The 144179-nt window shown below is 40.0% G+C and overlaps 2 protein-coding genes across 3 annotated transcripts; one reads left to right on the top strand and one right to left on the bottom strand.

Moving 5' to 3' along the window:
• Positions 1-32383: 32383 nt before the first annotated feature.
• On the bottom strand, positions 32384-111257 carry Spink1 (serine peptidase inhibitor Kazal type 1). Of its 2 annotated transcripts, XM_051163942.1 has the most exons (5): positions 71689-71772; positions 38332-38380; positions 36399-36430; positions 35987-36093; positions 32384-32507 (listed from the first exon to the last, which is right to left on the bottom strand). In XM_051163942.1, the coding sequence occupies exons 1-5, from the start codon at positions 71692-71694 to the stop codon at positions 32462-32464; spliced, it is 240 nt and encodes a 79-aa protein (XP_051019899.1). In that variant the 5' UTR covers positions 71695-71772; the 3' UTR covers positions 32384-32461. The 2 variants fall into 2 exon arrangements, with proteins under 2 accessions (XP_051019899.1, XP_051019900.1); XM_051163943.1 differs by lacking the exons at positions 38332-38380; positions 71689-71772 and adding an exon at positions 111153-111257.
• Positions 111258-138773: 27516 nt separating this feature from the next.
• On the top strand, positions 138774-142042 carry Scgb3a2 (secretoglobin family 3A member 2). The gene is made up of 3 exons (XM_051163938.1): positions 138774-138984; positions 141410-141603; positions 141949-142042. The coding sequence occupies exons 1-3, from the start codon at positions 138930-138932 to the stop codon at positions 141970-141972; spliced, it is 273 nt and encodes a 90-aa protein (XP_051019895.1). The 5' UTR covers positions 138774-138929; the 3' UTR covers positions 141973-142042.
• The last annotated feature ends 2137 nt before the right edge of the window (positions 142043-144179 follow it).

Below are 144179 nucleotides of genomic sequence, written 5' to 3' on the forward strand. Positions count from 1 at the left end.
ACAATATCACATGTACCATGTAATTGACTTTTGCCTTTAAATACTTTCTTTTTTAAGCTAATTTTTTGACCATTTCATTTATGAATACTACATTTACATTTCTACCCTTCTATTTCCTCATTCCAAATCCTCTTTTGTTCTCTTACATATATATATATATATATATGTATATATATATATATATATATGTATATATATATATATATGCATATACATGATGAAGGATTTTAGGAACCATGGGAGTCAAGAACACACAAGAGAATCCACAGAATCAACTAGCCTGCACCCATAGAGCCCCACAGAATCTGAACCAACAATCAGGGATCCTGCACAGGACTGAGCTAGAACCTCTGCACATATTTGCTGTTGTGCAGTATGGTCTTCTTGTGGGATTCCTAACAGTGGGACCAGGGGCTGTCCTTGACTCTGTTGTCTGTCATTGAGACACTTTCTTCCTGCTGGGTTGCCTCATCTATCCTTAATAGGAGAAGAGGTACCTAGTCTTACTGCAACTTGATATGCCAGGGCTGGTTAATATTGATGGAAGGCCTGCCCTTTTCTGAAGAGAAATGAAGGAGGAGCATATGGGGTTGGGGAAAAAAGGTAGGTGTGGGAAGAAGGGACTAGGTTGAAAGGAGGAGGGGAAACTATGGTCAAGATGTAAGACAGACAGATGATAGATAGATAGATAGATAGATAGATAGATAGATAGATCATACTTTTTTGATAATAAAAAGAACCTCTAATGAGGAGTGAGAGTCACATATATCAGGGAAGATGAGTGTAGAAGTGCTGGGCCTGGGAGTGTGAGGACAGTGCTGGGTGGTGATGTTCTGAGGAGCTCACTAGGCAAAGCTAGTGAATGAGCTACTCATCAGAGCCAGGCCTAGGAACACAGAGTGGGTACATGTAGGCTTGGTCCTAGAACTCTCCAGAAAAGACTCGAATCTTTCCTTTCTCTTCGTTAAATGCCTTGTGTATGTCTTTATTATAATATGAAACTGAAAAATGCACTTTGCTTTCTCCCTTTCCTCAACATGGCTCTTTCCTTGCGTTACGTCTTCAACTTCTAAGAGCTTCTATAACTTTGGGTGTCTTTGACTAAGGTTAGCATTGCTGCTGACAACCAGCTAGGCAAGGTGGTCCTTGCTTATAATCCTAGCACGTGAGAGGGAGAGACCAGAGGATCACTGAAAATTTAAGGCCAGCCTGGTCTATGAAGTGAGATGGTGCCAAAACAGCACCAATTGGTAAGATGGCACTTGTTAGCATTTCTACAGCTGTGGAGAGACACTATGACCATGGCAACTCTTATAAAGGAAGACATTTCACTTGGGGACTGGCAAACAGTTCAGATGTCTAGTCCATTCTTGCCATGACTGAAAGCATGGCAGCATGCAATCAGACATGGTACCAAAGAAGTAGCTAGGGCAAATGGATGTCTGTGAGTTAGAGGCCAGCCTGGTCTACAAAACGCATCTAGGACAGCCAAGGCTAACACAGAGAGACTCTGTCTAGAAAAACAAAAACAAACAAACAAACAAACAAACAAACAAAAACCCCTCAAAGTCAGCCTGCCTCCAGTGACATACTTCCTCCAAAAAGACTACACCTACTCCAACAAGGCCACACCTCCTAATAGTGCCACTCCCTGTGAGCCTATAGGGGCCATTTTAGTTCAAACCACTACAGCCACCAAGCCCGATGAAGTGAGTTTGATCTCTAGGAGCACTCGGTGAAAGGAGAAAACCGACTCCTACAACTGTGAATTGTCCTCTGGTCTCCTCATGTGCATCATAGCATTGGCATAGCCAGGAACACACACACACACACATACACACAAAACAAAACAAAACAAAAAACCCACAAACACACCACAGAATACACAGAATAAGCTGGATGCTGTGGTGCACACCTGTAATCCCAGCACTAAGGAGGCAGAGGCAGGTGGATAGATGTGAGTTCAAGTCCAGATTGGTCTACCAAGTAAGTCTAGGACAGCCAAGGTTACACAGAGAAACCCTGTTTCTAAAACAAAAAACAAACACTACAAAGCAAGTCCAGGACAGCCAAGGCTACACAGAGAAACTCTGTCTCTAAAACAAAAACAAACACATACACAGATAAACAAACAAGTGTATAAATAACAATGTAGGTCCTTTTTTGTTTGTTTGTTTGGTTTGGTTTTTCGAGACAGGGTTTCTCTGTGTAGCCTTGGCTGTATTAGACTCACTTTGTAGACCAGGCTGGCCTTGAACTCACAGAGATTCACCTCTGCCTCCTGAGTGCTGGGATTAAAGGCATGTGCCACCACACCCAGCTGACAATGTAGTTCTTTAAAAAATAATGGCTCAGTGGGTAATGTTCTTTCTGAACAAGCATGGGAAGTGAGTTCAGAGTCCAGCGCCTATATAAAGCTGATGTGGCAGGACTCACCTGTAAGCCCAGGACTCGGGGCAGAGATAGCCACATCATGGGGATTTCCCAGCTGCTAGCCTAGATGAAATGACAACCTTCGGGTTCAGCAAGACAGCCCTACCTTCACAGAGGGACACACATACGCACAAACTCCGGCATCAGCTTAAGCCATCATCTGTGACATATTTATGATAGTGAGGAGCACGTTTTCTTTCTTGATTATTCTCTCCTGTCTTACTGTTAGCACTGAGATCAAAAAACAATGTGCATTTGTTTACTGATGCATTGGTTTAACTGTTAATGCTAGCTGGTACTGTGTGTTGGTGCTAAGTCCCAGGGATCCACCCACAACTCATAACATGAACACTCTGTGAAGCTTAAAGTAGAATAATAATTATATGAGTAGTTAAAAAATGATATTCAGATCAGGGAGCTCTACTAATGGATAAGAAAAGGGTAGGAATATGTTATTGGAGGGATTGTGGGGTGGGTTAGAAGCAGGCTGCTTCAGCAAAAGGAAAGGACGTGTGTGTGTGTGTGTGTGTGTGTGTGTGTGTGTGTGTGTGTGTATGTAGACCCTGCAAGATAGAACATAGAACACCACTTGCTACTCAATCTCAATTTAAACTTTAATCACCCTGGTTCTCAATACATGCTTGGTACACATGTCTACCAATTGAATTTTGTTGAAAGATATTGTCTCCCACAACTCTCAACGCACACACAACATCTTTTCTCTGTTTCTTCTGTAAGTTTGTTTGGAAGATAAGGACTTATCAATATCTGAGGAGTTGTGAAGTTGTTAGGATAAAACAGAAGAAAAGCAATTTAAAAAAAGATTAGGTTTCCTTTTTACAGTAGAAAAAAGAGACCTGAGGCCCTGACAATGATGGCTGTTCCATTACAGATTTAAAGTGCATCTAACAACACAAACCTTTGCTCTGATGTGGAAAAAAGAAACAAGTTTCCCTTTCAGGTTGTGGGCAATTGCAGAGGAGTCACTTGAGTTTGCAGCACCAGCAAATTAGGGACTCTGTCCTAGCTGGGGTTTCCATTGCTGTGATAAAAGACTATGACCAAAAGCAACTTGGAGAGGAAAGGGTTTGTTTCATCTTATACCTTGCAGCCCATCATCTAGGGAAGTCTGTGTGGGAATTAAGTCAAGGCAGGGACTGACGCAGGAACAATGGAGACTACATGCTCATAGTCCTGTTACCCACGGCCTGGTCAGCCTTTATTCTTATACCATCTAAAACCTTGGTTTTACATAACTGGTGAGGATGGTATCACCTATACCAGTAAGTAATCAAGAATACCCTACAAGCTACCCACAGGCCAGCTCGGTAAGGGCATTTCTTCAACTGAGGTTTTGTCTTCTCAAATTATCTCTAGCTTATGTAAAGTTGATCTAAATCCAGCAAGGAAGTCAAGGTCATAAGAACATTTCTGTCTCAATGGCCTTTTCTAACATTTGCAGCCATAAAATCTACAAACAATCTAGGTCAACTTTGGTATATATGCAAGTTTTACTTGATTTTTTTTTTTTTTTTTTTTTTTTTTTTTTAGTTATCTACAGGAAGTCCAAATCTTTTCATAGTATTTGTATTGCCTAGAGACTTTCATGGTCATTTTGTAATACAAAATATAACATAAGGAATTTTGATGTACCATGAATACACACATCCCACAGGGAGCAAAGCAAGCAAACTTCCTGCCATTGGGGGATTTGGAGGCTAGGGGTGGGAGTAAGGGAAAAAATTACAAATAACGTGGAAGCAAAGTTCTCTATGTGCCATGATGCAGTGAAAGAATGAGAATGTGTAAAGCCTGAGAGCAGGGAAACTGGTAACAACACTGTGGCACTTATGGTTGATCTGAAAAATGAAATTTGGCTTGTGCTTGTTATATAACAGCTGGTAAAAAGAGATCTGGGTTGAAAGATAAACTCTGAAGTAAAAAACATCCAGAAATGAGAAACATATTTGAAAGTTCAGTGTAGGTAGGCTGTAGTGATAAAATACAAACTAGTTATGAGAGGCATATGGGAAGGTGGGAATGGGTAAATACCCAGCACCATGTAGCCTGGCATAAAGTTTAGACTTGGCTAAAAGTCCCATGGAAAATTAATTAGTGCTGAGCTGCATGGCTGTATCTGCATGGCGATGGCTACGTCACTGTAGTGGCTGTGCAGGTAAAGAACATTGGACTGTTTTTCAAATATTTTATGAGAACTATTAGACAGTGTTCATGTATCCATGGCTCTCTAGGTTTAGGGTAAGAGAGACATCAAGGATGGCAGCTGGTCAGTGTCTTTCTTCAGAAGGATGTGCTGTTAAGCTTTAGTTTCCCTGCCTTACACTGTGAGAAAAAGCCTCCGAGCGCTGACTTTGGGAAGTGTGTGGAAGCCAGGGGCTCCCAAGCACTTAACTTAGCAGGTTTCCTGTGCTCACATTCCCAGCTCTCATACGTTTCATAATTCCACATTAGCAAAGCTTATGCTGCCACAGTGAGAACACTGTGGCTCTGAAGACTACTGGAGGCCCTGGAACATCAGACTTTTTCATCTGAAAAGCCCAACGTCCTTAAAAAGTAGGCTGCGAAGAAGAAAGTGTCCTCTTCTCTCTCCTCAGGGTCTCTCAGCATTCCAGATCCCCCCGCCCCCCACTGCTGTAACTATTTTTGCTTCCTTCTCTGCAGTCTCAGCCTGTAGCTCAGCCTGTAACTCAGCCTGGTAGCTGTATTGGCTCTCATTTCTCCTGCAGACACATGTGTCTGAATACTCAGTCCCCACCTGGTACTGCTGTTTGGGAAGATTATGGAACACTTAGAAGGTGGGTCCCTGCTTCCCTCCTGGAAGCAGGCTTTGAGATTTTATACCCCATTTTCCATTCTCCTCCTTACTTCCTGTATGGAGATGAACTGTGACCAGCCAACTTCCTGCTCCTGCCACCATGACAACTCTGACTGTTGCTGTGTCTTCTTTCCTATGATGGATGCTATCCCTCTGAAAGCGAAATCCAAAACAAACCCTTTCTCCCCTGTGCTGCTGTTGTCGGGCATTTTGTCACAGAAAATGGGCATAAATTAATACATCTCTCAGTCCTACTGTGAGTGCCACTAAGCCTGACAACCTGTGGTCAGTCTCTGAAACTGACATAGTAGAAAGAGAGAGCTGACCGCACAAGCTGTCCTCTGACTTCCACTCCCATGCTGCGGCATGCATGCACACATATACACACACAGAAGTAATAAATACATGTAAAAATAAATGAATAAGCAACAACAAGAAGATCTGAGCACATATGCCAGTCACGCGAGACTGTGGACTTCAGCCTCAGTACCATGTAATCACTCCCTCCTCAGTGTCTGACTTCCTTGTGAAACTCTTGGAAAGGTAGCCTGTTCTTGATGTCACCCAAGCTTGTTAAAAAGAATCCTTAATATTGTCTACCTAAGGATTCTAAATTATCCCTGAGGATCCTTGAGAGTTGAACGCTTATGTTCCTTTAAGATACAAGCTGCACATAGGAACAGAGCAAAAGGGGTTCTCGGAACACAAGGCTCACAGATTTCATACTGTGTCTCATATTTATGAGCCAGTTTTCTTTAAACATTTACACCCTGAATTTTTTACTACTATTTGATTTGTATCTTACAGCTGATCTGAAGTGTGAAATTGGGAAGCTGGAGCCTACCTACTATTAACATGTTAGAAAAATGTACAATGGATGGGTTTGAGGTAGGTGTATGTTCCTTTAAAATTTTCCAGCAAGGACAACAAATCCTTGGGAAGAAACCCATCTGTCCTCTGCCCTACTGCTTCCTTCTAGAGTAGCAGTTCCCAACCTGTGGGTTGTAATCATCAGAAAACACAGCTTTCAGGTGGTCTTAGGAAGTGAGACACCACTCCGTAGCAAAATTACAGTTGTATAGTAGCAACAAAAGTCAATGATCTGGTTGGGAGTTCCTAAGAACAGTGGAAATGTGTTTTCCCATGGCCAGTGACCCACAGGTTGAGAACCACTGTCCTAGAATTTATTTAATTATCATGCCCTCAGTCCCAGTTACCTCTTACAAGCTAAAGGCCTTAACTAGAATGATAGAAATGACAGTTCCGGACTGGTGAATTTTGGGCTTAGTTAAAAATTATGAAAGAAACACAATACCAATCCTAGAAATAAGAGTTAAATTTTAGAAAAGCAGCTTCTTGCATTTTAACTCTTTCAAACTTCGTTGTCTCCAAGTTTAAAATTCTTCTTTTTTTCCCCCTCTATCCATTTCTCCTTTCTATAATCTTCTTAATATTCAATAAGTTAGATATTTTGATTATAGATGATAGATAGATGGCAGATCACCTTATTTCTTGTTAAAATATTCTTTTCAAAACTGATAAAAATCAACACTATTAAACAAGTGCAAAATAAATATGTCAAAGATATTAATTAATTACATGTTATAATTGTCCAAAATATCATTAGAGAATCAAGTTATTTTAAAGTGCCCTATGAAGAAAAGGACAAATGTAGCTTTGTTTTTGAAATCCCACTTGATACTGTGTACAAAACTGACTTTTGTGACCTTGATTAAACTAAATCAATGGTTACCTTTTGTTGGTCACAAAAGCCAGATATCATGGTACCTTCATCAACAGATGGAATGAATATAAACTATTTTATTCCTCCTTAGTGATACTGCATACAGGATATTAAGACGTGGTATTAAGCAATCTGATACTAAAGTAACAGAGAAAGAAAATCTAACTCTTATCACAACTCTCCTTGGGTCTTGCCACATTATTTTGCCATCACCTTGTGAATTACAGCACGCCCAATGACAAATATTGGGACAAATGCTTTATCCATCACTTCTTACAGTATCTTCCTACTTTAAAGCTATACATATGGTAGAGAGATAAATAAGTAAAAGTCAAAGCCAAGGAAAGAATAGATGAAAACTTCTCCCCTTTAGGCTGACAAGGATGCTGAACACTGAGACAGTTTTCACCCAGTCACAATGGTAATGTTGAGCATGCTGTGTGCTCTGTGAGAAAACCGAAATTCATGATACTCAACACATCAGAACCAAAGCAAACCCTGCTCAAAAGGGAAGCATCCCCATGTCTTTAAAATAGTTTCACATATAAGGCAAAGTTCTTACATAGCCTAAAGGAACATACGGAAGAGGTCTGATTGGGTTATCCTTACCTTGAGAGAGATGGCAAAGCATTCCTGGCTGAAATAAGAACATCTGGTTTACACTAGTCAACTGCTATGCCATGGAGATTAGCCCTCTTGCAGGGTGACAGGAGACAAGCAGACCTCACTGAGTTCTATCTAGAAATAGCCGGGTCTGCACTTAGTGTCTTGTGTAGAAGCCCACAGCTCCTATACTGATTCTTGGCCTCTTATACTATCTGGTTGGTAACATTAAAGAGAATACTGGACCTGAAGTTGTAGAAGGAAGTGAGAGAATAGGTTGAGGAGCCATGTGGCCTGTCCGTATGAGTAGATCAGAGACCATTCATTGCCTAATCAAGGTCGGGTTTAGTGTATAGTGATCACAGTACAAATACTTATTTTTCTATGATTTTATTGTAGTTTTCACCCATTGATAGCTTTTTACTCCTCCTCTTCCTCTTCTTCTGGTATTAAATAATCATTTGGTGTGTTCTTCCTTGGGGAAGACTGTTTCTCTCACTCTCATCATTCCTTGGTTACCTTGTAGACTTTCTCCCATGCACTTTAGCATAGCCATTGTTCTTGCTCAGTTAGGAGAGCTTTCTCTCCTCAGTAGAGGCTTTTACAATATTAAGGAGATGGCTAAATTGTACTAGGGCTAACTATTTTACACCTGGGGACTGGTATACAGGACTTCAAGTTTTGTCTCAAATCTTCTACTGAGAATCGGTTACTTTATGCAATAGCAGTCCATACCCAAAGGAAATCATAACTCTGCCTGGCGATAGCATCAGCTGCTGTCTGGTGTGTCTGACTGTGCCTAAGCACCCAATTCTGCATTAGCTCTGGCTCGTCCCTGCTTCTACAACCTCCACCACACACGGTGGGACTCTATGTACCTGTGCATCTTATTCTCAGTCAAATCTGGTCCCCTTCTTATGTCTATGGCCTCTTCCATATGTGGTGGCACTCTGCCTTCCTTGGTGCTGTTTGTATTGGTGTTTAAGACAGGGTCCTGCTGTTAAGTTCATGCTGCTCTGGAACTTGCTATGTAGCAAGGCTGGCACTGAGCTCATCTACCATACTCTTGTCTGTGTCTTTCAAGAACTGGGATTATAGGTATAAACTACCATGTCTGGAATTCTCCATTATAATGATAATTTGTTCCTAACGATATCATTTCATGATTATGTCAAGGGAGAAAAATGCCCCAGCTTCATAGGATTTTCTGGAAAGAGGCCTACATCTGACTTTATGTAGTCATACACAAGGGGGGAAGGATGTGTTCCATGGCTCTTCTCTGAATGGACATCTTCACGTTCCAGTGCTGTGCATAGGACATCAGGCTTTAAAGAAAAATCTTATGACTAATCGTGGCCTCTTTAACCTAACTACACTATGCCACAAGTTTGACCTTTTAAAATAAGTTATAAAGGGATGGCCTTGGTTGATGGCTTGAACCAAAAATAGGATGAAATTTAATTTTTATTTTGAATCTCAGTCCCTCAGATTAATTTAAGTAAGGCCCTATATGGAGAATTTTAGAAACAAATAATTTGAGATGGAAAAAATGAATCTCATGCTTAGAAGATTATTACCTTTGTGGCTCCCTCTTCTCCTATAGCTCCTCTTCCTCCCCCCCCCCCCACACTGGAGATTGAATGTAGGATCTTTTATACATGCTTTAAAAAAAGAGCTCCACCATTAGCTGAGTCCCTAGTTGTATACTTAGTTTTTGAGGTTTTGCTAAGTTTTCCAGTCTAGTCAACTTGTGAGTCTCTTGCCTCAGCCCCCCAGGTAACTAAACACATAAGCCTGCATTTTCTCTTATATAAAGATTCTCTTTCTTTACATTGTGTTCATGTTAACTTTTGATATGTAGTTAATGCTTTGTCTTTCCAGTGAGAACATAGGTGGCGCTTTAACTGTCAGAGTGATGGGAAGAGTTTGGCTGAAGTCTGAAGATGCAAAGATGAATATTCTGTGCACTAAGCATCTATACATCCATGCAAATCACTTCATCCTGGCTCAAGTAATCTAACCACCACAAACCTGGGAAGAATAAAGCAAAAATTCATTTTTCTCTTCTTCTGATTCATGAAAAAGGATTCACACAAGCACTAAAGAATTCTAAGAAAGGATGTTGTTATGCAGCCTTTGCTTGCCTGTCCTGCTCACTCAGAAAGATCTTTATGGTCCAGATAAAAAAATGATACATGTGATGTTTGCTCTGGTTTACTCTCGGAGAGCTTCAACAACCTGCCAGTGCCCATGAGTCACAGCCTCAGATAGGCAACCAATCAAGTTAAGAAGAATGGAATGAATGTATATGTTTACAGTTGGTTCTTTCTTAGTTTTAAGTCTCCACATTGATGATGTCATTGCTAGGTAGAACAGAAGGCTCTGTTTTGTTTCAGACACTTCCTCTACTATTTCTGTCTCTGCTTTATGGCACAGATGTGATGTAGACAAAGCTAAGCAAAGAAAGTAAAGTATTATTTTATAAGATGCCCCCGCCTTTGGAATTCCTGAGCACTGCACTGATATTGTCTTTGGGGTTCAAACCCTATATAAGAAATCAAAACTCACTTGAGAACTAGGGTGTGGGGGCCAGTAAAATACTCATGTTTGTTCCAATTTCTGGAATATTTCCTAGTGTTCCTCAAAGAAGAAATCTTATTCTTAGTTATCTTCTCATTATTTGGGGGAGTGCATACTACATGCTAGGCATGAAACAAAGCAAAGTATACACATCTAAAATTCAGTTTGTTGTCTATAAGCAGTTGTATATACTGGATATTCACTAGTCTGCAGCCTTTACAAGCAATCTATTAAAAACTCATTTATATGTGAAAGTAGAGGCTTTAGCACTTCTGAGGTAAAGAAAACACAGCTTGTGTATGTCTACCTGGCGGCAAAGTGAATCTCCAAAACCAATTTTAGACAAATATTTTGGCTATACTGACTTTTGTTCTTCCTCTCTTAGAAAAGGGTCTCTCATGTGTGATAAGTAGGACTGGCCCCATAGACTCATGGGATTGAATGCTTGACCAAGCTACACCCAGGGTGGCTCACCATCTCCTACTGCTGGCAGATCAAGATGTAGAGCTCTCAGCTCCTTCTTCAGCACCATGTCTGCCTGAATGCTGCCATGCTTCCCACCATGATGACCATGGACTAAACCTCTGAAACTGTGAGCTAGCCCCAATGAAATTTTTTCCTTTATAAAAGTTGCCATGGCCATGATGTCTCTTCACAGCAATAAAGCCCTAACTAAAACACATGATATGCATGTTCTGAAACCAGACATTCATAACTAAATTAAATTCACTACAATTTAATGTCCTTCCTACTCCCTTTCTTCATTTCTCTGGTCTCTAGTGTTCTAGCTTTGTCTTTCCTTGGATCTTCTCTTATGCTGTAAACCATATTGCAGTTCTCAGTAAGCTATTCAGATTTGAGTCTGTGGCCCAAGTTAGACTTTTATTTCTCTAAGAATTTTTACTGATCTTTCTGGTTGTGCCAAAGAATACAATCTATATCAAATTATAAGTGGCAAATTAAGAGTGGCATAGAGGCTGGACTGCTTTTAAGTCTGTTGATGGCTTATAAGTATTTGATGTGACTATTTATCTTGTTTAAATGCAAGATGTTTGTCATCATTTATGATGTCTTCTTTCATCCCCTCTCAAGGCCTGTGCAACATGAAGGCCTGGACACCTGTGAGCACCTGTTCAGCATTTCATTCTATCATACTTGACCTCTCAAAAACAATGAATCCAACAACTTCCCGAGTAAATCCATGAATAAAATAAATGAGTTAGCTAGCAGAACAAAATTCAGTGCCACAGTTAGTGAGTGATGGAGTGCTCACCTGCAGTCCAGGTGCCAATAGGAACAGGCATTGCTCTAGCAGATATGAGGTCATGCAGCTCTTCTTTCATGAATGGGATTGGTGGCCTATATAGGAGCTTAAAGGGTGGCAAAGAAGGCTTCTTACTGCCTTCCTATCTTCTACCATGTAAGGACACAGCATCAGGACACCACCTTGGAAGGGAAGAAGGGGTCCTCAGCACACATCAAGCATATTTTTACTGTAACCTTCCAAGTCTCCATAACCAAGAGAAGCAAATGTATGTTATTTATGAGCAAGTTACTTGGCTTGCGGTAATTTGCTGCTGCAGCACAAATGGAAAAAAATACTTAGTTCCAATGAACTGAAAGCAAGAGCTAGAAAAGGTAGAACATGCGACATCTCTCTGCTTGTGCAATTCTCAGGTTGTGGGTCTCACACAAGTGAGCTCAGCTGAAGTTTTGATTGACTATGATATATCTTGGCATTCATGGTCCAGTAATAATTATCATGCCATTGTTGATAAATTTTAAAGTACAATTATTCTTCAAGAAAATGCAGTTTAAATGTTCTGTATGACTTATGCTTATGTAAGAGAATTTTAAAAATAGGTTCCCTCTGCTTTTCTAATTCACTCACAAATCTCACTGCATTTACATTGATGTGATTTTCTGTTAGTCCATATTACAAGGAAAATATTTTAAGTATGAGAACATTGGGAACATGTTTCTTTAAATAGAGAAGGGAGTTCCCTGCAATTAAGAATTTCAGGAGGCAGTTTTCAGTGAGTGTAACACTGAAACTAATCTAAGGAAAGCAGACAAGGTGGGAGTAAGTGAAACCCGAGGTCAGGCTTGCTGCAGGATGCTAAGTATACAATGTTGCACAGGAAACATTGTGAAAGTCCCCCCTGCTATTATTTTTCTTTTTAAAAAATCCATTGTGTCAGACTGCCTGGATACATTTATTCTTATACCCATGGACTAGTGAGAGCCATTCTCCCCTCCATCATAGAAGTATCTTTATGCAGTGGGTGATGCTTAATACAGAGACTTACAACTGGTAAAAGTACCGAGAATAAGTGACTGAGGAGTGTCCAGTTCTAAATGGGACATCTATAACACATTCCATTCCTATCTATGTTCAGGGAGCTTGTGTAATAGGGGGAGAGAGGATTGTAGGAGCCAGTAGTGGAGGAAGATGGCCACAAAATAAGGTTTTCTCTATATGGCAAAGCCACTCCACTCCTGAATTCTTAGCAACTGGGTTTGTTGACATAAGACCTGCACAAGATCAAGCCAATTGACGCTCCATCATAGACAAAGAAGGTACTCACTAGGACCCACTCTTAACTGAGGAGCTATTGGCAGTTGATGGTATGTTTTGGGGACGGAGAGTCAATTTTCTTCAGAGTTGTTACCCATGGCTGACTTCCTGTTATCCAATATATGTTACCCTATCTCTATGTGCCTATAGGCATCACTAATTATACTCAGTGAATTATCTAAGAACAAGGAGTAAGGAGAGAGAGAGAGAGAGAGAGAGAGAGAGAGAGAGAGAGAGAGAGAGAGAGAGAGAGAGAGAGAGAGAGAGAGAAAGACTTAAAATGAGGAAGGGAGTAAAGAGGTGCTGGGATAATTTGGAGGGAGAAGGCAGAGGGTGGTAGTAGATATAATCTATATGCATTGTATTTATATATAAAACTACCAAGGAATAAATAAAAATTAATTTTATAGAATTTTTAAAAAAACTTCATCAGACCCCCCCCCCCCCAATTGGTGTGTGTAGGTCATCTCACAAGCCCAAGAATTAGTCTTACTAGTAAAAAGTGAATCTTCATATGCTTCACTGTACTTAGATATCCATGGTTTAAGTATTAGAAGCTAACAATGTTGCATTTACTTAATAATTGTATAAATGTCACCCCTTTCAAAAGTAGGAGACTGCATTCATTTGTGAGCCAATATTAGCGGAATAAACTACATCATCTAAACAAGTCTCTTTTGTTGTTATCAGCTGTTTTCCACATTTTCTACACACAGAAACAAAATAACACAGAATGCAAAACTCATTGGACTTAGGTTTGATGAAATGAAAACTCTGATTGGCCAATTGCCTTTTCCTAGTGATTGAGAGCTAGCAAACATACAACTCTGCCTTAGAAGTAACTCCAGTCTAGCTTCCCATTTTTCAACTTACAAGTTTTTATTAGTTGAATTTCTCTTTTGGCAATGTCACACATGGACATAAAGAGTAAGCCCACCCTCCCATCTGACCCTCTGCCACCTCCGCTTACTCCTCATCCCTACAGATATCTTTCTCTCATTTATGTCTACTAGTTTTGTTTTGTGATGACCCATTGAGATTATCTAGGGTTGTCCGTTTGGCCTTCAATTTGGAGCTATCCTTTGGATCCTGGTGGGCTCAGCAATACGTGTATGGCTGATGACAATGATCCTCTATATCCAAGAATCTCTCAGTCACCAGTAGTTCAGGGGTAAGATGTAAGGTTCCATAAGGTCCTCACCACCCAAAACTGATCAGAGGATCAGTCTTCTGCAGACTCATTGAAGGTAACTGCAGTTATTGTTAATCCATAATTGTAGAGATTATGTCAAGTAAATAGGAAGGCATTTCTTAGCACTTCATTTTGTTTTATGGCTCTTATATCTGCCCTCTCTTCCGTAAGGTTTTTAATGCCTTAGAGGATGTGCTATAAATGCCCTGTTTGGTGCTAAGCCCTCAACCATCAGTTATTCTCAGCATCTTGAGGAACCATGAGTCTCTGCATTCATTACGATTCACTACAAAATGAAGCTTCTCTGATTAAGACCAAGAATAGCTTTCATCTATGAGAGGAAACATACATATTCATAATGAATTTTGATGTCATATCGCTTAGTTAAAACAACCATAATAAGTTGTTTCATTGGGCCCAGGACCTCCCTAGGTGTGGACTGTTAACTGGGCTTACAATCGCAGGAATGGGCTCCCTCCTGGAGAGTAAGACTCAAATGCAATTGAACAGTCAGTTACCTCCATAACAGTCATGAAATTATTTTACAAATAGACATATATCACATGGAAGGTTGGCCCTGTGGTTCACAGGAGTCATAGCTGAGTAAGGACATCAATGTCTTTTTCTCTCCAGTAGCCTGAATGACACCTTCTGCCACTTTGAAATCTGGCCATTGGGGTAAAACTATCTAGCACGGGTCCAGCATACTTTCTCTATATCTCATCTGCTCACTCCAGAGAAAGGCTTTTCTGAGACTAGATTTCAACTATTCACATAAATATAGATATTTAGAAGGCAATTGAATATCATGCCCATTTAGCTAAATAATAGTAGTGTGGATGTTGTCTTCATCAACTGAGCCTCTAATTCCAGTAGGCAGTGAAAAGAACTGGTTAAAGCTTGTGTTGTTTGGGCGCCTGGGGCCACCCTGACCAATTCCTATGAAAATATACAACAACTGGGCCAATACAGTATTCTTGAAACACTAATAAAATTATCCATGTGCACCCAAGAGGACATATCTTTTAAAATGTAGGTAATCTGGAGAGATAGATGTAAATATTTATAACTGCCTTCCTCCTCTACTTGAGCAAGATCCATCCAGAGAAAGAGATCAATCAGAAGGGCAGAAGGGCAAATAGGTAAAGATGGGATTTAGAAACTGAGTGAGGTGGTGACCTAGGTTAACCTGGGACTTAGCATGTGACTGAGGCATAAGAAACCATAATACTTGATTTGTGTTCGCTCTGTGGCTTTCTTCATATTATTACACTTTGGCCAGTCATGTCCTGGTGTCTTTTTTGGTTTTTCACATATGATGTAATTTCTTCCACTTCAGGGTACATAATTGATCCTAGTGAACTTTGCCTACCTAAAGGTGGTTCTCTTAGAGTATACTTAGCTGGCATATGAGGGATGAATTTAATAAATACATGTCCCTCTATAATACTTCATTTCCCATAAAGAATTCAAACACCTAAAATATTGAAGACTTCCAAAAGGTAAAAATAAAAAGTTGCCTAACCCTTTGTCCTCCATTTATGGGAAGGAAAAACGAGTGATCCATGAACTTGTTTTCATTTGAAAGGACTAGTTAAAGATTGCATGGAAAGTTGAATAGTTGATGTTAAGGTCTTCTGGGGCATCACAAAAAATACCAGTTTCCCTGAGGACTTCTGGTTCCAAGAGAAGTTCCTTTTGGGGAAAATAAAGGGTTTCAGGGTTATGCTATTCATGTGTTTTGCTAAGTCAGTTCACCCCTAGTAGATCAGTTCAAAATTGCCTGTCATGCTTTAGATATGAAATGTTTCTCTCCAAATGCATATGTTGAAGGTTTGATCCCAAATGCAAGATTCAGAAGTTGGGCATTTGGAAATAGATTGGACCATGAGGTCACTAGCACAGTCAATGGAAAACTTTCTGGATGAGTTCATAATTGGCTGAACTATTAGGAGTTGGTAGGTACTGTAGAAGGTGGGGCTTGATTGGAGGAGGCAGGTGGCTGGGTGGATACTTCTTAAGAGTATAGTTTTCTTCCCATCTCTTGCTTTCTCTGTCTGTCTCCTTCCTGATTACTATGAGATTAACAGCCTCCTTTATCACAAATCCTTGCTGCTTAATTTTCTGTCTCACCTCTGCAATAGAGCCAGCTAACCACAAACTCAAATCTCTGACAATGTGAATCCAAATAAAACTTTCCTTGGTTGGGTTGGTTTTCTCAGGAATTTCGTTAAGTGATGAAAAGTGACTAGCTTATTCTCAGAACTGTCCTCATTAATATATTGATCCTGTCATAGTGAAAACTACTTCTTAGCTTTATTTATTACCTAAGATTGATTGAGTCCTAGTCTCTTAGGCAAGGGACAGCTCATTCTCCACGGTTGTGTGGGGAGTGGGGACTGTCTCTGACATGAACTCTGGTGTTCTCAATTCGATCATCTCCCCTTGGTGGGTAGACCATGTGGTGATAGGCACACAGAGGAAGGGGATGCAGGCTATATGGGGAGAGGGAACCCACACTTCAGACGTCTAGGGGAAGGGAATAGGGTAGAAGAGGGAGGGAGGGTGGGGATGGGAAGATGCAAGTGAGGGGATAACAATCAGGATGTAATATGAATAAGTTATAATGAAAATATTCAAAGGTAAATAAATAAATAAGTAAAATCGAGTGGCCCAGTGCTGTGGTGCATGCCTATAATCCTAGCACTCAGGGAGGCAGAAGCAAGTAGATCTCTGTGAGGTGGGGTCCAGCCTGGTCTACAAAATGAGTCCAAGAAAGCCAAGACTACACAGAGAAACCCTGTGTCAAAAAACTGAAAAAAAACCAAACCAAACCAAACCAAACAAAAGCTCTATTAACATTCACATCTTATGTTAAAAGAAGGCACCAGTAGATACCAGCCCCAATCCCTCATACTTTTCTTCTTTGATTACTGTGCCCAAAGCCCTGCCCTTGGTAGTGGTCCTTTCTTCCAACTCTCAGAATTCTACTCTTGTGATAAAGAAGTTGTCTCAAATAGGTGCTTGAGAGCAGTTGCCTGGCTACAGTTTATCAGCAGTTGTCCTAGAGGAGAATGGGGGAGGGGCTGAATATCTGGGTCGGATCAGAAAAACGAAGTTTCCATGTTTGTTTTCATATATACAATCAGTATCATATATACTACATATGCCACAAGACTCCCAAGATACCCCAGTAGCAGGGTGTGGAAATGAGGAATTTCTCCATGGTGAGAGGTATGTATTTTTCTCCTTTCCTAGGCTTTGAATTTCTCTTTTTGTACTTTCCCACAGATCCATCATTTTCTTTTTCATCCCTTTTATGTTTACTTAAAAGGGGCCTGATTCGACAGAGTGAACAATGGCTTTTACCTGTCTTTGGGCCCATCACCACAGGAGCTTCATCTTCATCTGTGACCTTGACTCCCTATCTTTAGCAAGAGCAAGTCATGTTCTTCAGAAGTTCTCAGATCTGTCAAGTAGCCATCCTGGTATATGTCCAGTTAATGAAGTAGCATTTGAATTTCAGTTCTGAAGCGTTTGAAACATATAATGAGTGTGTGTGTGTGTGTGTGTGTGTGTGTGTGTGTGTGTGTGTGTGATGAAATTGATGGGTGTTATTTGGCAGGAGAAAGGATACAATAGAAGATGGAAAACAGACAGCATTGGAGGGTGAATATGAGCAATGGACATGATATGAAGATATCATAATAAAAACTATAATTTCATGGTAATTTTTAAAATAATGGTAAATACTATAGAAATAGAGACAGAGAAAGAAATGACGAAAGGGAAAATTAGGCTAGAGAATAAGGTATAGAAGAGAGAGAAACTTCTAGACATTTATAGTAATCAGATAACTTCATATGTCTTATGGATTTTATACATTTTTAAATCATTCAAAATTTCACAGAAGTAAATAATTTGTGCATTACAGTTTATATAATTGCTTTCATTCTTTCACCAAACTTATGTTTGCATTCCACTTTTAGGAAGACCTGCTCTGAAAAATGATTTAACTTGCATAAGATCACATAATTGTTCTTTTCCATTGCTCCACTCTGCCTGGATGAAGTGAGCAGCCTAATTTCCCAAACAACAATTCAAGTCTCAGATAGGAAATACTTACCAGAAAGAGTTCTCAGCTTCAGAAAATTATTTTCTTATGTATTTTGTAAAACTTCCATTCATATCTATATTGGTTGGTGTCAACCCCGGAACTCATTGAGCATTCTTGATACTTCAAGCAAAAATTATTTAGTGCAGAGAATCAGTTACAGTGAAAACTCAGAAAGTGAGAAGGCTGTATCTCAGAACTAGAAGCTCCTATAAGCTCCTATTGAATCTGGACTGAAGCCTAGCTGCTCTTGGCATCTGTCTGATGAAGATGCTGAGACTGCATCCTTGTATTTGAGTGGGGATACGGGAGCTTATGATGCTGCTGCTGCTGATCTTTTTTTTTCTACAATAGGATATGCAATACTGCAACTGGGAATGGACTAGGCTATACTCCTGCTGGTGCTGCTACCCTGTCTTCGTGTACCACAGACAACGGAATATGAAATAACTTTCTTCTTCCTCCATTCATTCTATGTCATTTTAATATCCACTGCCAAGGGAACCTTGGAAATAGAGTCTGCAGGTTTCTATTCCTGCCAATTTCACAGACAAAAAAATCTAACCACCTTTGCCACCCTCCAAAACCTAAAACCCCACAACAACACTGAAGAAAGAATTTAGGACTGAAAACTATTAGACAGATAACCAACAAAGCTCATCCTTTGGTGATACAGTTGCTCAGTCATATCCTGTCCAACCTTATTTAAACTGCATTCATTAACAATAACAATGATGTCATGTTTTTATGTAATATGATGAATAAATGTACATATAAGCCAAAATGCGCTCATCAAAAATATTCTGTAGTTTAAATACTAAATTTTAAAATTGCTTACTTCCTATATACCATTTACGGTATACTATAGAGTAGAAAAGGAAGGAATAAATAAGAAACCATTGACTAGCACAAATAACTGTAATCGAAAGGGCAAGAAAAATCATGTGCAACAGCCACCATCATCATTCCTATGAAAATTGTTAATAGATCATGAGACTGTGATGATACTCAAATTATTTCTTCTGCTCCCTGTTCTCTTTGACCTTGAAAAGAATCTCATCTGTCATAAGTGAGTGTATACTATTTGAGTCTCTCTGCTTCTGATTAGCTCACTCAATATGATCATTTCTAGTTTACTCCATTTGTCCACAAACTTTGGAAATTCCTTGTTTTTAATAGCTGAGTAGTATTCCATAGTGTATATGTACCACAGTTTCTTTATCCATTCTTCTACTGAGGGACACTTAGGCTGTTTCCATGTTCTGGCTATTATGAATAAGGCTGGTATGAATATGGTAGCGCAAATGTCCCTGTTGTATGCTGGAGCATCTTCTGGGTATATTCCAAGGAGTGGAATAGCTGGGTCTTGAGGAAGCCTTATTCCCAGTTTTCTGAGAAAGCGCCAGACAGATTTCCAAAGTGGCTGCACTAGTCTGCATTTCCATCAGCTATGAAGGAGTGTTTCTCTTTCTCCACATCCTCACCAGCATGTTGTGTCGCTTGAATTTTTGATCTTAGCCATTCTGATGGGTGTAAGATGGAATCTCAGAGTTGTTTTGATTTGCATTTCTCTGATAACTAAAGATGTTGAGCATTTCTTTAAGTGTTTCTCAGCCATTTGATATTCCTCTGTTGAGAATTCTCTGTTTAATTAGGTCCTATGGCACTCGGAGGAAGGATAGCAGACTACCAAGAAGAAACTTGATACCCTAGCATCATAGTCAAGGGGAGGAGGTCACCCTCAGTCACAGTCATAGGGAAGGGGAATGGGGTGAAAGCAGGAGGGAGGGAGGAATGGGAGGATGCATGGGATGGGATAACAATTGAGATTTAATATGAATTATTTTATTTTTCAATAAAAAAAGAATCTCATCTGGTTGACATCATTACCTCTTAGGATAATTCAAAGCTTAGTTTGTAATAAGTCTTTTTAGTCTTTTTTGCTCACTTTCTCTGGTTTTCTACCAACATTTATTATTGAGAATAGAAATAGTCATGGGCTTCTCAGGGACTATTTGAGTTTTAAATATAATCTACCCTGCCCAATTATATACCAGCATCCTATTTTCCCCTAATAACCATAACCAATTACCTTGCCTTGCATTGTTCATTACCTTGGTGACAGGAAGATTACAAAATGGCCAAACAATAGTACTGACTCCAAGATCAATAGAACTTCCATGCCATGTAGTGGAAACATTTTCTATTTGAAATTCAGACCTTTAAAGAAACAGAACTTAAATTCTAAAGGACGGAAAGATGTAATTATTCAGCATGGACTTTGGGTATGCTTCTGTCTCTTGATCGCTATATGTGTGGGTTCTAGCAATGACAGAAACAGCAACACATTTCAATGACCGGTTTGAAGTATATGCCACACCGGTTTGGACAGCATCTTATCTTTGGAGGATGTTCCCAGCTAGAAAGAGGTTCTGCTTTTCGGCAGTTCATTCATAATATTTTATTCATAGGCATGAGAGCTTTTATGTTATGAGAAGACAAGTGAATTTCATAAGTTTGTGTTCACTGACATGCTTTAGTTTCCGTGGAATAAATAATTGATCAATAGTTGCTAGAGCCCAAGCATAATGCCCTAACATGTCTATTCATAATCTCTGAGCAACTAAATACATTGTGAGAAGAAGAGGGTTTCTTGTAGGCCCAAGTAGTTGAAAGTTCCTGGGATGGGGAGGGAGTCTTGGCTGTTCTGGGTATTTCAGTGATGTAATCAAGAGTGTTCTCAAAAAAGGGAGATGAAGGATAGTCAAGCTAAAAAAAAAGAAAAGAGGTAGCCAGGAGATGGTGGCACATGCCTTTAATCCCATCACCCGAGAGGCAGAGGCAGGTAAATCGATGTGAATTTGAGGCCAGCCTGGTCTACAAAGTGAATTCAGGACAGGTAAAGCTACTCAGAGAAACCCTGTCTTGAAAAACAAAAAACAAAAAACAACAACAACAAAAAAAAAAAAAAAAGAAAGAAAGAAAGAAAGAAAAGAAAAGAAAAAAGAAAGAAAGAAAAGAAAAGAGAAAGAAAGAAAGAAAAAGAAAGGAGGTGTTACAAAAACAGAAATGGAGATTAGGATGATGCTGCTGAAGAACACAGCTGGGCCAAAAGAAGATAATAAAAGCAAAGCAATAGATCGTCTTCCCAGACTTCCCAGAGAAGCCAGCCCCAAGGATACTTTGACTACTTCAACTTCAATAAATTGCAACCAATTTAGTCTTCTGGTCTCTAGAACTTTAAGGGAATTCATTTTATGCTGCTATGGGTCTTCTAAGTGTGTAGTGCTTTCACTAGCAACAACCCAACACAGCCACTGCATTAACCTGAACATTATAACACCAAGCTAGGTGCTTCCAATGCACCTCAGGAAACTACTGCTTACTGTTAAGATCATTTCCCAGGAGGATTATCTCCCCCAAATCCCTGCCCTTTCCATTATGTCAGATATCAAGGCAAAGTTAGATCGGCTATGATACTGTCACGAGTCTACTTCACTGTTTGCCATTGGATGTTTGTCATTGTTGATGGGACACACATCAAGCCTGGCAAACTTAATGTTATTTGAGCCAATTCATAACTTTCACCCTTTTTGTTGTGGGTGTTTTTAACTTTATCTCATTGGATATTACCCAGAGTGACTGTGCAAAGGGATTTTTGATATCCAAACAACATATTTTATTTATAGTGTTAACTCAAGACATCTTCCGCAGTGGGTATTCTTGCCTGAGTAATCACCGAGAACACAATATTCTCAAAGTCTATCCCCATCCTGAAAAGTCAACATGCATTTTTTTTCTTGACTTTTTTTCTAACTAAGTCTCCAACAATGTTCTTTCCTTATGAGATAACAAAAGTATTATATTCATTGACCATGTGATAGCCCTTGAATGACTTGAGCCAACTCTCCAGAACAGCAGGTCAAACAAATAAGCTACTGGAACTTAATAGAAGTTACCAGTTCCTCTTTCTTTACTATATATCACTTCCAAATGCTCTAAGTGTGGCTGTAATGCTGAATTAATGCATTTGTAGCTTAATTCCAACACAACATACAAAACTACAAAGAGCTTAGACAGGATTTATTCACTTCTTTTAATTCTATGTAAAGAATTCTACATGAGGCTATGGATGTATCTTTCAGGAAAGTAAATCAGTGTCCTAAGAGTGTTCATTGTTATCTAAGCATCTTACATTACCAGGCATGGGCTCGTTCTGATGAATGAGCATTAAATAGAAGCAGGAAGCAGTTGGCTGTACCTTTTCACCAGTGGGAGCACTTTGCTTGGCATAATAATAGCGTAGGCCACAGGGTCCAACTAAGTAAGACTGTTAGTGATTTTCCTTTCCCCAGCAAATTTCAAAACAACTTCTGACACTATACGGAATCTGGAAAGCAGTGAAAAGATTCTGGTTAGGTCTCAACTCAAGTTTTCTATGTTCTATGTAGTACTGATGGGCACCAAGAGCAGTGACAATGGTTTTTACTTCAGGTGGAGTGTTAAAGGGCTTCATAGCCAATAATTAGTAGAGAAGAAGCCTACTCTTGCCAGTATGATTTTTCTTTAATAATTTTATGACATGGCCTCCAAGAGCATATTTTCCACTAGTGCATGGTATCTTCATTTGAACTCTATTGTTTAAGGTTTTACAGGCACAGGCTATTAGAAGATGTTTTTCATTCACTTTATTGTATACATTCTGTGTTATTCAAAAACTTTCCACTTGTGTCTGACCCTTGGACTGTGTGTGAATGAGTTTCCTATCATCATTCTTTTTTTTTTTTTAATATTTATTACTGGTCTGGAGAGATGGCTCAGCAGTTAAGAGCACTGGCTGTTCATCAAAGGCCCTGGGTTCAATCCCATCAACCATATAGTGACTCACAACCATCTAGGATGAGATCTGGTACCCGGCTTGGGCTTGTATGTGTATGTGCAGGCAGAACACTGTATACATAATAAACGAATAAATCTTGAAAAAAAAAGTATTATAATACAGACACTTGTGTGTACACCTGCAGGCCAGAAGAGGGCATCAGATCCCATGTAGTTGCTGGAAATTGAACTCAGGACCTCTGGAAGAACAGTTAGCACTCTTAACCTTTGAGTCATCCATCTCTCTGGTCTCTCCAGTGTCACTCTTTAGACATGTTTTCACGCTTTTCAGTTGCTTTTATAATTTAGTGAAAGAGTCCAAGGTCAGTATCATACATGGAACTGTTTTTGGAAAAGTGGGCAAGACTTCTGAAGGCTCGTCAGCCACAATTCTAGTGTGGCGCTGGCTGATCTCAGGAGTCAACAGCTAAGGAGATACTAAACAAAAATGTCAGCAACGTCCAACACGGACCAGGAGATTCCATTTCTTGTATTAACTGTTTGCTCAAAGGATCAATGTTAGGGTACAACAGCAAAGCTCAAACGTGCTTTGAAGCCACCTGTGATCCTCCCCGGACTTTATTTTGCTTCATAGATAGCAAGACTTCTATCTTTCTTACCAACAAAGTTCCTTTAAGTAGTTGTGTTTACTCCATCCTTCCCTTCTCATTCATTCTTCAGTTCATCTATAGTAGGCTTCTAGTTTGATCATTGTTTCTCTGAAATTGTTCTTGACTTTGTCCCTGGTGACTTCTCTGTAAAAAAATAAAATGTGTTCCAGCCCTTTATTAAGTTTCTCAGTAGCATTAAGCCTCACAGACTACTCGCTCTTTTTAAAACCTGATGTTCTGTAGCATGTCCTTCATGGTTTCATACTGTTGTTATTTTCTATGCATTGACCAGTTCCCTCGTTCCACATCCTCTCTATGTGATCAAGATTTTTTATTCATCCACAGTTAGTACAGCTATGTTCATCCATGGCTTTAAATACCACCGACATGCTAAATAACTCCAAATGTTTTTCTTTGCGTATTCTGCCCTAGATCTACTCTGATAGCCAATTGCCTTCTCCGCATCTCTAACCCAGGTAATGAAACATCAAAATGAAGTCTTTGTTGTCTCTTTTCTACTCTCAGTTTATTTCTTTGCAATTCATCCATATGATTTTTGGCTCAGACCTAAAGATTTTTCTCGTTCTTTCCTCATCTGTTCAGTGCATTCAAATTATCAATAAGCCCTACGGCTTTTATATACAAAATGCAGTCTTAATCTTTCCTTCATCGCCAAAGTCAGTACCCATGCCAGTCATATTTTCTCTGTAGTTTAGAATAACCCAATTAGGTTTTTAGCTGGTGTTATTTACCTTCTCTGTGATTGGTTCCTTGAGCTAATAATTATTTGTAAAAATATTATGTTATTTATTCCTAAAGTCTCTCATGAACTTTTTGTTTTCTTAAGGATGAAATCCAATGTTAAGACCACAGTATACCAAGTTCTACATGATAGGCCTATCTTACTCTTCTGCCTCATCTCCTGCTCCAATGTTGCCTTTCCCTGTACTCATCTGGTTCCATACATAATGATCTTGCTTCTGTAGCACGCCTTGTTTTTCCTTGTAGTTTTAGGAACTTATTTCCATTTTCCTAGAAGAGTGCTTCATAAACATCTACAAGGCTGGCTTGGTTATTATTTAGATTTATTTTCAAACATAGACTTCTTTCAGATAGCCTCCTTCTTGACAACTCCAGTTAAAGCTGCAACATCTTTGTTTCAATTTCAGTCATCTATAGCCATGCAGCTTTGATTGTTTTCTCATGACTCAATGGAACTGTTTAATCAAGCTTTGGAGGAATGGTCTGTCTGCTGTATCCTGTGGTACCTAAGGTCAGGTGGAAAGTCACTGAGTTTGCTTCTAAATGACCTTACTCACCACTCTGTGAGTTTTCAGAGTGAATCTGTTGGAAGGCCTCAGTTATACACATAAGAACCTTCCATCTATCCAGCCAGCTCAGGTTTAAAGAGGATGAGAACAGAAATCACATGTCCCTTGAGATGGTCTTTGAAACTGACTATCTTTCACCGCAGTTACATTCTTTTGGTAAAAGTCTGTCACAAAGTTAGCCATGATGGAGGGTAAGAAATAAGTTCTAGTTCTTGGTGGAAGTTGCTACAATAACCTTTGTCTATTGTAGAGGAATTTTAATTAAGCAACATGGCTACTCTGGTTGGAGTACACACATTTAATCCCAAATAATAAAGGCAAAGTTAGTTTGTAGAAGGAAGCATCCGTGTTTGAAAGTGACATCTAATTGAGAGGCAGACAAAGAGACAAATCAAAGAAAGATTTGATAGCATGAGTCAGGATATGGAGACACCCAATTCTCATCAGAAGAGATGGGGAAAAGAAGACTTAATGGAGCAGTGGAGAAAGAGAGAGAGAGAGAGAGAGAGAGAGAGAGAGAGAGAGAGAGAGAGAGAGAGAGAGAGAGAGAAAGAGAGAGAGAGAGTAAAACATAGTAAGACAGAATGATCCAGAGAATGAGAAGGAGCCAGAAGATTAGAACAGATTGCTAGAGTTAGTTTGAGGCCAAGCAGAGAAACTGAGAGAAGCCTGATTGAATAAATCAGATTGGAAGGAATTTTGAACCAGAGCAGCTAGAAAGAGTGAGCTTATGTAGCAGTAAGTCTCAGAGGCTGAAAGCACTCTAGGCCTGGATTAGACTGTATAGTGCTAGAGGCTTCCAGGACTAGGCCTAGGTTAGCAGATGGAGGCAGTAAACTTCAGAGATGACAATTACATCAAGAGAACAAAAGTTACTTTGACAGTCAAGTTTAATCTACCATGGCCCATTTTCTGTGCTCTAAGGTCACATTTATTATATCACCACATCTCTTTCCTCTGTAATTCTTAACATTACTTGAAAACTACCTGTGTGTTTACTTTCTTTTGATAATGAGGGCCCCTCTTCCACTTGAATATATGCTCCAAAATGGTTGGCATCTCTCTCTGACTTAATAAATACTGGATCCCCAGTGAATAGCATTTGGCACACAGTAGGTGACTGGCATGTGGTGGCTGAGTGGATTAATGAGTGAGCGAATGAATGAGCTCAGAACACCTGGCACGGCAGCAGCTTGTGCCCAGGCCTCACCATGATTTGGGATCATTTCCCTTGAGTGCTCTGAAGGGAGCTGAACTTGTAGGATAAAGAAAGAAGATGAGAAGTGCAGAAAATGATGACAGAGTTTTAGAGCAAAATTGAGATGTTTTACTTTCTGGCTTAAATTCCAAATAATCAGAGTGCTTGCCAGGTGTTCTCATAGGATGTCACCCAACAAGTGAGAATTAAATCATGGTATTAATCCTATTATATCCAGCTTTCTTCAGAAAAATCCCTGTTCTGCTCCCCGGGGGTGTGGCTATGGGCAGAATGAAAAGATGGGGGACCATTATGAGGGCATGAGAAAAAAAGGAGCCCCTCACTGCAGAGTCTGAGTGAAGCCCCTAGTTAGCTGATACAAAAATTTCCACACATCTAACAGTTGATGTGAATGATGTCAATACAGGGAAAATAGATCTTTTATGTTGAAATAAGTGGTTAACCAGAGTTAAGGCCAGAGCATATGTGACCTCAGGCATGGGATCATTCCTGCGCAGGGTATTTTCTGGGAATATGACAAACTAGACTACTACTTTTCCTTACAGTGAAGGTAACCTAGCTTCTGGGTACACTTCAGGAACTTCCCCGTGATGTCACTTTAGTTCCTAGGCCACTCTTTGAAGATAACTTAAAACATTACTGAAATCCTTGGTGTGATGATTCTACAAACAATAAAATCTTACTCCCTCTTTGAGAAGTACACACTTTGGCTCACTGGTGTGCTTTACTTCTTTCCTAATACTTCTCTTAACCCTTACGATTAAAATCTACATCAAAGATCTCTTTTATTCAACTGCCACATGCTGGATCATCTTGAAATTATATTCTGCAACAAACAGAATCTGGCATTACTTGAGTATGGTTCCGTAAAAGATCAGCAAGTGAGCAAATGAAATGAAGAGACAGTTTATAAATATATCTAATACTGCTGGTCATCATAGAAATGCAAATTCAATGCCTGGCGGTGTTGGGGCACATCTTTAATCCCAGCACTTGCGAGGCAGAGGCAGGCGGATCTTTGTGAGTTCGAGGCCAGCCTGGTTTACAAAGTGATTCCAGAGAATCCCTGTTTCAAAACACGCCCCCAAAATGCAAATTCAAACTAGTTTGAGATACCTCCTAGTCAGGGGGCTTTATCATCAACAAATCTGAGAACAAAAGTTAGAGAAGATGTGGAGAGAATGGAACCCTTATTCAGTGTTAGTTGGGCAACAAATCAATATAGCCATTATGAAAATCATTTTAGAGATTTCCCAAAGATTAAAAATAGAATTACCTGTGCTGGATAGTTTTATTTCAACTTAACATGAGTTAAAGTCATCTTTAACTTGAGGAGGGAACCTCAGTTAAGGAAATTCCTCCATAAGATCTAATGTTAGGCATCCCTGGGGAACATTTTCTTAATTAGTGATCAATGGGAGGGGCTCAGCCTATCATGGGTGGTGCCATGCCTGGGCTGGTGGTTCTTGGTTCTACAAGAAAGCAGGCTAAGCAAGCCATGTGGAGCAAGCCAGTAAGCAGCACCCCTCCATGGCCTCTGCATTAGCTCCTGCCTCCAGCTTCCTGCCCTGCTTGAGTTTCTGCCCCAACTTCCTGTGGTGATGAACAGTGATCTGGAAGTAAAAGCTAAATAAAACCTTTGCTCCCAACTTGTTTTTTTGGCAATGTTGTTTGATCACAACAATAGAAACCATAAGACATTGTTGTATGACCCAGCTATTTCATTCCTAGTCATACACACAGTGAACTCCATACCATAGAAATATTTGCACTCTGTATTTACTGTTAATTTATTCACTATTGCAAAGAATTGAAATCAGCCTAGTTGCCCATCAACAGATGAATAGATAATGAAAATATGATATATAGAAGTAATATATAAACATTATTAAGCTCTAAAATAAAATGAGGTCACAAAATTGGTAGGAAAATGGATAGACTTATATGTACAATATTAAATGAGGTCAAACAACCTTAGAAAGCTAAAAAAAAAATGTACATTCTCCCTCACATATAAAACTTAAAGAGTAATATATGGAGCTGGGCATAGTGGTGCACACCTTTAATGCTAGCATTTGTGAGGCAGAGGCAGAGACAGGTGGATCGCTTTGAGTTTGAGGACAGCAAGTCTAGGGCAGCTAAGGCTGCACAGAGAAACCCCGTCTCCAAAAACAAAACAAAACAGTAATATATGGACATAATATGAAAATGTAAAATCCACTGTGAAGCTCTGTAGCTTTAGAATGCCTGTTCTAACTGTATAGAAGTGCACTTAGATGTATGGTATTTGGGTTTGGTTAATTTTGGTATATAATATTTATTTTTGAAAGTTTTTGATAATAAAGCTTATAAAATTAAAATTATGATTTAGAGAGCATTCCTTTATGGGCTATTAAAAATTCAATTCTCCTGTCTATGTATAGTACTGTGAGACAGTGTCTCAACTCGGACACCCTGGGAAGCTTCAGAGAAACAGTCATTGCTGTCATTTCTTGAATGAGCAATTTGGTTTTCAAGAGATGATCATTCTTGCTTGAAGGCAGCCTCAGTTTCCAATATGACATAATTCCTCCTGCATGGGATGCGGATTTCTGTCAGGGTAGGTTTCAAGGTGATGTGTTGGTAAGGTTTACTGTTCCTGGAATCTAAGATGAAGTGAATCTAAGTGAAGACTTAAGACAGCAACTAAGAAATTTCCAGGGCTCAGTCATAGGGTGTTGTAAAAAGCTGATCCACACACACAGAGAATGATTTGGTGGTTGGATCCACAGTGGGAGAAAATAGTTGGCATTTGGCTTTCTAGCATCGAATGAATATTTACATTTGTGTTTTTACATCTGAGTGCCTGGAGAAGTCAGAAAACTGGAAGGGGAACATTGGAAGAGGGGGTGGAAGAAGACGGTGTTAAGGGAGGAGACATACACAGGTGTTATGAGGAGAGAAATGGGATAATGTCGGAAGGCTGGTAGGTAGAGAAATGAGAAGATAATGAAGAAAGAAGTGGCGTAGGAATAACCAATGCTGAGGATGTTTGAAAAGCCATAGTGACCCCACTATTTCACAAACTTTTTATATTGTTTAAATTTAGTTACCATACATGGGGAATAATGTTTCTTCCAGAAGCTACAAGTCACTAAACTGTTGCCATTACTCTTGGTTGCCCACTGTAACTAGGATTCTATAGAGGAAAATACCAAATACATTAATCACAGGGAAATCAAGTTGAAACTGACCAGAAAGTGCTACGCAAATCCTGGGAAGCAAAGGCAACATCTTGCTCAGTTATGGGAGGCAAAGATTGAGAGAATGGCCAACTAAAGACTGCCTCTACTTGAAGCCCACCCATGGGAGAGAACCAGTCCCTAATGCTATTAATGTTATTCTGCCATGGTTATAGACAGGAGCCTAGCATAACTCCTCTGAGAGGCTTCACCCAGAAGTTGATGGAAATAAATGCAGACTGACAGCCAAGCATTAGATAGAGCTCAGGAAGTCCTACAGAAGAGTTGGAGGGCCAGGTGTGGTGGTGCATGCCTTTAATTCCAGGGCTTGGAGGAGGCAGAAACAGGCTCATCACTGTAAGTTTGAGGCCAGCCTGGTCTACAAAGCACATCCGGCACAGCCAAGGCAAATGTGGAGAAAAGAAGAAGAAGAAGAAGAAGAAGAAGAAGAAGAAGAAGAAGAAGAAGAAGAGGAGTTGGGGGAATGTTTGAGGGAGCCAGAGGGATCAAGAATTTCACAAGAAGAACTACAGAGTCAACTAATCTGGACCCATGGCAGGTTCACAGAGACTGAACCACCAAACAAAGAGCATGTGTGGACTGGTCCTAGGCTCCCTGAACATATGTAGCAGTTGTTCAGATTGATCCTCATATGGATCCCTCAATAACTGGAGCAGGGTCTGTCTCTGAGTATGATGCCTCCCTTTGGATCCAGTACCCCTTACTGAGCTGCCATGTCTGGTCTCAGTAGGAGAGGACAGTAGCCCTGCAATGACTTCATGTACCAAGGCAGAAGGGTACCCATGGGGGACCTCCCCATCCCTGAGGAGGAAAGGGGAAAATGGGGGAGGGATGGATTGCAAGAAGTGGCAGGAGCATTTGGAGGAGAGGAGAGGAGCTGCAATCAGGATGTAAAGTGAATAATAATAATAATAATAATAATAATAATAATAATAATAATAATAATAATAATAATAAACAAAAGAACTAAAATAAAATCAAAGGAAAGGTCATTATAAAACAAAGACTTCATCAGGGTTTGGTGGTGCATGCATTTAATCCCAGCACTCAGGAGGCAGAGGCAGGTAGATTGCTATGAGTTCAAGGCCAGCTTAATGTACAAAGAGAGTCCAGGAGAGTCAAGGCCATACACAGAGACCTTGTCTAGAAAAAACTAAAAAACAAAAAAAAAAAAACCAAAAACAAAACAAGGAGTTCTATTTGTGTTGGCCCTCTGCTCCTGGGCTTGGGGCATATTCTGGGATTGTGATCGACATACTCACTGTCACTGCACTGAGGAAACTCCCTGTCCTTGCCTACAGAAGATCAAGCCAGCCAGCACTCCAGGATGAACATGGGAGGGCCACAGGAGTGCCCACATGTAAATAAGCAGCCCTTAACAGCTGATGGTTCCTAGGGGAGGGAAGGCCAGCTTCCTTTAGGGTGTGGTCTTTGGTAGGTTGGCAGCATCAATGGATGGTGTCACACTCATGAGTATATGAACAGCACTAATTGGTCTCAGTGGGCTATTAGAAAAAAATACATGAAGTTAGGATGGGGAAACTTGGGAAAGGGGCACTCAGGAGTTGGAGGGGAGGAGTTGGAGGGTATAGAGATATTTTATTTAGAGCTGCTTTTGTAATGTCGATATTCTTAACCCTTGAATTGATTGAAAAGACCCTCCCCTTCTGAGGGTTTTTTTCTTTCAGCCAATTTTCCTGCTTTGAATCACTTTTTCATAGGTTTAAGTTTTCTACTTAAGGTTTATCAGTTTATTAGACATTCCTTTTGAAACATAAGTGGCCACACATGGAGAGAGAATCTACATGCCTGCCTCCTGATGGGCCCAGAGAGCAGAGCCGTTAAATATATATTTGAGGTTAACGCTTATATCTGCTTATAATTATGAAAACAAAGCAAACGTGTGTGTGTGTGTGTGTGTGTGTGTGTGTGTGTGTGTGTGTGTGTGTGTGTGTGTACTTGCAGACTGGTCCAACTAGACAGGGTAACTTACAAAGTTCAGTGACTAAATTAATGTTACCATCTTAGATTTCCTTAGTGATTGGTATCCTCCAAGTGTCCTCTAGCATCCCAGATAAGATGCTGGAAGCCATCTTGTATGCATAACTTGAGTTAGCAAGCTATTTGGTGAGCTGGCAGGATGGTTGGGCTGAGTCAGTTGCTAAACTACAGCACCCTCTAGTGGTAAGAGTTCAGTTTCAAGGCAGGAATACTGGACTAGCACCAGAAACTGGTAACTAGGCAACACTTTTCCTAGTGCAGGAAAGCTTTGCCTTGGTTATTTCTGACTCAATGGCTGACCCATTCCCTGCTGTACTACAGATCCTGACACAGCCTACCAGGTGCTAGCTTTCCACTACCGTCCCAACCTAGACTAAATTTGTTACAAACTCATAGTTTCACTCAGCTTTCCCTTTTATTTTTGTTTTATGTAGTTGTAGATACTTCCTGCCTTGAGAACACTGCCTTGCTTCTATTTTATTAGTCTATATTTATTACATAATATAGACATTGAAGATCTGATAGGATGGGGCTATTGCATAGACTCCTATTGAAGAAATTCAAGGCATAAGAGGTGATTGCGGTTAAAGGAAGGAGGGAGCACTCATTGTGGTTTAAGGAAGGTCAGCTGGATAGAAAGAACATCCCTGAGACTTGCTTGCTGTGCTGTTAGCCAAGTGGCAACCACAGGGCAAGGAGCCCTGTGGAGTTTAGGTGGCTCACAGATAATCAATGTAATCTTCACAAATCACTCACACATGGTACCTTGGGTAAAAAGCCCCTGTGCTCTTTGACAGATTTCTTACTGGGCACGACACAGGATGCCTTCTTCATCCTCACCCAAGTCTATTCATGGCACATGTTCATGCACAACTCTGAGTCGTCATTATCTGTAATGTGTGATATTGCAGGCATAAAGAATTAACTGGTGATGATTAGTCTAGTCGGGGTCTTTCCCCTGTTCCCTGTCCTCGATATATCCATCCACGCTTCTGAGCAGAAAGCTTAGAGAAGAACAACATATATTCAGATGCATTTATTCAACAAACAGGTTAGCCACACATCATGGCAGTCTTAACAGAGTTCAAAGTCTGGACTATCAGCAAGGCCCATATCTTTTAATTTTGACAGGAACCTGGCGTTTCCTGTAAAAGAGATGTAAGAAAAATAAATAATGGTCAGCTTGAAGTTTATTGGTACAAGTAAGTGACTATGGGAGAATAGAAATGAAATTTAGAAATAATTCTGCTTTTCTTTAAATGAGAAGCTGATAATTTATTCTCAGTTTTCTCTTTCCAGAACTCATTTATTGATTCATATATTCATTGAATACTTGTTACCTTCTATTATATTCACAAGGGCTACAACAGAGTAGAAAAGTGCCTCTCAGTGCCATTCACAGACCTATTGGGGAACCCTTGAAATTAATCTCAGATCAACCACTGCTCCTTTTACTACTGATGCTCTGAACTTAGGGATCAGTGGGCATCTGAGCTGTTGGCAGGGCTTTCTATCTTTTTACCATTTCATTTCAGAAGATGGGGGCTTGAATGTTTCAGGCCGTCAGATTCCCATGACAGTAACAAATACTAAGGTCTTCTTTAGGTAAAATTTTCTCTGCCCTTCCTGTTTCCTTGACCAAGCCAGTTCCTTCTACAAAAATAAAATGTCCTTCAATTATGGGATTGTTCCTTAGTTAGAAGACTCTTTCTACAGTTCTCTCTTTAGTAATTATTTCCCTGAATTTATTTGCATGCAACAACTTTTCTATTTTTCTATTATTTGAGAAGATATGATACATCTATTTTCGCATGTGCATTTTGGACCCATTCTTTCTTTATTTTTAACATCAACAGTAACTTATGATAGTGCCAATTTAAAGTCACTTATATGATGTTATACACAACTATGCTGGTCCCTTTGGTTCACTTTGCTCTTCAACCACATTTGCTTATTTAAACTTCAAAGTTTAACAGCATTAATACTGCAGTTTCTCGAGCTAGAGAGATGGCTCAGAGGTTAAGAGCACCGACTGCCCATCCAGAGGTCCTGAGTTCAATTCCCAGCAACCACATGGTGGCTCACAACCATCTGTACTGAGATCTAAAGCCCTCTTATGGTCTGCAAGTGTACATGCAGGCAGAGCACTTTATAAATAATAAATAAATAAATCTTTAAGAAAACTGCAGCTTCTCACTGTCCTATCTGCATTTGACAGACAATGACTACTAGTTACACATCAACCCATAGGATAGAGATTCTGCCAGTAGTTGTTTTTCCATAGAAAAGAATTAATTGTTTCTCTAAGAAAAGTCTAGAAAACATATACTGGCCTTATTTAACACAGCTGGCAGGCTCCTGATAGTTATGGGGCCTCATTAGAAAGCCCTGTCTGCATTTTCTGAGCATCTCAAACCCCAACAGTTAGGGTCAGATCCTGGCTCTATCAATAGTTACCACACAAGTCATTTCTCTGCAACTTTTTAATTAAAATGTAATTACATCATTTATCCTTTTCCTTTCTCCACTCTCCGTCCCCTGTACCTACGCCGCTCATTCCCTCGCTCACTTTCAAACAGGTCGTTTCTTTTCCTTTGATTACTGTTGTTATATGTGTGTGATACACAAGCACAAATACATAAGCACAACCTGCTGAGCCCATTTTTGTTATTTGTATGTGCGACTTTTAAAAAATATTACTTTTCACATTGGGACTGACTGCAGTTTCCTCTCCCTCCTCTCCTCCAAGTCCTTCCCCCCACCTCTGTGCCCCTCTCCATCCATTCCGCCTCCTCAGTTTCTATTCATGAAAGGGCAGGCCTCCCAGTGATATCAACATGGTATTATCACCCTGCAGTAAGACTAGGTACCTCCCCTTGTATTAAAGCTGAATGAAGCAGGCCAGTATGAGGGAAAGGGTTCCAAACGCCAGCAAGTGAGTGAAAGACAGCCCTTCCTCTCAGTGTTAGGAGTCCCACAAGAAGAGCAAACTATACTCCTGTAACATATACACAGCAGGCCTAGGTCAGTCCTATGCATGCTCTCTGGATGCTGGTTCAGCCTCTGTGAGCCCCTATGAACCTAGGGTAGTTGATTCTATGGGTTTCCTTGTGGTGTCCTTGACCCCTATGGCTCCTACAATCCTTCTTCCTCTTCTGAAGGACTCCCTGAGCTCCACCTAATATTTGGCTGTGGGTCTCTGCATCTGTTTCCAACAGTTGCTGCATGAAGCCTCCTGATGACAACTGGACTAGGCACCAATCTGTGAGGATAGCAGAATATCAGTAGGAATCATCTCATTGACTATTTTTCCCAGTCATGTTTGGTTCTATCCTAGGTCTCTGGGCTATCTAGCCCTTGGTCCTGGCCCTTCAGGCAGTGTCAGGGGGTAGGCCCTCATGCGACTTTTAATTGCCAATAGAAACAAAGGCACTATAGAAACTGTAGAGCGTCCCTTACATTTGAGACAGACAAATTTATCTCTAGCCAATAAGTGTTATTTCAGAACACAGGGTGAAATGCTGCATGTTCTGACAGCTGAATGTGTCTTTTACACTTACGCGCATATTTGACAGAATACAATGGCCAAATTGCAATCAGTAGGTTTAAAGGTCAAAGGAGAGTGCGTTCAGCATTTCCCTCATAGTTTCCAAATGCCTCACTTTAAATAGAGGCCTTTGGACTTTAGCTCTCACAGTTGGCAGAGTTCTCAAGTCTTGAGGGTGTTGTGGCCTCTGCTCCTCCCCAGGCATGGAAATACTGATGTTTGACCTCAATGTCAACAACACAGGTCATGAGAAAATTAGCAAGTGGTTTCCAATGTATTCTTTCCACAAGGTTCACCTGTTCCTCTGACCTCCTGCGCCAGGGCCTCAAGTGGACAGGCAAATAAAGACTGACTTGCAAATCAGGTTTCCTCTGCCTAAGTCTGCAGTGTGGGGGTAGCAGGCATGCACTATCAGGCCTGGCACCGTTTACACACTGGACGCACACTCGCCATGAAGCTGAATGCTTACTCTTTGGGGTCTAAAATGTCTACAGTCCCGGATAAACTCTGAGACTTTTCTGAACTCGTTTGGAGCCATCCCTGAAGAGAGTTTGCACCATAGAGAAGAGATTCATGCAGATGAGTAATGACAATTTATAGTCACTTGAGCCTGAGACGAAGTCTTTAACATTGAATTGATTCAAGAAGATCTCAGTGTTTTCTGTCACTTGTGGGATCTCTGTGGTTGATTGAATTTCAGAGACTCTTTAAATGATGTTCTTTCCATTAAGCCTTTCTTCGACCTCTCAGGTAGAGCACCATCTTTGTTTTGGTTGTGTAACACCTGGTCTACAGAGTGAGTTCCAGGACAGCAAGGACTTAACAGAGAAACTCTATCTCAAAAAGCCAAAAAAAAAAAAAAAAAAAAAAAAAAAAAAAAAAAAAGAAAGAAAGAAAAAGAAAAGAAAAGAAAAGAAGGAAAATTGGGACTTTTATTGTCCAAATAATTTTAAAATCATACTATCATATCATATGATAAAGATTTATTTATTGACCCAGGCTTTAAGAGGATAACATGTGAAATTCTAATGATAAGTAACTTAAAATTAGTTCTTAAAAATTAAACTTCATCCTTACCTGTTTTCAAGGCACAGGACACATTCACTGGGGTATGTAACTCCATCAATCCCACATACAGGGTCATAAATCCTGGGACATCCCATAATTGCATCATTGCAATTAGCCTAAACAGAGAATTAAATAGTCATTTTCTATCAGTTCTCAATGTATGGTTTTATAACAAAATATTAAGAATGTTTAAATTTTTTCCCAATTAGGATAATGACATTGGGTGTTGTACAAGAAAACAACAGCAACAGAAAGAAAGAAATCTGCCTTGGATTCAGAAAATTTGAGTTAAAGTCAAGTTATGTCCCTTTCCTAGTTATATGACATCATGGGTAACTAGTTTATTCGTTGATCTCGGTCACTTCATCAGACATGTCTGTATATATGTATATATATTAAGAAATTATCAAATTATCTTTACCTTTCCCCCCATCATGTCAGCTGTAGTGCTACCTAGAAAACATAAATCAGATGTCAACATGGATCCCAAACAAAGAAGCCAGATCTTTCCTCAGTTACCAAAGGTTACAGTGTCATACGATCCCTCTGCTCCATCATGTACATCCCACTGCTCTAATTTTCATGACTTTCAGTCACACCATGGGGGCGTTTTCTACTCTCTGCCTGCTGAATTCTTGAATTGAATTAAGGAAAACTTCGACTGTTACTGAGTACATCAATTTTGTATTTCTTTGAATTGGGCCTACTTCCTTGAGAATGGAAATTATGTGCTCAGAGTTTGAAAGGTTTAGGCACCAATTAATCAGATACTCTTGGAATGCCCATCAACGTCGTCTCTGCACCCGGTAGAATATTCATTTCAGTCAGTGAATTATAAATATCAATCCCTTAACGTATGCGTGGCAGTATGGGAAATACCCGTCGGGTCTTCTGATGTAATTAAGTTTCATTTGTAAATAATGTTAAAACTGAGGCTTTTCTGCCAACTCACCACCAGTTCGCACAGAGCTTTTCCCCACAGGTGCATGTACTGGCTGGCCATAGGGCCAACTGGTCTTTTGTGTATTTCCACAGTTCTGCATAGAGCCTCTCCTACTTTAGAGAACAAGTCTATGTATGTGTACCATAAAACATACGATGCTGCACAGTACAACACTTAAAGCTGTAACAACAATTTAAAAAACTGAATTTGAAAGAGAGCAAGAAGGTACCTGGGAGGGTTTGTCAGTAAGAAAGGAAAGGCTGAGATGATGTAAATATATTATAATCTCAGAAATCACTTTTTAAAAGGCAGATGGCAAGTGTGACTGTGGCTACGTTTACCAGGAGGAGGAGCCTAATCTGATCGCCCCCACAGGGGAAATGTTTCAAACTGAATTTTCAGTCAATGAGCTCTGAGCGAATGAGACAGATCTCTGGGACTCATCAGAGGAAATGCAGCTGCTGGGGCCCCTGTGGGTCCAGAATGCAAATGAGTGTGATAGTTGAAGAGCCGGGCTCATTACAGGCGTGCAGCTGTAATTATTACTAGGTGTGAGGTGGGACAAAGGCCCTTTTGCTTCCATAAATATTTATCTAAAACAGTAAACAGTGCTCTTCCACTTCTTAGTGTAGCACACATTTGGCTCTCATCAAAATCTCGGCCGAATCAGTTAGAAAATTAAGCCGATTTCAATCATGAGCAGAATTATCTCCCAACATGTTCTCAGTAACTTTGGAAATTCTTCTGTCTGTTCAAACATGATATTTTCTCTGTAAATGTTCTACAGATAAAACATAAAACTTTTCTTTTTAAAAAAGATTTAGTTATTTATTATTACGTATACAATGATCTGCCTGCATGTACACCTGCAGGCCACAAGAGAGCATGAGATCACATTATAGATGATTGGAAGCCACCATGTGGTTAATAGGAATTGAACTCAGGACATCTGGAAGAGCAGTTAGTGCTCTAAACCTCCAATCCATCCCTCCTCCAGCACCGAAAGTAAAGCTTTTAATCACTCACAATACCACTCATTCTGTACAAACTAAATGGTGATCATTGTTATTTATTTTATGCAACTCACAAGCATTTAAATTTGGTAAGCTAGCCTTGGAGTTACTGAGTGTAGTAGGAATTTCTAGAGTTAGAAGGGGATTCACAGTGAAACCATTTCTTCTCTACCACATTAGTGTCGTTGCAGCCTTTAGACAGAGCAGATCTTACCAGAGCTGCTTTCCTCACGTGTGTTAGAAATAACTTCTTTTTGCAATTCTCAGTAGAAACGCTTTTCTTATTCACTCCCATTGACTTCATTTCACCACTGTGGCAGCAGTTAGCTAGACTATCTAAGTTTCCAGGAGGTATAAAGTGACAGGTCAATTTTTGAAGAACACGCAAGCACTCCTACCTGGGAAAGTGAGCAGCGCCAAGGCAGCGAGAAGAAAGACAACTGCCACCTTCATGGTTGAGGATCTGGGTACAAAGGTCAGGAGGACTCTGCAGGTGCTTCTCTTCAGACATGAGGAGTGGTTATATAGGCAGGTGGTAGTACAGGCTCCACCCACTGTGCTGGATCATAGGTATCTTTGGTTATTGATTGACCCTGTTTAGCCTCCAAGCTGGGAAAAGTGTTACCTGAGTAGAAAACTGGGCTCTGAAAAGGTTGGACCGAAATTCTTGCAGGAAAACCTAGTTATCTTGATCCCTGATATCCTCCCAGGTTTTGGGAAAGTCTACTCCCTTCCTGAGCCTGCTTTTCTTAACTAGCGGAAATCACAGGTCTTGTCTCCTCTGTAGTTGTGAATGGATGAGCAAATGTGCAGAGCTCCAACCCATTTTCCATTATTTCTTTTCCCTCCATTCTTCTCTTTCTGTCTTTTGTTTTTGTGCATTTCTCTCTTCATCTGCCGTGCATTCATCCAGCCCTGATAGGCTGGTGGCAAGCTGGGGTACAAGAGAAGGAGGAGTCAGTTCCCTGTCTGCTGTGTCCTGGGGCTGTGTGTCCTTCAGCGCAGCTGCATGCTTCTAGAATACGGGTTCACTTTCCTATTGCCTGAACTGATACATTTGTGCATTAAAATAACGGCAATAAGTAAGTCAAAGGCTTGACTCTTCATTAAGTGATATGTACCGAGAGAGTGTCTACCATGCCTGGTGGGAATCCTGTTTTCTCTCATGTTTCTGTCTGTCCTGTGAGTAGAGATATTCATCACTTTGTTTCAGTCTGTCTTTTCCAGGGTGTTTGTATAACAGTCTTGACCAATGAAGTAATGCCTTCCTTTGTCACAAAGGATAAGTTGTTTCTTCTTTTGTTTTATTGTTTTTGTTTTTCTTTCTAGAACAATAAAGACAACATATTTTGGAGCAGCACTCAAGAAGGACTACTGTCCTCTTAAAACAATTTGGGACTTAAAAAAAAAACGTTTGATGCCAGGTGTTGTGGCACTCACCTTCAATCCCAACACTTGGAAGGCAGAGGCAGGTGGATCAATGTGAGTTCCATGCCAGCCTGGTCTACAAAGTGAGTCCAGGACAGCCATGGATACACAGAGAAATCCTGTCTCCCCCCCCCAAAAAAAAACCAGTTTAATGTCCTTTTCTCACAGCACAGGATGCTTTGTGTTGATGTCATATGGTTCCCCCTTACATCATCTTTTGGAATTTGGAGTTTGATACAAATATTGACACTTTAGAAATTGTTACAGAATAACTAAATATCTTGCCTGACCTTGGTGCCTGGCTTCTGTCCACAGCCCCAAACTGCTAATGTTTTAGCTAACCATTAGGGTAAATTCTCAGACCTTCTCCAAATCTTCAGAACAGCTCAACACTAGTCATCTCTTGGAAGGTACCAGGGGATAGCATGGAACCGTATGCTTCATAGAGCTTCCATGCAGTTTGGTTGAGGGGACAGACAATAGGTAACACTAGATGTTTATTAAAAAAAAATGACTAGAGTATGACAAATTTATGGAGAGGAGTAGAGAGATGAAAATGGAAAGCAGGGATACTTAACACAAGTGGCAAGAAAAGGCCTCGATGCCTAGCAGGCACCCAAACCGAAGAAAGTGAGGGACTGAACTATGAGCTATGGGTGTTCAGCCCACACAGAGAATAGCCAGAGCCAGGATTTGAAGAAAGAACAGCTGATGTGTTTGACATCTATCTAACATGATGGTCCTTCTGGAGGAAAGTGAGAAAAAAGGGGGCATGATGAAAAGGAAACAGTAAAGGCCTGAGTTGTGAGGTGGCATGTAGGACACTGTGAGGTATTCATCTTTACAAATGGAAAAATTTGGAGGATATGAAGTTTGATATCTTCCTCAGCACGTCCTATAGGCATCTCACATATAGCACACCCTGTGCTATTATTTTAGCCACTTGGTGCCCTTAAGTATATTTTTCTTCATTTTTTTCTCACTGTTTCTTTATTCAAAGTCATTGCTGAAACTCTGATGCTTCCGTTACCAAGTGCCAACATCTGTAGCACTTATTTCTCACCTGTCTCTCTCCCTGCCCCCTTTCTCAGCTCTATATCCGAAACCTATACATGCTTCCAGTCACGTTCACTGTTGCGTCTTAGATGTCAGCACCACTCCATCTTGGCTAGCCACCAGTTCCTTCAGGTGTTTTCCCACCGTCTTGTTTCTTCAGAGCTCTGTCCACGGAATGCAACTGTGATCACATTTCTCTCCAGCTTCCCATTCTTCAACATCCCTGGGGAGGATTTAGGCTTCTTTCTACTCATGTGGCTATATTTCGGCCAGGTCCTTCTTAATCTCTCAGCCATGTTGGTCATTTCTTTACTCTGTATGGGTGAGAAGTAAAAACATAAAAGCCTTCGACCTCTGAGACATGGTAATAAACATTTTCTTCATGAAATAGTCCCCTTTCTTCCTTTCTTTTTTTCCTGAGTCTTTCTTAACTTTACCCTTCATTTTCATTGAAATTTCTGCTTTTATATTTCATGAGATTCTCCATGTCACTTAAAATAAATTTAGTGAGTTCGAGGCCAGCCTGGTCTACAAAGTGAGTCCAGGACAGCCAACGCTACAGAGAGGAACCCTCTCTTAAAAAAACATAATAAATAAATAAATAAATAAATAAATAAATAAATAAATAAATAAATGGAATAAATTTAATTCTATGGACTTGAGAGATGGCACAGACTTTAACAATACTAGCTGCTCTCCCAAACGACCCAGATCTGATTTCCAGACTCCATACTGCTCTTTACAGCCATCTGTATCTTCATTCCTAGAGAAGCTGGTGTCTTCTTCTGGCCTCTGTATGCCTCAAGCATGCATGTGGTGGACAATAAGAATGCACAGAAAACATGCTCGTGTGAATAATAATTTTTAAAAATAATTTAAAACCTAATCTCCTCATATGACTTCTGGACAAGATAGTTTTTTTTATTATTATTATGGACAACATATAGTTGTTTTGTTTAGTACCTAGCAAAGTACCTGGAAAATGTTGGATAAGAAATCACTATTTGCTGAAAATACACATTGAGTACAATGTAAATATTCTGATTTTTCCCAAAGATCAAAGTTTATGCTCTGTTCATTTATGTGTTTTGAGTCTTTTCTATATGGTATTCTATTTTGGTTCATTTAGTAGTTTATTTGTTCAAATCCTGAAATAATAATAATAATAATACCCATTGTTTTCTACTGTCTGCAAACTCTCCTCTGAATGTTTGGGACACAGATATGTTTCCTGTCACCATGACGTATTGGTTGAAGCAGTAAAATTCTTGCTTTTCATCTCATGTCGTCAGCTCTGTATTGTCCATACTTCTGGCAAGAAATTTTCAACAGCAACTGTTAAGGAGAGTTCATAGTTGAGATGGTTATTTCTTTTGTTCTAACAAAGCAAGAGAAAGTCTTGCAGTGTGGGAGACCCTCTGGAATGTTGTCCTAGGAATCCTTTAAGCACTTCCAGCAGCAGTAATAGCATCTGACTTAGGCTTGCTGATTCTAGAGTCTGGGTGGTGATTTTGACATCCTTTGGTTCTAATTCTGAGGGCGGGGGGGATGACATTATAATGAGTAGCTAAGCAGAACTATGAAGAGAGAATACTCCATTTCATGGTGGTGACGACTTTGCCCTTATGATTCTCTTGTGACTTGTACTTCAGCAGTCCTCACCTGTGCCTTGGGAAACACTTCACTGCAGTGTGAATTCCAAGTAATCTTGTGATTCTGAATGGTACAATGTGGGATGTAGTTCTGGTTAGAAATTGGTCATGGCATTGGGATGGGAATGGCCTTCTAGTGCACCATGTGGGAGAAAGTGAAGAAAACCTGTGCAGAAGATAGGCCTGGCTTCAGGACTAAATCAACCATTTTATCTACGAGGTGACCCTATTTACTCAGAGACAAAAGTACATCCCAAGATGTATTGTTTGGTAGGAGAAAAAACTTAGAATGTGTGCATAAATATTTCACAAAGATATTTGTTTTGGAATTACAATTGCTGGCTGGTAAAAATCTCATTCTCCTTCCATGAGTTAGAGCCATCGATAATGTATTTAGGCCGTCTATGCTCAGTGTCTGGATAGAGTAACCACTTCCCCCCTTGGAAGAGGGAACAGGCTATGACTGGAACAATCCTGATATTTCTGTGCTCAGTTCATGGTCATGTTTAGAATATTTGCATTACCTAGCCTTGTGGAACTCTCTTCCCCTTCTTTCCCTCTCTGTGTACATTGGGAACACAAGCAAACACATGAGCTACTCCTCACTGACGCAAGGACAAATTATGTACATGAACAAAGAATGATGACAACCCTTAGGAGAACTGTTTTAGTGCATGTTGGTGAAACATGCTGGAATGAGGATGTTGGGAAGGCACCTGTTGATTTCACATCCTGTATCAAGGTTAGCCTTGTAAGAATAAAGGAAACCTAAGTATATGGTCTAGCATTTGATGACATCTTTGAAAGAGCTGAGTTTGTTTTTTTGTTTTGTTTTTGATGCTTGTCTTTTGAGACAGGGTTTCCTATAACACAACCTGACGCAGACACATCTAAATATTATTCTTAGTTATTTTATTTTTTAATGACATTTTCTTTTCTTTTTTTTAAAAAAAGATTTATTTCTTTATTTTATCTCTATGAGTACACTGTCTTCGTGCACACCACAAGAGGCCACCAGATCTCATTATAGATGGTTGTGAACCACCATGTGGTTGCTGGGAATTGGACTCAGGACCTCTGGAAAAGCATCAGTGCTCTTAATCATCTCTTCAGCCCTCATTCTTAGTTACGATTTAAGGAACTTCATCTCTCTCACACACACAAATATATATTTATATGTATGTGTATGAATGCCCATACATACATATGCAGAGGTCAGAGGACAACCTCAAGTGCCTTCCTTGCTCTGTTACTTTCTGCTCTGTAGCTTCACCCTTCACATTTGGTCTTCTAAGTTACTGGCTATGATTCAGTAGACCAGCCCCTCCCTGATGCCTGTCCACTGCTATGCTCATCTCACTGTCATCCACGTTTATTCTCTATCAAAGAGCAGTTTTGAGTGGCTTGGTGGGAAATAAATCAATATCAGCCTTTCAGGAAGTGAAAAAGAGCCATGAGCCCTTGTAACTAATTGAAAGGTTAGAAATGGGGCAGTGATAGGGGCTTTAAACTGGGCCAATGTTAACCAAACCAAATGGAGCCTTAACATCAAAAGATGGCATTAGTTATTAATCCTGACTTATAGGAGGTGAAGGGAGATATGCTAAATGTATCCTCCTTGGTTAGTGCTAAATGGTACGATACTGTTTTTATCTCTAAGGTCTACATACATCATCAAGGGAGGAGCATAAATTTTCACCACTTCAATAAAAACAAACAAACAAGCAAAAAACCAAAACAAAACAAGAAGCTGGGTGCGTGGCACATGCCTTTAATCCCAGTACTTGAGAGACAGAAGCAGGCAGATTGCTGTGAGTTCAAGGCCAGCCTGGTCTACAAAGTGAGTCTAGGACAGCCAATATAACACAGATAAACCCTGTGACAAGAAACCAAACCAAAACAAACGAACAACAACAACAACAACAACAACAAAAACAAAAAACCCCAAAACTCAAAAAACAAACAAATGAAACATCAAAACAACAACAACAACAAAAAAAAACCACAGCAGCAAAAATAATTCTGGGTACCCAGGTCTCCATTGTTCCCACCTTGTCCATGCAAATGTCTTTTCACTTATATCCTAGTAAGGCTGTAATCTTTTTTTTTCTTTTTTTCTTTATCTTCTTTTGCCTCCTTTCCCCAAATACTGCCCCCCCAAAAAAAAAAAAAAAAAAATCTAAGTCAGCTTGCCTGTCACTCCAGGTATTCTCTGTCTGTCTGATGTCTTGACCTGACAGCTGCTTGAGGATTTCTGTGTTTAGCCTGATTTCTAGACCCACCCCTCTCCTTTCACCATGTCCCCCTCCTCCTGGTGGCTGCTAAGAACTACAGTTCACCCAGTTCTCTATAAAATTCTCATTGTGTTTCCTTTCGAGGCTGTTCTAAGTTTTCTTAGTCTACAAATCTAAGAACTTGCTAACGGATCCCATGTGCCCTGGTGACAGCACCACACAGGACCTTATGCTCCTGGGACTTTCTTCTCATATAATACCTGCTGGCCCTTCTGCGTTCATGTTGTCCTTCACAATTGCCTCACCTTTGTCAATACTGTGCACGTCAGGTGGCAGTGATCCTATACTAGGTATATTTTTGCCGTTGCCAGTATTTTTGTTTTTTGTTTGTTTGTTTGTTTGTTTGTTTGTTTTGATTTGGTTTGGTTTGGTTTTTCAAGACAGGGCTTCTCTGTGTAGTGTTGGCTGTCCTAGACTTGCTTAGTTGACCAGGTTGGCCTCAAACTCATAGTGATCCGCCTGCATCTGCCCCCAGTATGCTTTTGACACTGTGAAGTTTGCTAAAAAGTGTGGAGAGTATACCTCAACCTAACCTTTGGATAGTTTGAACTTATCTAAGGATCTAACTAGAGTCAAAATAGGTTTTATTTCCCGTTGGCCTTGCTTCTTGATAGGGGACCATGTGGATGATAGTGTGATGAGCACATCAGTGGACAGGCATCAAGGAGGGGCTGGTCTACTGAGATATATCCACAGATTACTTCTGAGGCTTAAAATGAGTTGCTTGCTTTCATTAAATGATTATTGCAAAACATATGTATATACATTGCTTTGACTCAAGGAAGTGGAAGAGTATGCTTTAAAACGAAAGCTCTGCACTTAGCTTGGGTTGTAAGGCTGGTTACTTTGGATGTGGGTGCCAAAATCAGGATGCTCTCATTGTTTTCTTAAAGGCAAGTTAAACTTAAACAGGCTGAGTACACAATGGGGCAGGGGATTGAGTTACATAGTTTTAAATAATCTCAGAGCATTAGTTAACTAGGTACAAGGTCTTAGAACATTTAGTCTTTTTGAAAGCAAATGGTATTTTCAGAACAAGCTGTTATAGAAAATTCTACTACCAGTTTTAGGGGATGTAAACACATTATTATTTTAAGGTTAAACACATGTAAGCTGGCCATTTCAGTATGGGTTTTGAGTGTCTGCAGCTCTCTCTAGCATATATACATATGTTCCTCCAATGGCATCGGGCAGGTTAGTAATCATATTTCTGACTCTCTGACTGAGGTTTCAGTGTTGTGGCTTTAGTACTGGTCATCAACCAAAAATATAATATTTCAGATGATGAGGAGCTGACAACTCCATGAGTGACACAGTTCACTAACTCTGTAACTAACTGCAAAGTTAGATGAGCCAGTGTCTGGGTCTTACAGGCTGACAGCATGGATGATGTTCATTTTTTCCTGACCCCAAGTTAACAAACAAAACTGCAAACTGAACATAATAAATGTAGTTAGTTATTATTCCATCTTGGCCATGTCCTGAGTTGGAGGCCGCTCGTGGATTCTTAGTGACCTTCAGGGTAAAACAAATAGTATTAAGGCTAAATATGTGTGCATTTGTTGGCCTGAAAGGGTGAGCTCTGCTTCCACACCAAAGGCCAATGGCACCCTGAGATCAAGGCAAGTTTGCCTCTCTTCAATAAAAGGTACAAGGAACAAAGGTTCTTTATCCTTGAAGGTGTCTGCTTATTTACATTCTGCTTAGGGATATAGTCTTTTCACTTCCTCTTTGTCCTTTTGAAGCTGCCCTTTATCTAATCTCTGACCTCAGAGGAATTCTCCTTGCCTCCTTGATACACCTTCAGATATTTGTTAATAATGCCACAGCCAACCCTGACTTCTCTTTTCCTTGAGAAGACCTAGTCTAGGCAGCACTCCTCATCTGACATTGTCATAAGTGTTTCATCTTCAGTGTGTTCTGTTCCACTTTTGTGATTCTGAAGAGGAACGCTTCTCCAGAGCATGCAGTGTTCACACATCACCCAGTGACCATGATGATTGGTGGGGTCTAAAGCGCATTAATACTTTCCTGAAACTTGATCTTTTTACTTACCTTATGTATACACAGTACCTAGGTATCTTTTTATTTTCATGTCATTTATGAGTGGCTGATAATTGTCCTTTTAGTTCTGTTCTTTTACTGATGCCCCACATAAGGGAACCACAGTAATCTGACTACTTCCTTAGCATGTAGAGACAGTAACCTAAAGTTAATTTTTTGTTTGTTTGTTTTTCAAGACATGGTTTATCTGTGTAGCCTTGGCTGTCTTGGACTTTCTTTATAGACCAGGCTGGTCTGGAACTCACAGTGATCATCCTGCCTCTGCCTCTCAAGTGCTGGGATTACAAGCGTGAGCCACTGCACCCAGCTTTCCTAAACTGAATTTTCATCCAACAAGTTCTATATGTACTTTTATATTTATGCAACAATCTTATATAGGTCAGGTGTTGTTGGAAGGAATATATCAACTTCATTTTCCTGAAACCAGAGAGATGAGATAAGGAATAATTCTCATTTGGAGTAGAGCTATACAGGGAACGGGGGCCTGGGCATTGCTGAAAGGAGACGTGGTTTAAAAGGGTTTGGGATGCGACAAGTGCAGTTCCTGATGACATTCACGAGTCTCAGTTCCTTCTTCTTCCATTCATACTCCATCCTTGTGCACGTCCCCATGATGAAGCATTAAATTGAGAATTCTAATTATTTATTTATCTTCTCTACTAGACTAAACTACTGGATGTGAAGAGTTTAATTTCCATAATCAAGTACATTACCCAGTGCTGTGGAAGGACACTGTGTGTGTGTGTGTGTGTGTGTGTGTGTATGTGTGTGTATGTGTGTGTATGTGTGTGAGTGTGTGTGTGTGTGTGTGTGTGTGTGTGTATGTGTATATGTATGTGGTCAGGATCTATTCACTCTATTCACTTCCTAGCACAGAATGTTTTACACATTTGCTGTAGTACAATCAAGAGGGCAATATTACACACTGGACAACAATATTTAAGCCAATACCAGGAGGTTTTTTTGATGTGCTCCTACCTTGAAATGTTCTTTGGTCATGTCCACACCACAGTAGTGAAACACATGCTCTTGACCACTCTGCCCAGAAACCACACAGCCAGTTGTTTCTTGTGTAGAGAAGAACCCTGCAGTGTCTCAGCCCTGATGATGTAATGGTCAACAGGTGCTTTCCAGTCTGTCTTCCTATAAAGATAGTTCTTTTGTTTGTTTTTCCCACCCATATCAATCATGAAACCAGCTGTTGAGAGGCTTACACCTCCCAGTACATTGTAAAATGACTGCAAGCCCAAGTCTGGGTGGAGGACACCCACAGCTCAAAGCCTGCCTGTGTGACTCCGCTGACCTTCACACTTAAAACTCAGCTTCCACAGACTTTTGTAGCAACATTTTTGAGAATGCTGGAATTTTGGTTTCTTTAAGACACACAGAAATATTATAAATATGTTCTTTCTTTTTAATCCCAGGTATAGGGCTGTGGGCCTGCAAAAGACCGTCTGCAACAGCTGACTATGACTTGACTCGTGCTCTAGCAGAAGCATGGTTTTGACAGCTGCAGATAGTTTCTGCTATTGTGTGACATTTGGAATTCTGGGAACTTTTCAGAGGGTACCCCCACCCCCAATTGAGGCTTGGGGGGAGTGTTGTTGGTCCTTTAGGGAGGCTGGTTTGGTTTGATAGTAGCAATGGGTCAAAAAAGAAACAAATTAGATTCATGATTTTCTAATTCCTCTTTCCCATCTATCCTTCTTTCTCTCCTTTCTAGTGCTAGGGCGTGAAACTTGGAGTGGAGGAGGGGTAAAGGCTGGGAAAAAGAAGAACCCACAAAGTGGCAAAGACCAGCTAAAGGCTTTCCACAAAAATCCTGGGACCAGGAAAGTGTTAGAATTCACACATACACACACACCATATCACACATACAGAAACATACATGTGCAGACGCACGTACACACATATAGTCTATATCATCTATCATCTGTCTGTATGTCTGTCTACCTTCTGTCTGTATGTGCTTTAGTAAGATTACTTCTTGGTGCATTACAGAAAGCTCAAGGTTATCTGCCTGTGGCAGTTAATCAAAACACCAGTTTCTTCTTATTAAACAGGCCAGCGAGACCTCAGCAAAACCAATACAATGCAGAACCTCCTAAACTCACAATTTATTTGCATCTTGATAAATCCACAGGGAATAGAAAATGCTTTCAATATATTTAACCCTTAGAACCTTCTATTTGAGCCTAGCCTACTCTGAACATTCCTACAGTATATAAATATTAGTCTAAGTTGCATGTTATTAACTTGCACTAAGCCTGCTTTATTATTGAGTATTATATATACCTTTATATACAATATTTGTATATTATATACAATATTATTAGGAACATATAAGAATATACTTCCAGAAATACTCATAAAAATATATAATATATACTCTCATATCTATATCTACATCTATATATACTCTTTCTTTTATGTTTAATATAAGAAAATGATAAAACAACACATATCAGCTATTACTATATCTGAGGTTTATTAAATTAGCATGGGGAAAGAATGAAGGGGGTAGGTGTACTGAGAGAGAGAGAGAGAGAGAGAGAGAGAGAGAGAGAGAGAGAGAGAGAGACAGAGAGAGAGAGAAACAGAGAGAGAGAGAGAGAGAGAGAGAGAGAGAGAGAGAGAGAGAAACAGGAAGAGAGGGGAATAATAATATATACAGAGAGAGAATAAAAGAGAGGGGTGAGGTAGGTCTGTCCTTTTATATATTGGACAGGGCCATGTCCCCATGGCAGGTAGGAAATGACATTACAGGTAGGCAGACTGAAGTAGAATTCTAAGACTTTCTCTATATAACTGAGTGATGTCATTAAAAGTTAAGGAAAAAAAAAAAAAGAATGCCTATATGGGAATGCTTTGGTACTATCATAGCATTGTTTATATTTGTTTTTGTTTTTGTTTTTTGAGACAAGGTTTCCTTGTGTAGCCTTGGCTGTTCTAGACTTGCTTTGTAGACTAGGCTAGCCTCAAACTCCCAGTGATCCTCCTGCCTCTGCTTCCCAAGTGCTAGGATTAAAGGTTTGTGCAACCATGCTTGGCTCTATCATAACATTGTTAAATGAGCAAATTAAACCATTTTACATTGGATTGTTGTCTATAAAGAAAATAAGTAGCCTAAATTTATTTCTTTTTTTATTTTTAAGTCTAAGTTTCTTTTCTTTTTCTTTTCCTTTTCGTTTTTTGAAACAGGGTTTCTCTGTGTAACAGCTCTGGATAGCCTGGAACTCCCTCTGTAGTCCAGGTTGGCCTCAAACTCACAGAGATCCTCCTGCCATGTCTCCTAAGTGCTGGGCTTAAAGACGTGTGCCATCATGCCCGGTCCTAAAGCCTAATTTCTTAACTAATTTTACTATTAACTGAATTGCAAAATAAAATGAAAACTTTTGTTTGCTAAGATGTCTGTATGGTTGGGAATATTGAAATAGGACTGTGAACTTGTACCTATTTCCTGAACTCTCATGGGAAATAAATAGGATACTGCATGTAAATTTTATTATGACAAACACCATCTTAAGCTCTATAAATGGCTACTACTGCTGCTACTGGGACAGTCGTGTTAAATTTGGGGTCAGTATCCTGCCTTTATTTATTCTTTTGGGTATAGTCTTTTTCTATTGTAATTTTAATTTACAGGAATCTTCTGAAACCTCTCTTACCCTAATTTTTCCTTAAGGCACAAGATATTGGTGATGGAAATTGACTGTGAGATACAAAACAATCGTGAGTACCTCTCACCCAGTCTTTTCACTGTAGAGCTCCTGTCTCTCCTTCTGGGTGCCCTGTTTCCCAGCCAGTCATGAATCCTCTCCAGCAATGATTAACTAAATTCTAAGGAAAAAGAGAGGAAAGCGGTCCAATTGTGAAATACAAATGCTTATGGAAAGAAAGGAATTTATGTGACATCTAGGCACCAAAGATTTCAATAGCTAAAGATTACAATGTATATCTAGGGGCAGAGATCATCCACCAAGTTGCTACACTTTAAATAAGAAACATAGGAGGGGCATTGAGCAAGTACAGCTTGTTGGGTAAATAGGAGAAGTAACTGCAAACAGTTGTGGGAGACCTAGTGGTCCTGTCACTCCTGACCTCTTCTTGCCCCTCCTGCTCCCCTGCCCTGCCACACCCTGCTCTTTCTCACATCCTTCGTGCACAGTGTGTGTTCCCAGGCTCTTCCTGGCTTTGCTCTACCATGAGCATTTCCAGTGGAGGTCCTGACTTCGCTTCACCTGTACTACATAAAGTTAATCTCTTTAGTCTCATTGTCAATTGCCCTTTTCCTGAAGGTTCCCTCTTTCATTGAAAGCATCATCCTTACCTGCTGGCATCACCTTTGCCCCCCAGGCCTTGCAAGGACATTATGCACGCAGCCATTGCTTTCCAAATGTACATTTTGTCTACACCCTACCTCTTCCTTTTCTATCTCTCTGCCCTGCTCCACGATTATCCCTGCAAGGCAGTTAGGGTATGTGGTATGTGACAGGCTGTGGTTCTAATGGCCCAGGGAGGCAGAGGACCTTAGTGTATGTCTTGCTTCTGCTAATCATTGTCCCATCTCTTTCTCTCCAAGCTCTCCTTAGTGCAATGACCAAGTTACCCACCCAGAATGAACCAATTTCCCAAATTTTGACCAGCTATGTTCTTACTGGAAATTCTTTAGTTCAGGCCATTACCAATTGACCTATATTTTCCCATTAAAAGTGGATGTTTTGCTTCACAATAGCTTTAAGTTTACAGAAAAATTAAAAATGCACACTTGAGAGGAATTGATGGTGGATATAGTGTGCACCTCTGTGAGTTGTCTGATGGACAGCAACCTGGGATTTTCAGCTGAACAAAACCTTTCCTTCCTTAGTTTCTTGTCGTCAGGATATTTTATCACAGCAATAGAAGAAATGAAACTAGGATACCTACCGACACACATATTCTCCACAGTGCCATAAATAAGGCCAAGGTTTCACTAGGCTCCAGCTTCTCTAACTCTACGTACTGTTTAAATTCTCATCTCATATCTCCTTATGAAATTTAAAGATGGCTTGCCTGCCGCTACCTTAGGATGTGCCCTTCTCTTTGATGAAGTGCCTCCCTTCCCCAGTCAACTACCATTTTTTTTTCCACAGAGGATTTCTCCTTGTAGCCTTGTCTATCCCTTTGCAGACCAGGCTGGTTTTGAACTCACAGAGATCTGCCTGCCTCTGCCTCCCAAGGGCTGGGATTAAAGGCGTGGTCTACCATACCTGGCCCTCAACTACTATTATTATCTCCTCTCCTTTTTGCCCATTTGTTTATACCCATCTTCTTTGCTACACTGTTATTTTATGCCAGCTACAATATTACTTACTTTCCATACACTGTATGTCATAAATTAGGCAAACACTGCATGTCTAACACCTTGCGCCTGTATCCAGTTTAACTTACTTTGTCAACAAGTCAGTAAAGTAGAATTAATTACAGACGATAAACCTAATGTTCAGAGAGGTCAATAAGTTACAGAATGTCAGACAGAAATGGATTTTGAGTTTAGTTCTGGCCTTTTAAAATTCACTTTTGTAATTTTTCACTATTTTTTTGAATTTTCACTTTTGTGCTATTTGGTTCTCTCTGCGTATCCCTCTCTGAATGTCATGACAGACATTCATATTCATATCCCCAATTGATTTAAAAGAGCTTTGTCTGCCTCACACTAACATGTCTCAAGATCTCCTGTTGTTGCTGAGATCCTCTGCTCAGAGAGGTTGTTTTCATAGCTCACTGCACTAAGTGCCTGCACATCTGTGCCTTGAACCAGTGCCTTCCAGGACAAACCCTGACTTGTGTGCACATCACTATCATGTTTTCCTGTTATGAGGAAAGGCATCCTGAAGCCTGTATTCTAAAAAGGCTAGGCTTTCCCAGATGACACTCCAAGCGCTCTTAGAGAAAGATGGTCATATTGGCTGCATTTAGGTTCTGGGAGTAAGAGTTAGACCAGAGCAGAGTATTAATGCTTTCTCTGTTTCTATGGAAATCTTAGTAATTTTCATTTCAAAATTTTTGCATTGCCATCTGGCTCTGTTCTGCTCTCCTATTCTTGTGTTTAGCATTTTATTATTTATTTATTTAGTCACTTTACATCCCTATCTTAGCCCCCTCTCAACTCTCCTCCCAGTCCCACCTTCAGTCTTTCTTCTCCTGACCCCTCCCATACTCCTGCTCCCTACCAATCCACCCCATTTTATTAAGTTGCATGAGGACTGAACTTATCCTTGTCCCCTGTGGCCTGACAAGGCAGCCCCACCAGGGGGAAGTGATCAAACAGCAGGCAGCTGAGTCTATGTCAGAGACAGCCTCTCTGCTTCCCTTGCTAGGGGACCCTCATGAAGCCTGAGCAGCCCGTCTACTACATCTGTGTAGGGAGCCTAGGTCCACTCCATGCATTGGTGTTTCAGTCTCATTTTGATTTTTAAATTTTTCAACAATGGTACAGTTTTCAAAGCTATCAATGCTTCCATTGTTTCAGGAAAGCTCAAAGATGCCTGAAATGCCTCCCCTTCTGCACACTGCTTTGGGGGATTTTAGTGCACACATGCTCATGGCTTATATTTGACTCTAGCAGTAGTGTCCTGGGTTTAGGAATCATTGCGTTGGTGTCTGTGTCATCACACTCATTGTCTATTTTACCACACCCTCTAACAAGTAGATCTATCCTTTCTGAGTGTCAACCCTCATTTTCACAGGCATAAACAACACAGGGCTGGGGTAGAGATTTAAAGAGATAATTCTGGGAAGTGTTTAGAAATATATCCAATAAAGCAAAGATTCTGCACACTGGCCATTATAATTTTTATTGGTGTTTTAATTGCTGTTATATACCATAGAATTGGAATATGTTGTTTAAAATAGTTTATTTTATTTTTTTAAAATTGTTTTTAGTCTAATTGTTCTCATAAACAATATGAGTTAATTGAGATGATGTACACAATCAAGACCACCTGAAGGAAGCGCCATGCTGTGCTGTGGCATTTCTTTATCCAAAGTCCTTACTTTGGAACACTCACTGCCAGGTGACAGGTGGTGGCCACATTTGTTCACAGGTAAGTGACTGTGACCTGTGCCTTTCTCTCACTACTGCTACTTTCTAAATTCCCATTCAAGGCTTATATATAGCTCCATTCTTTCAAAATATTCCCCACAAAAATTAATTGCAGTATCTTGCTGTCTTGGAACTGCAATTTAGAGATGAGACAATCCAAAGAGAGACTGAGTACTGTTCCAGCCTGTGTTCGCCAGAATCTTACTTATCATGATCCTGCCATGACAGAATGACCCTATGGACCCCACACTGCTAACTACTTGATACTGTAAAAATCACAAGGGCTAGACACATCTAGCTTTCCAGGTACAACAGTCGATGGCACCCACGCCCCTCACTCCCACATATCACTAAATTCAGTAAGAAAGTATGCAAGCCTTCTAGTTTATGTAAGATAGGGTCTCTTCCTGTGGGCCTATCATCTCAGAAATAGAGCCAAACCTAAAAACCAAAACCAAACACAGCACAAAGAACGCAACCATTTTCCATCTAGAACAGTTTCTATTTGCCTTTAACTTTATAAGCAGTTGTAATAAGTATATAACCAGGAGTACTTCTTAATATGCTTTACATTGTAGACAAAATGTGGTGTAATCTCTAACTTGGCCACGAGAGAGCATATGTGTCTCACCAATTTGATAGTGATTCTTCCTTAGTATCACATTTCAAAATCCTTATGAATTTTCTTGATTTGGATTTCTACTTCTTCCTCTATTCCTACTCTAAAACAAAACAAAACAGTAAAGATAAAGTCTCATGTAGCCCAGGCTAGCCTAAAACTCAGTCTGTAGGTGTGGATAGCCTTGAATCCTTGATACTCTTGCCTCTGTCTCCTGGGTGCTAAGAATACAGACACATACTACCAACCCTTCTTCTGTAGACTGGATACTCCAGAACAGGGAGTATAAGGAATAAACGATCTCTCTCAAAACTTGAGAGGCATTAAGAACCTGGATAAGTATCATGGGAACACCATGCTTGTCAGGAGCCCCTGCTATTCCCCAGTGTGTGTCATGGTCAACGAAACCACACTGAGTGTAAACATTTAGGAAATAGGAAATAATTTCTAGCCAAGACACTGATCCCTGCATTGTACTTTGGCAATGTGCAGTCTGAATTACTAAAGGTCAATGAGTATGGTCACATTCAATTTGACACCTATTGTAAGCAAATGCAGTTCCCATTTATAGAACCAGACAGAGCCAAGGGAAAAGGAATCACTGTTAGCTTTTGCCAGGTTATGATTTAGAATGTACCTGGTCTACAAAGAGAGTTCTAGCAAGGCAGGGATATTATACAGGAGAACCCTGTCTAGAAAAACCTAAAAAAAAAAAAAAAAAAAAAAAAAAAAAAGAAAAAAGAAAAAAGAAAACAAAACAAAACAAACAAACAAACAAAAAAAAAAAAACAAAGAAAAAAGAAATAGAATGCAAAAGATAAGCTAAAGGCTCTGCCTCTAGTGTATGGCATTATAACATACACCAGAAGGAGTTATAGAAGTTGATGACTACTGACTACTTTTGGGAGTGCTCCTTTCCTGAGAGCCAGTTGTAGCCTGGTGCATATAGCTTTGTGACAGGCAGTGCACAAGATACAGTCTTTATGGACACAAGCAGATCTAACTGTCTTTTTCTTTATGAATATTTTCCCCCACTCAAGACCCCAGGCCAGGTCTTCCCAGATCAAATGTCAATCCCATTCAGTGAGTCATAGTTTAGAATATTAGTGTCACACTTCCCAGCTCATATATCAGACATAGGGTTTGTTTGATTTAAAGTGAGTATGTGTTCAATTTCTTCACTAGGCACATGCTCTAAGAGAGAAAAAAGTACAAAGAACCGACAATTAAAAGATGCCCTAACCACTCATGTTTCCTCTCAATTTGCTGTCTAAAATAATCCCTTGAAAAATCCTTGACTGAAAACATCCAGTCAGGTGTGCCATGTGTTACCTCACTTTCTGCTCTTCCCTCAATTTTGCTTTGACTATCTCTCCATTCATGTTATTCTCTCTGCTTTTGCCTTCCATGCCCACCTTCCTTTGGATTCTCGATGGAAAGCACTGACTGGAAACCTGAGGTAGCATGGCGTTATTCTTCTAAATAGGATTAAAGCAACATGGCTGCCTTCATGCTGGCAATGCTGAGCACCTATAGTAGACCATATGGGTGGTGCCTCCCTGTTCTTCTCTGGTGCTGAAGGCCTGGAGGGTTCCTGAGGAGCCACTTGTCTCTATTCCATGTTAGAAGGCCTAAGAAAGCATATTCTTGTGTCTTCCATTTGTCTTCATTGTTATATCATTTTCATCAGAGAAGTCATTACTTCCTTGATTAGCCTTATTCTTAGGTAGTTAAGATTGTTTGGAATCATTGTGAATGTAATTGTTTTTGTGATCTTTACTGACATGTTTGCTATCGGTGCATAGAAAAGATACTGATATTTCTATGTTGAATTTGTATTCTATTATTTCACTGAAAGTGTTTATGGGAGGCAGAGGCAGGTGGATCACTGTGAGTTCGAGGCCAGCCAGAACTACAAATCAAGTCTAGGACAGCCAGGGCCACAGAGAAGCCCTGTCTCGAAAAACCAAAAACCAAACCAACCAACCAAACAAATAAATAAATAAAACAAAACAAAATATTTATAATTAGAATACTTATAGATCTCATAGGTTCAGGATTATATCATTTGCAAATAAGGGTAGCCAGCCTTCTTCCTTTCCCCTTTCTATAGCTTCCAGTTCTCTTGTCTTATTTTTCTAAGACTTCTAAGACCATGTTGAATAAGAGCAGAGCAAGTGGGAACCCTCGTCCCCTTCTTGACTGTAATGGAAATGCAGTGAGTTCTCCCGTCAGTGTAATGTGGCTGTAGATTTATAGGCTGTAGATTTTTACTGTGCTGGGTCAGTTTTCTTCTGTTCTTATTTTTTTTCAAGGCTTTTTTTACCAAGAAGACTGCTGGAATTTGTCCAAAGCTTGTCTGTATATATTGAGATAATATGAGTTCTGTCTTTGATTAAGTGATCTTAACGATTTTCTCAGTACTCCCAGTTTCACATTATTTGTTTAAAAATGCAATGAAGCCAGGCTTGTTAGCGCATACCTTTAATCTCAGCATTCCTGGAGACAGAGGCAGGCAGATCTTTGTGAGTTCAAGGCCAGCCTAGTCTACACAGAGTCCAGGACTGACAAGGCTACATAGAGAAACCCTGTCTTGAAAAAGACTGAGGAGATGGCTCAGTGGTTAAGAGCACTGTCTGCTCTTCCAAGGGACCTGGATACAATTCCCAGCATCCACATAGCAGCTTACAACTATCTGTAACTCCAGTTCCAGGTGATGTGACACCCTCACGCCAATGCCTATAAAATTAAAACAGAGTTTCTATTTTATGATTATTTACCAACAGGTAAGGAAATGACTATGTAAGTAGAATTTGGTATCTGGTACAGGAGCGTGGCATGACTTATGACCTAGGACCTCACAAGAGTGGTGAATGCATATATAGAGAGAGATATGAGAAGGTAAAATGTGGCCAAGATCTCTAATTGCAAGATGCAGGCAATGAATTAATGACTGATTAATTTGTGCTGGGGTTTTTCTTTCTAATATCTTTTATAGATTTGGGTTGGTGCATAGATATTGTTTAAATTTGGTTTTCTCAGAGAATGTCTTGTTTAATCATCTATGTTGATTAAAAGTTTTGTTGGATATTATAGTCTGGGTTGGTATCTGTGGTCTCTTAGTACCAGCAGGACAGCATCCCAGACCTTCAGGCTTTCATGGTGTCTGTTGAGAAGTCAGGTGTGTAATTCTGATGAGTCTGCCTTTATATGTTACTTGGACTTTTTCTTTGCTGCTTTTAATATTCTTTCTTTGTTCTATAGATTTAGTGCTTTGATTATTATGTGGTGGGAGGAATTTATTTTCTGGTTTATTCTATTTGGTGTTCTGTAGGCCTCTTGTATGTTGAAGGGTATCTATTTCTTTAGGTTGGTGACATTTTCCTCTGTCATTTTCTTGAGAATATTTTCTGGATCTTGGACCCTGGCATCTTCTCTTCCATCTATTCCTATAATCCTAGAGTTACACTTTTTCATGGTGTCATTGATTTCTTGGATGTTTTGTGTCATGAATTTTTCTGTTCTAATATTTTCTTTGATAGATCTATTGATTTCGTCTATTGTATCTTCAGCCCCTGAGATTCTCTCCTTCATTTGTTGAATTCTGTTGATGGCACGTGTTCGATTCCTGATCTCTTCTTTAAGTTTTCCATTTCCAGAGTTTTCTCAATTTGTGTTTTCTTAATTGAATCTAATTTCATTTTCATGTCTTGAGCAGCTTTACCCACTTCTTGAGCCTCTTTAATTGTCGTTTCCTGTTTCTCCTGGATGGCCTCTATTCACTTGTTTGTAGTTTCCAGTAATTCTTGGAAGGATCTATTCATTTCCTCTTTATAATTCTCAAATAACTATATCAGCATAGCTTTAAGGTCATTTCCCTGAGAATCAGCTGTGTTTGAGTGTCTTCTGTTGTCTAGCCTTTCTGGTGGAGCCATGCCGTCCTGGGGTGTTTGGTTGTTTTCTTACCCTTCCCTTTAGTCATCTGCTGAGGGGATTCTGGTTTTCTATGCTGGCATTTGAGAGGGCAAATCCCTTAGGAAGGCAGCTGCTTTCTCTACTGGCTTGGCAGACACTGTCCTCCTGGAGCTAGATTCGTATGAGCTCTACTACCTATGATCCAGGATTCAGCAGGGTTCCTCTGACTACTTGGTCTTCTCAGCGGGATCAGCAGCAGAGTAGAAGTGTTTTGGAAGCCAGAGTACGGTATCAGTTTCCCTGTGCCTATCCTCTGTTCCCCAAAGGGCCTGCACTTGCTCCAGTATTCAGAGAAGTGCAGCGTGCTCCGGAATTGTGACTCCCAAATCCAGGGTACGTCCAGCCAAAATGGGGGACCACTTCTGCTCCTCCCCAACTGTTCAGCCTGAGAAGACCACAAGTTGGTGTTTTTAATCATCAGCCAGTTCACTCACCAGTTTTGCTGATCCTCTGTTCCCCCGGGGGCCTGCACTTGCTCCAGTATATGGAAGAGTGCAGGGTGCCCAAGGTTTGTGACTTCTGAACTGGGGGCTGTCCAGTTGCGATGAGCAATATTCTTAACCCTTGTATTTATTGAAAAGACCCTCCCTCTTCTGAGGGTTTTTGCTTTTAGCTAATTTTCCTTGAGTCACTCTTGATAGGTTTAAGTTTTCTACTCTTATCAGTGTTGATAGTCTCTCTTTTAAACATGTTCTGACTTATTAGACTCTTCTTTGAAACAAAAGTGTTAGGATTCTGCTTCAGTCTGCCTACATATCACATCATATCATCACTGCCCACCTGCCACGGGGGTGTGGCCCTGCCCAGGGTTATATAAAAAGACAAGCCTACCTCACTTCTCCCTCTTATTCTTCCTTTCTCTCTACCTCTCTCTTATTCTCTCCCTCTCTGTCTCCCTCTGCCTCTCTGTCTCTCCCTCTGTGGTACACATCCCTTTTCTTCTCTCCCCATACTCATTTAATAAACTCCTCCAAAACGCAATCTTACTGTCTTATATCTTATTGTGATTGTAAAATTGGTGCCTGTGACTCTGAAATGAAACCCAGAGTACCATTGCCTTGTCTAAATTCTGTTCTCTAAGTCCTGCTTTTCCATTTCTCATGCTTTCCTGGAGCCACTTGTGAGGAAGCCTTCATGGCCAGCTTTTCAAGACTGCCACTGAAACAATGAGTCTAAGCTCCTATCTCTCCAGGTACCCAGTGCAGAGCACAGGTTACTTGCTCTGCTGTGGGGCTGGGCACCTCCCCCCCACCCCTCAGCAGCTCTGTTTGCAGCAAGCCTCAGTATGGACTATTTTTGGTAAATAATGTTGAATGCATAGTGTGACTAATTTTAGATTCCTCTGATTAGAGTGATTTCCATTTTTTCTATTTTATATATATATATATATTTTGGCTTTATGGGACAAGGTTTCTCTGTGTATCCTTGGCTGTCCTGGACACACTTTGTAAACCAGGCTGGCCTTGAATTCAGAGATCTGCCTGCCTCTGCCTCCCTAGAGTGACTTTCAATTGGCTGCACTCCACCTGCTGGCATATAGGTTTCCCTTCCCTGCTATCCTCACTTCCCCCACCACTCGGCCACGTCTCCATTTGGGTTATTCCTGCCCCAAGGGCACAAAGCCTTAATGAAAGGGTCAGCAACAAAACAAAATAAAACAAAAACAAACAAACAAACAAAAAACCCAGCCAACCCCACAGCTGCTGCTGCTTCTGCCACCTCTGCTACACTTCCCTGCCTGCACTGTACAGCCTGACTCACTACAGCCTCATCGCATTTTAAATTTGTCCACCACTGCTTCCTCTGAACACATGGCAGTAACCATGTTGGAGTGTTTGCCCTCTGTGCCATCTTCGAGGGCAGCCATGTGACTGGCTGCCATCTTTGTTAGGGGCAACCACATGGCTAATCTCTGTCTTTAAGGACAACTGTGCAACTAGCTGCCATCCCTCTTAGTGGCAGCTATGTGGCTAGCTGCCATCTTCTAGGACAACAAAATGACTGCTGCGGGCTTCTCACTGCTGCCCTGGCTCCTCCCCCTTTCCCACTAGAACTTTGTCAGCTATTCACTAGAGATGTGCATACACAGTCTCTAATCCCTAGGTCCACCCCAGGAATGGCCAGGGGTGGAGTCAACCTCCTGCACGCAGTGACTGGCTCCAGGTCTCCAACTGCAGACTCTCAGCTGTGTTAACTAGGTTAATTGTGGGCTGAGAGAATCAAATACACCTGGCTTTCAGCTTCCTGGCTTCCTTTCTCTAAAACTATCTTTTCTAACTCTTAAAAATAAAAATTGTCTCTGATTTCTTTTTCTGCTCTAAAAAAAAAAAAAAAAAAAAGTAAGGTTGCTAATTGAGTGTTTTTACCTTGATCCAAAATGTTTTTGTTCCTAATTTATGTCTTTACTAATTCCTAGACAGTACTAAGAAGAGTGTGTAGGGTGCTTGAAGTTTCTGACTTCTGAAATGCGGGTTGCCCACCTGTGATTGGCAATATTCTTAACTGTTTATTGAAAAGAACATACCAGTTCTGAGGAGTTTTGCTTTCAGTTATTTCTTTCTTCTTTGAGTCATTTTTCATAGGCTTAAGGTTTCTTCTCTCATCAGTGTTGATAGTCTCTCTTTTAAACATGTTCCCATTTATTAGACATTCCTTTGAAATATATGTGCCATACATACAGAGAAAATATACATGCCTGTCTTTTCATGGGCACAGGGAACAGAGTCATTAAGGATATATTTAAGATTAGGGCTTATATCTGCTTATAAAAACAAAACAAACATATCTCTCTCTCTCTCTCTCTCTCTCTCTCTCTCTCTCTCTCTCTCTCTCTCTCTCTCTCTCTGTGTGTGTGTGTGTGTGTGTGTGTGTGTGTGTGTGTGTGCCTGTATGTGAACTTGCAGACTGGTCCAACTAGACAGGGCAACTTGCAACATTAAGTGACTAAATTAATGTTACCATCTGAGACATCCTTAGTGATTGGTGCCCTCCAAGTGTCCTCTAGCATCCCAGATAAGATGCTGGAAGCCATCTTGCATGCATAACTTGAGTTAGCAAGCTATTTGGTAAGCTGTCAGGATGCTTGGCTTGAGTCAGCTGCTAGACTACAGCACCCTCTAGTGGTAAGAGTTCAGTTTCAAGGCAGGAATACTGGACTAGCACCAGAAACTGGTAACTAGGCAACTCCATTTTCCTACTATACAAAAGCTTTGCCTTGGTTATTTCTTTTTCTTTTTTTTCTTTTTCTTTTCTTTTTTTTTTTTTTGGTGGTGGTACATGCCTTTAATCCCAGGAGTCGGGTTCTCTGTGAGTTTTTGGATAGCCTGGTCTATAGAACACTTCCAGAACAGCCAAGGCTACAGAGACACCTTGTCTCGAAAAACAAAACAAAGAAAGAAATTAAAACAAATAGTAAAACGAAAATGGTAAACCAATAAACAATAAAAATGCAAGAAGTTCATTCAACAAGGCAGCCACTGCCAGCTTCTATGCTGGGAACGCCTTCTGTTTCCTCTCCGGGTCGCAGACGCCGGTACTCAGAGTCGCCTTGGTTATTTCTTGGTCAATGACTGACCGATTCATTCCCCGCTGTACTGCACGTCCTGACACAGCCTACCAGGTGCTAGCTTTCCACTACCGTCCCAACCTAGTCTAAATTTATTAAAAACTCAGAGTCTTACTTGTTTTCCCTTTTATTTTTGTTTTTAGTAGTGGTAGATACTTTCCCCCTTGAGAGCACTGCCTTGCTTCTATGTTATTTGTCTATATCTATTACATAATATAGACATTGAAGATCTGACAGGATGGGGCTATTGCATAGACTTCTATTGAAGAAATTCAAGGCATAAGAGGTGATTGCGGTTAAAGGAAGGAAGGAACACTCATTGTGGTTTAAGGAAGGTCAGCGGGATAGAAAGAACATCCCTGAGACTTGCTTGCTGTGCTGTTAGGACAAGGAGCCCTGTGGAGTTTTGGTGGCGCACAGATAATCAATGTAATCTTCACAAATCACTCACACATGGTACCTTGGGTAAAAAGCCCCTGTGCTCTTTGACAGATTTCTTACTGGGCACAACACAGGATGCCTTCTTCATCTTCACCCAAGTCTATTCATTGCACATGTTCATGCTCAACTCTGAGTTGTCATTACCTGTAATGTGTGATATTGCAGGCATAAAGAATTAACTGGTGATGATTAGTCTAGTCGGGGTCTTTCCCCTGTTCCCTGTCCTCGATATATCCATCCATGATTCTGAGCAGAAAGCTTAGAGAAGAACAACGTATATTCAGATGCATTTATTCAACAAACAGGTTAGCCACACATCATGGCAATCTTAACAGAGTTCAAAGTCTTGACTTTCAGCAAGGCCCATAATGTTTAATTTTGACAGGAACCTTGCGATCCCTGTAAAAGAGATGTAAGAAAAATAAATAATGGTCAGCTTGAAGTTTATTGGTACAAGTAAGTGACTATGGGAGAATGGCAATGAAATTTAGAAATAATTCTGCTTTTCTTTAAATGAGAAGCTGATAATTTATTCTCAGTTCTCTCTTTCTCGGACTCATTTATTAATCCATGTAGTCATTGAACATTTGTTACTTTCTATTATATTCACAAGGGCTACAATAGAGTAGAAAAGTACCTCTCAGTACAGTTTACAGATTTATTGAGGGACCATTGAAATTAATCTTTGATCCATCACTGCTCCTTTTACTCTTGATGCTGTGAACTCACTGACCAGGTGGCCATCTGAGCTGTTGGCAGGGCTTTCTATCTCTTTACAATTTCATCTCAGAAGATGAGGGCTTGACTGTGTCAGGCCATCAGATTCCCATGACAGTAACAGATACTAAGGTCTTCTTTAGGTAAAATTTCCTCTGCCCTTCCTACGTTTCCTTGACCAAGTCAGTTACTTCCACAAAAATATAAATGTCCTTCAATTCTGTGATTGTTCTTAAGTTATAAGATTGTTTTTACAGTTCTTTCTCTAGTAATTATTTCCCTGAACATGGTGGCATGCAGCAAATTTTCTATTTTTTCTATTATTTGAGAAGATATGATACGTCTATTTTCACCTGTGCATTTTTGGACCCATTCTTTCTTTATTTTTAACATTAACTTTAACTTATGATAGTGTCACTGCGCATGGTGGTGCATGCCTTTAATCTCAGCACTTGGGAGGCAGAGTTAGGCAGATCACTGTGACTTCAAGGCCAGGCTGGTCTACAAAACAAGTCCAGGACAGCAAGGATTACATACAGAAAGCCTGTCTTGAAAACAAAACAAACAAAACAAAAAAACCCTTACGATAGTGCTGATGAGCCTGTTATGCACACTTTGGTTCACTCTGCTCATTAACCACATTTGCTTATTTAAAATTGAAAGTTTAACAACATTAAAACTTCACTTTCTCTGCAAATCAAAACAACTCTGAGATTCCATCTTACACCCATCAGAATGGCTAAGATCAAAAATTCAAGCAACACCACATGCTGGCGAGATGTGGAGAAAGAGGAACGAGCCTTCATTGCTGGTGGGAATGCAGACTAGTGCAGCCACTTTGGAAATCTGACTGGTGCTATCTCAGAAAACTGGGAATAAGGCTTCCTCAAGACCCAGCTATTCTGCTCCTTAGAATATACCCAGAAGATGCTCCAGTACACAACAGGGACAAATGCTCAACCATGTTCATAACAACCTTTTCATAATAGCCAGAATATGGAAACAGCCTAAGTGTCCCTCAGTGGAAGAATGGATAAAGAACCTGTGATACATATACATTATGGAATACTACTCAGCTATTAAAAACAAGGAATTCCTGAAATTTGTGGACAAATGGATTGAACTAGAAATGATCATAATGAGTGAGCTAACCCAGAAGCAGAGATACTCAAATGGTATATACTCACTTATAATTGGACACTAGCCCAAGGGGCATGTCCCATGAAAGTCTTCACTTACCAGGAACAATGAGATAGAGGTGAGGACAGCCTATTGGGACTCTAGGTGAGAGAAATATAGGAGATGGGGAAATAGAAGGATCCAGAGGGTTCTAGAAATCTACAACAAGAACACTATGATGGACAGATCTGGGCCCAGGGGTTCCGCTCAAACTATGGCACCAGCCAATGACAATACATGCAGTCAGCATCAAACCCCTACCCAGATCTAGCCAAGGGAAAAGACATTCTCCACAGTTAGTGGAAGTGGGGACTGACTTTCACATGAACTCTGGTGCCCCATGTTTGCCATGTCCCCTTGATAGGGAGGCCCGATGGCACTCAGAGAAAGGATAGCAGGCTACCAAGAAGAGACTTGATACTCTAGCATTATATTCAGGGGGAGGAGGTCCCCCTCAGTCACAGTCATAGGGAAGGGGAATGGGGTGAAAGTGGGAGGGAGGGAGGAATGGGAGGATGCAGGGGATGGGAGAGCAATTGGTATGTAATAGGAATGATTTTATTTTTCAATAAAAAGAAATATCATAAAAAACACTTCAGTTTCTCAGTCAGGCATGGTGGCACATGCCTTTAATCCCAGCAGTTGGGAGGCAGAGGCAGGCTGATTTCTCTGAGTTGGAGGACAGCCTGGTCTACAAAGTGAGTCTAGGACAGCCAATGCTACATAGAGAAACCCTTTCTCGAAAAACCAAAAAAACAAAACAAAACAGAACAAAATAAAACAAAGAAAAACAAAACAGAACAACAACAACAACAATCAAAGACAAACAACAAGAGCAAGGAAAAAAAAAAAAAAACCCCTTCAGTTTCTCAGTGTCCTATCTGCTTTTGAAATCCAGTGACATATGGACAAAAAACATTTCTTAGCACCACAGAAAGTTCTGCCAGTAGTTGCTTTTCTAGAGAAAAAAATTATTAACAGTTTCTCCAAAAAAGCATAGAAAACATATAATGTCCTTATTTCACAAAGCTGCCAGGCTCCTGATAGTTATTGTGCCTATCAGAAGAAAGCCCTGTCTGGGGTTGCTGAATATCTCAAACCCCAACACGTAGAGTCAGATGCTGGCTCTAGCAATAGTTACCACAACAGGTCATTTTTATGCAAATTTTAAAGTAAGATATAATTAAATCACTTCTTTTTTTCCTTTCTTTACTCCCCGTTCCTTGTACCTAAACTCCCATTCCACCTTTCACGTTCAAATTGATAGTTTCTTTTTCTTTGATTATTATTGTTATGTGTGTGTGTGTGTGTGATGTGTGAGCACCGATATAGAAATAGGACATGTTGACTCCCTTTCTGTTGTTTGTGTTACTTTAAAAAATTATTATTATTATTTTTCACATTGGGACTGACTGCAGTTTCCTCTCCCTCCTCTCCTCCAAGTCCTTCCCCCCACCTCTGTGCCCCTCTCCATCCATTCCGCCTCCTCAGTTTCTATTCATGAAAGGGCAGGCCTCCCAGTGATATCAACATGGTATTATCACCCTGCAGTAAGACTAGGCACCTCCCCTTGTATTAAGGCTGAATGAAGCAGGCCAGTATGAGGGAAAGGGTTCCAAAAGCCAGCAAGTGAGTGAAAGACAGCCTTTCCTCTCAGTGTTAGGAGTCCCACAAGAAGAGCAAACTATACTCCTGTAACTTATAGGCAGCAGGCCTAGGTCAGTCCTATGCATGCTCTCTGGATGCTGGTTCAGCCTCTGTGAGCCCCTATGAACCTAGGGTAGTTGATTCTATGGGTTTCCTTGTGGTGTCCTTGACCCCTATGGCTTCAACAATCCTTCCCCCTCTTCTGCAGGATTCCCTGAACTACACCTAATGCTCTGCTGTGGGTCTCTGCATCTGTTTTCTTCAGTTGCTGGATAAAGTCTCTTTGATGACAACTTGACTAAGTACCAATCTATGAACATAGCAGACTATCAGTAGGAATCATCTCATTGGCTGTTTTCCCCAGTTGTGTTTGGTTCTATCCTATGTCTCTGGGTTATCTAGTTCTTGGTCCTGGCCCTTCAGGCAGTGTCAGGGGGTAGGCTCTCTGTAGGTCATTTAGTTACCAATAGAAACAAAGGCACTATAGAAACTGTAGAGCGTCCCTTACATTTGAGACAGACAAATTTATGTCTAGCCAATAAGTGTTATTTCAGAACACAGGGTGAAATGCTGCATGTTCAGACAGCTGAATGTGTCTCTTACATTTACATGCATTTGACAAAATACAAAGAGCAAATTGCAACCAACCAGAAGGTTTAAAGTTCAAAGGAGTGCAAGTTCAGCAATTTGCTCATGTTTTTCTGAAAGCTTCTCTCCTAGTAGAGGCCTTTGCACTTTAGACCTTATGCTTAGAGAGTTCATAAGCCTGGGGTCTTGTGGGCTCTGGTCCTCCCCATAGGTGTAAATACTGACGCTTGACCTCAATGTCAACAACACAGGTCATGAGAAAATTAACAAGTGATTTCCAATGTATCCATTCCACAAGGTTCATCTGTTCCTCTGACCTCCTGAGCCAGGGACGCAATCTGTAGCCCAGGCGGACAGGTGAAAAACAGATTGATTTGAAACTCAGGTTTCCTCTGCCTAAGTCTGCAGTGTGGGGGTAGCAGGCATGCACTATCAGGCCTGGCACCGTTTACACACTGGACGCACACTCACCATGAAGCTGAATGCTTACTCTTTGGGGTCTAAAATGTCTACAGTCCCGGATAAACTCTGAGACTTTTCTGAACTCGTTTGGAGCCATCCCTGAAGAGAGTTTGTACCAGAGAGAAGAGATTCACACAGATGAATAATGACAATTTATAGTCCCTTGAGCCTGAGGCGAAGCCTTATTTTTTGGGGGGGTGGGGGTTGGGGGTTTCGAGACAGAGTTTCTCTGTGTAGCCTTGGCTGTCCTGGCCTCATTTTGTAGACCAGGCTGGCCTCAAACTCACAGCGGTCCACCTGCCTCTGCCTCCGAGTGCAGGGATGAAAGGCATGCACCACCATGCCCAGCCGAGCCAAAGCCTATAACATCAAGTCAATTCTAGAAGATCTAAGGGTTTTCTGTCACCTGTGGGATCTATGTTGTTTGACTGAAGTTCAGAGCCTCTTTAAATGGCATTCTTTCTATTAAGCCTTTCTTCGACCTCCCAGTTAGAGGATAGCACCACCTTTGCTTTGGTCATTCTTGTTTCTGGCAATTGTCACAACTTAGAAGAAGCACTTACATGCACTCATGAGAGTTTGTTTGCTTGCTTTCATTTTGCTTTTTGTTTTTTCTCATAAGCATATGGAAAGACATGGAGGGCCTAGCATAATGACTGGTACATCTGCTTGGTCACAGTGTGTGAGAAAAATCGTGACATCAGTTTGCCTCTGTGTCCTTAGTCGGATTCCTGTTCCCCAACATCAAACTCTTCAGAAAACTTCACTGAAGTTAGCTCTCATACCAGTGAATACGAATGCTACAAAATATATTTCTATTCACTGAAAACTATATAATTTACATTTGCTAATTTAAGAAAGCTCTAGAAAATCAATGTCTGCTATTGTCAGGAATTATTTTTTTAGGTTAATGATATTTTGTATGTACAGCCTTTTAAAAAATCTAGACAATCAACTGAATAGCTAAAATTGGGGCTTATCTGGCTACTGGGGGCACAGGCCTTTAATCAGGTGACAGGGGCAGGAGGCAGAGGAGTTTCAGGACAGTCTAGTCTACAGAGTGAATTCCAGGATATCAAGGGCTACACAGAGAAACTGTGTCTCAAAAATCAAAACAGAAAAAGAAAAGAAAAGAAAGAAGGAAAGTTGGCACTTTTCTTATCCAAGCAATTTTAAATCATACCAAAGTTATGAAAATATTTATTTATTGAGCTAGTCTTTAAGAGGATAACATATATGAAACTCTAATGGTAAGCAACTTAAGTATTTAAAAAATAAACTTTATCCTTACCTGTTTTCACGGCACAGTTCACATTCATTGGGGTACATTTTTCCATTAGTCCCACATAAAGGTTTATAAAGCCTGGGACATATCACGCCTGCATCATTGCAATTAGCCTAAACAGAGAATTAAACAGTCATTTTCTACCAGTTCTCAATGTTTGGTTTTATAATAAAATATTAAGACCATTTAAATTTTTCCCAATTAGGATAATGACACTGGGTGTTATAGAAGAAAACAACAACAGATATAAAGAAAGTAATTTACCATGGCATCAGAAAATCTGAGTTAAAATCAAGTTATGTCCCTTTCTTAGTATAAGACATCAAGGGTCTACTAGTTTTTCTCTTGATCAGTAAATTCATCAGAAAATTGGGGAAATAATTATTTCCTCACTTAAGTCATGATGTTGTGCTGAGGTTTGATGAAAGGAAGAAGACAACACCAGCTGCTAACAGGATAGTCCTCCTTGCACACGGGCACTTTGTCCTTGTACATGGGCATTAGATGGCATCAGTGCTTGGATTCTTGGACTGTGCTTTTAGTAAAAGCTGACTATCATTAAATGCGTCTTATAGGTCTCTGTGCTATTTTTTATTCATTGTTGAATTGGAAAAAAATCAAAGCTGCTAATTATCCATTCATTGCTCTTTTCTATAAATACCTTGTAAAGTTGTCATCCACACTCTTCCTCAAGGGAAGAGTCAGAAAGTGATGAATTCAGCCAAAGTCACATATCTAGTGATTCTTGGTCCCTGAGATCAAGTCCCTCATCAGCTCTTCATTACAGGACATCATCCCACCAGCTCTGTTTTGCTAACATTTATTTATTCTTCATGGACCGATACGTCGGAAAACTTTTTTCATCCCTGTAACTAGGTTTGCTTCTAATGGTGCCAGATTTTTTTCTCTAATACTTATCAAAGATGTAATAATTTATTCACTATAACTTCAGATTCACCAACAGTTTCCTCCTGGGTTATATGTAACGAGATGAAGGGCACTTGCTCCTCTAGTCTACTTAGGAATTAGAAGCAATAAAAACCAACATGGTCAAGTCAGGAGCAAGGACTTCTTGGAATGCGCATGAGAGCATCACTCAAACTACTCGACCTACAGTCAGCCCTAGCATATGTATAAAAATGTCCTTCACAGCATGCAGTAGACAGATGCTGGGTGATTAGTGGGCTTTTCTTTCAACACAGCACCATGCAGGATGGGAAGGTGCTTCAGTGGAGGCTCCTTATCATTTGAGCCCCTAATCCTGACATAAGGCTAAACTAAGAAGGTAACTTGGTAGAGTGTACTTTTTTTTCCTTTTTCTGTCAAGGTCTCACTGAATAGCCCAAGCTGACCTTGAGCCGGGTAACCCAGGTTCTGAGTCCTTTGGATTTTAAATACACACCACCATGCATGTTCATATCCTGGCCGTACTTTCACTGAATCAAACAATTTAGCATTTATATGAAATTCGAGAAATAAAAATTATAAAATAAGGCAGACAGTGATGATGTACACCTTTAATTTCAGCAATCAGGAAGCAAGGCAGGCTGATCTCTGAGAGTTTGAGTCCAGCCAGATGTACAGAGTGAGTTGCAGGACAGCCAGAGGTACACAGAGAATATCTGCCTAAAAAAACCCAATATGTATATGTATGTATGTATGTATGTATGTATGTATGTATGTATGTACGTATGTATATGACATTATCAAATTCTCTTTACCTCTTTCTCCACCGTGTCAGCTGTAGTGCTACCTAAGAAACATAAATCAAATGTCAACCTGGATCCCCAATAAAGAAGCCAGATCTATCCTCAGTTACCAAAGAAAACATTGTCATATGACCCCTCTGCTCCTTCATGTACATCCCACTGCTCTAATTTTCATGACTTTCAGTGACACCATCAGAGGTTTTTTACTCTCTGTCTGCTGAGATCTTGACTTGATTAAGGAAAACTTTGACTGTTACTGAATACATCAATTTGGTATTTCAGGAAATTGGGCCTACTTCCTTGAGAATGGAAATTATGTACTCAGAGTTTGAAAGGTTTAGGCACTAATTAATCATATACCCTTGGAATGCCCACCAATGTTGTCTCTGTACTTGGTAGAATTTTCATTTCAGTCAGTGAATTAAAAATATCAGTACTTTAATGTATGGGTGGCAGTATGGGAAATAGCCATCGGGTCTTCTGATGTAGTTAAGTTTCCTTTGTTAAAACTGAGGCTTTTCTGCCAACTCACCACCAGTTCGCACAGAGCTTTTCCCCACAGGTGCATGTACTGGCTGGCCATAGGGCCAACTTGTCTTTTGTGTATTTCCACAGTTGTGCATAGAGCCTCTCCTACTTTAGAGAACAAGTCTATGTATGTGTACCATAAAACATACGATGCTGCACAGTACAACACTTAAAGCTGTAACAACAATTTAAAAAACTGAATTTGAAAGAGAGCAAGAAGGTACCTGGGAGGGTTTGTCAGTAAGAAAGGAAAGGCTGAGATGATGTAAATATATTATAATCTCAGAAATTACTTTTTAAAAGGCAGATGGCAAGTGTGACTGTGGCTACGTTTACCAGGAGGAGGAGCCTAATCTGATCGCCTCCACAGGGGAAATGTTTCAAATTGCATTTTCAGTCAGTGAGCTCTGAGCGAATGAGACAGATGTCTGGGACTCATCAGAGGAAATGCAGCTGCTGGGGCCCCTGTGGGTCCAGAATGCAAATGAGTGTGATAGTTGAAGAGCCGGGCTCATTACAGGCGTGCAGCTGTAATTATTACTAGGTGTGAGGTGGGACAAAGGCCCTTTTGCTTCCATAAATATTTATCTAAAACAGTAAACAGTGCTCTTCCACTTCTTAGCGTAGAACACATTTGGCTCTCATCAAAATCCCTGCCGAATCAGTTAGAAAACAAAGCCGATTTAAGTCATGAGCAGAATTATCTCCCAACGTGTTCTCAGTAACTTTGGGAATTCTTCTGTCTATTCAAACATGATGTTTTCTCTGTAAATGTTCTATGGATAAAACATAAAACTTTTCTTTTTATAAAAGATTTAGTTATTATTACATATATAATGCTCTGCCTGAATGTACACTTGCAGGCCAGAAGAAAGCATTATATCACATTATAGATGGTTGTGAGCCATCATGTGGTTACTGGAAATCAAACTCACAACTTCTGGAAGAGCAGTCAGTGCCCTTAACTTCTGAGATATCTCTCCAAGTCCAAACATAAAACTTTGATCACTGAAAATACCACTAAACTAAACCAAACTAAAATGGAGGACATTCTTATCTATTTTATGCAAGTTCATAAGCATTTAAATTTGGTAAGCTAGCCTTGGAGTTACAGAATCTAGTAACCATTTCTAGAGTTAGAAGGAGATTCACAGTGAAACCATTTCTTCTCTACCATGTCAGTGTAGTGGCAGCCTTTCGACAGGGCAGATCTTACCAGAGCTGCTTCCTCACGTGTGTTAGAAATAACTTCTTTTTGCAATTCTCAGTAGAAACGCTTTTCTTATTCACTCCCATTGACTTCATTTCACCACTGTGGCAGCAGTTAGCTAGACTATCTTAGTTTCCAGGAGGTATAAAGTGACAGGTCAAAATTCTCTTAGTAACGTTTGAAGAACATGCAAGCACTCCTACCTGGTAAAGTGAGCAGTGCCAAGGCAGCGAGAAGAAAGACAACTGCCACCTTCATGGTTGAGGATCTGGGTGCAAAGGTCAGGAGGACTCTGCAGGTGCTTCTCTTCAGACATGAGGAGTGGTTATATAGGCAGGTGGTAGTACAGGCTCCACCCACTGTGCTGGATCATAGGTGTCTTTGGTTATTGATTGACCCTGTGTGGCCTCCAGGCTGGGAAAAATGATACCTGAATAGAAAACAGGGCTCTGGAAAGGTTAGACCCAAATACTGCCAGGAAAAGCTAGTTATCTTGATCCCTGACATCCTCCCAGGTTTGGCAAAGTCTCCTCCCTTCCTGAGCCCACTTTTCTTATCTGCAGGTGAAATCACAGGTCTTGTCTCCTCTGTAGTTGTGAATGGATGAGCAAATGTGCAGAGCTCCAACACATTTTCCATTATTTCCTTTCCCTCCATTCTTCTCTTTCTGTCTTTTGTTTTTGTGCATTTCTCTCCTCATCTGCTGTGCATTCATCAAGCCCTGATAGGTTGGTGGCAGGCTGGGGTACAAGAGAAGGAGGAGTCAGTTTCCTCTCTGCTGTGTCCTGGGGCTGTGTGTCCTTCAGCACAGCTGCATGCCTCTAGAATGTGGGTTCACTTTCCTATTGCCTGAACTGATACATTTGTGCATTAAAATAATGGCAGTAACTAAGTCAAAGGCTGGACCCTTCATTACCTCATATGTACCTAGTGAGTGTCTACCAGGCCTGGTGGCAATTGTATGTTTCTCTCATGTTTCTGTCTGTCTTGTGTGTAGGGAATTTCATCACTTTGTTTCAGTTTGACTTTTTCACAAAGCGTAAGTTGTTTTTGTGTGTTTGGGGTTTTGGTTTTCTGTTTAGAACAATAAAGACAACATATTTTGGAGCAACACTCAGAAAGGGCTACTGTTCTCTTAAAACAACTTAGGACTTAAAAAAAGTTTGAAGTCTCTTTCTCACAGCACACAGTACTTTCTGTGTTGAAGTCATATGGTTTCCCTTTAGAGCATCTTCGTGAAATTGGAGTTTGATACAAATATTGACACTTTAGCCATTGTTACAAAGTAATTAAATCACTGCCTGACCTTGAGGCCTGGCTTCTGTCAACATCAGGACCTTGGGAAGAAGATCCAGTACTCTTAAACTCTGAGCCATCTCTTCAGCCCAATCTTTTTCTTACTTTTATGGACCAAATATGGTGGTTGTTTCATGTCATTTTTCATCTAGCAAAGTACCTGAAAATGTTGGATATGTAACAAATATTTGCTCAAAATACACATTCAGTAACATCTAAATATTCTAATTTTCCCAAATACAAATGCTTATGTCCTGTTCATTCATGAGTTTTTAGTCTTTTTCATATGGTATTCAATCCTTGTTCAGTCAAGTCTTGCTATAATAAAAAGGAATCATTGCTTCTACTCTCTGCAAACTCCCCTTTGCATGTTTAGAACACAGATATGTTTCTTGCCATCATGAAGTGTTGGTTGGACCAGTAAAATTCTTACTTTTCCTGTGTAGAGGCCATATTTCTGGCAAGAAATTTTCAACGGCAACTGTTAAGTAGAATTCTTACTTGAGACAGTTATTTCTTTTGTTCAAATACAGTAAGGGGATGTCTTGCAGTGTGGGAGAGGGAATTGTCTGGGATGTTGTCCTAGGAATTCTTTAAATACTACTAGAAACAAGTAACAGCATCTGACTTAGGCTTGCTGATGCTAGAGTCTGGGTGGTGATTTTGACATCCTTTGGTTCTGAATCTGAGGGGGAAATGACATTATAATGAGTAGCTAAGCAGAACTATAAAGAAAGAATAATCTATTTCATAATAGTGATGATTTGCCCTTATGATTCTCTTGTGACTTGTACTTCAGCAGTCCTCACCTGTGCTTTGGGAAACACTTCACTGCAGTGTGAATTCCAAGTAATCTTATGACTCTGAATCATACAATGTGGGATGTAGTTCTGGTTAGAAATTGGTCATGGCATTTGGATGAAAATGGCCTTTTAGTGCACTATGTGGGAGACAGTGAAGAAAACCTGTGCAGAAGACAGGCCTGGCTTCAAGACTAAATCTACCATTTTATCTATGAGGTGACACTATTTACTCAGAGACAAAAGTACATGCCAAAATGTATTGTTAGGTAGAAAACTCTTATAATGTGTACATAAATATTGTGTTAAGATATTTTGTAAATTACAATTTCTGACTGGTAATAGTATTTTCCTTCCATGGGTTAGAGCTATGGATAATGTATTCATTATTCTATAAGGTAGGCTTCATATGCTCAGGGCTTAGACAGAGTAACTGTTTATTATCCCTTGGAGGATGGAACATGCTTTGACTGGAACAACCCTGATATTCCTCTGCCCAGTTCTTGGTCATGTTTAGAATGTTTGCCTTGCCTAGCCTTGAGGAAACCTCTTCCCCCTTTTTAGCTCCCTGTGTACTTTGTGAACTCAAGCAAACATATGAACTACTCCCTACTGATGCAAGAACCATTATGTACACGAACAAAGAATGATGACAACCCTTAGGAGAATTGTTTTAATGGATGTTGGTGAAACATGCTGGAATGAGGATGATGGGAAGGCATCTGTTGATTTCACATCCTGAACTAGAGTTAGCCTTGTAAGGATAAAGGAATCCTAAGGTGTTGGGTTGGACATTTGAAGCTTTGACATAGCTGAGTCTTTTTGATGCATGTTTTTTGAGACAGGGTCTCCTTGCCCCCACATTATATAGTTAAGGCTGGTCTCAAACTACTTATCCTCCTGCCTCCACTTCTTGATTTCAGGGCTTATCAATATGTGACCTCATGCCCTGATTAACTCAGATGTACCTTAACATTATTATTAGTTATTATTCAAGTAACTTTATAACTGTTCTCTCTATCTCTCTCATATATATTCATATGTATATGTATGAATGCCCATACATCCCATGCAGAGGTCAGAGGACAACCTCAGGTGCCCTTTAGATCTACGCTGACTGGCCTCAAGTTCCGACAATTGTCATGTATCTGCCTCCATACCAGTGCTGCGACTGAAAAGCCTGTAGAAGCACACCTCTCTTTTATACGGGTAGTGAGGATCTGACCTAACATTTCATATTTGCGAGGTGCACTCTCTTGCTCTTTGGACAATATCCCAGGCCCCATCTGTTTACTTAAATGGGGCTCTGCTTTGTTCCACTGCTTAATCTGAGCTAGCCTCAAAGATTTTTCTTAGACCAGTGTTCTAAAGTGTGGAAGGATATCTGTGGTACTTGATTGAATCAGCAATGGTTTTGTCACTTGCTGGTCTGTCCTGGCAGTTTGTAAAGTTATTGCTTTGTGGTGTTTATGTCAAACACGTTTTTCTCAACATCGTTACAAATGTAACTACTACTGGTGAAACATCAAATACCCTGTGGTACTTCTTTCCATATCTTAATCCCAGTGGCATATTTATTCCCAGGTTATGAGGAAGAAAACAGAGGCAAAAGGATTTCCATTCTCCTGTTTTTGGCCTCAGAGATCAAACTGAATATATATTTGAACTTAATGACTTGGTCAGAACACTGGCTTAGGTATCAAGAATGAAGTTTCCTGATCTTGCATTGTCATTGACAACCTGCCTGATTTAAAAACTATATATTTGCTTGTATTTTTACATGTGTGACTGCTTTGACTGCATCTATGTATGCATATGCCTAAAGGACAAAAGAAGGAGTCAGATCTCCTGGGACTGGAGTTACAGGCAATTTTAAGATGACATATGGGGTGCTGGGAGTTGAACTGGGTCCTCTGCAAGAGCAGAAAGTATTCTTACTCACCAAGGCATCTCTCAGCCACAACCTGTTCAGGGCTTCAGAGGTTCACATTATTCTTCCACTGTCAGTTTCTCATGTACATCTGTTATTAGCACCTTCTAAAGACATGCATACCTTTCACAGGCTCCATGACACTCTCTGAAGAAAATGGGTGGGTTTTTTTTATTTGTTTTTTTTTTGTTGTTGTTGCTTTTTGTTTTTAAAGTTTTTTTCAAGACAGAGTTTCTCTGTGTAGCCTTGGCTGTCCTGGACTTGCTTAGTAGACCAGGCTGGCCTCAAACTCACAGTCATCTGCCTGCCTCTGCTTCTCCAGTGCTGGGATTAAGAAAATGGTTTTCCATGTGGAGCCACATTTAGCAGTATTTTCATTTCTGTTTGTTAAACTGTTTACCCATCACGAAGGGAATCAATTGATTATGGTGGATGATGTCAGTAGAAGTTGCAATTGAGCTTTATAAAACACGGATATGGGGATCATTTTCAATGATCAAAACTACAACTTTTCTCTGAATGCAATATAGTGTTACCTTTGATGTGAAGTATTTGGCCATACATGTGTGGGTGAGCATTCTCTACCTTTTCTGAGATACTGGAAGGGGATGTTAGCCAGGAAGGAAGGAAACTAATGGCCACTGCTGACGTCTACTTCTGGAGCATCCTTTGCACAATATGGCTGTCATTGTGCCAGCTTCCTCTGACTCAAATGTCATGATCAGTGACATCCTGGTACACAGGGAGTGAAAGGTTTTGCAAGGAAGACAGATTTCGAAGGGAAAATTCTCTAAGCTGGTGGTTGCTGGCTATGCTGCAGTAGACCAGCCCCTCCTTGATGTCTGTCCACTGCTATGTTCATCTCACTAATGTCCACTTTTGTTTTCTGTCAAAAAGCAGTTTTGAGTGGCTTGAAGGGAAATAAATCAGCATCAGACTTTTAGGAAGGGAAAAGGAGCCATGAACCCTTGTAACAATTTGTAAGGTTAGAGGTGAGGCAGTGAGGGGCTTTAACCTGGACCAACGTTAACAAAGAGAAATGGAACCTTAACATGAAAAGATTGTGTTAGTTATTCATCCAGACTTATAGGAGGTGAAGGGAGAAATGCTTAATATATCCTCCTTGGTAAGTGCATAAAAATGGGATACTATTTTTATACCTAAGATCCACATCATTTAGGAAGGAATGCAATTTTTCACCATTAAAAAAAAAAAGAAAGAAAGAAAGAATGAAAACAAAACAATAGCAAAAAGAACTCTGGATACACAGGTCTCCCTTCTTCCCACACTTTCCAGGCAAATGGCTTTTCTCTTATATCCTAGTAAAGCTGTAATATTTTTTTCTTTCTCCTTTTTTAGTTCCTTTCCTCCAAATACTGCTAAAAAATCTAAGTCAGCTTGCCCTCCAGGTATTCTCTGTCTCTCTGATGTCTTGACCCCACAGCTGCTTGATGATTTCTATTACTTAGTCTGATTTCTAGACTCACACCTCTCTTTTTACCATTCCCCCCTCCTTCTTTTGGCTTCCAAGAACTATAGTTTACTGAGTTTTCAATAAAATTCTCATTTTGTTTCCTTTCGAGGCTGTTTTAAATTTTCTTAGTCCACAAATCTAAGCATCTTCTAATGGATTCCATGTGTCCTGGTGACACCACCACCTGAGGCCTTATGCTTCTAGGACACTCTTTTCATATAATACCTGCTGGCCCTTCTGTGCTCGTGTTGTCCTTCACAATTGCCTCACCTTTGTCAATATTGTGCACATCAGGTGGCAGTGATCCTCCTACTATATATTTCTTTGCTATTGCCAGAATGTTTTTGACACTGTGAAGTATGCTAAAGGGTAAGGGAAGTATACCCCAACCTATCCTTTAGATAATGTGAACTGATCTAAGCATCTAACTGCAGTCAGAATAGTTTTTATTGTCTTCCTTGGTCTTGCTTCTTAAAGATAGTGTGGGTAACAGTGAGATGAGCATAACATGGACAGGCATCAAGGAGGGGCTAGTGTACTGAGATATACTCACAGATTGCTTCAGATGCTTATCAGACATTTGTTTTATGGATGTTTTGAACCTGTTGCTTGCTTTCATTAAATGATTACTGCAAAACACACAAACATAAATTCTGTTGGCCCAGGAGAATGGAAGAGTATGCAGTTAAAATGGAACGCTATGCATTTAGCTTGGGTTGTAAAGTTGGTTACCTCGGATGTGCGTGCCAAAGTCAGGTTGCTCTCATTGTTTTCTTAAAGGCAAGTTAAACTTAAACAGGCTGAGTACACAGTGGGGCAGGGGATTGAGTTACATAGTTTTAAATGATTTCAGAACATTTGTTAGCTTGATTACAAGAGCTGGTAAACTTAAGTCTTCAGGACACACTGTGATAAAAAATTACTACAACATTGAGGGGATGCAGACACATTATTTTAAGATTAAACATGTGTTAGCTGGCCATTTCAATATGGTGTTTGAGTATCTGCAGCTGTCTCTAGCATATGTTCCTCCAATAGCATCAGATAGGGTAATAGTCATATTTCTGACTCTCAGATTGAGGTTTAAGTATTGTGGCTTCAGTACTGGTCATCAACCCGATATGTAATACTTTAGGTGATGAGGAACAGTAGATCTCAACGCAGAGCTGACACCTCCATGAGTGACACAGTTCACTAACTCTGTAACTAACTGCAAATTAGATGAGCCAGTGACTGGGTCTTGCAGGTTGACAGCATGGATGCTGTTGTTCATTTTTTCCTGATCCCAAGTTAACAAACAAAACTGCAAACTGAACATAATAAATGTAATTAGTTATTATTCCATCTTGGCCATGTCCTGAGTTGGAGGCCACTCATGGATTCTTAGTGACCTTCAGAGTAAAACAAATAGTATTAAGGCTAAGTACGTGTGTGTTGGTTGGCCTGAAAGGGCAAGCTCTGTTTCCACACCAAATATCACGCTGAGAACAAGACAATTTTTCCTCTCTTCAATAAGATGTAGGAGGAACAAGAGTTCTTTGTCCTTGAAGGTGCCTGCTTATTTACATTCTACTTAGGGATATAGTCTTTTCGTTTCCTCTTTGTCCTTTTGAAGCTGCCCTTTATCTAATCTCTGACCTCAGAGGAATTCTCCTTACCTCCTTGATATACCTTCAGATATTTGTTAATAATGCCACAGCCCACCCTGACTTCTCCCTTCCTTGAGAAGACCTAGTCTAGCCAGCACTCCTCATCTGACATTGTCATAAGCTTTTCATCTGCAGTGTGCTCTCTTCTACTTTTGTGAATCCGAAAAGGAACGCTTCTCCAGAGCATGCAGTATTCACACATCACCCCAGTGACCATGATGATTGATGGGGTCTAAAATGCATTAATACTTTCCTGAAACTTGATCTTTTCTTACCTTATACACAGACATTACCTAGATGTTTTTTTATTCTCATGTTGTTTATGAGTGGCTGATAGCGTTTTCTTAGTTCTGTTCTTTGGCTGATACCCCATGTAAGTGAAGGCCCATAATCTGCCGACTTCCTTCGCAAATGGAGACAGTAACCTAAAATGAATTTCTTGGTTTTTTGTTTTGTTTTTTCGAGGCAAGGTTTCTCTGTGTAGATACGCCCGTCATAATGTTCTTGTAGGTTTCTAGGACACTCTGGATCCTTCTATTTTGCCATTCTTCCATGTGTCTCTCATCTAGAGTCCCAATAGGATGTCCTCCCCTCTGTCCCACTTTCCTGGTAAGGGAAGACTTTCATGAAACATGTCCCTTGGGCTAGTGTGCAGATATAAGTGAGTATATACCATTTGACTCTTTCTGCTTCTGGGTTAACTCACTCATTATGATCATTTCTAGTTCAATCCATTTGTCCACAAATTTTGGGAATTCCTTGTTTCTAATAGCTGAGTAGTATTGTATTCCATAGTGTAAATGTACCACAGTTTCTTTATTCATTCTTCTACTGAGGGACACTTAGGCTGTTTCCATGTTCTGGCTATTATGAATAAGGCAGCTATGAACATGGTTGAGCATATGTCTTTGTTGTATGCTGGAGCATCTTCTGGGTATATTCCAAGGAGTGGAATAGCTGGGTCTTGAGGAAGCCTTATTTCCAGTTTTCTGAAATAGTGCCAGATAGATTTCCAAAGTGGCTGTACTAGTTTGCACTCCCACCAGCAATGAAGGAATGTTCTTCTCTCTCCACATCCTTGCCAGCATGTGTGTCACTTGAATTTTTTATCTCAGCCATTCTGATGGGTATAAGATGGAATCTCAGAGTGGTTTTGATTTGCATTTCCCCTATGACTAAGGATGTTGAGCATTTCTTTAAGTGTTTCTCAGCCATTTGATATTCCTCTGTTGAGAATTCTGTTTAGTTCTGAGCACATTTCTCAGTTGAGTTATTTGGTTTGGTGGTGGTTAATTTCTTGAGTTCTTTATATATTTTGGATACTAGACCTTTGTCAGATGCAGGGTTGGTGACAATATTTTCCCAGTCTGTAGGCCATTGCTTTGTTCTTTTGACAGTGTACCCTGACATACAGAAGCTTGTCTGCCTCATGAAGTCCCTTTTATTAATTGTTGACCTTAAGGCCTGGGCTATTGGTGTTCTGTTCAGGAAGTTGTCTCCTGTGTCAATGTGTTCCAGGCTCTTTTAACTGATTTAGTGTCTCTGGTTTTATGTTGATGTCTTTGATCCACTTGGACTTGAATTTTGTGCATGGTGACAAATATGGGTCCAATATTTTTACACGTAGACATCCAGTTAGACCAGCACCATTTGTTGAAGATGCTGTTATTTTTCCACTGAATAGATTTGGCTTCTTTGTCAAAAATCAAGTGACCATATGTGTGTGGGTTTATTTCTGGGTCTTCTATTCAATTCCACTGATCAACCAGCCTATTGCTGTGCCAGTACCATGCTGTTTTAATTACTTTTGCTTTAAAGTATAGCTTGAGATCAGGTATGGGGATTCCTCCGGAGGATACTTTATTGTACAAGATTTTTTAAAGCTATTCTGGGTTTTTTGTTTTTCCATATGAAGTTGAGAATTGAACTTTCAATGTCTTTAAAAGATTGTGTAGATATTTTGTTAGGGATTGCATTGAATCTGTAAATTGCTTTTGATAAGATGGCCATTTTTACTATGTCAATTCTTCCAATCCACAAGCAAGGAAGATCATTCCATCTCCTCATGTCATCTTCAATCTCTTTCTTCAGAGTTTTGAAAAATTTTTTCAAACAAGTCCTTCACTTGCTTGGTTAGAGTAACTCCTAAATATTTTATATTGCTTGTGGCTAATGTGAAGGATGTAGTTTTCCTAATTTCTTCCTCTGCACGATTGTCATTTGTATATAGTAAGGCTACTTTTTTGAGTTAATTTTGTATCCAGCCAATTTGCTGAAGGTGTTTATCAGCTGTAGGAGTTCTCTGGTGGAATTTTGGGGGCCACTTATGTACACTATCGTATCATATGCAAATAGGAATAATTTGACTACCTCCTTTTCCATTTGAATACCCATGATCTCCTTTTGATGTCTTATTGCTCTGGCTAGAACTTCCAGTTGTATTGAAGAGATATGGAGAGATTGGGCAGCCTTGCCTTGTTCTTGATTTTAGAGGAATTTCCTTGAGTATCTCACCATTTAATATGATTTTGGCTACTGGCTTGCTGTATATAGACTTTATTATGTTGAGGCATGTGCCTTGTATGTCTGTTCTCTCCAGAACTTTAAACATGAATGGGTGTTGGATTTTATCAAATGCTTTATCTGCATCTAAGAAGATGATCATGCAGTTTTTTATTTTCAGTTTGTTTATATGGTGGATTACATTGATGGATTTCCATATATTAAACCATTCCTGCATGCCTGGAATGAAGCCTACCTGGTCATGGTGAATGATATCTTTGATGTGTTCTTGTATTTGTTTTGCAAGCATTTTATTTAGTATTTTTCCATCAACGTTCATAGGCGAAATTGGTCTGAAACTCTCTTTCTTTGTTGGGTATTTGTGGGGTTTAGGTATCACTGTGACTATGGCTTCATATAATGAATTTGGTAATGTTCCATCCATTTCTATCTTTTGGAGTAGCTTGAAGAGTATTGGTATTAGCACTCCTTGATGGTCTGGTAGAATTGTGCACTGAAACCATCTGGCCCTGGGCTTTTTTTTTCGGTCGGGAGACTATCAATGATTGCTTTTATTTCTATCGGGGAAATGGGACTATTTAGCTTTTTTATCTGATCTTCCCTCAATTTTGACAAGTGAAGTTGATCAATAAAATCATCCATTTCCCTTAGATTTTCAAATTTTGTGGCATATAGACCTTCAAAGTAGGATCTTATGATTATTTGTATTTTTTCGGTGTCTGTTGTTATGTCTCCCTTTTTATTTCTGATGTTGTTGATTTGGATACTGTCTTTCTGCCTTTTAGTTATTTTGGCTAACAGTTTGTCAATTTGTTGATTTTCTCAAAGAACCAGATGCTGGTTTTGTTGATTCTTTTGACTATTTTCTCTGTTTCTAATTTATTAATTTCAGCCCTGAGTTTGATTATTTCCAGACGTCTACTCCTCTTGAGTGTTTCTGCCTCTTTTTTTCTAGGGCTTCCAGCTGTGTCTTTAAGTTGCTTATGTGGGATGTTTCCAATTTCTTTTCAAAGGCACTTAGTGCTATGAATTTTCCTCTCAGCACTGCTTTCAATGTATCCCACAAATTTGTGTATGTTGTTCCTTCATTTTCATTGAATTTCAGGAAGTCTTCTTTCTTTCTTTCTTTCTTTCTTTCTTTCTTTCTTTCTTTCTTTCTTCCCTGACCCAGGTATCATTAAGTAGAGAGTTGTTTAGCTTCTATGTATTTGTAGGCTTTTTGTTATTTCTGTTGTTGTTGAAGTGCAGCCTAAGACCATGATGCTCTGATATGATACAAGGTATTATTTCAATCCTCTTGTATGTGTTGAGGCTTGCTTTGTGACCTACTATATGATCAATTTTTCAGAAGGTTCCATGGGGTGCAGAGAAGAACGTATATTCCTTTTTGTTGGGGTGAAAGGTTCTGTAGATATCAGTTAGATCCATTTGATTCATGGCATTGGCTAATGATGTTATTTCTCAGCTTAGCTCTGTTTCAATGAACTATCCTTCAGTGAGAGTGGGGTGTTGAAGTCTCCTACTATTATTGTGTGGGGATTGATGTGTGGTTTAAGCTTCATTAATAGATATTTCACAAATGTGGGTGCCCTTGTATTGGGAGCATAGATGTTGCAAATTGTGATGTCATCTTGGTTGACTTTACCTCTTATGAGTATGAAGTGTCCTTCCTTATCCTTTTTGATTAATTTTGGTTGAAAGTGTATTTTCTTAGCTATGAAAATGGCTACGCCTGCTTGCTTCTTGTGACCATTTGCTTGGAATATTTTTTCCAGCCTTTACCCAGAGGTAATGTCTATTTTTATGGGTGAAATGTGTTTCCTGAATGCAGAAGAATGTTGGATCTTGTTTGTGAATCCATTCAGTTAGTATGTGTCTTTTTATTGGAGAATTGAGACCATTGATGTTGCGGGATATTAATGACCAATGACTGTTAAGTCCCTTAATTTTTGATGCTGGTTCCAGTAGAGTGTTTGTATGATTGTGTTTTTGTGATGGTGTAGTTATCTATTTCCTGTGTAGTTTTGGTTGTAGCTTGTCCCTTTGGGGTGGAAATTTTCTTCTTGTACCTTCTGTAAAGCTGGGTTTGTGGATAGGTACTACTTAAATTAGTTTTTGCCAGAAAATATTTTGTTTTGTTATTGATAGTTTTGCTGGGTAAAGTAGTTTGGTCTGGCATATGTGGTCTCTTAGGGTTTGGAGAATCTCTGTACAGGCTCTTCTGGCTTTTAAGGTCTCTGCTGAGAAGTTGGGTGTAATTCTTACAGGTTTGCCATTAAATGTTATTTGGCCCTTTTCCCTTGCAGGTTTTAATATTTTTTCTTTGTTTTGTATATTTTGCGTTTTGATTATTATGTGATGGGAAGTTTTTTTTTTTTTCTTGTCTATTCTATTTGGTGTGCTGTGGACATCTTATATGTTTATAGGCATCTCTTTCTGTAGATTGGGGAAGTTTTCTTCTATAATTTTGTTGAGAATATTTTCTGGGCCTTGGAGTCTGGCATCTTCTTTTTCCTCCATGCCTATTATCCCCAGATTTCTTCTTTTCATGGTATCCTTGATTTCTTGGATGCTTTGTGTCAGGACTTTTCCAGATTTAGGATTTTCTTTAATAGTTGCTTCAATATCTATAATGGTATCTTCTAGACTTGAGATTCATTCCTCCATCTCTTGCATTCTGTTAGACAGGCCCACCTCTGTGTTGCTCACCTTCCTTTCTGAGCTGTCATGTTCCCGTTTTTCTTCTGTCTGTGTGTTTATCATTGAATCCATTTTCATCTTCAGATATTGAACTGATTCGCTGATTTCTTTCATCTGATTGTTTATATATTCCTGAGTTTTTTCCATTGTCTCTTTATAAGCCTTCAGAGCTTGAACAGCTTTATTGATTTCCTTCATCTAGTTATTTGTATTTTCCTGAATTTTTTCCAGAGCCTCTCTGTAGGCTTCTGGCCCAAACCACACACCAAGCACGGGGACATTGGGCCCAAACAGAGCACCAAATTCAGCCAGAGACTCTGGGCCCAAACTGCCTTCCTAGTCCAGCTAGGGACTCAGGGCTTGAACTGTGCGCTGAGCTCAGCTAGAGTCTCAGGAACTGAACCATGCACCAAGTACAGCTAGGGTTGCAGGGCCCAAATCTTGCACAGTCTGCTCTCCCACAGCAATTCCCACCAGTCACCATGCCAATCGCCTTTGCTGGAGGGTTCCCAGCTTCAAACCTCAGCTGCGCTGCTGCCGCTCTGTTCTGAGAACATGTGTGCAGTGGTATGTAGGTTTTTTGTATTTTGGTCCTTTCAAACTATGGAGTACTCCCGCTGTAGTGGGGTGGGGACCTTGATGTTCCTGGTTCAGAATTCCATGTAATTCCCTGAATCATTTACTGGAGCTTCTAAACATGGTGTATGCTACCTGCTGCCATCTTGGATGCCGCATCTATTCACTTGTTGGCACAGAATATTTACACAATTGCTGTAGTATAATCAAGAGGATAATATCACACACTGGACAACAATATTCAAGAAAATATTCAGAGGTTTTTTGACATGCTCCTACCTAGAAATGTTCATTGGTCATGTCCACACCACAGTAGTCAAACACATGCTTTTGACTATTCTGCCTAGAAACCACAAAGCCAGTTGTTTCTTGTGTAGAGAAGAACCCTGCAGTGTCTCAGCCCTGATGATGTAATGGCCAACAGGTGCTTTGCAGACTATCATCCTATAAGGATCATTCTTTTGTTTGTTCTCCTATATTAATTGTGGAACCAGCTGTTGAGACTTAGAAATCTCAGTACATTACAAAACAACTGCAAGCCCAGTTCTCAGGGGAGGATGACCCACAGCTCAAAGCCTCATGTGTGACTGAACTAAGCTTCACACTTAGAGCTCAGCTTTCACAGACTTTCATAGCAATATTTCTGAGAGTCCTGGAATTTTGGTTTCTTTAAGAAACACAGAAATACTTTAAGAATGTTCTTTCTTTTTAATCCCAGGTATAGGGCTGTGGGCTGCTTCAGACTGTGTGCAGCAGCTGGCTATTATTTGCCTTGTGCTCTTGGAGAAGGGTGGTTTTGCCAGCTGCAGATAGTTTCTGCAATTGTGTGATGTTTGGAATTCTGGGAACTTTTCAGAGGGTACATAAATGCTGAGCTCCAGCCCCCATTGAGGCATTGGGGGGAATTGTTAGTCCTTAGGGAAGTTTCTTTGGTTTGCTAGCAGCAATGGGTCAAATAAGAAACAAAAGGAAAGAAATTAGACTTAGGGATTTTTACTACTTCCTCTCTCCCCTCTACTGTTTTTTTCTCTCCTATCTAGTGTTATGGATAAAACTGGGGGTGCAGGGAGTAAAAGGTGGGAAAAAGAAGAAGCCACAAGGTATCAAAGACCAGCTACAGACTTCCCACGAAAATCCTGGGACCAAGCAACAAGGGTTAAAGAGGAAAGCATTCGAATTGTGAAATATCAGTGCTATTGGAAAGAAAGAAGTTTAAAAGCATCTAGGCACTAAAGAATTCCATAGTTAAAGATCACAATGTATAACTAGGGACAAATTTCAGCTACTCATTTGCTACATTTTAAATAAGGAAACATGAGAGGGGCAGTGAGCAAGTACAGCTTGCTGGGTAAATAGAAGTAACTGCAAACAGTTGTGGACTCCTGTGGCCCTGTCAATTCTGAATTCTTGTACCGACACCCCACTGCCCTTTCCACACCCAGGTCTTCCTCACATCCTTAGTGCACAGTGTGTGTTTCCAGGCTCTTCCTGACTTTGCTCTACCACAAGCATTTGCAATGGAGGCCCTGATATCACTTCACCTATCCTATATAAAATTACTCTCTTTAGTCTCATTGTCAATTGTCCTTTTCTTGAAGGTTCACTATTTTCTTGAAAGCATCATTCTTACTTGCTGGTGTCACCTTTGCCATCCCAGGCAATTCAAGGACGTTATGCACCCAGCCATTGCTTTCCAAATGTACATTTTGTCTACACCCTACCTCTTCCTTTTCTATCTCTCTGCCCTACTCCACGATTATCCCTGCAAGGCAGTTAGGGTATGGATATGTGACAGGCTATGGTTCTAATGGCCCAAGGAGACAGAGGACCTTAGTGTATGCTCTGCTCCTGCTAATCATTGTCCCATCTCTTTCTCTCCAAGCTCTCCTTTGTGCAATGACCAAGTTACCAACCCAGAATGAACCAATTTCCCAAATTTTGACCAGTTATATTCTTACTGGCAATTCCCTAGTTCAGGCCACTACCAAGTGACCTATGTTTTTCCATTAAAAGTGGATATTTTGCTTCAGAATAGCTTTAAGTTTGCAGAAAAACAAAAAAATACGTACTTGAGAGGAATTGATGGTGGAGCTGAAAAAAACCTTTCCTTCTTAAGTTTCTTATTGTCAGGATATTTTATCACAGCAATAGAAATGAAACTAGGATACCTACCAACACATATTTTCTGTGAAGCCATAAATAAGGTGAAGGTTTTACGAGGCTCAAATTTCTCTAACTCTATGTACTGTTTAAATTCTCACCTCTGAATGCCACCAGGTCTCCCCCTCCAGGGGACATGGTGGCACTCAGAGGTGAGAATTTAAACAGTACATAGTTAGAGAAGGATATCAGGCTACCAAGAAGAGACTTGATACCCTATGAGCATATACAGGGGGAGGTAATCCCCCTCAGGAACAGTCATAGGGGAGGGGAATAAGGGGAAAATGGGAGGGAGGGAAGAATGGGAGGACACAAGGGATGGGATAACCATTGAGATGTAACAAGAATAAATTAATAAAAAATTTAAAAAAGTAAATTCTCACCTCATATGTTCTTATGAAATTTAAAGATGGCTTGCCTGCCCGTACTTTAGGATATGTCCTTCTCATTGATGAAGTACCTTTCTTCCCCCACCTACTACTATTTCTATCGCCCTTCTTCTTTTACCCATTTGTTTATACCCATATTCTCAGCTGCACTTTTTTTCTGTTCTAGCTACACTATCGCTTTCCGTACATTGTATGTCATAAATTAAGCGAGCACTGCATGTCTACCACCTTGTGCCTGTATCCAATTTAACTTACTCTTCTCAATAAGTCAGTAAAGTGCAATTAATTACAGAAGTTAAAACTAATGTTCAGAGAGGTCAATAAGTTATAGAATGTCTGATAGAAATGGATTTTGAGTTTATTTCTGGCCATTTAAAATTTACTTTTGTGATTGCTATCTGGTTTCCTCTGCATACCTGTCTCTGAATGTCATGACAGAAATTCATGTTTATATTCCCAATTTAGTTTTAAAAGCGCTTTGCCTGCCTCACACTAACATTTTTCAAGAGCTCATGTCATTGTTGATATCCTCTGCTCAAAGAGATTGTTTTCATAGCTCACTGTACTAAGAGCCTGCACATCTGTGCCTTGAATCACCACCTTCCAGGAAAAACTCTGACTTATCTGCACATCACTATCATGTTTTCCTGTTGTGAGGAAAGGCATCCTGAATCTTGTATTCTAAAAGGGCTAGTCTTTCCCAGATTACACTCCAAGTGCTCTGAGGAAAAGATGGTCATATTTGCTGCATTTAGGTTCTTGGAGTAAGAGTTAAACCATCTTATTATTGCTTTCTCTGTTTCTATGGAAATCTTAGTGATTTTTGCTTCACAGTCTTGACATTGTAAAAATCACAAGGACTAGACACATCTAGCTTTCCAGGTACAACAGCCGATTGCACCCACATCCTTCACTGCCACACATCATTAAATTCAGTAAGAAAGCATTTAAACTTTCTAGTTTATGTCAGTTAGGGTCTCTTTGTGTGGGCTTATCATCTCAGAAAAGAACCAAAGTATGGTCGCATTCAATTTGACACCTATTGGCAGGGAATGCAGTTCCCATGCATAGTACCAGATAGAGCCAAGGGAGAAGGAATCACTGTTAGCTTTTGCCAGATTATGATTTAGAATATACCTGGTCTACAAAGAGACTTCCATTACAGTCAGGGGTTTAAAAAAGAAAGAAAGAAAGAAAGATAGACGTGCTCCAATTATGCATGTATGGATATACGCACATATACAAACATGCATGTGCACACATGCACATGTGCACATATATGAGTGTGAGTGAAGGGGTGCATGTATACAGAGAAATTCTCTGCAATTTTCTTTATGATTGCTTTCAGAAATTTTGCCTGTTATTGCTGTTGCGTGGTATGAGTTTCTATCTTAAGAACTACTGCAAAAAAAAAAAAAAAAAAAAAAAAAAAAAAAAAAAAAAAAAAAAAAAAAAAAAAAAAAAAAAAAAAAAAAAAGAAAGAAAGAAAGAAAGAAATAGAATGTGAAAAAACCAAAATGACAACAACAACAAAAAAACACAAAACACAAAACAAAACAAAACAAAACAAAAAAGCCAAAGGTACCACCTCAGGTGTTTGACAATATGACAATATACCATACACTAGAAAGGACTTGCAGAAGAAGTTGATGACTACATTTGGGAGTGCTCCTTTTTTGGGAGCCAACTGTGCCCTAATGCTTACAGCTTTGTGACAGACGATGCATGCACATGAAGTCTTTATGGACTCAAGCAGGTCTAAGTGCATTTTAGTTTCTGAATGTATTTTTTCCCCACACAAAACCTCAGGCCAAGTCTTTCCAGAACAAATGTCAATCCCATTCAGTGAGTTATAGTTTAGAATATTAGTGTTACACTTCCCAGTGAATATATGACACACTTAGTGCTTGCTTGATTTAAAGTGAGTATGGGCACATGCTGTAAGAGAGAAAAAAGTACAAAGAATCGACAACTAAAAGATATGCTATCCAATCATATTTGTTCCCAGTCTACTGAATTACTTGCTTTCTAAAATAATCCCTTGCAAAATCTTGGTTTTCTTTTCTGTCTTCACATGCAAATCCTTAAACTCAAGAACCCCTTGAAAGTAAGAAGCCTTGACTGAAAACATCCTGTCAGGTGTGACATGTGTTACCTCACTTTCTGCTCTTCCCTCAGTTTTGCTTTGACTATCTCTCCATTCATGTTATTCCTTCTGCTTTTGCCTTCTAGGCCCCCTTTCCTTTGGGATCACGATGGAAAGCATTGACTGTAAGCCTGAGGTAGCATGGTGTTATTCTCCTAACTAAGACTAGAGCAACATGGCTATCTTTATGCTGGTGATGCTGAGCACCTATAGGAGACCATATGGGTGGTGCTTCCATACTGGAATCTGGTGCTGAAGGCCTGGAGGGTTCCTGAAGAGCCACTTGTCTCTATTCCATTTTGGAAGGCCTAAGAAACCATATTCTTGTGTCTTCCATTTGTCTTCATTGTTATATCATTTTCACTGGAGAAATCATTACTTCCTTGTTTACCCTTATTCTTCCTTAGGTAGTTAAGATCGTTTGGAACCATTGTAAATGTAATTGATTTTGTGATTTTTTTTTCTTTTTTTTTTTATTAATTTATTCTTGTTACATCTCAATGGTTATCCCATCCCTTGTATCCTCCCATCTTCCCTTCCTCCCATTTTCCCATTATTCCCCATCCCTATGACTGTTCCTGAGGGGGATTACCTCCCCCTGTATATGCTCATAGAGTATCAAGTCTCTTCTTGGTACCCTGCTGTCCTTCCTCTGAGTGTCCAGGGGACATGGTCAAATGTGAGGCACCAGAGTATGTGAGAAAGTCATATCCCACTAAGTGTCCATCAGTAGAAGAATGGATAAAGAAACTGTGGTACATATACACTATGGAATACTACTCAGCTATTAAAAACAAGGAATTCACGAAATTTGTGGTAAATGGATTGAGCTAGAAATGATCATAATGAGTGAGTTAACCCAGAAGCAGAAAGACTCAAATAATATATACTCACTTATATCTGCATACTAGCCCAAGGGGCATGTCCCACGAAAGCCTTCACTGACCAGGAGACTGGGACAGAGGGGAGGACATCCTATTGGGACTCTAAATGAGAGAAGCATGGGAGAATAGCAAAGTAGAAGGATCCAGAGGGTCCTAGAAACCTACAAGTAGAACATTATGATAAGCAGATTTGGGCCCAGGGGTCCCGCTCAAACTAAGGCACCAGCCAAGGACAATACAGGTGGTACACTTTAAACCCCTACCCAGATCTAGCCAATGATTTTGTGATCTTTACTGACATGTTTGTTATTGGTGCATAGAAAAGCTACTGATCTTCCTATGTTGAATTTATATTCTATTATTTCACTGAAAGTGTTTATTAGTAGAATATTCTGGTAGAATCTTGATAGGTCTCATAGGTACAGGATTATATCATTTGCAAATAAGGGTAGCCAGCCTTCTTCCTTTCCCCTTTGTATAGCTTCTAGTTCTCTTGTGTTGTTTCTCTAAGACTTCTAAGACCATGTTGAATAAGAGCAGAGCAAGTGGGAACCCTTGTCCCCTTCTTGACTGTAATGGAAATGCAGTGAGTTCTCCCTCTCAGTGTAATGTGGCCTGTAGATTTATAGGCTGTAGCTTTTTACTGTGCTGGGACAGTTTTCTTCTATTCCTATTTTCTTCAGGGCTTTTACCAAGAAGGAATGCTGGTATTTGTCAAAAGCTTTTTTGTATATATTAAGATAATAATGTGAATTCTGTCTTTGATTAAGTGATCTTAACAATTAGCTTAGTATTCCCAGTTTCACATTATTTGTTTAAAAATGCAATGAAGCCAGGCATGGTAGTGCATACCTTTAATCTCTGTACTCGGGGAGGCAGAGGCAGGCAGATCTATGTGAGTTCAAGGCCAGTCTGGTCTGCACAGAGTCCAGGACTGACAAGGCTACATAGAGAAACCCTGTCTTGAAAAACAAAAACAAGGGACTGAAAGTTGCCTCAGTGCTTAAAAGCACTGTCTTCTCTTCCCAGGATCCCGAGTTCAATTAACAGCACCTGCACAGCAGCTCACAACTGTCTGTAACTCCAGTACAGGTGATCTGACACCCTCATTTTGTGGAGTCTTTCAGAGGACATCTATGTTGGGGTAATATCCACTTGTAAGTGAGTACATACTATGTGTGTTTTACTGGGTCTGGGTTAGGATGATTGTTTCTAGTTCCATCTATTTGCCTTCAAATTTCAAGATTTCCTTGTTTTTAGTAGCTGAGTAGTAGTCCATTGTGTAAAAGTGCCATGTTTTCTTTACCAATTCTTTGGTTGAGGGACATCTAGGTTGTTTCCAGATTCTAGCTATTATAAATAAAGTTGCTATGAATATAGTTCAACAAATGTCCTTGTTATATGATGGAACATTTTTCGGGTGCATGCCCAAGAGTGGTGTAGCTGGGTCTTGAGGTAGCACTATTTCCTTATTCTATAGGAAAGCACAAGACTGATTTCCAAAGTGGTTGTGCAAGTTTGTACTCCTACCAGCAATCTAGGAGTGTTCTTCTTTCTCTACGTCCTTGCCAGCAAGGGCTGTTATTTGAGTTTTTAAAAAAATTTTTTATTTAATTAATTTATTCACATTACAACACACTTGTTATTCCATCACTTGTATCTTCCCGTTTCTCCCTCCCTCCCTCCTGCTTTCACCCTTTTCCCCTCCCCTAGGTTTATGACCAAGGGGCACCTCCTCACCTACCTTTTGGTCATAGGCTATCAAGTTTCATCTTGGTATCCTGCTTATTATTTCTTTGTTTGAGTGCCATTAAGTCTCCCCACCCAGGGGAGATCATCAAATAAGGGGCACCAGAGTTTATGCCAGAATTAGTCCCTGCTCTCCATATAACTGTGGAGAACTGTGAACTGTCCTGTCCATTGACTAGATCAGAGTAGGGGTTCAATGTTTAATACTTGTATTGTCCTTGGTTAGTGCAATAGTTTGAGCAGACCCCCCTGGGTCATGATCCACCCAATACGATGTTCTTCTTGTTGGTTTCTAAGATCCTCTGGCTCCTTCTATTTTCCCATCTCCTATATTTCTCTTACCTAGAGTCCCAGTAGAATGTTCTCACATCTATCCCAATCTCCTGGTAAGTGAAGACTTTCAGGAGTCATGCCTTTTGGGCTAGTGCCCAATTATAAGTGAGTATATACCATGTGAGTCTGTTTCTGTGTTAACTCAATATGATCGTTTCTAGTTCCATCCTTTTGTCCACAAATTTTGGAATTTCCTTGTTTTTTATAGCTGAGTAGTATTGCATAGTATAAATGTACCACAGTTTCTTTACCCATTCTTCAACTGAGGGACATTTAGCGTGTTTCCAGGTTCTGGCTATTGTGATGAATAAGGCTGCTATGAACATGGTTGAGCATATGTCCTTGTTGTGTGGTGAAGCATTTTCTGGGTATATTCCAAGGAGTGGAATAGCTGAGTCTTGAGGAAGCCCTATTCCCAGTTTTCTCAGAAAGCACTAGATATATTTCCAAAGTGGTTGTACAAGTTTACATTCCCACCAGCAATGAAGAAGTATTCCTCTTTCTCCACACCCTCGCAGCATGTGGTGTCACTTGAATTTTTGATCTTAGCCATTCTGATGGGTGTAAGGTAGAATCTCAGAGAGGTTTTGATTTGCATTTCTCTGATGTCTAAATGCATTGATCATTTCTTTAAGTGTTTCTCAGCCATTTGATATTCCTCTGTTCAGAATTCTTTGTTTAGTTCTGATCCCCATTTCTCAATTGGGTTATTTAGTTTGGAGGTGTTTAATTCCTTTCACTATTCTGTTTTTTTTTTCATATGAAGTTGAGAATTGATCTTTCAATGTCTTTAAAAAATGTGTAGGTATTTTGATAGGGATTGCATTGAATCTGTACATTTCTTTTGGTAAGATGGTCATTTTCACTATGTTAATTCTCCTGATCCATGAACAAGGGACATCTTTCTATCCTCTGATGTAATCTTCAATCTCTTTCTTCAGAGGTTTGAAGATTTTCTTCAAACAAGTCATTCACTTGCTTGGTTAGAGTTACTCCTAAATATTTTATATTGCTTGTGGCTATCGTGAAGGGTGTAGTTTTCCTAATTTCTTTCTTTGCATGATTGTCATTTGTATATAGAAAGACTACTGACTTTTTTGAGTTAATTTTGTATCCAGCCAATTTACTGAACGTGTTTAATCAGCTGTAGGAATTCTCTGGTGGAATTTTGGGTGTCACTTATGTACACTATCATATCACCTGCAAATAGGGATAATTTGACTTCCTTCTTTTCTATTTGGATTCCCTTGATCTCCTTTTGTTGTCTTATTGCTATGGGTAGGACTTCAAGCACTACATTGAAGAGATATAGAGAAATTGGGTAGCCTTACCTGGTCCCCAATTGTAGAGGAATTTCCATAAGTGTTTCTCCATTTAATTTGATGTTGGCTATTGACTTGCTGTATATAGCTTTTATTATGTTTAGGTATGTGCCTTGTATCTGTGATCTCTCCAAAACTTTAAACGTAAATGGGTTTTGGATTTTGTCAAATGCTTTTTCTGTATATAAGAGATGATTATGTAGTTTTTTACTTTCAGTTTGTTTATATGGTGGATTACATAAATGGATTGATAAATATTAAAAAATCCCTGCATTCCTGGAATGAAGCCTACTTGGTCATGGTGAATGATATCTTTGATGTGTTCTTGTATTAATTTTGCAAGTATTTTATTGAGTATTTTTGCATCAATGTTCATAAGAAAAGTTGGGCTGAAATTCTCTTTTTTTGTTGTTGGGTCTTTGTGAGGTTTATGTATCAACATAACTGTGGCCTCATAGGATGAATTTGGTAATGTTCTGTCCATTTCTATCTTTTGAAGCCGCTTGAAGAGTATTTGTATTGGCTCTTCTTTGAAGGTCTGGTGGAATTCTGTGCTGAAACCATCTGGCCCTAGGCTTTTTTTGGTTGGGAGACTATTAATGATTTCTTCTATTTCTATAGGAGAAATAGGACTATTTAATTTGTTTATCTGATCTTGACTCAATTTTGGCAAGTGGAATTGATCAAGAAAATTGTCCATTTCTTATGATTCTTTGTATTTCTTCGGTGTCTGTTATTATGTTTCCCTTTTCATTTCTGATTTTGTTGATTTGCATACTCTCTCTCTGCCTTTTAGTTAGTTGCCTAATGGTTTGTCTATCTTGTTAATTTTTTCAAAGAACCAGCTCCTGGTTTTGTTGATTCTTTGAATTGTTCTCTTTGTTTCTAATTTATTGATTTCTACCCTGAGTTTGATTATTTCTAGGCGTCTACTCCTCTTGGGTGTTTCTGCTTCTTTTTTTCTAGGGTTTCTAGCTGTGTCATGAAGTTGTTTATGTGGCATGTTATTTCATTTTAAAGGAACTTAGTGTTATGATTTTTCCTCTTAACACCGCTTTCAATGTGTCCAACAAATTTGGGTATGTTGTTTCTTCATTTTCATTGAATTTCAGGAAGTCTTTAATTTCTTTCTTTATTTCTTCCCTGACCCAGGTATCATCAAGTAGAGAGTTGTTTAGTTTCCATGTGTATGGAGGCTTTTTGTTATTTCTGTTGTTGTTGAAGTTCAGCCTTAGACCATGGTAGCTGATAGGATACAAGGTATTATTTCAATCAATCTTCTTGCATCTGTTGAGGCTTGCATTGTGACCTACTATGTGATCAATTTTGGAGAAGGTTCCATAGGGTGCTGAGAAGAAGGAATAATCCTTTGTATTTGGGTGAAAAGTTCTGTAAGTATCTGTTAAATTCATTTGATTCATAACATTGGTTAATGATGTTATTTCTCTGCTTAGTTTCTGTTTTAATGATATATCCTTCAGTGAAAGTGGGGTGTTGAAGTCTCCCACTATTAATGTGTGGGTATCAATGCGTGTTTTAAGCTTTGTTAATACTCTTTTACAAATATAGGTGCCCTTGTATTTGGAGCACAGATGTTCAGAACTGTGATGTGTTCCTGGTTGATTTTACATTTGATGAGTATGAAGTGTCCTTCTTCATTACTTTTGATCAATTTTGTCTGAAGGTATATTTTGTTAGATATTAAAATGGCTATACCAGCTTGCTTCTTGTGCCTATTTCCCTGGAATATTTTCTCCAGCCTTTTACTTTAAGGTAATGTCTGTCCTTGTGGATGAGATGTGTCTCTTGAATGCAGAAGAATGTTGGATCTTGTTTGTGTATCCATTCAGTTAATCTGTGTCTTTTTATTGAAGAATTGAGACCATTGGTGTTGAGAGATATTATTGACCAATGACTGCTAAGTCCCTTAATTTTTGATGCTGCTTCCACTAGAGAGTTTGTGTGGTTGTGTTTTTGCGATAGTGTAGTTACCTATTTCCTGTTTAATTTTGGTTGTGTTGGCCCTTTGGGGTAGAGTTTTCCTTCTAGTAACTTTTATAGAGCCAGATTTGTTTATAGGTGCTGTTTGAATTTGTTTTTTGTCATGGAGTATTTTGGTTTATCCATCAATGGTTATTGATAGTTTTGCTGGGTATAGTAGTTTGGCCCAGAATCTGTGGTCTGCTAGGGTTTGCAGGACCTCTGTCCAGGCCCTTCTGGCTTTCATGGTCTCTGCTGACAATTTGAATGTAATTCTGATAGGTTTGCCATTGCATGTTACTTTGCCTTTTTCTCTTGCCACTTTTAATATTTTTTCTTTGTTCTGTATATTTTGTGTTTTTATTAGTATGTGGCAGGAAGATTTTCTTTTCTGGTCTATTCTATTTGGTGTTCTGTGTAGGCCTCTTTTATGTTTGTATGCATCTCCTTCTCCAAATTGGGGAAATATTCTTCTATGATTTTGTTGAAGATATTTTCTGGGCCCTGGATTCAGGTGTCTTCTCTTTCCTCAATGCCTATTATTTTCAGATTTTGTCTCTTCATGGTGTCCTTGATTTCTTAGATGTTTTGTGTCTGGAATTTTTCAAATTTAGCATGTTCTTTGATGGTTGTTTTGAGTTCTATGATTGTATCTTCAAGTCCCAATATTCGTTCCTCTATTTTTTTGGATTTTGTTAGAGAAGGTCACCTCTGTGTTGCTTGCTTTCTTCTCTAAGGCTTCTTGATCCTAGTTTTCTTCTGTCTGTGCCTTTATCATAGTTTCCATCTTCATCTTCAGATCTTGAACTGTTTTATTGATTTCCTTCGTCTGTTTGTATTTTCCTGAAATTCTCCTAGTGCCTCTCTATAGATGCCTTTTATGTCTTCAACCTGTTTGGCTGTGTCTTCCTGCATTTGTTTACAGATTTTATTCGTTTCTTCCATTATCATCTTCATTTCTAAGGATTTGAGATCATTTTCTTGTATTTCTATTGTATTTGGGTTCTCAAGGCTGCTTTCTTTGAGATACCTGGGATCTGGGGATGCCGTATTGTTTTGGGTTTTATTGTTTGAGTTTTTACTCTGTTATTTAGTCATTTTTCTGTCTCTGATGTTGGGAGGTAGCTTCTGGTGTCCTTTACTGGTCATTGAGTGTGGATAGTTGGTGAGTGATTATAGGTTGCATAGCTTTGTCTGTGGGTATCAGGGAGTTCTTCCATAGAACAGTCAGGTGACCTGGTTTCTGCTCCTGGAGACTTTGTTCTACACCTTAGGCTCCAGACTGTGTCAGCAGAGGGAGGCTTCTGCCTGGTGCTTTTCATGCTACTGTTGTGATTCACATCAGACACCTCAGGACTGTCCAGCTTCCCCTGAGAATGTGGAAGATCCTGCCGGGCTGTGGGAAATGTCCAAGCTGGGTTCTATCTGCCCAAGTCTGCAGGCTCAGTCTTCTGCATCGGGGTCTAATCTGGACTTGTTCCCCGGGCTGCACATGCTCTGGCTGGACTAGGTGGTCTCAGCCGCCTGAGTTTCCACATGGCCACAGGGCCCTCAGCAGACTGATGTGTTGTGGGTGAGTGGTTACAAAGATATATTCACCCATTTCCCTGAGACTTCCTCAGGCCAGGAGGTCTGGTGTTCTACCATCTCACATACTGAGTTCAGGCTTTATAAGCTGGCTGCAGTCTGTAGGTGTAGTCCATTCCAGTGTCTGGAGAGTGGGCTCAGGACCTCCATGGAATTTTGCTTGACATGGGGCCAGGCCTGCCTGTGTTCTGCACTGTGTGGGACCCCACTCACCTAGTGTTTTCTAGTTCCAGAAGTCTGTGGATCCCAGTCAAGTCCCTGGTCTCCACACAGTAGGTCAGATACAGTGCATGCTAGGCACTGCCATCTTGGAACTCTCACTTGAGTTTTTCATCTTAGCCACTCTGATATATATAAGATGGAATCTCAGAGTTGTTTTTATTTGCATTTCTCTGATTACTAGGGATATCGAGCATTTCTTCAAGTGTTTCTCAGCCATTCAATATTTCTCTGTTGAAGATTTTCTGTTTAGCTCAGTACCTCATTTTAAAAGTTGGATTATTTGTTTTTGTGGTGTTTAATTTCTTGAGTTCTTTATATATTTTAGATATTAGCCATTTGTCCAATGTAGGGTTGGTGAAGATCTGTTGACAGTGTCCTTTGCCTTACAAAAGTTTTCAGTTTCATGAGTTCCCACTTATTAATCATTGATCTTAAAGCCTGAGCTATTGGTATTCTGTTCAGAAAGTTGTCTCCTGCACCAATGAGTTCTAGGATCTTTCCTACTTTTACTTCTAACAGATTTAGTGTGTTTAGTTTTATGTTGAGGTCTTTAATCCATTTGAACTTTAGTTTTGTACACAGTGATAAATATGGATCTATTTATATTTTCTGCATGTAAACATCCAGTTAGACCAACACCATTTGTTGAAGATGATGTCTTTTTCTATTGAATGGCCTTGGCTTCTTTGTCAAAAATTAATTGTCCATAGGTGTGTGAATTTATTTCTGGGTCTTCAGTTAGAGTTCATTAATCAACTGGCCTATTTAAATGCCAGTGCCATGCTGATTTTACTCATGTTGCTCTATAGTACAGCTAGAGATAAGAGATGGAGATTACTGTGGAACATCTCTTATAGTACAGGATTGTTGCAGCTATTCGTTTTTTTTTTTCTTTTTTTAATTTCACATGAGTTGAGAATTGGTCTTTCAAGATCCATAAAAAATTGTGTAGGTAATTTGATAGGGATTGCATTGAATCTGTAGATTGCTTTTGGTCAAGATTTTTAAAATATAAGTCTTTCACTTCTTTGTTTGGAGTTACACCAAGACACTTTATATTATTTGTGGCTATTATGAAGGGTGTGGTTTCCCTAATTTATTTCTCAGCCTGTTTGTCATTTGTATATAGAAGTACTACTGACTATTTTTAGGTAATTTTTTAGTTAATTTTCTATCCAGCCACTTTGCTGAAGGTGTTTATCAGCTGTAGGAGTTCTTTGGTAGAATTTTTGGTGTCACTTATGTACACTATCATATCATCTGTGATTAGAAATACTTTGACTTCTTCCTTTCCAATTTGTAATCCCTTGATCTCCTTTAGTTGTCTTACTGCTGTTACTAAGACTTCAAGTATTATATTAAAGAGATATGGAGAGAGTGGAAAGCCTTGTCCATTTGCCTGCTTTCAGTGGAATTCTTGACCCCTGTTAGCAACATTATTTCTTATTTAGTTTCTCCTTCAAAGATCGGTCTATTGGTGAGAGTTAGGTGTTGAGGTCTCCCAATATTAATGTGTAGGAATTGATGTGTGATTTAAGCTTTAAAGGTTTATATTTATTTTATTTTATTATAAATGTGTGTGCCATTATATTTGGGACATAGATATTCAAGATTGTGATGTCCTTTTGGTGGATTTTTTCCTTTGATGAGAATGAAGTGTCATTTCCCATCTTTCTTGATTAATTTTATTTGGAAGGCTATTTTATTAGAAATTAGAATGTCTACTACAGCTTGCTTCTTGTATCTGCTTGCTTGGAAAATCTTTTTCAAGTCCTTTATTCTCAGGTAATGTCTATCTTTGTTGTTGAGGTATGTTTCATGAATGCAGCAAAATATTAGATCTTCTTTCTACAGCCATTCTGTTAGTCTCTATCTTTTTATTGGGGAATGGAGGCCGTTGATATTGAGAGATATTAATGATCAATGATTCTTGGATCCATTTATTGTGGAGTTGGTGGTGATTGTGTGTGGCTGTGCTTGTTTGGGTTTTGCTGCTGTGGGATTATCTATACACTGTGTTTTCTTGGGTGTAGTTGACCTCCTTGTGTTGGGGGTTTTCCTTCTAATATATTCTATAGGTCTGGGTTGGTGCATAGATATTGTTTAAAATTGGTTTTGTCACAGAATATCTTGTTTTCTCTATGATGATTAAAAGTTTTGCTTGATATAGTAGTCAGGGTTGGCTTCTGTGGTCTCTTAGTATCTGCAGGACAGCATCCCAGACCTTTCAGGCTTTCATGGTTTCTGTCGAGGACTCAGGTGTAATTCTGATGGGTCTCCCTTTATATGTTACTTGACCATTTTCCTTTACTGTTTTTATTATCCTTTCTTTGTTTAGCAGATTTAGTGTTTTGATTATTATGTGGTTGGAGGAATTTTTTTCCCAGCTCTATTCTATTTGGTGTTCTGTTGGCCTCTTGTATATTCAAGGACATTTCTTTCTTTAGGTTGGTGAAATTATCTTCTGTCATTTTCTTGAAAATATTTTCTGGTCCTTGGAACCTGGCATCTTCTTTTTCACCTATTCCTATAATCCTTGGGTTACTCTTTTTCATGGTGTCCTTGATTTCTTGCATGTTTTGTATCACAAATTTTTCTGCTTTAATATTTTCTTTGAGAGATCTATTGATTTCATTTATTGTATCTTCAGCCCCTGAGATTCCCTCCTCCATGTGTTGAATTCTGTTGATGACACTTACATGTTCAATTCCTGCTCTCTTCTCTAACCCTTCCATCCTGTGTTTTTCTTAATTTGTGTTTTCTTAATTGATTCAAATTCTGTTTTCATGTCTTGATCAGCTTTACTCACTTTTTAAAGCCTGTTTAATTGTCATTTCCTGTTTCTCCTGGGTGACCTCCCCTCATTTGTTTGTATTTTCCTGTAATTCTTGGAAGGACCTATTCATTTCCTTTTTATAATTTGCAAATAATGGTATAAACATAGCTTTAAGGTCAACTTCCTGAGAATCAGTTGCGTTTGAGTGTCTGTTGTTGTCTAGGCTTTCTGGTAGAGCCATGCTGTCCTGGGTTTTTCTTTTTGTTTTTGTTGTTGTTGTGTTCTTTCCCTTCCCTTTAGTCATCTGCTGAGGGGACTCTGGTTTTCTAATCTGGCAGTTGAACTGGCAAGTCCATTAGGAAGGCGGCTTCTTTGTTTCCTGGTTTGGCAGCACTCTCCTCCTGGAGCTAGATTTGTCTGATCTCTACCACATAGGATCCGGATTGTGCAGGGTTCCTCTGAATACTTGGTCTCCTCAGGGGGATCAGCAACAGAGGAGAACAGTGTTTTGGAGACCAGAACGTTGTATCTGTTTCCCTGTGCCTATCCTCTGTTCCCCAGGGGGCCTGCACTGCTCCAGTATTTACAGGAGCGCAGAATGCTCAAGATTTGTGACTCCTGGAACCAGGGGATGTGCAGCTAAAATGGGGGACTGCTTCTGCTCCTCTCCAGCTGTTCAGTCTAAGAAGACCACAAGTCTTTGTTTTTGATCATCAGCCAATTCACTCATTAGTTTTGCCAATCCTCTGTTCCACAGGGGGCCTGCACTCACTCCAGTATTTGGCAGAGTGCAGGGTGCTCAAGGCTTGTGACTTCTGAACCAGGGGTTGTCCAGCTGTGATGAGTGGTATTCTTAACTATTGAATTTATTGAAAAAACTTTCCCTGTTCTGAGGGTTTTTGCTTTCAGCTAATTTTCCTTCATTGAGTCACTCTTGATAGGTTTAAGTTTTCTACTCTTATCAGTGCTGGTAGTCTCTCTTTTAAACATGTTCTGGTTTATTAGACATTCCTTTGAAATATAAGTGTTAGGATTCTGCTTCTTTCTGCCTACCTGTGATATCATTGCCTATGTTCTATGGTGGGGTGGCCCTGCCCAGATATCTATAAAATATAGCGCAACCTCACCCCTCCCTCTTATTCTTCCTCTCTCTCTACCTTTCTCTTATACTCTTACTCTTTGTTTCTGTTTCTGTCTCTCTCTGGTATCACTCCCTCTTTCCTTCTCTCCCCATGCTCATTTAATAAACTTCCCCCAACATAATATCTTACTGCCTTATATCTTATTTCCATCATAAAATTGATGCCTGTGACTGTGAAAGGAAATGCAGAGTACCATTCTGTTGTCTAAATTCCTTTCTCTGATTCCTGTTCTTCCACTTTCCATGCTTGCCTGGGACAACCTGTGAGGAAGCCTTCCCAGCCAGCTTTTCAAGACTGCCACTGAACCCATGATTCTAAGCTGAGGTAACTTTCTGCTGCTCCTATATCCCCTTAGACCCAATGCAGATCACAGGTTCTTTGCTCTGCTGCATGTCTGGGCCCCTCAGCTGGCCAACAGCTCTGTTTGCAGCAAACCTCAGTGTGGACTAGCAGATTGTCAAAACTTTTATTTTTGGAAAATAATGCTGACTGCGGAGTGTGACTAATTTTAGGTCCCTCTGAGTAGAGTGACTTTACACTGGCTGTGTTCTGCCAGCCGGCATGTAGGTACCCTCTCCACAGCTATCCCCACTCCACCCATCAACCAGGTGCATCTCTGGGTTATTACTGCTGTGCTGGCTATACAAATCCTTAAAGGAGATTGTCAGAAAAACAAACAAACAAACAAACGAGCAAACAAACAAACAAGTAGACTACCACAGCTGCCACACTTCTCTGGCTGTACTGCACAGCCTAAGTCACTACAGCCTTATAGGGTTTTAAATCAGCCCGCCACTGATTCCTCAGAACAAGTGGCAGTTGCCATGTTGGTTCAGAATGGAGGAAGTGGAGCATTCTTCTTCTGTGCCATTTTGCGGGCAACCACGTGTTCGGCTGCCATCTTTGTGAGGGGCAACCACATGGCTAGTATCCCTCTTTTAGGACAACTGGGTGACTACTCGCCGTCTTTCTTCGGGGCAGCCACATGGCTAGCTGCCATCTGTAAGGGTAACCACATGACTGCTGCCTGCTTCCATTACTGCTCTGACCCCTCCCCCTTTCCCACTGCAGGTTTGCCAGCTATTCACTAGAGATGTGCATGCACAGTGTCTAGGTCCCACCAGGGAAGGCCAGGGGTGGAGTCAACTTCCTGCACACAGTGACTGGCTCCAGGCCTCTGACTGTGGACTCTCAGCTGTGCTAACTTGGTTCATTATGGGCTGAGAGAATAAAATACACCTGGCTCTCAGCTAAAAAGCCTGGCTTCCAAATAAAAATTTCTGCTAAAAAAAAAAAGTAAGGTTGCTTATTGGGTGTGTTTTTACCCTGATGGAAAATATTTTTGTTTCTAATTTATGTCTTTACTAATTTCTAGACAGTATTTGGAGGAGCATAGGGTGCTTGACGTTTCTGACTTCTGACCTGGGGGTTGTCTGTCAGTGATGAGCAATAATGTTAATCCTTTAATTTACTGAAAAGATCTCCCTCACCCAGTTATGAGGGTTTTTATTTTATGCTAATTTTCCTTCTTTGAGTCACTCTTCATAGGTTTAAGTTTTTTACTCTCATCAGTGTTGTTAGTCTCTCTTTTAAACATGTTCTCATTTATTAGACATTCTTTTGAAATATAAGTGCCACATACAGAGACAGAATATACATACATGCTGCCTTCTGATGGGCCCAAGGAGATGAACCACGAAGGATATATTGAAAATTATGTCTTATATCTGCTTATAATTATACAAACAAATAAACCTTTGTGTGTGTGTGTGTGTGTGTGTGTGTGTTGTGGTGTGTGTGTGTGTGTGTGTGTGTGTGTGTGTGTGTGTGTGTGTGTGTGCACGCCAAATTTCAGATGGGTCCAATTAGACTGGGCAACTTTCAACATTCAGTGATTAAATTAATATTACCCTCAGACTTCCTTAGTGATTGGTGGCCTTCAAGTGTCCTCTATATCCCAGATAAGATGATAAAGCCATCTTGCATTCATAACTTGTCTAGTCTGGGTCTTTCCCAAGTTCCCTGTCCTCAATATATTCATCCACACTTCTGAACAGAAAGCTTAGAGAAGAACAACGTATTTTCAGATGCATTTATTCAACAAACAGGTTAGCCACACATCATGGCAGTCTTAACAGAGTTCAAAGTCTTGACTTTCAGCAAGGCCCATAATGTTTAACTTGGACAGGAACCTGGCGATCCCTGTAAAAGAGATGTAGGAAAAATAAATAATGGTCAGCTTGAAGTTTATTGGTACAAGTAAGTGACTATGGGAGAATGGCAATGAAATTTAGAAATAATTCTACTTTTCTTTAAAAGACAAGCTGCTAATTTATTCTGTTTTCTCTTTCCAGAACTCATTTATTGATTCTTTTTTATTTTTTTATTATACATTCAAAACTTTATTGATAGTGAACAATACTGATAACTACATTAGCACTTAATCAACTATGAACTTTCCTTCAAAATGTATGGGATAACTAGAATTTTTTGTTTTCCTTTAATAGTCAAGTTCTCTGAAACTGAAACACAAATGGATCTTGAACAATTGGAGTAATCTGAGGAAAATCTAATATAATAAGAAAAATAGTGTTGAAAATGTTAAATGGGAAACAAATGACACTTATTCTGAAAAAGTTTGAAAGATTTTCACTATGACTAGAGTTCAGTTTTTGCTGTTTAAAGGTAATTGTTTTACTTTAAAATTTTCATGTATAGCTCTTTTAATACTTTTTTTTTGAATTATAAAATATTTTATTTTATTATTTTTTTCTTTTTTTATTTTATTTTATTTTTTTTATTAATTTATTCTTGTTACATCTCAATGTTTATCCCATCCCTTGTATCCTCCCATTCCTCCCCCCCCCATTTTCCCATTATTCCCCTCCCCTATGACTGTTCCTGAGGGGGATTACCTCCCCCTGTATATTCTCATAGGGTATCAAGTCTCTTCTTGGCTACCAGCTGTCCTTCCTCTGAGTGCCACCAGGTCTCCCCCTCCAGGGGACATGGTCAAATGTGAGGCACCAGAGTACGTGAGAAAGTCATATCACACTCTCCACTCAACTGTGGAGAATATTCATTGAATACTTGTTACTTTCTATTATATTCAGAAGGGCTACATCAGAGTAGAAAGGTGCCTCTTAGTACTGTTCACAGGCCTATTGGGGAACCCTTGAAATTAATCTCAGATCCACCACTGTTCCTTTTACTACTGATGCTCTGAACTCACTGACCAGGTGGCCATCTGAGCTGTTGGCAGGCTAGGGCAGGGCTTCCTATTTCTTTACCATTTCATCTCAGAAGATGGGGGCTTGAATGTGTCAGGCCATCAGATTCCCATGAAAGTAACAAATACTAAAGTCTTCTTTAGGTAAAATTTTCTCTGCCCTTCCTATGTTTCCTTGACCAAGCCAGTTTCTTCCACAAAAATAAAATGTCCTTCAATTCTGGGATTGTTCCTTAGTTACAATACTGTTTCTACAGTTCTCTCTTTAGTAATTGTTTCGCTGACCATAGTGTCATGCAACAAATTTTCTATTTTTTCTATTGTTGGAGAAGATATGATACCTCTATTTTCACATGTGCATTTTTGGACATTTTTCTTTATTTTAACATTAACTTATGATAGTGTAAATTTCAAAGTCACGCACATGAGCCCATTACCCACAGCTGTGCTGCTCACTTTGGTTCACTCTGCTCATTAACCGCATTTGCTTATTTAAACGTAAGAATTTAACAACATTAAAACTTTAGTTTATTGCTGTACTATCTGTGTTTGAGAGGCAGTGAGATAGGGACAAAAAACATTCTGGCGTTGGAGATTCTGCCAGGTTCCCTGGATAGTGGTTCAGTCTCTGTGAGCCCCTATGAACCTAGGTGAGTTGATTCTATGTCTTTTCTTGTGGTGTCCTTGACCTCTGTGGCCCCTACAATCCCTCCTCCTCTTCAGGATTCCCTGAGCTCCACCTAATGTTCGACTGTGGGTCTCTGCATCTGCTTCCGTCAGTTGCTGGATGAAGCCTCCTGATGAAAACTGAACTAGGCACCAATCTATGAGTGTAGCAGAATATCATTCGGAATCATCTCATTGAGTGTTTTTTCCAGCTGTCTTTGGTTCTGTCCTAGGTCTCTGGGCTATGTAGCTCTGGGTTCTGCCCTCCAGGCAGTATCAGGGGTAGGCTCCCTGTAGGACATTTAATTCCAGTAGAAACAAATGCACTATAGAAACCTTAGAACATCCATTACCTTTGAGAAAGCCAAGTTTATCTCTAGACAATAAATGTTATTTCAGAACACAGGGTGAAATGCTGCATGTTCAGACAGCTGAATGTGCCACTTACATTTACATGCATTTGACAGAATTCAATGACCAAATTGCAACCAGTATGTTTAAAGGTCAAAGGAGTGGATGTTCTGCATTTTCACATATTTTTCTGAATGCTTCACTCTAAATAGAGGCCTTTGGACTTTAGGCCTTATGCTTGGAGAGTTCAAAATCCTTGGGGTCTGGTGGGCTCTGCTCCTCCCCATGGAAGGAAATACTAGTGCCTGACCTCAATGTCAGCAACATAGGTCATGAGAAGAATAACAAGTGGTTCCACATCTATTCTTTCCACAAGGTTCACTTGTTTCTTTGGACCTCCTGAACATGGGCCTCAATCTGTAGCTCAGGTGGACAGGTGAAAACAGACTGACTTGGAACTCAGGTCTGTTATGCCTAAGTCTGCTGTGTGGGAGTAGCAGGCATGCACTATCAGGCATGACACCATTTACACTGGGTGCACACTTACCATGAAGCTAAATGCCTAGTCTTTGGGGTCTAAAATGTCTACAATCCTGAATAAATGATGAGACTTTTCCGAACTCATTTGGAGCCATCCCTGAGGAGAGTTTTCATCATAGAGAAGAAATTCATGCAGATGAATAACGACAATTTATATTCATTTGAACCTGAACCAAAGTCTTTAACATCGAGTCTATTCCAGAAAATCTAAGGGTTTTCTGTCACCTGTGGGATCTCTGTGGTTTGGTTGAAGTTCAGAGCCTCTTTAAATGCATTATTTCTGTTAATCTTTTCTTTGACCTCCCAGTTAGAGGATATCAGCATCTTTGCTTTGGTCATGTAACATTTTACATTCTTGTCTCTGGTGATTGCCACAACTTATAAGAAGCACTGGCATGCACTCATGAGAGTTTGTTTGCTTGCTTTCATTTATCTTTTTGGTTTCTTCTCACAAACATATGGAAAAACATGGAGGGCCTAGCATAATGACTGGTACATATGCTTGATCATAATTTGAGAGAAAAATCATGACATCAGTTTGCCTCAGTATCCTTAGTCTGATTCCTGTTCCCCAACATCAAATTCTTCAGAATATTAAACTTTGCTGAGGTTGGCTCTCATACCCATGAATACAAATGCTACAAAATGTATTTCTGTTTACTTAAAACTATGTTATTCACATTTGCTAATTTGGGGGGAGCACTAGAAAATGCAATATCTGCTATTGTGAAGAATTAATTTTTTAGATGAAAGATATTTTGTACATATAGGCTTTTTGAAAATCTAGACAATCAATTGTATAGCTAAGAAAACTGATGTTTAGCTTGCAACCATTGGCACAGGCTTTTAATCCCATCACTCAGGAGGCAAAGACAAGCAAATCTCTGAGTTTGAAGACAGCCTAATCTACAGAGTAAGTTCCAGGACATCGAGGGCTACAAACAAAAACTGTCTCAGAAACCAAAAGAGAAAAAGAAAAGAAAAAAGAGAAAGAAAGGAAAAATGGGGTGTTTATTATCCAAGCAATTTTAATCATACCAAATTTATGAAATTTGGTTTATTTATTGAGCTAGGATAACATATACAAAATTCTAATGATAAGTAACTTAAGTATTTGAAAAAAAGAACATCATCTTACTTGTTTTGACTGCGCAGCACACATTCATTGGAGTACTTTTTTCCATCAGTTCCACATACAGGGTTATATATCATGGGACAGAATGTAGGTGCATCCTTATAATTAGCCTAAACACAGAATTAAATAGTTATTTTATACCAGTTTTAATTGTTTTGGTTTTTAATAAAATACTAACATTGTTTAATATTTTTTTCTCAGTTTGGATAATGACACTGCATAAGAAAACAATAACAGAAAGAAGGAAAGAAATCTATCCTTCAGAAAATCTGAGTTAAAGTCAAGTTATATCCTTACCTAGTCATATGACATCATGTGTCTACTAGTTTCTCCCTTGATCTCAGTCATTTCATCAAAAAATGGGAAAATAATTGTTCTCCACTTATGTCATGATGTTCTGGTGAAGTTTGATGAAAATAGAAAGATAACACCAGCGGCTAACAGTATAGTCTTCCTTACCCATGGGCACTTGTTTTCTTGTACATGGGCTCGAGATGTTGCCAGTGCTTGGATTCTTGGACTGTGTTTTTAGGAAAAGCTGACTATTGCTAAGTGCCACTTATAGATCTCTGTCCTTTTTTTTTTTTTTTTTTTTTTTTTTTTTTTAAAGATTCTATTATTATGTACACAGTGCTCTGCCAGAAGAGGGCATCAGATCACATTATAAATGGTTGTGAGCCACCATGTGCTTGCTGGGAATGGAACTGAGGACTTCTGGAAGAGAAGTCAGTGCTTTTAACCTCTGAGCCATCTCTCCAGCTTCTCTGTCCTATTTTTTGTTCATAATTGCAATGGAAAACTCTCACTGCTTAATCAAAACTGTCAATTATCCAATCATTGCTCTTTTCTATAAATACCTTGTAAAGTTGTCATTTACATGGTGCCTCAAGGGAAGAGTCAGAAAGTGATGAATTCAGCCAAAGTCACATATCTAGTGATTCTTGGTTGCTGAGATCAAGTCCCTCATTAGCTCTTCATTACAGGACATCATCCCACCAGCTCTGTTTTACTAACATTTATTTATTCTTCATGGACCAATACATCGGAAAACTTTTTCCATCCCTCTAACTAGGTTTGCTTCTAATGGTGCCAGATTTTTTCCGTAATACTTATCAATGATGCAATGATTTTTTTCCCTATAACTTCAGATTCACCAACAGTTTCCTCCTGGGTTACATGTAATGAGATGAAGGGCACTTCCTCCTCTAGTCTACTTAGGAATTAGAAGCAATGAAAGCCAACATGGTCAAGTCAGGAGCAAGGGCTACTTAGAATCAACATAAGAGCTTCACTCGAACTACTCGACCTACAGTCAGCCCTAGCATATGTATAAAAATGTCCTTCACAGCATGCAGTAGACAGATGCTGGGTGATTAGTGGGCTTGTCTTTCAACACAGCACCATGCAAGATGGGGAGGTGCTATTGCATCCTGCCTTCACCAATTGAGGTTCCTTGCCATTTGAGCCACTAATCCAGACTTAAGGCTAAAGTAAGAAGGTAACTTGCTAGATTGTACTTCTTCATTTCCTTTTTCTGTCAAGGTTTCACTGGGTAGACCAAGCTGACCTCAAGCCTGGTAACGCAGGCTTCTGAGTGCTTTGGATTATAAATATACACCATCATGCATGTTCATATCTTGGATGTACTTTTACTGAATTGAACAATTTCAGCATATATGTGTAATTGGAGAATTAAAAATTATAAAATAAGGCAGGCAGTGGTCATGCACACCTTTAATCCCAGCAATCAGGAAGCAGAGGTAGGGTGATCTTTGTAAGTTTGAGTCTATCCAGGTGCACAGAGTAAGTTGGAGGACAGCCAGAGGACACAGAGAAAACCTGCCTCAAATAAACAAATTAACAAAAAACAAAAACAATGTATGTATGTATATATATGTATGTATGTATATATATGAAATTATCAAATTCTCTTTACCTTTTGCTGCATTGTGTCAGCTGTAGTGCTACCTAGAAAACATAAATCAGATGTCAACCTAGATCCTAAATAAAGAAGCCAGATCTATCCTCAGTTACCAAAGAATACACTGTCATATGACCCCTCTGCTCCATCATGTACATCCCATTGCTCTAATTTTCCTGACTTTCAGTGACACCATCGGGGTGTTTTTTACTCTCTGCCTGCTGAGATCTTGAATTGAATCAAGGAAAACTTTGTTACTGAATACATCAATTTGATATTTTTGGAAATTGGGCTTACTTCCTTGAGAATGGAAATTACGTACTCAAAGTTTGAAAGGTTTAGGCACTAACTATTCAGTTACCCTTGTAATGACCCTCAATGTTGTCTCTGTACTCGGTAGAACATTCCCCACAGTTGAGTAGAGAGTAGGATATGACTTTCTCACGTACTCTGGTGCCTCACATTTGACCATGGCCCCTGGAGGGGGAGACCTGGTGGCACTCAGAGGAAGGACAGTAGGTTACCAAGAAGAGACTTGATACCCTATGAGCATATACAGGGGGAGGTAATCCCTCTCACGAACAGTCATAGGGGAGGGGAATAATGGGAAAATGGGAGGGAGGGGGGAATGGGAGGATACAAAGGATGGGATAACCATTGAGATGTAACAAGAATAAATTAATAAAAATTTTTTTTCATTTCAGTCAGTGAATTATAAATATCAGTATATCAAGGTATGGGTGGCAATATGAGAAATACCCATTGGGTCTTCTGATGTAATTAAGTTTCTTTTGTGAATAATGTCAAAACTGGGGCTTTTCTGCCAACTCACCACCAGTTCTCACAGAGCTTTTTCCCACAGGTGCATTGTACTGGCTGGCCATAGGGCCAACTGGTCTTTCATGTATTTACACAGTTCTGAAAAGACCCCTTCCTACTTCAGAAAACAAGTCTATGTATACGTATCAGAGCAAATGATACATGTACAACACTTAAAGATATAACAACAATGAAATAAAATTGAATTTGAAAGAGAGCAAGGAGGTACATGGAAGGTTTTGGAAGTAAGATAAGAAAAGGGGGATGACGTAAATATATTATAATGTCAAAAATTACTTTTTAAAAGGCAGATGGCAAGTGTGACTGTGGCTACGTTTACCAGGAGGAGGAGCCTAATCTGATCGCCCTCACAGGAGAAATGTTTCAAACTGAATTTTCAGTCAATGAGCTCTGAGGGAATGAGACAGATCTCTGGGACTCATCAGAGGAAATGCAGCTGCTGGGGCCCCTGTGGGTCCAGAAAGCAAATGAGTGTGATAGTTGAAGAGCAGGGCTCATTACAGGTATGTAGTTGTAATTATTACTAGGTGTGAGGTGGGACAAAGGTCCTTTTGCTTACATAAATATTTATCTAAAACAGTAAACTGTGCTCTTCCATTTCTCAGTAAAGCACACATTTGGCTCTCATCGAAATCTCGGCTGAATCAGTCAAAAAACGAGGCCGATTTCAGTCATGAGCAGAATTATCTCCCAACGTGTTCTCAGTAACTTTGGGAATTCTTCTGTGTACTCAAACATGATGTTTTCTCTGTAAATGTTCTACAGATTAAACATAATACTTTTCTTTTTAAAAAAGATTTAGATATTTATTATTACATACACAATGTTCTGCCCCCATGTACACCTGCAGGCCACAAGAGAGCATCAGATCACATTATAGATGATTGGAAGCCACCATGTGGTCAATGGGAATTGAACTCAGGACATCTCGAAGAGCAGTTAGTGCTCTTAACCTCCAATCCATCCTTCCAGCACCAAAGGTAAAGCTTTTAATAACTCAAAATACCATTCATTCTGTACAAACTAATGATGATCATTGTTATTTATTTTATGCAATTTGCAAGCATTTAAATTTGGTAAGCTAGCCTTGGATTTACTGAGTATAGTAGGAATTTCTAGAGTTAGAAGGGGATTCACAGTGAAACCATTTTTTCTCTACCATGTCAGTGTAGTTGCAGCCTTGCCTTTAGACAGGGCATGTCTTACCAGAGCTTCATGATGTTAGAAGTAACTTCTTTCTGTAATTTTCACTAGAAACACTTTTGCTTTTCACTCCCATTGACTTCATTTCACTTCTGTGGCAGCAGTTAGCTAGACTATCTAAGTTTCCAGGAGGTATAAAGTGACAGGTCAAAATGCTTTTACTAATTTTTGAAGAACACGCAAGCACTCCTACCTGGTAAAGTGAGCAGCGCCAAGGCAGCGAGAAGAAAGACAACTGCCACCTTCATGGTTGAGGATCTGGGTGCAAAGGTCAGGAGGACTCTGCAGGTGCTTCTCTTCAGACATGAGAAGTGGTTATATAGGCAGGTGGTAGTACAGGCTCCACCCACTGTGCTGGATCATAGGTGTCTTTGGTTATTGATTGACCCTGTGTGGCCTCCAGGCTGGGAAAAATGATACCTGAGTAGAAAACAGGGCTCTGGAAAGGTTAGACCCAAATACTGCCAGGAAAAGCTAGTTATCTTGATCCCTGACATCCTCCCAGGTTTTGGGAAAGTCTACTCCCTTCCTGAGTCCACTTTTCTTATCTGTAGCGGAAATCACAGGTCTTGTCTCCTCTGTAGTTGTGAATGGATGAGAAAATGTGCAGAGCTTCAACACATTTTCCATTATTTCCTTTCTCTTCATTCTTCCATTTCTGTCTTTTGTTTTTGTGCATTTCTCTCTTCATCTGCTGTGCATTCATCAAGCCCTGATAGGCTGGTGGCAGGCTGGGGTACAAGAGAAGGAGGAGTCAGTTTCCTGTCTGCTGTGTCCTGGGGCTGTGTGTCCTTCAGCACAGCTGCATGCCTCTAGAATGTGGGTTCACTTTCCTATTACCTGAACTGATACATTTGTGCATTAAAATAATGGCAGTAACTAAGTCAAAGGCTGGACCCTTCATTAGCTTATATGTACCAAGTGTCTACCATGTCTGGTGGCAGTTGTCTGTTTTCTCTCATGTTTCTGTCTGTCTTGTGAGTAGAGAATTTCATCACTTTGTTTCAGTCTTGACTTTTTCACAAAGGGTAAGTTGTTTTTGTTTGCTTGGGGGTTTGGTTTTCTGTTTAGAACAATAAAGACAACATATTTTGGAGCAACACTCAGGAAGGGCTACTGTCCTCTTAAAACAACTTAGGACTTAAAAAATGTTTGAAGTCTCTTTCTCACAGCACACAGTACTTTCTGTGTTGAAGTCATATGGTTTCCCCTTAGAGCATCTTTGTGAAACTGGAATTTGATACAAATATTGACACTTTAGCCATTGTTACAGAGTAATTAAATCACTGCCTGACCTTGGGGCCTGGCTTCTGTCAACATCAGGACCTTTGGAAGAACATCCAGTACTGTTAAACTCTGAGCCATCTCTTCAGCCCAATCTTTTTTTATTTTTATGGACCAAATAAGGTGGTTGTTTCATGTCATTTTTCATCTAGCAAAGTACCTGAAAATGTTGGATATGTAACAAATATTTGCTCAAAATACACATTCAGTAACATCTAAATATTCTAATTTTCCCAAATACAAATGCTTATGTCCTGTTCATTCATGAATTTTTAGTCTTTTTCATATGGTATTCAATCCTTGTTCAGTCAAGTCTTGATATAATAGAAAGGAATCATTGCTTCTACTGTCTGCAAACTCCCCTTTGCATGTTTGGAACACAGGTATGTTTCTTGCCACCATGAAGTGTTGGTTGAAGCAGTAAAATTCTTCCTTTTCCTCTAATGTCATCAGCTGTGTAATGGCCGTATTTCTGGCAAGAAAATTTCAACAGCAACTGTTAAGTAGAATTCTTACTTGAGACAGTTATTTCTTTTGTTCAAATAAAGTAAGGGGATGTCTTGCAGTGTGGGAGAGGGAATTGTCTGGGATGTTGTCCTAGGAATTCTTTAAATACTACTAGCAGCAGGTAACAGCATCTGACTTAGGCTTGCTGATGCTAGAGTCTGGGTGGTGATTTTGACATCCTTTGGTTCTGAATCTGAGGGGGAAATGACATTATAATGAGTAGCTAAGCAGAACTATAAAGAAAGAATAATCTATTTCATAATAGTGATGATTTGCCCTTATGATTCTCTTGTGACTTGTACTTCAGCAGTCCTCACCTGTGCTTTGGGAAACACTTCACTGCAGTGTGAATTCCAAGTAATCTTATGACTCTGAATCATACAATGTGGGATGTAGTTCTGGTTAGAAATTGGTCATGGCATTTGGATGAAAATGGCCTTTTAGTGCACTATGTGGGAGACAGTGAAGAAAACCTGTGCAGAAGACAGGCCTGGCTTCAAGACTAAATCTACCATTTTATCTATGAGGTGACACTATTTACTCAGAGACAAAAGTACATCCCAATATGTATTGTTTGCTACAAGAAAACTCTTATAATGTGTGCATAAATATTGCATTAAGATTTTTTTAAATTACAATTTCTGACTGGTAATAATATTTTCCTTCCATGGGTTAGAGCTATGGATAATGTATTCATTATTCTATAGGGTAGGCTTCATATGTTCAGTGCTTAGACAGAGTAACTGTTTATTATACCTTGGAGGATGGAGTATGCTTTGACTGGAACAACCCTGATATTCCTCTGCCCAGTTCTTTGTCATGTTTAGAATGTCTGCCTTGCTTAGCCTTGAGGAAATCTCTCCCCCCCCCCTTTTTTTTTAGCTCTTTATGTACGTTGGGAACTTAACCAAACATATGCGCTACTCCACACTGACACAAGAACCATTATGTACACGAACAAAGAAGGATGACAACCCTTAGGGGAACTGTTTTAATGGATGTTGGTGAAACATGCTGGAATGAGGATGTTGGGGAGGCACCTGTTGATTTCACATCCTGAACTAAGGTTAGCCTTGTAAGGATAAAGGAATCCTAAAGTGTTTGATGAAGCTTTGACATAGCTGAGTCTTTTTTGATGCATGTTTTTTGAGACAGGGTCTCCTATAACAAAACTTGCCCCCACTTATATAGCTAAGGCTGGTCTCAAACTACTAATCCTTCTACCTCTACCTCTTGATTTCAGGGCTTATCAATATGTAACTTCATGCCCTGATTAACTCAGATGTACCTTAACATCATTATTAGTTATTATTCAAGTAACTTTATGACTGTTCTCTCTCTCTCATATATATTCATATGTATATGTATGAATGCCCATGCATCCCATGCAGAGGTCAGAGGACAACTGTAGTTAGATGCTTGATAAGTGCACATTATCTGAGGGATAGGCTGGGGTATACTTCCCTTATTCCTTAGCAAATTTCACAGTGACAAAAACATTCTGGCAATAGCAAAAAAAAAAAAAAAAAAAAAAAAAAAAAGACATAGTAGTAGGATCACTGCCACCTGACGTGCACAATTTTGACAAAGATGATGCAATTGTGAAGGACAACACGAGCACAGAAGGGCCAGCAGGTATTATTTGAATAGAAAGTCCGAGGATCAAAAGGTCTCAGGTGGTGGTGTCACCAGGGCACATGGAATCCATTAAAAGATTCTTAGATTTGTGGGTTAAGAAAATTTAAAACAGCCTTGAAAGGAAACACAATGAGACTTTTATAGAAAACTGGGCGAACTGTAGTTCTTGGCAGCCACCAGGAGGAGGGGACATGGTGAAAGGAGAGGGGTAGGTCTAGAAATCAAGATAAACACAGAAATCCTCAAGCAGCTGTGGGGTCAAGACATCAGACAGACAGCCGTTTCAATATGGTGTTTGAATATCTGCAGCTGTCTCTAGCATATGTTCCTCCAATGGCATCAGATAGGGTAATAGTCATATTTCTGACTCTTAGACTGAGGTTTAAGTATTGTGGCTTCAGTACTGGTCATCAACCCAATATGTAATACTTCAGGTAATGAGAAACAGTGGGTCTCAACTCAGACCTTACACCTCCGTGAGTGACACAGTTCACTAACTCTGTAACTAACTGCAAATTAGATGAGCCAGTGACTGGGTCTTACAGGCTGACAGCATGAATGCTGTTGTTCATTTTTCCTGACCCCAAGTTAACAAACAAAACTGCAAACTGAACATAGTAAATGTAGTTATTTATTATTCCATCTTGGCCATATCCTGAGTTGGAGGCTGCTCAGTGATTCTTAGTGACCTTTAGGTTAAAACAAATAGTATTAAGTTTAAATACCTGTGTGTTGGTTGGCCTGAAACCCTCACTGTGTTTCCACACCAAATGTCACCCTGAGATCAAGACAATTTTTCTCCTCTTTAGTAAGATGTAGGAGGAACAAAGGTTCTTTATTCTTGAATGTGTCTGTTTATTTACATTCTGCTTGGGATGTAGTCTTTTCACTTCATCTTGTCCTTTTGAAGCTGCCATTTATCTAATCTTTGGCCTCAGAAGAATTCTCCTTCCTCCTTGATACACCTTCAGATATTTATTAATAATGCCACAGCCCACCCTGACTTCTCCCTTCCTTGAGATGACCTAGTCTAGCCAGCACTCCTCATCTGACATTGTCTTAAGCTTTTCACTTGCAGTGTGTTCTGTTCTACATTGTGATTCTGAAGAGGAACACTTCTCCAGAGCATGAAGTGTTCCCACATCACTCAGTGACCATGATGATTGATGGGGTCTAAAGTGCATTAATACTTTCCTGAAACTTGATATTTTTACTTACCTCATGCACAGACAGGACCTTGGTGTTTTTTTATGCTCATGTTGTTTATGAGTGGCTAATCACTTTGCTCTTAGTTCTGTCCTTTTGCTGATGTCCCACATAAAGGAAGCATCTCAACCTCCCTGCTTCCTTAGCATGTGGAGACAGTAATCTAAAGCAAGCTTTGCTTGCTTTTGTTTTTGTTTTATAGAGAAAAGTTTTCTCTGTGTAGCCTTGGCGGTCCTGGACTTGCTTTGCAGATAAGGCTGGCCTCAAACTCACAGTGATAATTCTGCCTCTGCCTCCCAAGTGCTGAGGTTACAGGCCTATGCCACTGCACCCTGCTTTCCTAAAGTGAATTTGCATCTAATAAGTTTTATCTGTACTTCATATATTTCAGATGTTGTTGGAAAGAATATATCAACTTCATTTTCCTGACATCAGAGAGATGGAGATAACGAATAATGCTCATTTGGAGTAGAGCTCTACAGGGAATGGGAGCCTGGGCATTGTTGAAAGAAGACGTGGTTTAAAAGGGTTTGGGATGCAACAAGCGTAAATTTGATGACATTCAGTAGTCTCTGTTCCTTCTTCTCCCATTCACACTCCATCCTTTTGCACGTCCCCATGATGAAGCATTAAATTGAGAGTTCTAATTATTTATTTATCTTCTTTACTAGACTAAACTACTGGATGTGAAGAGTTTAATTTCCATAATCAAATATATTACCCAGTGCTGTGGAATGACACTGTGTGTGTGTGTGTGTGTGTGTGTGTGTGTGTGTGTATGTTCAGGATCCATTCACTCTTTTCACTTCCTGGCACAGAATATTTACACATTTGCTGTGGTATAATCAAGAGGGCAATATCACACACTGGACAACAAAATGCAAGACAATACCCAGAGGTTTTTTGATGTGATCCTACCTAGAAATGTTCTTTGGTCATGTCCAGACCACAGTAGTGAAACACATGCGCTTGACTATTCTGCCCAGAAACCACACAGCCAGTTGTTTCTTGTGTAGAGAAGAACCCCGCAGGGTCTCAGCCCTGATGATGTAATGGCCAACAGGTGCTTTCCAGACTGTCATCCTATAAAGATAGTTCTTGTCTTTGTCCCTTCCCCACCCAGATTAATTGTGGAACCAGCTGTTGGGACTTGGAACTCCCAGCCCACTGCTGAAAGCCCACCAACCCACCCAATCTCATAAAGTTGCATGAAGATTGTGCTCATTCTTGTCCCCTGTGGCCTGGCAAGGCAGACCCACAAGGGTGAAGTGATCAAATAGCAGGCAAAGGTGTCCATGCCAGAGACAGCCTCTCTGTTCCCCTTACTAGGGGACCCACATGAAGCCTGAGCTGCCCATCTGCTACATTTGTATAGGGGGCCTAGGTGAAGTCCCTTCATTGTCCTAGGTTGGTGTTTCATTCTCATATTTATTTTGAAATCACTCAAGGATGGGACAGTCTTGAAAGCTGTCAGTGCCTCTATTGTTTTGGTAAGGCTCAAAGATGCCTGAAATGCCTCCCCTTCCACACTTTCCTGTGGGAGGATTTTAGTGCACACGTACTCTCTCTGGGTATTTTTGGTTTATATTTGACTCTAGCAGCAGGGTCTGGGCTTTAGGAATTGTCGTCTGGTACAGGCATCACTCTCATCATCGATTTTAACACACTCTCTAAGAAGTAGATCTATCAGTTCTGAGTGTCAGAACCCTCATTTTTATGGGGATAAATAGCATAGGATGTGGGTAGAGATTTAAGTAGATAATTCCCCACATTTATTAATTGCATTATCTTGAACTTTTGGATCTGCAATTTAGAGATGAGAGAATACAAAGAGAGAGTGAGTGCTGATGCAGCCTGTGTTTGCCAGAATGTCTGCTTATTTATCAGAGTCCAGGCATGACAGCATGACCCTGATGGATCCCACACTGCTAACTACTTGAGGATACTGTAAAAATCACAAGGGCTAGATACATCTAGCTTTACAGGTACAACAGCCGATTACACCCACGCCCCTCACTCTCACATATGACTACATTCAGTAAGAAAGCATCCAAGCCTTCTAGCTTATGTCAGATAGGGTCTCTTTCTGTGGGCTTATCATCTGAGGAAAGAACCAAAGCTAAAAACCCAAAACAAACACAGCACAAAGAACACATCAATCTTACATATATGGGACTGTTCCTTTTTGTCTTTAACTTTATAATCAGTTATTTTATCTTAGCTACAAGAGGAGTACTTCTTAACATGCTTTGCCCTGTAGACAAAATGCTGTGTATCTCTAACTTGGCCACAAGAGAGCATACGTGTATCACCAATTTGAAAAACTTCTAAGACCATGTTGAATAAGAGCAGTGGGAACCTCTGTCCCATCTTGACTGTAATGAAAATGCAGTGAGTTCTCCCCCTCAGTGTAATGTGGCTTATAGATTTATAGGCTGTAGCTTTTTACTGTGCTGGGACAGTTTTCTTCTATTCCCATTTTCTTCAGGGCTTTTACCAAGAAGGACTGCTGGAAATTGTCAAAAGCTTGTCTGTATATATTGAGATAATAATGTGAATTCTGTCTTTGATTAAGTGATCTTAACAATTAGCTCAGTACTCCCAGTTTCACATTATTTGTTTAAAAATGCAATGAAGCCAGGCACGGTAGTGCATACCTTTAACCTCAGCACTCCAGGAAGCTGGGGCAGGCAGATCTTTGTGATTTCAAGGCCAGCCTAGTCTACATAGAGTCCAGGACTGACAAGGCTACATAGAGAAACCCTGTCTTGAAAAAGACTGAAGCGATGGCTTAGTGGTTAATAGCACTGTCTGCTCTTCCAAGGGACCTGGATACAATTCCCAGCATCCACGTAGCAGCTTACAACTGTCTGTACCTCCAATTCCAGGTGATCTGACACCCTTATACAAATGCATATAAAATTAAATAAATTATTTAAAAAACCCAGACAACAAAAATAAAACAAAAAAGCAAGGAAGAAATGTGGGTTATTATAAGAATAAAACTATCACATATAGTACCTGGCACTAAGACTCTTTATATAAACAAATTTTGCTGGGCTCTATACTAGGATCCAAAATTAGGAAATAACCTCCTTAAGATCCTCACAACAAACCTTTGAAAGAAGACTTTCATATGAGCATGCATGGTGTCAGAACAAACCCACCAGAAAGGAACCAAGAAGTCTCAAAGAATAAAAATTTTAAAAAGGAGTTTATATTTTATGATTATTTACCAACAGGTAAGGAAATGACTGTTTGGTATCTGATACAGGGGCATGGCATGACATAGAGCTAAGAACTCAAAACAGTCGTGAGTGCATAGAGAGAGAGAGAGATGAGTAGGTAAAATGTAGCCAAGATCTCTAATCGCAAGATAAAGTAAATGAATTAATGACTGACTAATTAGAATTTTCTTCTTTTTTAAAAAATTTGGTTCTTTCGAAACAGGGTTTCTCTGTGTAACCTTGACTGTGTTGAACAGTCATCTGCCTGCCTCTGCCTCCTGAGTTCTGGGATTAAAGGCTTGTGCCACCATGCCTAACTTAATTTGAACACTTTCAATGGGCTCTGGGCCTACTTGCTATGAGATATCCTTAGTCAGCTAGTACTTGGCTATGTAGAGACCAAACCAATGCCAATTTGTGTTCAGGGCCTGAGAACTTGACTGTCCTGGAGTTTCCAGGGAGAACCACAAATGTATACCTAGCAACCATTCCTAAGAGGTTGTACCCTGGCCAACCAATCAGAGCCACAGGTCACAGTGACCAGAATAAACTAAAAATTCCCCTGTGAAGTCTGGCCCTGGTCCCCCAGCCAATCAGCTTAAAGGACAACTTTCCTGTACCCTTCTAACCTATCACGTAGCAGCAAAGCTTAAAAAATGTCTTTAAACCTCCTGCCTGCAATTATTTTTTCCCTTAAAAACCCTGTTCCCCTAGCACTAGGGGCCACCATCTTCCCTCCTCATGAAGGGGCTGATGGCCCAGTCTCTGTCCTTAACTAATAAACATGACCCTATGTGATTTGCAGCATGCTGATACAGGTCTTTCGGGGTTTCACAATTTGCACATTGCAGCTACAGTGATTGAAGGCAGGGGAAAAGGACTTTGAGTGTTTTGACTGATAGAGCTCTCCCCCAGGGAGAGTGATTGGAGTCTGGCTTGTTTGTTTTGTACCTGAAAAATTATACTTCTAGGTGAGTGGATATACATACATATATATCCTAGAAACCACTATTAAGAAAATTAATTGTGGCTGGGCATGGCTCACACCTTTAATCCCAGCAATCAGAGGCAGTGGCAGGTGATCTCTATGAATTCAAGTCAAGCATCGTCTACAAAGTGAGTCCAGGGCAGCCAAGGCTACACAGAAAAACCTTGTCTTAAAAAAAATGCCTCCATTAGATCTAGTGGCAGGCATGCTTGGGAACATTTCCTTAATTAGTGATAAGTGGGAGAAAGCTCAGCTCATTGTGGGTGATGCTATCCTTGGGCTGGTGGTTGTATAAGAAAACAGACAAAGCAAGCCATGTGCAGCCAGCCAGTAAGCAGCACCCTTCCATGGCCTCTGCATTAGCTCCTGCCTCCAGGTTCCTGCTCTGTTTGAGTTTCTGCCCTGACTGTCTGGAAAGATGAACAATGATATGGAAGTGTAAGCCAGATAAACCTTTTCCTCCCCAAGTTGCTTTCTGGTCATGGTTTTTCATCACAGCCATAGAAACCCTATGATACTATTATATGACCCATTCCTAGACATACACACAGAGAACTCCATACCCTACCATAGAGATATTTGCTCTTTGCATTTAGCATTGCTTTATTTATGGTAGTAAATAATTGAAATCAGCCTAGTTCCTCATCAACAGATGGATAGGTAATAAAAATATGATATATATGAATGATATATAAGTGTCGTTAAGCTCTAAAGTAAAATGAAGTTACAAAATCTGTAGGAAAATGGGTAGGTTAGAGATGTGCACTATTAAGTGAGGTCAGACAGTCTCAGAAAGCTAAAAAATAAGTGCATATTCTCCCTTGCATACAGAGCCTACAGAATAATATATGGACATATGTAAACAAATATATACACATGGATACAGAATAACATGTAAAATGGAACAAAAATACTAAATATTAGGGAATGAGGAAGTATATGCAGGTAATAGACATAATTTAGGAAAGAGGATCTGAAGCAATTGGTTTTTCTAGTTCTGATATTGTCATGGATATTTAAATTTTGGTAGTTGATAGGTGCGTAGAGATACACTCAATAGACCTCTCCTGACACAACCCCACTTAGAGACCCCAGGTGCTACTAAGATGAAGAAGTAAATGGTGGAGAAATAGAAGAGAAAGAGAAGCAGAAGAATTAGACACAATGAAGAAAGGCACAACTAGAGACTTGAGGGTAGTGAGCAAAAGCCTGATGTGAGTAGCCTGTGATGCCACCTGGGACTTGCCAGGGTCCTGGTCTGTGCTGCTACTAGAGCCGCAATTGGGTCCATGGCCCTGCAGTAGCAAGGGTCTCATAACACCAAAGGCCAGGTGGATGTTCCAAGTCTGGTCTACTGCCTGGAGACATGTTGATATCTGGGTGCTGTACAGAACTGCCCCTATCCCTTACCTGGGCTTCTTGGGAAAGTTGGCCATGGGGGTTTGATATCAGGGCACCTGATCTCACCACTAGCCAACTGCAGTACTTGAGAGAATACTGCAGCACGTTGAGAGAGTTACTAGTGAACCAGCCTGCAAGGATACAAGTGGGAAATCTGACCTGAGCAGTAACATATCTCCTGGAATGCAGTGGCATGGCAAAGATATGCTTTCCTCACCTCACTACCTACTGAAGGCAGGAGACCTGGACCTGGGGTCATGAGAACAGGAGAGCTATCCTTGCCCCTCACCAGCTGCAGGAGAGTGGGCCCTTCACCTTGCCTGGGTAGTACAGTATAGCTGAAATTAATGCAGAGGCACAGGTGAACTGCCCAGAGAGCGTGAAAGAGCTGGCCCTGACTCTTGTCTGTTGGGTGGTTAGTAGGCACAGACAAGGAAGATATGCCCTTCTTTCCTTCCTTATCTCTCACCATCTATGGCAAGCAGGAGAGCTGTCTCCAGGGTAATGAGAGTTAGAGAACCCATAACCATGTTTGAAAATGTCATCTAATTGAGAGACTAACAAAGACATGAATCAGGGAAAGATTTGACGGAATGAGTCAGAATAGGGATATGCCCAATTCACAGCAGAAGAGACAAGAAAAAGAGGAGGACTTTGGGGAGAGAGAGAGCACGAGAGAATGCACAAGACACAGGTGAAGGCAGAATGATCCAAAGAATGAGAAAGAGCCAAAAAAATCAGAACAGATTGCTAGAATTAGATTTAGAGCAACTAAGAGAAGTCATATTGGATCAGTCATCTTGAAGAGGAGTATGAGCCAGAACAGCTGAGTTGAACCAGCCAATCAGAGTTCAGAAAGATCTAGAAAGTGTGAGCTTATTTAGCAGTAAGTCTCAGAGATTGAAAACATTCTAGGGGGGATTCCAAGATGGCAGCAAGTGGTGTGGAGCTTGTCTAGAAGCCAGAGTAATCCAGTCAGGGAATTGGACTGATCTCTTAACCAAGAACACCAAGCTTCCCACCCCTCTACAGCAGAAGAACTCCACATTTCGATAGGAAAAAACTATGGAAGACCTGTGCACCCCTGAACATGGGAAGAGCACAGATCCCTGGGGGCAGACCAGCACAGAGGTAGCAGCTACAGCTGCAGCTGCAGCAGCAGCAGTGGCTGCTGAGGTAGGCAGCAGAGAAATGGTGGGGAACTGCAGGCAGAGGAGATTGGCGTGGTGTCCGGTAAGAACTGCTGCGGGAAGTGGCAATCAACAGGGGATGCAAGGGACTGCGAGTGGCAGTGGGTGACAGAGAGTAAAGACCACTGCCCTGCCTCTGTGGTGGGCTTCAAACAGCAGGGAGAAATGGAAGGACAGACTGCTGGACAGCTCAGCACAGCAAAACAGGTGAGAGAATCAGTGGGCCACTTTCTAAAACATAGGCTTGGGGGCTCCCCAGGGTAAACAAATAAGGAAGATAAAAAGAAAGTCCTCTCCACTCACCTCTCCAATTTGACTGGTATTCCCACGGGGTTGGGAATCACAATCTCTGAGCATACTACACTCTTTAGAGATCTGGAACAGAGTGTCCCTCCTACAGAACAAAGGATTAACAAAACAGAAGCCACACAGCATCTGACACCCAAACCATACATCTGTTGTGTGGTGGACCCCTGAGATGAGAACAAGTAGCCAGAGGAGCCCTACAAAACCGTGGATCCTAGGTGGCAGAGCTTAGACAAATATAATTACAGGGGACAGAGTCTGCAAAGCCACTGCCTCTCAAAGGTACTCATCCCTGTCACTGCCAGCTTGTAAAGCCCAAGTACTCTAAGCAGATGCCGTAAGGAAAGAATAAGAAGTCAAATAACAAAATTCAAGACATTATGGTTCCACCAGAAAGCCCAGAAACCAACAGATACCCTATTACAGTGGAATCACAGGAAAATGACCTCAAAACCATGCTTATACAGTTATTTGAGAACTATGAAGAGAAAATGAATAGATCCTTCCAAGAATTCAAGGAAAGTACAGACGAATGAATAGAAGGCATCCAGAAGAAACAAGAAATCACAAACAAAAAGCTGAAGGAATTAAATAAAAGAGTTCAAGACATGAAAACAGAATTAGACATAATAAAAAAATCACAAATTGAGAAAAACCGTGAAATGGAACAATTCAAAAAGGAAGCAGGAATCCAACAAACGAGTATAACCAACAGAATCCAACACATGGAAGAGAGAATCCCAGGTGCTGAAGATACAATAGAAGAAATTGATACATCTCTCAAAGAAAACATTAAAAAAGAAAAATTGGTGACACAAAACATCCAAGAAATCAAGGACACCATGAAAATGTGTAACCTCAGGATTATAGGAGCAGATGAAAAGGAAGATGCAAAGTCCCAAGGACCAGAAAATGTCTTCAAGCAAATCATAGAAGAAAATTTCCCCAATCTACAGAAAGAGATACCCTTAAACATACAAGTGGCATATAGAACACCAAATATGCTAGACCAGAAAAGAAATTCCTCCTGCCACATAATAATCAAAATACCAAATCTGCAGAATAAAGAAAAGATATTACAGGCAGCAAGGGAAAAAGGTAAAATAACATATAAAGGCAAACCCATCAAAACTACACCTGACTTTTTAACAGAGACTATGAAAGCCAGAAGAGCCTGGACTGTGTTCATGCAGACTCTAAGAGACCACATTGGACAACAAAATGTGAGGAAACCCCCCCAGGAGGTTTTTTGATGTGCTCCTACCTAAAAATGTTCTTTGTTCATTTCCACACCATAATAGTCAAACACACGCTTTTGATTACTCTGCTCAGAAACCACACAGCCAGTTGTTTGTTTGTTTGTTTGTTTTGGAGAAGAACCCGCAGTGTCTCAGCCCTGATGATGTAATGGCCAACAGGTGCTTTTCAGATTGTCATCCTATAATGATCGTTCTTGTCTATGTTCCCCAACCCCCAGATTAACCAGCTGTTGAGACTTAGAACTCCCAGTACATTGTAGAATGACTGCATGTACAGTTCTGGGGGGAGGACGGCCCCCTGCTGAATGCCAGCCTGTGTGACTGAGCTAAGCTTCACAGTGAGAACTCAGCTTTCACAGACATTTGTAGCAACATTTTTGAGAATCCTGGAATTTTGGTTTCTTTAATAAACACAGAAATATTATAAGAATGCTCTTTCTTTTTAATCCCAGATATAGGGCTGTGGGGCTGCTTCAGACTGTCTGCAGCAGCTGACTATGATTTGCCTTGTGCTCTAGCAGAAGCATGGTTTTGCCAGCTACAGATAGTTTCTGCGATTGTGTGACATTTGGAATTCTGGGAACTTTTCAGAGGGTGCATAAGTGCTGAGCTCCAGCACCCATTGAAGCATTGGGGGAGAATTGTTGGTTCTTAGGGAGGTTGGTTTGATTTGCTAGTAGCAATGGGTCAAATAAGAAAAAGGAAAGAAATTAGATTTAGGGATTTTTTTTCTAATTCCTCTCTCCCCTCTATCGCTTTTTCTCTCCTGTCTAGTGTTATGGGTAAAACTGGGTGTGGAGGGGATAAAAGGTGGGAAAAAGAAGTCATAAAGTAGCAAAGTCCAGCTATATACTTTCCACAAAAATCCTAGAACCAGGCAACAAGGATTAAGTTCATACACACACACACACACACACACATACACACACACATGTACACACACATGCCTACATACACTCAAACATACTATATCACACATATAGAAACATACATACATGTACATATATGTGTATACACACATATACACACACTCAGATGTGTCTGTATCATCTAGTTATCATCTGTCTATGTGTCATTGGTCTGTCTATGTTTGCTTTAGTAAGATTACTTCTTGGTGCATACAGAAAGCTCACGTGTATCTGTCTGCAGAAGCTAATGGAAACACCAGGGACTCTTCTTACCAAACAGGGCAGTGACACCGCAGCCAAACCCAGACTGCAGATCCTTCTTAACTTGCACTTTTCTTGCATCCTGATAAAACCATAGGGAATAAAGAACACACTCAGCATATTTAACCCTCAGAAGCTTCAGTATGAGCCTAGCCTGCTCCATACATGTCTACAGTATGTCTATTAGTCTAAGTTGCGTGATATCAGCTTGTGCTGTGCCTGTTTTATTATGGAGTGTTATGTTTGTATATTATATACAACAGGCAGTGTTGGCGAGCACAGTCAGTCCCAGCACTTGGGAGGCAGAGGTAGGTGCATCTCTGTGAGTTCGAGGCCAGCCTGGTCTACAAAGTGAGTCCAGGACAGCCAAAGCTACACAGAGAAACCCTGTCACTCACACAAAAGAGTACATAAGAGTATACTGTAAGCTGGGTGTGGTGGCACATGCCTTTAATCCCAGCACTAGGGAAGCAGAGGCAGGTGAATCACTGTGAGTCCAGGACTGCCAAGGCTACATAGAAAAACCCTGTCATAAAAAAAAAAAAAAAAAAAAAAAAACAAGCAAGCAAGCAAGCAAACAAACAAACAAAAACCTCTTATAAATATAATTTATACTCTTCATTATATATATGTACATATAATACACACACATATATTTCATGAACCTATTTCATGAACTGCCATGGCAAATAAATAGGATATTGCCTGTAAATTTTATTATGACAAACACCATCTTAAGCTCTATAAATGGCTACTGCTGCTGGTACTGGCACTGTTGTGTTAAATCTGGGGTCAGTATCCTGCCTTTTTTCTTCTTGTGGGTATAGTCTTTTTCTATTGTAAATTTAATGTACACACATCTCCTGAAACCTTTTACCCTAATTTTTTTCTAAAGGCTCAAGATATTTGGTGATGGAATTGGCTGTGTCAGATACAAAGCAATTGTGAGTACCTCTCACCCAGTCTTTTCAGTGTAGAGCCCCTGGCTCTCCTTCTGGGTGCCTTGTTTCCTACCCAGTCTTGAATCCTCTCCAGCAATGATTAACTAAATTCTCAGCAGGAAGAGAGGGAAGCATTCCAATTGTGAAATACAAATGCTTATGGAAAGAAAGGAATTTATGTGACATCTAGGTGACAATGAATTCAATAGCTAAAGATTACAATGTATAACTAGGGGCAAAGATCAGCTACCAGGTTGCTACATTTTAAATAAGGAAACAGGAGGGGTAGTGAGCAGGTACAGCTTGCTGGGTAAATGGAAGTAACTGCAAACAGCTGTGGGACCTTTGTGGCCCTGTCAATTATGAATTCTTGTACTACCCTGCCCTGCCACACCCTGCTCTTTCTCACATCCTTAGTGCACAGTGTGTGTTTCAAAGCTCTACCTGGTTTTGCTCTACCATGAGCATTTCCAAAGGAGGTCCTGATATCACTTCACCTGTACTATAGAAAATTAATCTCTTTAGTCTCATTGTCAATTGTCCTTTTCCTGAAGGTTCCTTCTTTCTTTGAAAGCATCATCCTTACCTGCTGGCATCACCTTTGCCCCCCAGGCCTTGCAAAGACGTTATGCACCCAGCCATTGCTTTCCAAATGTACATTTTGTCTACATCCTACCTCTTCCTTTTCTATCTCTCTGCCCTGCTCCACGATTGTCCCTGCAAGGCAGTTAGGGTATGGATATGTGACAGGCTGTGGTTCTAACGGCCCAGGGAGACGGAGGACCTTAGTGTATGTCCTGCTCCTGCTAATCATTGTCCCATCTCTTTCTCTCCAAGCTCTCCTTAGTGCAATGACCAAGTTACCAACCCAGAATGAACCAATTTCCCAAATTTTGACCAGTTATGTTCTTCCTGGCAATTCCCTAATTCAGGCCACTACCAATTGACCTGTATTTTTCTCATTAAAAGTGCATGTTTTGCTTCAAAATAGCTTTAAGTTTACAGAAAAATTAAAAAAAATACATACTCGAGAGGAATTGATGGTGGATATAGTGTGTGCCTCTGTGGGTTGTCTGATGGACAGCAACCTGGGATTTTCAGCTGAACAAAACCTTTCCTTCCTAAGTTTCTTGTTGTCAGGATATTTTATCACAGCAATAGAAATGAAACTAGGATACCTACCGACACACATATTCTCCACGGTGCCACAAATAAGGCCAAGGTTTCACTAGGCTCCAGCTTCTCTAACTCTATGTACTGGTTAAATTCTCACCTCATATCTTCTTATGAAATTTAAAGATGGCTTACCTGCCCCTACCTAAGGATGTGCCCTTCTCATTGATGAAGTACCTCCTTTCCCTAACCCACTACTATTCCCATCTCCCCTCCTCTTTTGGCCAGTTGTTTATGTCCAACTTCTTAGCTGCACTGTTATTCTATGCCAGCTATACTATTACTTACTTTCCTTACACTGTATGTCATAAATTAAACAAACACTGCATGTCTAACACTTTGTGCTTGTATACAACTTAACTTACTCTTGTCAGCAAGTCAGTAAAGTAGAATTAATTACAGGTGATAAAACAGTCATCTAGAGAGGCCAATAAGTTACAGAATGTCAGATAGGAATGGATTTTGAGTTTAGTTCCAGTGTTGTAAAATTCACTTTCATCACCTGCTATTTGGTTCCCTCTGCATATTCCTCTCTGAATGTCATGACAGAAATTCATATTTATATTCCCAACTGGCTTTTAAAAAAGCTTTCCTGTGCTTCAAACTAACATTTCTGAAGATCTCATGTTACCATTGAGATCCTCTGCTCAGAGAGGTTATTTTCAAAGCTCACTGCACCAAGAGCCTGCACATCTGTGCCTTGAACCAGTGCCTTCCAGGACAAACCCTGACTTATCTGCACATCACTATCATGTTTTACTGTTATGTGGAAAGGCATCCTGAAGCCTGTATTCCAAAATGGCTAGGCTTTCTCAGATGACACTCCAAGCGCTGTTAGAGAAAGATGATCACATTGGCTGCATTTAAGTTCTGGGAGTAAGAGTTAGACCAGCTTATTATTGCTTTCTCTGTTACTATGGCAATTTTAGTAATTTTTGTTTCACAGTGCTGGCATTGCCACCTGGTTCTGTTCTGTTCCATTCTGAGATTTAGAATTTTATTATTTATTTATTTAGTTACTTTCATCTTAGTTATAGCCTCCTCCCTCCTCTTCTCCCAGTCCCACCTTCAGGCCCTCTTCTCCTTATCCCCTCTATATCCCCTTCCCCCATCAACACTCCCCATCTCTTCAGTCTGCATGAAGATTGTGCTCATTCTCTTACCCTATGACTTGGCAAGGCGTGACCCATAAAGGTGAAGTGATCAAATAGCAGGCAAATGTGTCCATGTCAGAGACAGCATCCCTGTTCCCCTTCCTAGAGGACCCACATGATGCCTGAGCCATCCATCTGCTACATCTGTGTTGGGGGCCTAGGTTCAGTCCATGCATTGTCCTTGGCTGGTGCTTCAGTCTCATTTTGATTCAAAGCTATCTATGCCTCCATTTTGTTGGGAAGAGTCAAATTGCCTGAAATGCTTCCCCTTCCACACTTTGCTGTGGGGGATTTTAGCACACTCATATTCTGCACGGGTGCTCAGGGCTTAAACTTGACTCTAGCAGCAGTGTCTGGGTTTTAGGAATCATTGTCTTGGTGTCTGTGTCAGGCATCACTTACATCATCTATTTTAACACAACTTCCAAGAAGTAGATCCCTCGTTTCTACAGGGATAAATAACACAGAGCTGGGTTAGAGATTTAAGGAAAAAAATTCTGGGAACTGTTTAGAAATAGATCTAATAAAGTGAACAGTCAGTGAACTGGTATTTACCATTTTTATTAGTTTTTTTTATTACTTTTACATATCATACAATTGAACTATACTAACTATTCAAAACAGGGTTTTTTGTTTTTTAAAAGTCATAGTGCTCATAGAGAGTATGAGTTCAGTGCGATGATATACACAACCAAGAGCACCTGAAGGAAGTGCCATGCTGTCTGAAGTCCTTACTTTGGAACACTCACTGCCAGGTGACAGGTGGTGGCCACATTTGTTCACAGGTAAGTGACTGTGACCTGTGTCTTTCTCTCACTACTGCTACTTCCTAACTTCCTGTCCAAGACTTAGATAGAGCTACATTCTTTCAAAATATTCCCCATAATTATTAATTGCAGCATCTTGAGGTCTTGGAACTGCAATTTAGAGATGAGAGAATCTAAAGAGAGACTGAGTACTGTTCCAGCCTGTGTTTGCCAGAATGTCTGCTTACTTATCAGGGTCCTGCCATGACAGAATGACCCTATGGACCCCATACTGCTAACTACTTGAAGATACTGTAAAAATCACAAGGGCTAGACACATCTAGCTTTCTAGGTACAATAGCTGGTTGCACACACACCCCTCACTCATACATATCACTAAATTCATAAAGAAAGCATCCAAGCTTTCTAATTTAAGTCAGATAGGGTCTCTTTCTGTGGGCATATCATTTCAGAAACAGAGCAAAACCTAAAAACCCAAACCAAACACAGCACAGAGAATGCATCCATCTTACATCTAGAACTGTTCCTTTTTCGCTTTAAACTTTATAATCAGTTATTTTCTGTGAACTACAAGAGGAGCATTTTTTATTGTTTTGTAAATTTACGTTATATCTCTGTGGAAGCTGTAGATACAGAAATAACATGGTGGAAGCCACTTTTCTATGACCACTTTAAAATTAAGGCACCTATTGACCATTTCTGATCCTTCCTTCTATTCTCTCTCTCTCTCTCTCTCTCTCTCTCTCTCTCTCTCTCTCTCTCTCTCTCTCTCTCTTGTTCTTTCTGTTTGTTTTCTTTTCTTTTCTTTTTTTTTTTGAGACAAGGTTTCTCTATGTAGCCTTGGCTGTCTTGGCCTTGCTTTGTGTACCAGGCTGTCTTCAAACTTATAGGAACACTTCTGATCTTTGTTTGTTTGTCTTAATTTGCTCACTTTACATCCCAATTGTAGCCACCTCCTTTGTCACCTCCTGATCCCACCCTCCCTCCCTCATGTCCTTTTCCACTCTCCCCTAGTCCTCAGAGAGGGGCACCCTCCTACCCTAACATCTGTCCGCAGCCTATCAGGCCTCATCTGGACTGCCTGTATCCTCTTCCTCTGTGGCCTGTCAAGGCTGCCCCATTGAGGAGAAGTGATCACCATGGGGGTGCTGGAGTCCATTTCAGAAGTAGTTCCTACTGCCCATGTTATAGGCCCCACAAGGAGACTGTGCTGCCTATTTACTACGTCTGACCAGAGGGTCTATGTCCTCACCATGCATGGTTCTTGGTTGGTGCGCCAGTCTCTGCAGTACCCCCATCCTCCACCCAAATTTTTTGGCTCTGTTGGTCTACTTGTGGAGCTCCTGACCCTTTCAGGTCCCTCTATTCCCCAGCTCTTCCATAAGAATCCCTGCACTACATCCTGGAATTTGGCTGTGTGTCTCAGCATCTGCTTGGATATCCTGCTGGGTCGAGCCTTTCAGAGGACCTCTATGGTAGGCTACCTTCTGTTCCTTCTCTTCAACTGCTTTCAGAATCTATTGTATTTGTCCTTCTGAATAATAATTAATAATTATCTCTAAGATCCTCCTTGTTATTTAGTTTCTTTAGGCCTGTGTATTGTAGTGTGCTTATTCTGTATTATATAGTTAATATCCACTTATAAGTGAGTATTTACCACGTGTATCTTTCTGGGTCTGAGTTACCTCACTCAAGATGACCATTTCCACTTCTATCCATTTGACTGAAATTTTCAAGATTTCTTTGTTTTTATTAGCTGAGTAATATTCTATTGTGTAAGTGTACCACAATTTCTTTATCCATTCTTTGGTTGAGGGATATCTAGGTGGTTTCCAGATTCTGGCTATTGAGCTCATTGGCACAGGAGACAACTTACTGAACAGAACACCAATAGTTCAGGCTCTGTTAGGAGCCAAGAGACCCCTGGCTGAACCGGACTCCAGCTGGCCTCAAGCCTACTGTTGAAAGAACTTATCAAACATTTTGCCTGGCCATGAGAAAAGGAACATTCAGCATACCGTGACTTCTGAGAGAAGCCACATATTTCCTCCCCCTCCCCACACATTATCCCGGGGTTCTTACCCCAGAAGATTCTGTATATTCCCAATGCATTCCTTCCTACCCTCGCCCTTTCAGAAGCTTACTATAAATTTGGATACCCACGTACAATAAACGGCCCTCCATAAGCAACATTTTCCTGGGCCCATGTCTCTGTTCTCGTCCATTCTTTATTCACAGGTCGCGACCCTCCTCGTCACTCCATGAATAACTGAACCCGCGGGTCGGGGACAAGGCTCTAAGATCAACAATTAATAAATGGGACCTCACAAAACTGAAAAGCTTCTGTAAGGCAAAGAACACTGTCAACACAACAAAAGGACAGCCTACAGTCTTGGGAGAAGATCTTCACCAGCCCTACATCTGACAAAGGGCAAATATCCCAAATATATAAATAACTAAAGAAATTAAGCACCACCAAAACAAGTAATCCAATTTAAAAATGGGATACAGAACTAAACAGAATTCCCAGCAGAGGGATATCAAATGGCTGAGAAAGACTTAAAGAAATGTGCCCAATGTATCTAGTCATCAGGGAAATGCAAATCAAAACGACTCTGAGAATATAACATGAAATCTCTTTCTGCCAATTGCTACCAGGCATAGACCAGTGTTATTTACAGATCATGCTCTTAGAAACTTTTAGTTTTGAACTTGGCCTTTCTGATGCTTGTGCTAATATTCATTATGATTCATTACTTAAGTCTATTTCAATAGAACTTTGTTACTTATGACCTTGTTATTTCAAACAATGAAGATCCAAAATAGACCATGTCTTTTTTAGTTGTTCCAGCTGAGATGTAGGATTCTTAATATTTGTCTCTGCCACCAACAGAACCAGCTTTGGGCAGAAAGTTATACAAGAATGATGTGCTCATCTCTACAGTCAATGTAATTATATTTTAATATAGCCTCAGACTTTCCCCCTCCATTTCTTTTTCTCTGGAGATCAAACCCAGGCCAGTGTGCATGGTAGGCTAGTTTCCTACAACTGAGCCACAAGCTCAACTCAGTTTACACAGACTGAGTGAGAGACTCATCAAAAAAAGCTCTCTAGTGATTTGGGTATTCAAGTAAAAATAAGGTAGATGTGTTGCCTTAGCCAGGGCTCTCTAGAGACACCAAATAATATATAATAGCTAGACATAATTATTACTTTTTAGTGAAAAACTTATTATATCAGTTAATTTCAAAATAGTAATAGCTGAACCACATCGAAAGACTGAGAACCAAGTAGTTACTCAGTCTGCGGCGCTGGGTGACTCAGCAGCCTCAGTCTGGTACAGAAAACCCAGTGGGTTCCTGAGGATCTGCTGGGCCTTAGTTAATGGAAAGTATCTGGAGACACTAATTCTTATCCCAGAAGAGAGTCAGCAGCAGCAGCAGCAGCAGCAGCAGCAGCAGCAACACAGTAATTGAACTTGGTGACAAAGGAAGGCAGAATGAAGAAGGGATGACTCAACTTCCTCCTGCTATAAGAGTTTTTGTTTGGAATGCTACCACAAAATGCTTTCCACATTGGGGTGGGGGTTTCTTCTTCCCACATCAATTAGGGTAAGCAGGATAATTCCTCTATAGAAGCTCCCTACTGAGGTGGCATGAAGCAAGTTAACACTGAATGCAATCATAACACTTATATAATAGACTTCTTCTTCCCTCCCAAGTGTAATTCCCCTCTCTACCTTTCTCCTGCTCTTTGTTTCATACACACACACACACACACACACACACACACACACACACACGGGGGTGGAGAGAAATAATACTCTGACATAGTTTAGTCTTTGTCCAGACTAATTTTTTCCCTAAAGTCTTTAATGGGTACATATTTTCCTTGCTGAAATGAAAAGCCTTTGCCTTTAGCAGGAAAAACAATTTCATTCCATTCCTCCAACTTTCCTTTCCATGCTCATTATATGATCATTAAACTATCACAAAGGACATATTAAAATCTTCTAAAGAGGTTGTGGGAAAACCCCTCGAGTTCTTCTGCTATGCATGAATGAGGAAACAGTGATGACTTTAAAAACCATTAACTCTTGTTCAGCAACACGGTCATTCTAGAAAGGATTCTGGCAGAATTTAGGGAAAAGACTACATGTGTTTCCTGGAATCTAGCCATTCTATGCCTGAGTCAACATCCTGGGGATTAAGGGCTTGAGACTCTGACATTGTTATCATATGTTCAGGTGCTTCTTTCCTGGGAAAGAAAGGTGGAAGGAAATGGAAGAATCTGCCAATAAGGGGAGGATGAGTAAGATGTGGCACAGCAGGGAATTATGGGATATTCCGTAGCAATTAGAGTATGAGTGTGTCTCAGAAATACTAAAACAAACTCAAAGCTTAGCTCATCCTACTATGCCTATAAATTCAAAAAAACACAAAAATACGCATCCCATGTGCTTAAATGGTTTCATATAGAAAAGGACACAAATGAAAAATATGATTCCTACAGAAAAAATCCCTATGATTTCTATTTTTGTTTGGACAATTTTTTTTTTTTACTATCTGACAAATTTTGGAAATAAAAAGTAAAACAAAAAAGAAAAATTTGAAATGAGTTAGCAGTAAAGCAGGGCAAAAACACAAGTTTGCCATATACATTTTGCATCTCATTTACTAGTTTATCATAGATGTAATATCTTGGGTTGTTTTTTCATTCTACTAATGTCTTTTAAAATGAAGGTTTCTAATTTTGATGAAAAAAACCCACAAGTTTGCATTGGAGAAAAACTCAAACCAGACACAGCAATTTACCTTTAGGAAAGGAGCACAATTAATTCAGCTGTCTGCCCCGAACACCAGCAGCTGTACAGCACAGCAGCAAGCTCCGGCAAACCTTTAGATGCATCCCAGTCTGCCTTAAAACAAATTTGCTCCCTGACAAGTAACACAGTCATAAATGAGAGGAAAAGAGCTGCCTTTATTTGAGGGCCCCTCAGTTAGGATGAAGGAAGAGACAGGAAATGCTAATGGGATTGCTGACATGTATGTTTAGAAAAATTCCTGTGATGAATTACTTTTGTGACATGAAGACTTGCTTATACCATTCAAATAGATATTTTACCAGGAAATAAAAATATAACTATATGTAGAGACTATAAATTGTATCTTATTTTATTAATCTATGCTTTTAAAATTTTGAATATACTGTGTCTTGTACTGGATGTAAACATGTTTTTATTTTGATTCCAAGTGTGGGATGTGAAACAGATTTGTGAGAGGGCATGTGATGTTTGTCACATGAAAACAGACTTGTGAGAGGAAAAGTAATGTTTTTCTTCTAGAAGGGGAACTATCTCACGCGGGGGCATGATTTTGCCAACTGATAAACATCCTGGTACAGACTCTAAGAGGAGACATATATATGAGTCCCAAACCAGAGGTTTGCCTTTTGTCTTTTGTATCACTCCCAATTTCTTGGCTGTTCATTGTTTCACTTCTAGAAGCTCCTTGAGCTCCAGAGAACACTTCGAGGTTCTGGGTTCTGGCAGCTGCAATTGCAGTCTCTTTTGCTGAAGATCTGGTTTGCTGCTTATAGAATCTTCTCGAATCCTGACAGTGAAGACTAGAGTTGGCCCAAGAAACTGAGTCTATACAGATACATCCACTGTCCCCATTAAGCTCTTTTCTCTCCTGTCTAGGGGAGGTGGATTGCAAGGGAAGTAGAGTCACTAAAGAAACATGAATAAAGTAATTTTTAAAGAAAAAATAAAGACTGCGATTCCATCTTAAACATATCTGAGGAGTACTTCTTAATATGCTTTGCATTGTAGATGAAATGTGGCATAATCTCTAACTTGGCCACAAGAGAGGATTTTGTACTACTGATTTGAAAGTAATTCTTGTTTAGCAGCACATTTCACAAATCCTCATGGTTTTTCATGATTTGGACTTCTACTTCTGCCTCCATTCCCACTCTAAAACAAAACAAAACAAAACAAAACAAAACAAAATAAAAGCTAAGGTCTCATGTAGCCCAGGCTAACCTAAAACTCAGTCTGTAGCTACAGGTGACCTTGAATGTTTATCTTCTTGCCTCTGTCTCCTGGGTGCGAAAAGTACAGATACACACCACAAACCCTGCTTTGTGTGCACTGAGGACCACTGTCTTTAATAATTAAGAACAAAGAACAGGGAGTATAAGGAATAAAAAAATCTCCCTCAACACTTGGGAGGCCTCAAGAAACTGGAGGATAGCTGGGTGTGGTGGCACACGCCTATAATCTTAGCACTAGGGAGGTAGAGACAGGTGGATCATTGTGAGTTCAAGGCCAGCCTGGTCTACAAAGTGAGTCCAGGACAGCCCAGGCTACATGGAGAAACCCTGTCTCGAAAAACAAAACAAAACAAAAAAGAAAGAAAAGAGAAACTGGAGAAGTATGATGCTAACCCCAAGCTTGCCAGGAGCCCCTGCTATTCCCTGGTGCTTTGTCTTGGTCATCAAAACCACAGTGAGTGAAACATTTAGGAAGAAGTAAATAATTTCTAGCCAAGACACTGATCCCAGCCCTGTACTTTGGCAATGTGCAGTCTGAACTCATACATTTCAGTAAGTATGCTCACATTCAGTTTGACACCCATTGGGAGGGAATGTGGTTCCCATATACAAAACCCAACAGAGGGAAGACGGACAGCAAAGGCAGGAGTCACAGTTAGGCTTTGCTATGTGATGTTTTAGAATGCAAAAATATAAGCCTCTGGTGTACGGCATTGCCCCAGTTCATCCAATTTATGGGTGTAGGAAGTCTAGTGCCTTCTATTTGTTTTTATTGTTTTATCATTTTCATTGGAGAAATCATTTCTTCCTTGGTTACCTTATTCTTAGGTAGTTAAGATTGTTTGGAACCATTGTGAATGTAATTGATTTTGTGATCTTTACTGACATGTTTGTTACTGGTGCATAGAAAAGGTACAGATCTTTCTATGTTGAATTTATATTCTATTATTTCACTGAAAGTGTTTATTAGTAAAATATTCTGGTAGACTCTTGATAGGTCTCATAGGTACAGGATTATATCATTTGCAAATAAGGGTAGCTAGCCTTCTTCCTTTCCCCTTTGTATGGCTTCTAGTTCTCTTGTGTTATTTCTCTAAGACTTCTAAGACCATGTTGAATAAGAGCAGAGCAAGTGGGAACCCTTGTCCCCTTCTTGGTTGTAATGGAAATGCAGTGAGTTCTCCCCCTCAGTGTAATGTGGCTGTACATTTATAGGCTGTAGCTTTTTACTGTGCTAGGATAGTTTTCTTCTATTCCTATTTTCTTCAGGGCTTTTACCAAGAAGGACTGCTGGAATTTGTCAAAAACTTGTCTGTATATATTGAGATAATAATGTGAATTCTGTCTTTGATTAAGGGATCTTAACAATTAGCTCAGTACTCCTAACTCACACTGTTAAAAAAAATGCAATGAAGCCAGGTGTGGTAGTTTACACCTTTAATCCCAGCACTCAACGGAGGCAGAGGCAGGTGGATCTCTGAGTTCAAGGAGGTGAGTCCAGGACAATCAAGGCTACACAGAAAAACCCTGTCTTGAAAAACAAAACTACAAACAAACAAACAAACAAACGACAAAAAGCAAGGAAGACATATGGTATATTATAAAAATAAAACTATCACATATGGGACCTGGCACTGAGACTCCTCACATAAACAAACTTTTCTGGGTTCTATATTAGGATCCAAAATGAAATAATCTCCTCAAGATCCTCCCAACTAAACCTTAGAAATAAGACTTTAATATGAGCCTGCACGGTGTCAGAACAAACACACTGGAAAGGAATTGAGAAATCTCAGAGAACAAATTAAAAAACAAAAGGCTTCTATTTTATAATTATTCTTGCCAACAGATAAGGAGATGATTGTCAGTGTAAATACATCTTAGCATCTGGTACGGGAGCATGACATGATATAGGGTCCAGGAAGTCACGGGTGTGGTGAGCGCCTGAGAGATGGGTAGGTAAAATGTGGCCAAGAGCTCTTATTGATGTTTCCAAGGGAGGAAATGATAAGCAAGGTAGAGTGAATAAATTAAAGACTGACTAATTTGAACAATTTCAATGGGCTCTGAGCCTACTGAGCTGTCCTTAGTCAGCTAGAACATGGCTGCAGTGATGAGCAGAGAGAAAACAGAGTGAGTGTCTTCACTGACAGAGCTCTCACCCATGAGCTAGAGGGGAGGAGAAAGTACAGTAGCAGAGAGAGAGAGAGACAGAGAGAGAGAAAGAAAGACAGAGAGAGAGAGACAGAGAGAGAGAGACACAGACAGAGACTGAGACAGAGAGACAGAGAAACACAGACAGAGATAGACACAGAGAGACATCAAGGGAGGAAAGGGTAAGACAAAGATTTTTAAATCAAAGTACTCCATGGCAGCTCCAATAAAGACAGTGGAGGGTGAGTGTGACAAAAGAAACGATGTCATAAAGTTTATGGGAGGCAGCTTTACAGGGCTAGTGTAGACATATCATGTACCAATATAGTTATTAATATGACTGAGAAACAGAAACAGTATATAGCAGAGAAAGCAGCATTGACTTAGCACAACAGTACTCTGTAGTCTTCTCATGTAGTTTATCAAGTACCTGAAATTAATGACAGTAGAGCAGTAGAATTTAGCAAGGTATAGAAATAATAACAGATGACCTAAATATTAATTTTGATTTTATACACACACACACATATCTCTTTGCATAATGTATTAAGTCTTCATGACATTACCTTACCTTCAGAAAGAGGGCAAGTTTGACCTTCCATATTAAGGGAGTGATAGCATACTTTGTCTTCTTAACATTTTCTGGTATTGGGAATACATAATAAAATATGACCAATGGCTTCTGAGCTCATTTCGGGAACCACATGAACTGTCTCCTGTTTCTTAGATTAAAGGTTTTCTTGTATTCTGCTTTACATTCAATGCTCACTCAGTGCCTCCAATGAACCCCAATAAATGTTGCTTATAAATGTTGTCAATCTGGTCTCCTATGACTGAGCCCTGGGTCCCGGAGGGCAGCCTTAGAAATGAATTACTTCTCAGAGTGTAGATTGATATAGATCATGCTAGAGATGACACAGACATAGACATAGATGGTAATAGATAAACACACCCTCAATTCTTCCTGGATTACTGGAGGACATTAGGAAAGATAACAGGGATCTGGTGACCTTTTCACAGTCAATATGTGAATATTGATCAGTGGGTAAATTCAAGAGACACATGACAGTGTCATTAAGCTAAATCTACAAAGTTCATCGGGTAATGCAATTCTGTAAACTTTGAATAAACCAAAAACAAACTGGAGAAAGATATTCCTCTAAGGCCTGACATAAAGCCTTTACTTCTTTAGTGTTCTTCCAGGAGAAGAACTCCCCCCTGCCCGCCCTCATCTGTCATCATTTTTACGCAAGGTCTTGGGAAAGAACTACTTGAGACTACTTATGTGAGTGGCATTGTTTCTCATGAGGATGTGATGAAAAGTAGAAAACCCTTCAGTGTGTTTAGTTAGTAAGCATGCCTTTCATTCTCTTCTTTGCTGGGGTGAGTCCAAAGGCAGTGGTTGAAATTCAGGTCTTTAGTGCATATATTAGTATATGTGAGGAAAAGCAGCCATCCCTGTGAAAGCAAGCAGCACTATTGACTCCGTGAACCTGTTGGGCTTTCTGACTCCATTCCAAAGTCCAAGAAAACATCAAGGCACCAGCCATGAAGCTGGTACCCATCTTTCTGCTGGTGACCATCGGTATTTGTGGCTATTCTGGTAAGTCACTCTCTGGAGCATTGATAGTTCTCTACTTCTCTGTTTCTATCATAATAACACAACTAATTTTGGCTTATGAGCACTGGAGTATGGTTCAAAGAGTTTCAGAGTCATAGAAAAGGATTTTATCTGTTGGGAGACAGTGGAGATCCTCTATCAGTCATGATCTAACCCAACATAAGTACTACTCCAAAATGCACAGTAAAGTGGTGAGGTTGCTAAGTTGATTCTACTGAAGTAGTTACATTTGTCAGCTATAAATGCCGTTGTAATGGTGCTTATAGTTTGCCATTGGATGAGAGTTCTACTGAAATTACTGCACTGCACCCTCCAGTGAGGTGTACAGGCAGAGTTATGTGGTTGTACTCGGGGAGGGGGGTGAAGTACTTCATCTTCAAATAAGGTACAGGAGCTGACCTCTTGGAAGGCTGAGCCTCTCTTTTTATAGGGAGTCGCTGTACCTTTCAGTATGAGATGTTTGGGTCCTTGAGAAAAGTCCTTGCTAGTAGTCATTGCTCACCAAAGGTAAAGGGTTTGGAGCATGTTCCCCAGAAAGATATAGAAACTCCCAGTATGAAGAATAACCATGAGATACCAACTGTTATCTGCACTTAGAATCCTGACCTGAGATTGCTGTTTTTATTGGACTTCCTTTGTTGAGAAATTTGGCAAGTTTGGAATATTTCATTGTCCCTTAGTGTGCACAGACATGTTTTCCATACAAAGTGGAAGCAGAAAGGAGCAAGGATCAAAATAGTGACCAGTCTACTAGGAGAAAGTTTCAAAGGGAAAATAGGTGATAGAAGACGGTGGCAGGGTGTGGGACAAGCTCACATTTCTACTTTGAATCAGGAAACAGTTTTTTTTTTCAAAGAAAAAATGAACCATGGAAGGTCTTAGCTGGTAAGATCGAGATTTCTATGTGAGTGCTTGTATGCACACATGTATTTTATATATCTGCACAAGTTTTTCAAAATATCACATACATTTTCTATTCTGTTTATCTTTTTTTTTTTCCTGAGACAGGGTCTCTCTGTGTTAGCCTTGACTGTCCTGGACTCACTTTGTAGACCAAGCTGGCCTTGAACTTACAGTGATCTGCCTGCCTCTGTGTTCCTAGCACTGGGATTAAAGACGTGGGCCACCACAGTCTGGCCTATTCTGTTTATCTTTTATGCAAAGTTATTTTCGTTTTTAGCTGGAATATGAAAAATATCATAAATTGTAATTAACGTGACCACTGTACAAAATAATAGGCTTTACTATGCTGTACGCATACATCCACACACCCTGAACTAGCCATGCATAGTTTCCTCTCTTCTTTCTACCTCTACTTCTATAAGAACCTTGCTCAGCCTCCACATGTCTCTTCTGATTTGTTCCTCTCCCTCATGACCCATGCCCCTTCCTATTGCTAGTGACCAGCATTTTTTAAATCAAATATATAAAGTGTAGTTTCCCCATGCAAAAACCTTCATTACTTCCTACTGTCTTCAGGAAGAAGTTTTGTAATTATGGGTATGACATTGGAGGCTTTCAAAAATCTCACTTCACTGAATTTTTTTCTATTCAGCACTGCCCTATCATCTGCCTATTGTCCACACCCACTGGAATAGTGCACTTTGGCATTACTGTCTAGAAAGATGGTTTGCATAAAATGTGTGTGTGTGTGAGAGTGTGTATACGTTCATTTTAACATCACAATGATTTATTGTTCCTGTATCTAAGTGTCTTTCTCTTCTTAGGTCCAGGAATGTTCCTATTCTAACTGGTGCCAATTAAGATATAACACTGAACTGAATTGATTTCATGCACCAGGATCTAGTTCATTCATGCTTGGCCTTGAATGGGAAAACTTTATGGAACCTCTCCTTTGGCTTAAGGGCTGTGACTGTGGACAATCTATATGCAAAGTGCCTTCTTATTAAATTATCCATTAGTATCTAAAGAATGAGTTTTTCTTAGTATATGTCACAGTCAGTTCTGAGCATCAGGTACAGCAACAAAGACTCCTTACTCTCATGGGACCTCTACTCCAATGAGAGCATGAGGCTGGTAAATTAACACATACACAATATCATATGTCCTATCAAAATATGGCAGAAAATGCAATAGAAAAATATGAGAAAAGAGTAACAGATGATGCTGTTTAAATATAGTGGCTGCTACAGGATTCTCTAATGGGTAACATTAAAAAAAAAAAAAAACAGACGTCAGAAGGGAAACATGACTACAGTTATCTGGAAAGAGAAAGTTCTAGGGAGATGGACTGCCACATGCAATGTCCCAAAGGCATAAAGATGCATGGGAAATCTAAATGAGTGCATATAGGTTGGAGATGTTGATGGGCAGAGAGGAAGGTGATGGGGTCTTAGACCGGGATGGGTGTACCATGTTTTACCCTCTGTTCTCTTTTCCTCTACAGTCACTGCCTTCCTCGTCAAGGCTCCTGTTGCCAATATGTTACCTTTACCTTTGGACAACCTTCTTCCCTTATTTGATCCTTTGAAGATGCTTCTGAAAACCCTGGGCATTTCTGTAGAACATCTGGTGGCAGGGCTGAAGAAGTGTGTGGATGAGCTGGGGCCAGAGGCTTCAGAGTCTGTCAAGAAGCTTCTGGTAATTACAGCTTGGAGAGGGGATGCCTTATTTCCATGGGAGAAGGCATTGCTACCTGAATGCTCCTCCATCACTTATAAGCGTGTTATTTCTTTTTCTTTGAGTTATATTCATGATATCTGTATATTCCAGGAGACTCCAAAATTGAAATATCTGCATGTGTAGAGAGAACTTTGAGCAGTTTAAGCTGTGACTTTACCTAATTGCATCCTTGATAAGACACTCTGAGCCCTTGCTTCAATGTCACCAAAAGGTTGTCAAATAGAGTGAAAGTAAATATTTTTGAAATATGCTTATTACAGGTAAGAAAGGCTTTATGTTTATCTTTGTGCTTCTGTTTTCTAGGAGGCCTTATCACACCTGGTATAAAGTCTGCATAAATGGAGTTGAGGTGGGAGTAGGAAGAGATGGACTTACCCACCCTGCCTGGCAGATTCTCATCCTACCATATGTAGACTGACTGTCCTGAAGTCTAATGTGTCTAGAAGAGAACAAATAAAGCACTAAAAAGATCCTTGGCTCGGCCTGTGTTCACTCTAGACTATAACTGGACAGTTTTCATCTTGGGTCAACCACAAGATAGCAATTTATACTGTTTGTATTTACATTGGAGCCATTCAACAGTTTTAATATGCCTTCTCTAAAGTCAAGCCTTTAATACATATTTTTTAGGCAAAGCACTTATCTATGTCTTTTGCCAAAACTGGGCTCTTCAACAATATTGCATTTATCTTTTCAAGACATAACTTTTGCTTATCTTATGAGCACGTACAGAATAGATATCATGCTTCTCGTCTTGGCTCGTATGTATTTCCAATCTTGAAAGTATCGTTTCTATGTGTATACTCCAGCCTCAACCACATAAAACATATCAATGAATCCCTTTCCTGTTAACAGACCTTCATGGAAAATCAAGTTTGTTCCTATGAAGAGTGTCTTTTACTATTTTCTGCATACATGGACCTGTTACAGTCTTGGAATCATTTGCTGTCAGACACATTTCTTTACTCTGGTCTCTATTGAAAAAGAGCACAAATAGCATGTTGACTGCCAGATTAAGTTTCTGGTTCACAGGTTAGGGAACCTTAGGAAGTCCAGGCAGTAGCCAGTTGGAGAAGGAAGAACCTAATGTTGCAGTGGTTCCCTTTGCTTTTCTTTTGGGGAAGTCTCTGGAAGTGAGAGTCCCATGTCCATGACTCTAGGTCCTACTGGCTAGGACTGCAGTGGACCCAGATTTTGCCAGGAGACTCCAGTCTGGGCTCTGATTATCTGAATGCATGTATATTTCCTTTCTCAAGCAAGGCTGATTATGACTTTTCCTTTTTCAGTTTGTAGGTTGTCTTCCTAATAGTGATGTGACTTGAAGCTCTTCTATTACCAGTTCAGTCAATTCTATCATCTGAATCAGCTTCATGCGCTATATTTTGTACACTTTAAGCATGTAAGAGGACTTCTAGTTCCTGGTTGGATGTTGACTAATACAATAATAGTAAATTATCTTGATTTCCTGCACCTTCTTGGCTACTTTTTTTACTACTTAAAATGCAGATTATGGATGGGTGTAGTGGCACATGCCTTTAATCCCAGCACTCCAGCGGCAGAGGCAGGCAGATCACTGTGAGTTCAAGGCCAGCCTGGTCTACAAAGTGAGTCCAGGACAGCCAAGGCTACACAGAAAAACCCTGTCTCGGAAAAAAAAATGCAGATTATTGGGCTGGAAAGATGGCTTAGAGGTTAAGAGCACTGACTGCTCTTTGAGAGGTCCCCAATTCAATTCCCAGAAACTACCTGGTGGCTTGCAACCACCTATGATGTGATCTAATGCCCTCTTCTGGCATGCAGGTGTACATGCAGGCAGAACACTGTATACATAATAAATAAATGTTCAAAAAAAAAACTAAATAAAATGCGATTATTTCTGGACTCAGTATATGTTTATATCACAATAAATCCATTGTAATAACAAAGAACCTAAATATTTCCAGCCTGCTCAACATTGTAGCTCAGCCTTACAGAAAACTGCAGAATGCTAATGGATACCTTTGCGACTGGTGGCTATCTGAAAGCTGTGTTTTGACACCATTGTCCAGGGTGATCAGAGATAATATTATCATTAATATTGACCTCTCAAAATATAAAAGTTTAAAACTTGAAATGCATTTATTCAGAATGTTTTCATAACACCATAAAGTAGAAAAATCACAAAGTCAGGACTACATGTAGTTGCTCTTTCTGAAATTTTCTGTTTCGTTTTCTCATCTTATCCAAATATGTAATAATAGATTAGATTTTCAGCTGCAAGAGTAAGCAGCCTCAAATCCCAGTGTTGTGTGCACGTAGCATTTGACTCATAGTCTATGACTAAGTCTACCATACATTGTCTTGTCTTTCTTCAGCATTTTAGACCATAAGGGTGGCAAGTAAAGACAAGCTGGTGAAACTATGGTATGACTCTTAAAGTTCTACTTGAGGGAAAAATTATGAATTTCAGAGGGAGTAAGGTTGGGGAAGGGTTGGAGGGAGAAGGGAAGATGATTTAAACACAGTACACATATTTGAAAATGTAAAAGTACATT

This window comes from Acomys russatus, chromosome 20 (genome assembly GCF_903995435.1).
Source record: "Acomys russatus chromosome 20, mAcoRus1.1, whole genome shotgun sequence".
Taxonomy (NCBI): Eukaryota; Metazoa; Chordata; class Mammalia; order Rodentia; family Muridae; genus Acomys; species Acomys russatus.

What these genes read in the sequence shown, in the direction of transcription:
- Scgb3a2 (XM_051163938.1), top strand. Translation starts at nt 138,930, where the DNA reads ATGAAGCTGGTACCCATCTTTCTGCTGGTGACCATCGGTATTTGTGGC. An exon ending in CGGTATTTGTGGCTATTCTG is followed by an intron (nt 138,985 to 141,409) that starts GTAAGTCACTCT and finishes TTTCCTCTACAG; the next exon opens with TCACTGCCTTCCTCGTCAAG. An exon ending in AGTCTGTCAAGAAGCTTCTG is followed by an intron (nt 141,604 to 141,948) that starts GTAATTACAGCT and finishes TCTGTTTTCTAG; the next exon opens with GAGGCCTTATCACACCTGGT.
- Spink1 (XM_051163943.1), bottom strand. Translation starts at nt 111,207, where the DNA reads ATGAAGGTGGCAGTTGTCTTTCTTCTCGCTGCCTTGGCGCTGCTCACT. An exon ending in GGCGCTGCTCACTTTACCAG is followed by an intron (nt 36,431 to 111,152) that starts GTAGGAGTGCTT and finishes TATGTTTTCTAG; the next exon opens with GTAGCACTACAGCTGACATG. An exon ending in GTCCTGTGCCTTGAAAACAG is followed by an intron (nt 32,508 to 35,986) that starts GTAAGGATGAAG and finishes TCTCTTTTACAG; the next exon opens with GAAACGCCAGGTTCCTGTCA.